This window comes from Gymnoscopelus microlampas (assembly GCF_963454915.1).
Source record: "Gymnoscopelus microlampas genome assembly, chromosome: 10".
NCBI lineage: Eukaryota > Metazoa > Chordata > Actinopteri > Myctophiformes > Myctophidae > Gymnoscopelus > Gymnoscopelus microlampas.
This window is the reverse complement of record NC_139947.1, coordinates 51,524,778-51,668,956: the sequence shown is the minus strand read 5'-3', so window position 1 is coordinate 51,668,956 and position 144,179 is coordinate 51,524,778. Positions and strand designations below refer to the sequence as shown.

At 41.0% G+C, this 144,179-nt stretch overlaps 4 protein-coding genes and 1 long non-coding RNA gene across 5 annotated transcripts; 2 read left to right on the top strand and 3 right to left on the bottom strand.

Annotated features, from left to right (window-relative positions):
* Nucleotides 1-44,610: 44,610 nt before the first annotated feature.
* On the bottom strand, nucleotides 44,611-51,245 carry LOC311054289 (uncharacterized protein; the record flags this gene model as incomplete). Its single annotated transcript, XM_084070165.1, has 3 exons — nucleotides 50,988-51,245; nucleotides 48,969-49,115; nucleotides 44,611-44,702 (listed from the first exon to the last, which is right to left on the bottom strand). Exons 1-3 carry the CDS (start codon nucleotides 51,229-51,231, stop codon nucleotides 44,611-44,613), a joined length of 483 nt encoding a protein of 160 aa, XP_083926291.1. The 5' UTR covers nucleotides 51,232-51,245.
* A 2,278-nt stretch (nucleotides 51,246-53,523) lies between these two features.
* LOC311053509 (beta-galactoside alpha-2,6-sialyltransferase 2-like) lies at nucleotides 53,524-54,986 on the top strand. Its single transcript, XM_084069099.1, has one exon. It carries the CDS (start codon nucleotides 53,638-53,640, stop codon nucleotides 54,667-54,669), a length of 1,032 nt encoding a protein of 343 aa, XP_083925225.1. The 5' UTR covers nucleotides 53,524-53,637; the 3' UTR covers nucleotides 54,670-54,986.
* Nucleotides 54,987-57,903: 2,917 nt separating this feature from the next.
* Nucleotides 57,904-136,278, bottom strand: LOC311054288 (uncharacterized protein; the record flags this gene model as incomplete). The annotated part of the gene is made up of 26 exons (XM_084070164.1): nucleotides 57,904-58,535; nucleotides 59,571-59,675; nucleotides 59,786-59,906; nucleotides 59,994-60,161; nucleotides 60,321-60,500; nucleotides 61,297-61,405; nucleotides 61,868-62,001; nucleotides 62,094-62,261; nucleotides 62,861-63,040; nucleotides 63,150-63,258; nucleotides 63,679-63,812; nucleotides 63,906-64,073; nucleotides 64,249-64,428; nucleotides 66,627-66,735; nucleotides 68,956-69,132; nucleotides 69,393-69,526; nucleotides 130,532-130,573; nucleotides 130,913-130,985; nucleotides 131,073-131,175; nucleotides 131,278-131,446; nucleotides 132,241-132,346; nucleotides 132,461-132,561; nucleotides 133,155-133,289; nucleotides 134,776-134,907; nucleotides 135,226-135,472; nucleotides 135,785-136,278. 26 exons carry the CDS (start codon nucleotides 136,276-136,278, stop codon nucleotides 58,441-58,443), a joined length of 3,873 nt encoding a protein of 1,290 aa, XP_083926290.1. The 3' UTR covers nucleotides 57,904-58,440.
* LOC311054009 lies at nucleotides 122,192-123,248 on the top strand. Its single transcript, XR_014601707.1, has 4 exons — nucleotides 122,192-122,279; nucleotides 122,623-122,669; nucleotides 122,767-122,816; nucleotides 123,125-123,248. It is a non-coding gene; the product is annotated as an uncharacterized lncRNA (long non-coding RNA).
* LOC311053276 (uncharacterized protein) lies at nucleotides 126,735-127,633 on the bottom strand (the record flags this gene model as incomplete). The annotated part of the gene is made up of 4 exons (XM_084068736.1): nucleotides 127,521-127,633; nucleotides 127,209-127,388; nucleotides 126,939-127,106; nucleotides 126,735-126,851 (listed from the first exon to the last, which is right to left on the bottom strand). The coding sequence occupies exons 1-4, from the start codon at nucleotides 127,611-127,613 to the stop codon at nucleotides 126,735-126,737; spliced, it is 558 nt and encodes a 185-aa protein (XP_083924862.1). The 5' UTR covers nucleotides 127,614-127,633.
* Nucleotides 136,279-144,179: the final 7,901 nt, after the last annotated feature.

Sequence of the window (144,179 nt, the reverse complement as noted above, 5' to 3'; positions counted from 1 at the left end):
TAAGGATGGATGTCCATATCAAAGTCAACGTCCAGCAGTTTGTTTTGTGTCTCCAGCAGAGTTTCTAGTGTCTCTATCTCTCTCTGGAAGAGGTTGCACATGAACTCTGCAGCCGCACTGAGGCGCTCCAACACAAACACTCTGACATTAAGCTTCACACTACAAACATCAACACGACGCTGTTTTTCCAAAACACACAATATCTCCTCTCCCGCCGACGTCATGTGTTCATTTATCTTCAGCCGTACAGACTCCATTTGACTCATTTTACCTCCTTTATCTTTATGAGACATTTTCACCAAGCTCTCTATAAGTCTATTCCTACGTTGAGGATCCCAAACAAATGAAACGATAACGATAGACGGGCTCCTGAAAATAAACAACACGCGTTTACTTCCGGGTCAACGTTTTACAAGCATGAGCAACAAAGGATCCAGGCACTGTTGCCTTTCGCCACCTGGTGGAGGAGGTGTGTAACTAAAGGACGGATGGATGGATGGATAGATCCACTTTCTTTTGAATAACATGAATGTGATACAAAAATGAAATTAGTTTCACATATCTCGTAAAAAATATATAGACGCAAAGTGTGCTTATTATATTCTTAATTAAAATATTGATATTATTAAAATAAAGTACCAAACATATGTACGTGTCTACATATTTAGACAGCTTTAGTTGCTAGTTATTATTGTGGAAATGTAACATTTCCTCTGTAAGAGAATGAATGAGTTTATCCTAATTGTTTTGTTTCAATACAAAAGATGACAATAATATGACAATAATGATGTAATATAATAATGGGAAATATTATAATGAGAAAATGAGAGTAAGGAATAGAAAGTGAAAAGAAAAAGTGATGGAAGAAAATGGAAGAAGAAAAGGTGGACAGGGTGTTGCCTTTGAAGAAAACGGGAGTCTGACATCGATCTGGATGTTGGGGTTGGGGCAGCTTAAATACAGATTCTACAAGGATACATACACATTGTTATGATATTTATGACGATCTGGATGTTGGGGCAGCTTAAATACAGATTTTACACATTGTTATATTTCTGAGGACTGACATTCCTCTGTGTGACTAAAAGATGTGTCCTCAGCACTTCTCTTCTGCCTGAATATTGACATAAATAGTTGTGTAATGTTACACCCTGTACAGGTGTCACCAATGATACTAATTAAATAAACATGCACAATAGCAGCACCCGCTCTGTTTACTTTGAATTGAATGAAACACAGCCTTAATTTGTTTAATTGAAAAGGTCTATTCCATTCTAAGATTAAACTATTATTATTACATTATTATGTCCAGTAATTTATTTTAAGGACATCCAGACAAACAGCGCCCCCAGCTGGAGCTAGGTGGGGTGGTAGAAGTGAAACGTTATCTTATTGCTGCAGCCAATTGGTACTTTGAGCCAGGACTCACCTGTGGCAGCAAATCAATTAAGGAACCATTAAAACCAGTTGGCAGTTCTCTTTGTTCAGAAGGACAACAGAGGCAACAACCTGTATGTGTTGTAGAGGCAAGGAACCATGGAACCATCTGGAAGATGATCTTTCTACAACATCACTTCCTTCAACGTAATGAAGCTGTTCTGTTTTCTCCATCCTTGGTCTCTCTGCTCACTAAAAGGCCCTGTTCAGACTGGCAGCCCAAATCACATTGTTGTCCTATCCAGATTGGAACTATATATTTGATTAGGTCTGAACAGCATAAAACCACATGGAAACTGATTCTTGTTTGAAATGTGATTCAAATGTGATTTCTAAAGATGTGTCTCAGTCTGGACATTCTGACACTGAAGCAGGATTTATACTTTGTTGTACAACGGTGTCCCTTGCCGAAAATAGCCGATATACAAGTTCACAATGTGACGCGTTGGGAACTTGTAGATTGGCTATTTTTGAAAACAAAAATCTGATCTGATTCACTTGCAAATAACAGTGTGAACAGTCAGTCCTAAAGATCAGATTTGATAAACAAATCAACAAAGGCCTTGCTTTATTGTCAGGCCTGCCTCCATTCCCCGAGCTGCCACAACAAAAAGCATCTTTAACCCTTAACACACAGCCTGTTAAACACTTACTGATTTAACCACTTGAACCCCAGCGTCCATATTCAAGGGGGAAACATTAGCCAAAATGGCAGATCTACAAGTTAACAATGCCTCACGTTTGCGACACATTGTGAACTTGTATATCTGCTATTTGTGGCGAAGAGATTTGGAGTAGACGCTAACTCAATCCAGTTCTCTAGCACTACAGGCGTTTAAGTGGTTAAAAACAACAAATCTTGTATTGACCTTTAGTGTAATTGATCCATAGTATGTTGTATAGCCTACATGTAGGTAGTGATCATAGTATGTTGTATAGCCTACATGTAGGTAGTGATCATAGTATGTTGTATAGCCTACATGTAGGTAGTGATCATAGTATGTTGTATAGCCTACATGTAGGTAGTGATCATAGTATGTTGTATAGCCTACATGTAGGTAGTGATCATAGTATGTTGTATAGCCTACATGTAGTGATCATAGTATGTTGTATAGCCTGCATGTAGGTAGTGATCATAGTATGTTGTATAGCCTGCATGTAGGTAGTGATCATAGACCAATTATTTGTTTACAAACATTGAGACTGGACGCACAGGTGACTGCTTCATGTAATCAATTCCCAACAGATCCCCAAACCTGCTGTTTTGGGGTGAGCTTGTTTCAGTTCATTCAACCTCCTCTGTGTGCAGGCTAGTGGGGTGCGCCCTGGCGACACATATATATACTTCATCGCGCAACGGTATAGCGCACCGAGAACAGCTGACATACAAGCTCACAACCGCGTCACGGATGCGACCGCTGTGAGCTTGGAGATCTGCTATTCTCGGCCGTTCTCTGCGCGCGACACCTTCGCGGGACGGAGCATAAATTAGTCTTGACGGGCTGCAGCTGCGCGAGCCAAGCAGGTTCTGATGCCATGATCATAGAGCGCTCCCTCCGTTCCTATGACAGCCACTGGAGGTGGAGTTTTGAGGACAACTGCTTTGAATTGTTATTATTGTTTACACACAACAGAAACCAAGGATTATATATTTCAAGAGCGAGAGATCACAGTAAAAATCCTAAGCATTCTTCCTCCACACTGGGAGAAAAACAGCATCTGAAAGTGTGATGGGATGCATTTTTACACGTGAGACTGTGACCACTTTTACATTGCATCTTATGAGCGGTGGGGTTCTTTTGCTGACGACCTGCGTGCGCATACTGTTTCGTATCAGTGTGACGTCGTCTGTTAAGGCGTCTATAGTATGTTGTATAGCCTGCATGTAGGTAGTGATCATAGTATGTTGTATAGCCTGCATGTAGGTAGTGATCATAGTATGTTGTATAGCCTGCATGTAGGTAGTGATCATAGTATGTTGTATAGCCTGCATGTAGGTAGTGACCAGTAAGACTCCCTAATCGGGAGATAAGCGACCGTAGGTCACATGTATACAGAAGAGGGCTGTAACGGCGATTGGTTCCTAGTTGTGTGGGCAATGGATAGTTTAGTTTGGTGGTCTAAATGTGGGGTTAGCTGTGACATGGTGGCGTTTATGTGGGCAGAAAACGTGTAATGTGTAGCTGTTGCAAATGGGTAACAGAGTGAATGCTGAGAAATACGACTGGCACAGATTTTGTTGTGGGGAGCACAGTGGGATTGTTTGTGGGGGGCAAGCCCCCGAGTTACGGCATTTTATGTGAGCTGCAGTGGCAGGGGGTCCTCCACTGGGGGCGCCACCACTTTTGCATCCGTTCTGGAGCACCAGGAGTGGGTGGTCCCCGGGAATGCCCCGTGAGCAGCTCCGTTGGGGTGGTCATTTGGTAATTTGTCCACATGTGCTCATTTTTTACACTTGGGGGTCCCCGAGGCAGCTGGGGGTCCCTGGAGCTCCGGGGGTCCTTGGAGGGTGTAGTTTGGCAGGTAAGGAGTGTGTGTGCAAAATGTGCCATGGATCGGGGCAATGGGTGCGGAGATATGAGCAGGGCAAAAGTGTGACGTGTGTGACGGAGTGACGGAGTGACGGACGGACACCTGGAGCAGCTTTCTGTAGTAAGTGCGACCTACGGTCGCAATCATAGTATGTTGTATAGCCTACATGTAGGTAGTGATCATAGTATGTTGTTTAGCCTGCACGTAGGTAGTGATCATAGTATGTTGTACAGCCTACAATGTAGGTAGCAACGTGGTGTTGTTTCTGAAAATATGAAGAGCTTGGAGAATTTGTTACGAATGCAGAATGCTATTTCATTATCAAAACTGAATGTGAATTACAACAGAGATGTTGGTGCTTCATAATAACGGTGCCAGACCAGTGAATGGCTGAGCTGACAGCGGCTGTGCTCAGCTGAAATTTTAGGCATGTTTGTCCCCACACTGTATAATTATAAGAACCCATGTAGAACTTTCCAGTACACTGTCAGGTATTATTATTATTATTATAATTGTTGATGCATAGTACCTGCTTATGTAGGGTTCTAGCGCCACCCAGTGGGTGTTAGTATTGAGAGCAGGACTGCGTGATTTACGGGGTAAAGTGACGTCACTTCCGGTTTTACGTTGAGGTTATTTTATTTACTTTCTTTATTCAGGCGGATTAGTGTGTGTCTGCAGGAGGAAAGTATTGTCTAAGTGACTGAGTGATTTATATGTTTACTGTTTAATTTTCAGAGGGATAAATGAGTAGTTTAACAGAAAATACAGCCGTTATAATGTGGACTGCGCATGCGTCAGTGTGACGACCTCCGGTTTTGTTCCTGTGTTATTGTAAGTGCGACATACGTTTGCAAGCAGCCGACCGACCAACGGTGTGTATAAATATGAGCGTGTTTACACAACGTTTTATTACTTATTCCTGCTATGTTACAGTTTATGTATATTATATTTCATGTCAGTAACTGTTGTTGTGTTGTTTTCTGTGTTTGTTTGCAGGTTTACAACCTAACAAATAAGAGCGTAGAGTTTAGATGTGTGAGTGAGTGTTGTGTGTTTTAGACCTCAATAAATCTGAAAAAGCACTTGTTTGAGTCGTGTCCGCTAAAGTTGGTTGCTTGACAACCCTGTGCGAGGGAGATCTACATACATAGAAGGTGTAATTGGTAGATAAACGTACAACCCATAAATACTAATGCTTAATAACAATAATCATAACACAATATAAAGCCATTTATAATTTATAAGGTCAAGTATCACAGAGCTTCATAATTACAGGTCACTCACAGACTTTATTTTGGCCAGGATATTGTTTCATAATAATTATCATAGTTGTAATACATTACAATTACAATAATTATACAATGCATTATCACTGTTCATTAAACGTCCTGGATCATAGCTCATACGTTTGTCTGATATCATTTATCAACTCAGATTGATCCCTTGAAAAAAACATTTGTTTCTGTTTAGCTAACAGCTTCTCTGCGTATGAATCTATGTGCATTTGGACCAAAGTGTTTGTCACAAACTGCAGCTAAAGGTTTTTCCCCCCTGTATGAGTCCTCATGTGTCTTTGTAGATCACCGTTGGCACGAAAGCCTTTGTTACAAACTGTGCAAGTGAATGGCTTTTCCCCTGTATGAGTCCTCATGTGTCTTTTTAGATCACCGTTGTCACAAAAGCCTTTGTTACAAACTGTACAAGTGAATGGCTTTTCCCCTGTATGAGTCCTCATGTGTATTTTTAGAGCACTGTTGTGACTAAAGCCTTTGTTACAAACATTACAAGTAAAGGGCTTTTCCCCTGTATGAGTCCTCATGTGTGTTTTTAGATTACTCAATTTTATAAATCCTTTGCTACAAACATTACAAGTGAATGGCTTTTCTCCTGTATGAGTTCTCATGTGTATGTTTAGATCACTGTTGAGACGAAAGCCTTTGTTACAAACATTACAAGTAAAGGGCTTTTCCCCTGTATGAGTCCTTATATGTCTATTTAGATTACTGTTGTCACAAAATACTTTGCTACAAACTTCACAAGTAAAGGGCTTTTCCCCTGTATGAGTCCTCATGTGCTTCTTCAGATTTCCCTTATTAATCATTTTGCTACACACTGTACAACTAAATATTTTCTTACATGTGTGACTCTGCATGGAGTGAGTTTCTTTCGATGATTTCAGGTCCTGGGACATCTTGTTGCTCAAAGACAATCTCTGTCCTTCCACATGGTGTGTCTTGTGTGACTTCAGTGTGTTTAAAGGTGACTGATCTACACTGGGCTCCCACTCATCACTGTCTTCAGTGATGTCAGATTCAGAACAGTGTGAAGAGAGGAGCTGGTCATCACTAGTTGGATGTGATGTTCCACAGTCCTCTACATCAGCTTGTGTTTTCATGTGTTCAGTTGAGGTGCTGGCTACAGGCTCTGTGTCTCTGTTTTCACCATCATCACCTTCACTTTTCACTGCTAGTAATGCCAGCATCGGCCTATCAACCTCTTCTGGTCTTTGAAGTAGCTCCTCTTTAATGCGTGGAGGCTCTGGTTTCTCCTGGACCAGACTGGGGCTCCTCTCCTCTTTACACACAGGGAGGTGCAGGACGTCTAGGAAATAGATACAATGAGAGACCGGTAAAGGTTTGAACATTATTTTCATGCAGTGTTTCCTCTGTTTAATGAAAAGCTAGTGCACACACATCCACTTCAGTGCCCAGGTTGCAGTTCTCAACAAAGGAAAATAAAGTTTACACATCGGTCAAAAAAGCTCCGCTGCTTTTATTGTGCTCTCAATTTCCTGATGAAGATCTTACACGGATTGATGTAATCACATTGTTAACAGGGAACAGAAGTATGATCTCCCCGATTCTTACCTCCTTATACTGGCTCCCTGTTCATTACAGGATTCAGTTGAAGACTTTAATGTTTGTTTTTAAGTCTTTAAATTGGTTGGCACCATTGTACATATCGGAGCTTCTACCTCCCAATAACTCTACAAGGGCCTTGAGGTCTACTGACCAGTCACTTCTTAAGGTCCCACCAACAAAACTGACCACGCTGTAGCGTCCAAACTGTGGAACGAACTTCCACCCCATGTTAGAGCTTCTCAAACTCTGCCTGTGTTTAAATCACATTTGAAAACTCACTTGTACTCCTTGGCGTTCGAAAATTCTGACAGAGTTGCTGTTTCCACTAGGCATTGTCTATTGTTTTGCTCTTGTATACTTTAGTATTCTTTTGTTACAGAGTGTACAGCACTTTGGTTCAACACTGTTGTAAAGGGCTTGAAACTTACTGAGATCTATGTTTTCTTCAGGTTCCTGTTTAAGGTGGTCTTCAGGTTCCTGTTTGATAGAAACAGTCCTGGCTGGAGAACTCATCTTCACCTGCAGACTGGACTCCACACACTGGTCTGGAATGAAGGAATAGAAGAAAGGACTTTAACAATAAGGACTTTGATGTGACATGAATAAGGACTTTATATGATGTGACATGACTAATAACTTAAATAATAAGGACTTTGATGTGAAATGAATAAGGACTTTAAAAGGTAGGGTAAGTGATTTTCTTTGGTTAAAATAAGTGTTAAATAGCTCTATGAGTAGGAATGTCAGCTGGACTTAACTGAGAGAAGCAGTTGCTGTATACTTCTCCATTCAACAGTGTTTTAACAATCGGATTGTGCTGTTTGTGTATTTCTTCTAAAGATTCGGTAATATTTATTCGTCCAGAATAAATATGCATTTTGTTGCCTTATTCGGCCAAATATATTCGGTGTATCCCTAGTTTAAACCACAGTAAATAAAACAATACATACCTATCCTGTACAACTTTACTACAGGTTTAAACCACAGTAAATAAAACAATACATACCTATCCTGTACAACTTTACAACAGGTTTAAACCACAGTAAATAAAACACCACATACCTATCCTGTACAACTTTAATACAGGTTGCATCCTTGCATCAAACAGTTCATGTCCCTCGTCCATCTCTCGCTGCTCCTCTGACAACGTTGAATATGTTTTGGAGGCCATTTCTCTAGATACTGTAGACCTCTCCCTGTGGCCTGTGGAAATCACCAGTAGAAACAACTTAGCAACCTTACATACAACAAACATCATTCCTGTTTTATTTGATTTTTACGTACAGTATATCTTCTGTTGTCTGCTAGCCCCATTTAGTACCTCTCCCTCCGCTAGCTATGTAGCTCCGAGATGAGGTCCTACGTGGAGCGGTGCCGTATGGTTGAAAAATGTCCGCACATTTTCCACTTTACATGTTTCTTACCCCTTTCTGCACATCGTATCCAAAAAGTAAAGGCATTCTGAAATGATCACAGATGTTTGAAATTTTAACTCACCATAAAATCTATCCAACGAGTTGAAAAAAGTGTTTAAATCGCTTCTCTCCTCAGCCGGTTCAATAATATTATGCATTAGAAGATGCAATTCAACATTTGACCAGTAGGGTAATCAGTAATGTTATCTCTATGGGCGCAACTCTTGCTCAATGTCTTAAAAACATGTAACCGGCGGAGGAGAGAGGCGAATAAAGTGCTTTTTTCAACTCGTTGGATAGATTTTATGGTGAGTTAAAATTTCAAACATCTGTGAGCATTTCAGAAAACCTTTACTTTTTGGATACGATGTGCAGAAAGAGGTAGGAAACATGTAAAGTGGAAAATGTGCGGACATTTTTCAACCATACGGCAGAGATAAACATGGAACCTCATCTCGGAGCTATACAGCGGAGGGTGAGGTTCCGATTGGAGCTAGTTGTCTGCTTGATATTCTGCCTCGTGTGTGTGTGTGTGTGTGTGTGTGTGTGTGTGTGTGTGTGTGTGTGTGTGTGTGTGTGTGTGTGTGTGTGTGTGTGTGTGTGTGTGTGTGTGTGTGTGTGTGTGTGTGTGTGTGTGTGTAGATGTGTTTTGAGCATACAATGTGCGTTCCACTCACAACTAATCAAACAGGTAAATTCAAGCTTTCTCACCAGGAGAGAGTCTTAAACGAGTGAGTGACTAGTGACTAACCCTAACTAGTGCATCCAGAACCAAATCATGGAAAAGAAGCAGAAGTTAAAATGTAATTTAGATAGCATGTTATTTAGATAGATGGCAGCTTCATATGTTGACCTGGAATCCTATAGTTTGTATAGTTTCAACAAAACAAAATTGCAAAGAGCTTGAAACCTACTGAGATCCATGTGGTCTTCAGGTTCCTGTTTATGGTGGTCTTCAGGTTCCTGTTTAATAGAAACAGTCCTGGCCGGAGAACTCATCATGGAGAAGTCCTGCACACTGGACTCCACACACTGGTCTAGAATGAAGGAATAGAATAAGAACTTTAACAATAAGGACTTTGATGTGACATGAATAATGACTTAAATAATAAAGACTTTGATGTGACATGAAAAGGGACTTTATATGATGTGACATGAATAATGACTTAAATAATAAGGACTTTGATGTGACATGAATAATGACTTTATATGATGTGACATGAATAATAACTTAAATAATAAGGACGTTGATGTGACATGAATAAGGACTTTAAAAAGGTAGGGTAAGTGATTTTCTTTGGTTAAAATAAGTGTTAAATAGCTCAATATTCTGATGGTGCTCATTTCTATAGAGTGTTTGTTCAGTAACAGGAGTCTCCATGTCTCTCCAGCTCTTTATTAAACAGCAGGTGCATATTCAGGTTGGGATACCAATTTTATCCAATCAGGATAGAGAAGCCAGTCACATGAAATTGCAAGTGATGACACACATAAATGAGCAGATAAAAAATCGGAACTGGAACAAACTATGAAAATGAAGCTGATAAATGGGTACTATCTCCTGATAGGATGGAAATGTGTTTTGTGTTTATTAAAGTCGCTTTGGATAAAAGCGTCTGTTAAATTACTGTAATGTAATGTAACTAAAGAGCTGGAGAGACATGGAGACTCCTGTTACTGAACAAACACTCTATAGCATAGCCCCATTAAGAACCTCTCACTCCGCTATACAGCTCCGAGATGAGGACCTATGCCAAGGTCTCCCACAATCGGTTGAACGGCCGCAAAGGGTCCGCTGTTTACCCTTTTGGCCACATTGTATCCAAAAACTAATGGTAGATTCCAAAGCGTACAGATATTTAAAGGGACATTTCGCCGATTTTGCAACCAGATCTTATTTTAATGAAGTTTAGGACTCAAGAAACAAGATCCTGTTTTTTTTTTGTGTATAATCTGTGTTTTTAGATATCTAGTCATCTTCGACTTTCTTGTGACGTAATTAACGTCACGACGGTATGGTCTCATTCCTTTCCGCACTACATGTTGTCTCGACGCGTCTCAGTCAGACCAACTCCAAAGACAGCCCCAAGGGGTGTCCCCAAGATTTGGTCCAACCTTGAACAGTCTTGGACTCCACCCCATAGAGTTGTAAATAATCCCCACCCCTTTAGCTGCGTTCCCCGTTCAGATTTGTATCATGGCGTCAGCACGCACATCTGAGTCAGAGCATTCCATGGAGGAAGATGACTATTTTCAAGTTATTGCTGATTCTGAAACACAGCAGGACTATTTATTTGAACCGGAGTATAGCGGATGGGTCACTCATCATTCGAATACCAAAACTCAGAAGACAGTTGACTGGTAGTAAATGACTGGCTGGTGGCTGCTATTTATGTTATCAAATCACTACAAAATGTTATATCATTGCCCTAAATGGCGAGATATTGACAAGGGAAGGATGATTAAAAAATCATTATGTCTGTATTAGCCTTGATGTCTGTATAAGAAATGACTTTGTACAGGTGGAAAACTTTAGTTAAATTTGCAGAGTGACTCATTACTTTACCTGAGTTACATCTTCTGATAGTTGTACTTGAATGTTGACATGAAATAATAATCCTGTTTAGTGTTTCATAAGCGCAAGCCTGAAAGAATCCAAATACAGCGTGGACGACGGTAAACAAACACTGTTGAAAGGCTAGGATCACAATACCAAGGATTCGACAGTTATGTCGCTACTATGCTACACGGAAGTAGAACGGCATAAAGATACCAAGGATTTGTCAGTGAAGTGACATCACTGACAAATAGAAGATAACTAGGCCAAGAGCACTTTAAACCTAGACATGGGATGTTATATATTTGAAAATTGCCGATCTGCAAGCTAACAACGCGTTGCGATGTTACCCATTGTGAGCTTGTAGATCTGCTATTTTCCCAAAAATCTTGAGGGGAAAAAGTGCAAAATTTGGAATATTTTGTAATCGTTTTAACAACACATATTTGGTAGGGGCTCCCAGGGACAAATTATAATTTCAGATGGGGGTCCGTGGAAAAATACATGAACATGTTTGAGAACCACTGGTTTAAACAACAATCAAAACATTTGGATACAAGCCCAAATATCAACTACATTTTAGAAAGAAGCCGCTTATAATAAGTAGACAGGGCAACACTGTTGAACACTGGTACACATGTTGTGTGTTGTTGTTGAAGATCACACCCACATGCAGCCTCCACTCCCCACAAGGAGGGGCAGTGCACCAAAGCATTATGGTCATTGTAGTATTGCAGCAGTCCAGTCAAACACACAGATTTCATTATGTTTCTGGCCATAGGGTGCAAATTCTAAATTGTTCTACTGTAATCTACTACAAATACTATTAACAATGAGTGATTGCAGTTTCTTCCAGGGGTGAAATGCTCCTTTAAAGGGGTGGTGCCATGGTTTTGCACTTTTTCTGTTTTTCATGTGTCTATGAGGTTGATAGAACTTCATTAAGCCCCCTGGTGGTGTTTTTATGGTGTTTTATGTCTTCTCTGACTATTTTGAGTTTCTACCTGGAGGCTGAAACCTTGAGGGTCAAACGTGCCAATAGAGAAACAGCGCTTTAGTGACATAGTAAAAACATACCGTCCCCCTCATTATCATAACACAACAGGTGTGGGCATGAGGAGGAGGAGGGACTAGGACAGGTGGTGCTAAGGTGGTGGAGGAGGTGCTACGGTGAGAACCAGCTATAATTAATGAACTGGAGGCGTGTCCACATAAAAACATAATTTTAACAATTTCTGTACACTTTTTTGAAAAAAATCATCCTCCTAGTATAACAATAATACCTGGCGGGAATCTACCATTAGTTTTTGGATACGATGTGGCGAAAAGGGTAAACAGCGGACCCTTTGCTTCGCGATTGTGGGAGACCTCGGCATAGGACCTCATCTCGGAGCTGTATAGCGGAGTGAGAGGTTCTTAATGGGGCTAAATATAGCAATGATAACTATCATCATATAGAGCTTTAACCTTTTAACAAAAAACGTTTAGTTTTAACCAAAACACATCACGTACCTTACCTTTATTAATAAGAACTTTGAGGTGACATGGGTTGTAGGTGAAGAGACACACACGCACGCACGCACACACACACCCACACACCCACACACACACACACACACACACACACACACACAGCTCGTGTTGAATAGAATGTATTTACCAACCTGCAGTGTAAGGATGGATGTCCATATCAAAGTCAACGTCCAGCAGTTTGTTTTGTGTCTCCAGCAGAGTTTCTAGTGTCTCTATCTCTCTCTGGAAGAGGTTGCACATGAACTCTGCAGCCGCACTGAGGCGCTCCAACACAAACACTCTGACATTAAGCTTCACACTACAAACATCAACACCACGCTGTTTTTCCAAAACACACAATATCTCCTCTCCCACCACTGACGTCATGTGTTCATTTATCTTCAGCCGTACAGACTCCATTTGACTCATTTTACCTCCTTTATCTTTATGAGACATTTTCACCAAGCTCTCTATAAGTCTATTCCTACGTTGAGGATCCCAAACAAATGAAACAATAACGATAGCCGGGCTCCTGAAAATAAACAACACGCATTTACTTCCGGGTCAACGTTTTACAGGCACGAGCAGCAAAGGATCCTGACACTGTTGCCTTCGCCACCTGGTGGAGGAGGTGTGTAACTGAGTAAAGGATGGATGGATGGATGGAGGGACTCCCTTCCACTTTCTTTTGAATAACATGAATGTTATACAAAAATGATACTAATATATCATTTACATGTAGACGCAAAGTGAGGTTATTATATTCTTAATTAAAATGTTGATATTATCAAAAACAAGTAACAAACATATGTACGTGTCTACATATTTTGACAGATTCAGTTACTAGTTATTATTGTGGAAATGTAACATTTCCTCTGTGAGAGAATGAATGAGTTTATACTAATATGCATTTTAGGAGATTGTTTAAATACAAAAGATGACAATAATATGACAATAATTATGTAATATAATAATGGGAAATACTATAATGAGACAATGAGAGTAAAGAATAGAAAGGGAAAAGGAAAAGTGATGGAAGAAAATGGAAGAAGAAAAGGTGGACAGGGTCCTTTTGTCTTGGAAGGCAACGGGAGTCTGACATCGATCTGGATGTTGGGGTTGGGGCAGCTTAAATACAGATTCTACAAGGATACATACCCATTGTAATGATATTTATGATAATCTGGATGTCGGGGCAGCTTAAATACAGATTCTACAAGGATACATACACATTGTAATGATATTTATGATAATCTGGATGTTGGGGCAGCTTAAATACAGATTCTACACATTGTTATATTTCTGAGGACTGACATTCCTCTGTCTGACTAAAAGATGTGTCCTCAGCACTTCTCTTCTGCCTGAATATTGACATAAATAGTTGTGTAATGTTACACCCTGTAGAGGTGTCACCAATGATAGCCTACTAATTAAATAAACACGCACAATAGCAGCACCCACTCTGTTTACTTTGACTTGAATGAAACACAGCCTTAATCTGTATCATTGAAAAGGTCTATTCCAGTCTAAAATTAAACTAGAATTATGACATTATTATGTCCAGTAATTTATCTTAAGGACATCCAGACAAACAGCGCCCCCAACTGGAGCTAAGTGGGGTGGTAGAAGTGAAACGTTATCTTATTGCTGCAGCCAATCGGTACTTTGAACCAGGACTCACCTGTGGCAGCAAATCAATGAAGGAACTATTAAAAGCCCCCAACTCCCCATTGGCAGTTCTCTTTGTTCAGAAGGACAACAGAGGCAACAACCTGTATGTGTTGTAGAGGCAAGGAACCATGGAACCATCTGGAAGATGATCTTTCTACAACATCACTTCCTTCAACGTAATGAAGCTGCTCTGTTTTCTCCATCCTTGGTCTCTCTGCTCACTAAAAGGCCCTGTTCAGACTGGCAGCCCAAATCACATTGTTGTCCTATCCAGATTGGAACTAGATGTATTTGATCAGGTCTGAACAGCATAAAACCACATGGAGACTGATTCTTGTTTTAAATGTGATTCAAATGTGATTTCTAAAGATGTGTCTCAGGCTGGATATTCTGACACTGAAGCAGGATTTATACTTTGTTGTACAACAGTGTCCCTTGATGAAAATAGACGACATAGAAGTTCACAATGCGATGCGATGTGAACTTGTAGATTGGCTATTTTTTAATACACACATTTGATCTGACTCACTTGCAAATAACAGTGTGAACAGTCAGTCCTAAAGATTCAGATCAGATTTGAGAAACAAATCAACAAAGGTCTCATTTTATTGTCAGGCCTGCCTCCATTCCCCCTGAGCTGCCACAACAAATTAACCCTTAACACACAGCCTGTTAAACACTTACTGATTTAACCACTTGAACCCCAGTGTCAATATTCTAGGGGGAAACATTAGCCAAAATAGCAGATCTACAAGTTAACAATGCCTCACGTTTGTGACACATTGTGAACTTGTAGATCTGCTATTTGTGGTGAAGAGATTGGGAGTAGACGCTTACTCTATCCAGTTCTCTAATACTACAGGTGTTTAAGTGGTTAAAATCAACAAACCTTGTATTGGCCCATCATCACCTTTGAGTGTAATTGATCATAGTATGTTGTATAGCCTTCATGTAGGTAGTGATCATAGTATGTTGTATAGCCTTCATGTAGGTAGTGATCATAGTATGTTGTATAGCCTACATGTAGGTAGTGATCATAGTATGTTGTATAGCCTACATGTAGGTAGTGATCATAGTATGTTGTATAGCCTACATGTAGGTAGTGATCATAGTATGTTGTATAGCCTACATGTAGGTAGTGATCATAGTATGTTGTATAGCCTACATGTAGGTAGTGATCATAGTATGTTGTATAGCCTACATGTAGGTAGTATGTTGTATAGACGGTAACACTTGCTATGGATTCTTTGTCTATTATGCTTTATAAATATACTTATAATACTGTATAATTATAAGAACCCATAAATACTAATGCTTAATAACAATAATCGTAACACATTATAAAGCCTTCAGACCACAAGGTTGTGGGTTCGATCCCGGGCACAGCCAACTCAGTGCATGAGTAGCACGGCTTGGGTGCGGTAAGTCGTGCGGTAAGTACTGGGAGCTGAGGATAGGTCAGCAATCCATCTCCCAGGGGTCTAGCTCATTGTAACGGGGACAGACTCCTGCGTGTTACTCGGCTGATACCGACTGTGAAGAGGACCGTCTTAGCGGCTGGAATCAGTACAGAGGCCTGGAGTAGGGTTTAATCCGAAGGTGTATTTATTGACAAAAATATGACAAGACATTTGGGAGAAACACCCTAGGTCTAGCTTCTCACCCTCAGCTCTCAATACTCTCGTCTGGTGAAATGGCAGCAGCATTTTATAGCCAGCTGGCACTAATGAGCATGGACTAAACCATTTGACTGCACCAGTCATAGGGGTGTTTCTAAAACATATAATAAATACCTAACTAAACATACAATAAATACATGAATATAAACAGCCTTAAAACACAAGTATTACAAGTCTCGTTAACTACACAGGTTATTCAATAATTCCTTCTTCATACTACAACATCATTTCCCACTCACACCAGCACATCATAACCCCCCCTGCTATCCTGATATGGTCCAGCCCAATCATGCTGACACACACAGGCAATTGTTAGGCATTCAATCAGACCTCAACAATAAAACTTACATTGCACCTCAACCATATTGCACCGAGTCTCCATTGCACCTATAACACACATTACACTTGCCCATCATGATTGTCAACACTTTCTCCCCAGGTGGAACTCGTTGGCTGAGTGGCCATCTCAGTCATCAGGGAACAAATCAATGTATTCAACAATAAAATAATGACTTTGCAAAATATGCTGTGCAAATTACTAAAGTGCCAATATGCTGTGCAATTAAGTCAATTCAGGGTTAAAATACATGTGCAATATTTGTAACAGAGGTCCTCTCTGTTACATTACCTCCCTCCTCTCCAAGCCCCTCAATCCTCCGGGTACTTGGAACAGGCTCAGGGACACTCCCAGTCACACCATTCCTCCCCTCAGGCCAATAGAGGAGGGCACTCATATAAATATGAATAATTACCCCCCTCCTCAAAGCTATGGGGGACTCTTCGCACATTGTTGTTCTCATCACTTTGTTGTAGTTCATTTGCTTGTAGTTCATTTACTTGTAGTTCAGGCCTTCATGTCCATTAAAATCTTCAGCACTCTGTGCTACCGGTGAGCAGGGGAACAAGGCAACTGCCCCCTCATCTGTGATGACGGCATTCCATACATGGCAACTGGCTCAAAGGCGCTCACCAACTCGTCAGTGTCCTCATGTGGAGAGTGGCAGCCTGGGTTCCCGGGGAAAAGGTGGCTCCCTCTGGAGTCTGGCACCACTCCCCACCATGGTCTCCTCATCTCCTTCTCGACGCTGCTCCTGCTCACGTTCCGAGCCGCCTCCCATGTCGCCGACCCGCAGGTGGAGCTGCTGGAGCTGCTGGAGGTGTTGTCGCATGCCCTCTCTTCTGCGTTGCTGCTTCCAACAAGATGCCTTCCCATCGTTCTGCGGGTCTCTGGCTGCTTCCTTCTCTTGTGGCTCCTGCCGACCTTCCTTCATTACCCCCACTTGATCTGGCCTCTGTACTGTGACGTGGATCCCACTTCTGACACCAATTGTGAAGAGGACCGTCTTAGCGGCTGGAATCAGTACAGAGGCCTGGAGTAGGGTTTAACCCGAAGGTGTATTTATTGACAAAAATATGACAAGACATTTGGGAGAAACACCCTAGGTCTAGCTTCTCACCCTCAGCTCTCAATACTCTCGTCTGGTGAAATGGCAGCAGCATTTTATAGCCAGCTGGCACTAATGAGCATGGACTAAACCATTTGACTGCACCAGTCATAGGGGTGTTTCTAAAACATATAATAAATACCTAACTAAACATACAATAAATACATGAATATAAACAGCCTTAAAACACAAGTATTACAAGTCTCGTTAACTACACAGGTTATTCAATAATTCCTTCTTCATACTACAACATCATTTCCCACTCACACCAGCACATCATAACCCCCCCTGCTATCCTGATATGGTCCAGCCCAATCATGCTGACACACACAGGCAATTGTTAGGCATTCAATCAGACCTCAACAATAAAACTTACATTGCACCTCAACCATATTGCACCGAGTCTCCATTGCACCTATAACACACATTACACTTGCCCATCATGATTGTCAACACTTTCTCCCCAGGTGGAACTCGTTGGCTGAGTGGCCATCTCAGTCATCAGGGAACAAATCAATGTATTCAACAATAAAATAATGACTGTGCAAAATATGCTGTGCAAATTACTAAAGTGCCAATATGCTGTGCAATTAAGTCAATTCAGGGTTAAAATACATGTGCAATATTTGTAACAGAGGTCCTCTCTGTTATACCGACAATAAGCCACCTCCCGACCTACTTATTTATAATTTATAAGGTCAAGTATCACACAGCTTCATAATTAAAGGTCACTCAGACTTTTTATTTAGGCCAGGATCTTGATTCATAATAATTCTCATAGTTGTAATACATTATAATAATTATACAATGCATTATCACTGCTCATTAATCATAAATAATCGAGGCAGAAGCTATACATAATGGTGATAGATCATATGTTTGTTTGATGTCATTTATCAACTCAGATTGATCCTTTGAAAAAAACAATTGTTTCCATTTAACTAACAGCTTCTCTGCGTATGAATCTATGTGCATTTGGACCAAAGTGTTTGTCACAAACTGCAGCTAAAGGTTTTCCCCCCTGTATGAGTCCTCATGTGTCTTTTTAGATGACTGTTGTGAAATAAAGATCTTCAGCAGGTCTCCGTGGCTACTGAAGTGACACAAAACAAACACTACCGTTTAAGGGTCACACGCTGCCATCTACTGAGCCTTTTTGTATGTTCAGGCAGGATTTTACTGCGCATGTGCAATACCCCGGTACTACGCTGGGACACGCCCCTGTAATCCATCCTTCTTTTTTATTCTAGGTTTCAACCATGCTCCTCAAAGAATCCATGCACCGTTGCCTTTCGCCGCCTGGTGGAGGAGATGTGTAACTGAATAAAGGATGGATAGATAGAAACAGACGGACTGCCTTCCACTTTCTTTTGAATCAGAACATTGAGAACATCACATGAATGTTAACAAAAATTAAATACATTGTACATGTCTCTGTTGGGTAGAAACCTTGTATCCCCCCCCAGCCGATCTACAAGCTATAAATACATAAAGTACAGTTTAATACAAATACAATGCTAAAATTATTGAACACAAGAAAGCACTATGGCTGTTTCCGTTGTGGTCCTTTGTATTCAATTCATAGAAACATTTAGTGATGGCTTTGACTTTTTACAGGGGGCAGTTCACCTGTAAGTGATTCACACTTTGTTATGACTGGTTAAAGGGTATTCCACTTTTTGGTGGCATAGCAGTAGAACAAATGTAACCCCTTGTTAACAAGAGCTTGTGCTAAATAATAACTATAATAACTATAATATAATATATAGCTACATTGGAACACAGGTTTCCATTTTCTGAAAAGTAACAGTTTGGGACATACAAGGTTTCCACCCAACAGTGATGAGATATTAAACAATACCTTTCATAAAGTATTTTTTTTACATGATTATTTCATTTAGTGTTTTTAAGCTTCAGTGCATTAGATAGACTTTGTGTTTCCAAACAGTTTCCTTCCTGGGCTGATTAGAATTGAATAATTCCTGGACTCTAGAGCTGACTCCTTGAAGATACCATGATCGTTTATAGAGTTATTAATGTTATTATAATATTATTGTATAAATATTGGACTGTTATGGATACCAGAGTGAGTGATGTAGTTTCACCTTGAGACCACAAGAGGGCAGCTGAAGTCTGACTCAACCATGACCCAACGCTGTATAATGGGGAAAAAAATATGTGAAGAAACAGATGTTGATGTTTCCTGTTCACTTTTAGACAGTTTGACAAAAATATATAATAAGTGATATAAGTGTTAAATTGTGATATTATCAAACATAACTGTAAAACATATCTACCCATCTACATATTTGTCACCTTACTTTGCAGATTTATATTATTATTATTATCATTACAAAACATATATAGTTAAGCCCTATTTCATAAGTCAGCTATAAAAAAAATAAAGGAAAAAAACAGTAAAAAAAATAAAACTATATTTTTGTATTGAAATGCTTTTTGCTATATTTCTTTTCAAATAAAGTATTTAAAAAGCAAGGAACCATAGAACCATCTAACGTGAGCTTTCTACAACATAAATTCCTTCAATGTAATGAAGCTGTTCTGTTTTCTCCATCCTTGGTCTCTCTGCTCACTAAAAGGCCCTGTTCAGACTGTCAGCCCAAATCACATTGTTGTCCTATTCAGATTGGAACTAGATTTATTTGATCAGGTCTGAACAGCATAAAACCACATGGAAACTGATTCTTGTTTGAAAAGTGATTCAAATCTGATTTCTAAAGATGTGTCTCAGTCTGGACATTCTGACACTGAAGCAGGATTTATACTTTGTTGTACAACGGTGTCCCTTGCTGATAATAGCCGATCTACAAGTTCACAATGCGAAACATTGTGAACTTGTAGATCGGCTATTTTTTAATACACAAATCTGATCTGATTCACTTGCAAACAACAGCGTGAACAGTCAGTCCTAAAGATCAGATTTGAGAAACAAATCAACGAAGGCCTTACTTTGTCAGGCCTGCCTCCATTCCCCCTGAGCTGCCACAACAAATAGCATATTTAACCCTTAACACACAGCCTGTTAAACACTTACTGATTTAACCACTTGAACCCCAGCATCCATATAAACATTAGCCAAAATAGCAGATCTACAAGTTAACAATGCCTCACGTTTGTGACACATTGGCCCTCATTTATCAACGCGGTGCAGCCCAAATAATGATCGTACGGCGAGATCACCGCACCTTTCGGCATTTATCAATATATCCTAACGTGGGCTTCATCCTACGGTACACTGAAATCTCACGTCTGGTCGAGACCAGTTGTTGACGTTGGCTACACCCGTTTATTCCATCCTAGACCTGCGGAGCAGCATTGTTTGACTGTCTGAGAGGCATCTGGACACATAATCCACTCATAAATCTGTATATCTACACTAATAAATAATCCCTCTGAAAATATAACATTTTATAAAGTAATTTAAACAAACTGCTTTAACAGTCATTCAGATAAGATTGTAGATCTGGCTGCATTGAAAATAGCAGATATACAAGCTCACAAGCCAGCGTCGCATCGCGACGCGTTGTGAGCTTGTAGATCTGCTATTTTCAAAATATACAGCGCTTCGCGAGGGCACTCTCGGGAGTTTAGCGGCGCTGCTGTTATATTTTCATGGCCACCGGGAGATCAGACATTTAACCCATGGTCCAACACACACCACCAGCCTTCATTCATTAATGTTCTCTCCAGGCTATCTCTCATTAATGCGGAGCGGGACAGGACTCGCCCGTCCGACGGTCCGAGTCTCACTGGGAAATGGGAATAGCCTACATGACGGCTTTATTTTAGTGTAACTCGAACGCGCACTGCTCGGTATGGGTTAAATACATTAATATACAAACGTATTCCATTCATGGGCTGTGAGGTGTGTGCGGCGAGGCGATCGGGAAATTATTTCTTATTGGCTTTTCATGTCTTTGGTCGTATTCTGGTTCGTCTTCATGTCGTAAAATCGGGGCGTTTTTGAGAATATTTAAGGGCGTGTTATTTAAATGACGCTCGGTTTCAGCCGTGACATTTATCAACGCTGGGACCAAGTGTACGCTCGGATCAGCTGTGTAGGATGCGTTGATAAATGTGACTTCGACGTTGGTGTACGGCCGAATATATGGAAAAATATACGCCGGTTTATACGCTGCGTTGATAAATGAGGGCCATTGTGAGCTTTTAGATCTGCTATTAGTGGCGAAGCGATTTGGAGTAGACGCTAACTCAATCGAGGTCTCTAATACTACAGGTGTTTAAGTGGTTAACAACAACAAACCTTTTATTGGCCCATCATCACCTTTGAGTGTAATTGATCATAGTATGTTGTAAACCTGTGATGTGACAATAAACCTGATTCTGATTCTGATTGTATAGCCTACATGTAGGTAGTGATCATAGTATGTTGTATAGCCTACATGTAGGTAGTGATCATAGTACAGTATGTTGTATAGCATACATGTAGGTAGTGATCATAGTATGTTGTATAGCCTACATGTAGGTAGCAATGTGGTGTTGTTTCTGAAAAGATGAAGTGCTTAGAAAATTTATTATGAATGCAGAATGTTATTTAATTATCAAAACTGAACATGTGAATTACAACATAGATGTTGGTGCTTCATAATAACGGTGCCAGACCAGTGAATGTCTGCGCTGACAGCGGCTGTGCTCAGCTGAAATGTTAGGCATGGTTGTCCCCACACTGTATAATTATAAGAACCCATAAATACTAATGCTTAATAACAATAATCATAACACATTATAAAGCCATTTATAATTTACAAGGTCAAGTATCACAGAGCTTCATAATTACAGGTCACTCACAGACTTTTTATTTTGTCCAGGATATTGTTTCATAATAATTATCATAGTTGTAATACATTACAATTACAATAATTATACAATGCATTATCACTGTTCATTAAACGTCCTAGATCATACGTTTGTCATTTATCAACTCAGATTGATCCCTTGAAAAAAAACATTTGTTTCTGTTTAACTAACAGCTTCTCTGTATATGAATCTATGTGTATTTGGACCAAAGCGTTTGTCACAAACTGCAGCTAAAGGTTTTTCCCCCCTGTATGAGTCCTCATGTGTCTTTTTAGATTACCGTTGACACAAAAGCCTTTGCTACAAACTGAACAAGTAAATGGCTTTTCTCCTGTATGAGTCCTCATGTGTATTTTTAGATTATCGTTGTTACGAAAGCCTTTGTTACAAACTGTACAAGTGAATGTCTTTTCCCCTGTATGAGTCCTCATGTGTCCTTTTAGATCACTGTTGGCACTAAAGCCTTTGTTACAAACTGAACAAGTAAATGGCTTTTCCCCTGTATGAGTCCTCATGTGTTTTTTTAGATGATCGTTGTGACGAAAGCCTTTGTTACAAACTGTACAAGTGAATGGCTTTTCCCCTGTATGAGTCCTCATGTGTACTTTTACATTATTGATGAGACCAAAGCCTTTGTTACAAACTGTACAAGTGAATGGCTTTTCCCCTGTATGAGTCCCCATGTGTGTTTTTAGAGTAATCAATTGATTAAATCCTTTGCTACAAACATTACAAGCAAATGGCTTTTCCCCTGTATGAGTCCTCATGTGGCTTTTTAGATTACCGTTGAGACTAAATTCTTTGTTACAAACTGTACAAGTGAATGGCTTTTCCCCTGTATGGATCATCATGTGTGTTTTTAGATGACTGCTGTCACGAAAGACTTTGCTACAAACTTCACAAGTAAAGGGCTTTTCCCCTGTGTGAGTCCTCATGTGCTTCTTCAGATTTCCCTTATTAATCATTTTGCTACACACTGTACAACTAAATATTTTCTTACATGTGTGACTCTGCATGGAGTGAGTTTCTTTCGATGATTTCAGGTCCTGGGACATATTGTTGCTCAAAGACAATCTCTGTCCTTCCACATGTTGTGTCTCGTGTGACTTCAGTGTGTTTAAAGGTGACTGATCTACACTGGGCTCCCACTCATCACTGTCTTCAGTAATGTCAGATTCAGAACAGTGTGAAGAGAGGAGCTGGTCATCACTAGTTGGATGTGATGTTCCACAGTCCTCTACATCAGCTTGTGTTTTCATGTGTTCAGTTGAGGTGCTGGCTACAGGCTCTGTGTCTCTGTTTTCACCATCATCACCTTCACTTTTCACTGCTAGTAACGTCAGCATTGGCCTATCAACCTCTTCTGTTTTTTGAAGCAGCTCCTCCTGCTCCTCTTTAATGTGTGGAGGGTCTGGTTCCTCCTGGACCAGACTGGAGCTCCTCTCCTCTTCAGGGTAAACTTCCTCTTTACACACAGGGAGGTGCAGGACGTCTAGGAAATAGATACAATGAGAGACCAGTAGAGGTTTGAACATTATTTTCATGCAGTGTTTCCTCTGTTTAATGAAAAGCTAGTGCACACACATCCACTTCAGTGCCCAGGTTGCAGTTCTCAACAAAGGAAAATAAAGTAAACACATCGGTCAAAAAAGCTCCGCTGTTTTTATTGCACTCTCAATTTCCTGATGAAGATCTGACACGGATTGATGTAATCACATTGTTAACAGGGGCACAGAAGTATGATCTCCCCGATTCTTACCTCCTTATACTGGCTCCCTGTTCATTACAAGATTCAGTTGAAGACTTTAATGTTTGTTTTTAAGACTTTAAATTGGTTGGCACCATTGTACATATCGGAGCTTCTACCTCCCAATAACTCTACAAGGGCCTTGAGGTCTACTGACCAGTCACTTCTTAAGGTCCCACCAACAAAAAAACCCGCCGTAGCGTCCAAACTGTGGAACGAGCTTCCACCCCATGTTAAAGCGTCTCAAACTCTGCCTGTGTTTAAATCACATTTTAAAACTCACTTGTACTCCTTGGCGTTCGAAAATTCTGACAGAGTTGCTGTTTCCACTAGGCATTGTCTATTGTTTTGCTCTTGTATATTTTATAGGGCTGTCAAACGATTAAAATTTTTAATCAGATTAATCACAGCTTAAAAATTTATTAATCTATGATTAATCACCATTCGAACTATGTCCAAAATATGCAAGTTTTTTCTGTATATTGTTGTGGGAATGGAAAGATAAATGAAATAAGGCTGATATATCCATTTAACATACAGTATGTATGCATGTTTATTATAACAAAATAAACAAATCCATCAATACAGCATGGAATTATGGACAAAATCGTATCCAACGATAACAAATTATTCTAGTCTTGGGTCTGAGTCAAAATCTCATCAAATGCCGAACAAATAATGCACCTTGATATGAAAAGGGTTGAAAACCACTGCTCTAAAGGAACATTCTTTCTTTAACACACTTACTGGCCAACTTGGCCAATAGCCATTTCTCTTATTTGAATGAAACCTCTTTTCTTTTCTTTATGTCAAACCAAAAGGAACATGGCCAACACAACATGGCCTACACAATTACATGTGGTTCTCTATTCATCCTTTAGCCAGTTGCTGAGGCACACCAACTTGTCCACATTTTCTGAGAGTAAAGCTGACCGCTTCTTTTGCACAATGTGACCTGCAACTGAGAAGAGTCTTTCACATGGAACTGTGGATGCAGGAGTGGCTAGATATTTGCGAGCCAGTGGGGCCAGCTGGTCATGGGCTCCTGCATGGGATGCCCACCACTGCAAGGGACAGTCCTCCATACTAGTGGTGGGCTCTGCTCTGTACCTGTGTATGGCTCTGTCAGGCTGTAACTCTTCCTCCGATTCTGAATCTGAGCCCATCTGTAGAAGAATGTTCATTTTCTTCTTGGGTGGTCCATCTTCAGAAGTGTGGGGAGTTCTTCTGGGTGGTGAATGCAGCATGCCTCCAAGTGTGGTCCACACCGCTTCTCTGTCTGTCTTGGGCAGGCTCTTTAAGTCTTTAAAACGTGGATCCAGGGCCGTCGCCATCTTGAGCCATGCATTGTTGGTGTGTTCTTGGCGGGAGGCTAGGTCTTCCTTGAATTTTCCCTTAAATCTCACCACATATGCAGGGTCCTCATCAGAAACTTCCAGTACACCGAAACACTTTCCTGAGAGGATGTCAGGAAAGTGTTTCGGTGTACTAACACAAGGAAAGCTAATGGGCCGGACGAGTGCAGTGCTTTTCTCCTCAAAAACTTTGCATCCGAGTTGGCTCCTGTGTGGCAACCAATATTTCAAACCTCTGTAGACACACATATAATTCCTCTGTGTTGGAAAACCTCACACATAAAACCATTACCCAAAATCCAATGTCCAAAAGAACATAAGGATTATAGACCCATAGCTCTTACTTCAGTAACCATGAAATCACTGGAAAGAATACTGTTGCAACATCTTGTGAGTATAACTAAAGACAAATTTGACCCCTGTCAGTTTGCTTATAAGAAAGGTTGCGGTACAGAGGATGCGGTTGTCACACTGGTCCACTTCATTACAAAACACCTAGACAAGTCTAATAAGAATCATGCAAGGGTGCTGTTCTTAGACTTCTCTTCAGCCTTCAATACAATACAGTCTGATATTCTGGTGTCAAAGATGGTACAGTTGGAACTGAATCCATACTTAATTCACTGGTATGCTTCCTTCCTTACTAACAGAGTACAGAGGGTGAAAGTGAACAAAACCCTCTCCTCAGCATTAACCACTAATGTTGGTGCTCCCCAGGGTTGTGTAAGCTCAGCTGTATTGTTCACCCTTTATACTGACAGCTGTAGTACTGAGAAATGTCTGTCTGAATGTCGCACTGACAAGCCAGACCAATACATTCTAAAGTACTCTGATGATACAGTTTTGATTTCTCTTTTGGATAGTTCCAGTGATCCTGGACTGCACCAACACAGAGTAAATAAGGTGGTGGAATGGAGTGATAACAACGCTCTTATCATTAACACAAAAAAGACAGAAGAGATTGTTTTTGGTGCCCCACTAGAGATACACAGATCCCCTATTACTATTCATAGTGAACAGATCAACCAGGTATGTTCGTATACATACCTAGGAGTAGTAATAGACCACCTTTTGTCATGGAAAGACCAGATTGAATCAGTGGGTAAGAAGACAAAACAAAGAGTCTATTTCCTTCGCCGTCTGAGATCTTTTGGTGCTAGTAGACAGATTCTTCTTTTGTTTTTCACTTCTGTTATTATGAGTGTCCTGCAGTACTGTAGTACCACCTGGTATGGATGTCTGTCTGTAGCTTTAAAGTCACAACTGCTGCAACAAGTGAACATTTGTTCAAAGATTGTTGGACAACCACTTCAGAGGCTCTATACATCTACGTATGATAACAGTATGATAAGGTTGGCAAGGAATATCACTTCAAACACTAGCCATGCTTTGTATGGAGAATATAGGTTGCTGCCTTCAGGAAGGAGATACAGTGTTCCTACATACAATAAGGTCAAACTGAAGAGGTCCTTTGTCCATCAGACGACATTGAGGCTTAATCAGGAGTTATAAGCCAGGGGTAGGCTGAGTGGTGGACATTGCTCTTGTCTTTGCATGTCTTTATGTATGTATTTGTATTTTGTTGTTTTCTTGTGTCATGTCAAATGTGTGTACTGTTATATGTTGCATACATGGCTGTTTCTGGGTCGCAAGACAAATTTCAGTGCAAACTGACAATAAAGTATTATCGTATCGTACACGACGCAAGTGGCAGAGGCCAGGTAGTACCACAGAACAGGAGACGTAGGCCTCCCCACCCAGAAGCTCAGTTAAATATCTGCAGTGGACACACACAGACAGACAGACAGACAGACAGACAGACAGACAGACAGACAGACAGACAGACAGACAGACAGACACACACACACACACACAGAGACAGACAGACAGACAGACAGACAGAGACAGACAGACAGAGACACACACACACACACACACACACACACACACACACACACACACACACACACACACACACACACACACACACACACACACACACACACACACACACACACACACACACACACACACACACACAGAGAGAGAGAGAGAGAGAAAAGGAAAGACACAAGTAAATTACTTGAACACAAGTTGTTACATTTAATAGTAGATTAACGTTCAATATTAATTTAATTTCAGCCTACATGAATGGTCACATTATATGATGGAAGGCTTACCTGCAGGGCTCTAGAAGGGTCTCCAGTCTCTGGATTTTGTCCCATTCTGGTGCCGTCAGCATAACAAGTTTATGCTGCTGTTGATCCAGGGTTGCTTGTATTGCATCTTTGTTGCGGATCAAGCGCTTGACCATTTCGTGGAATCCACCGTGTTGGAACGTCTTGGATCAGTGGCTCCTCCGTCTGTTTGAGTTCCTTTTGTTCTGCGTGCAGCTCCGCTGTGTTAGCCGGGCTGTGCTTGAAGTGGCCCACAATTTTGCGACACTTGGCCAACGCGCCGACGAATCCGCTGTCAGCGAGACTCACAGTGATGCTTCTCTGTAAGATGTGGGCAATACAGGGCATGTGCTCGTACGGCATTATACGAGCCGCAGCAATCATATTGCGCGCGCTGTCAGTCCCTACGGTTGTAACTTTCCCTTCAATGTCCCACTTGCGTGCAACAGTTTCGAACTGTTTTGCACACGCCTCCGCAAAGTGACGTTCTTCTGTCTTCATTACAGTTAGCGCAAATGATTTAAATTCCCATGTCTCAGTAATTTGATGTGCAGTTACTCCCAGGTAGTTATTGTTACTCACTGACGTCCAGTGGTCTCCTGTCAGGGCGACATAATCCGCTTGAACTAAAGCCTCTTTTCTTTTCTCCTTTTCAGTGTCATAGAGTGTGTGGATTCTGGTCATTATTGTGCCTCTTGATGGTGGCTTGTAGGATATGTCGAGGGACGCAACTTTCAAAACATCGGCGAAGCCCTTGTCCTCAACGATACTAATCGGTCTACAGTCCTTTGCAACCCATTTGGCAATTGTGTTGGTTAATTTATCCGAGGTGGACTTGCTTACTGACCTGCGTTCATTCAGCGTGGTCTGACGCAGGCCAGCTGTTGCACTGGAGGCCGAAGCCCCAACAAACGCATGCTTAGCGTTGAGATGGTACTTTAAGCTTGAAGAGCTGCGGTGGAACTGAAACTCCTTCTTGCAGTGCCTGCAAATAACTATTTGCTTATTTATTGTTCCATCTACGTTCTTTTTAAACTCAAATTCCCCATCCAGAGGGCCAACCTGTTCTTGCTCCATGTTTACATGTCATTCATCCGCCCTGCTGGAACACTAGAGCGACGTGTGTTGGTGGAATTATGGGATGTATGGGGCGGGCCATTCTGCGCATGCGTTAAATGCGTTAAATATTTTAATGCAATTAATCCAAAAATGTAATTACCGTGGTTAACGCGATAATTTTGACAGCATTAATATTTTAGTATTCTTTTGTTACAGAGTGTACAGCACTTTGGTTCAACACTGTTGTAAAGGGCTTGAAACTTACTGAGATCTATGTGGTCTTCAGGTTCCTGTTTAAGGTGGTCTTCAGGTTCCTGTTTAATAGAAACAGTCCTGGCTGGAGAACTCATCTTCACCTGCAGACTGGACTCCACACACTGGTCTGGAATGAAGGAATAGAAGAAAGGACTTTAACAATAAGGACTTTGATGTGACATGAATAAGGACTTTATATGATGTAACATGACTGATGACTTAAATAATAAGGACTTTGATGTGACTTGAATAAGGACTTTAACAATAAGGACTTTGATGTGACATGAATAAGGACTTTAACAATAAGAAATTTGATGTGACATGAACAAGGACTTTAAAAGGTAGGGTAAGTGATTTTCTTTGGTTAAAATAATTGTTAAATAGCTCTATGACTAGGAATGTCAGCTGGACTTAAATGAGAGAAGCAGCTGCTGTATACTTCTCCATTCAACAGTGTTTTAACAATCGGATTGTGGTGTTTATGTACTTCTTCTAAAGATTCTGTAATATTTATTCGGCCTGAAAATCATTTAGTCCGAAAACCGAATATGTATTTTGTTGCCTTATTCGGCCGAATATATTCGGTGTATCCCTAGTTTAAACCACAGTAAATAAAACAATATATACCTATCCTGTACAACTTTACTACAGGTTTAAACCACAGTAAATAAAACACTACATACCTATCCTGTACAACTTTAATACAGGTTGCATCCTTGCAGTGTGTGTGTGTGTGTGTGTGTGTGTGTGTGTGTGTGTGTGTGTGTGTGTGTGTGTGTGTGTGTGTGTGTGTGTGTGTGTGTGTGTGTTTGCGTTCGGAGCATACAATGTGCGTTCCACTCACAACTAATCAAACAGGTAAATTCAAGCTTTCTCACCAGGAGAGTCTTAAACGAGTGAGTGACTAGTGACTAACCCTAACTAGTGCATCCAGAAACCAAATCATAGAAAAGAAGCAGAGGTTAAAATGTAGTTTAGATAGCATGTTATTTAGATAGATTCATATGTTGACCTGGAATCCTATAGTGTATATAGTATCAATGTACAGATGATTTATTGAGTTCTTGGTTTACATATGACCCTAGATTACTGAGGCACTACACTGTCTCTATACATTTGATGAATGTGTTTACCGTGATTACTTTAAGTTGCTCTGGATGAAGAGCGTCTGCTAAATGCCTAAATAGTCAATTGCAAAGAAACTTACTGAGATCCATGTGGTCTTCAGGTTCCTGTTTAAGGTGGTCTTCAGGTTCCTGTTTAATAGTCCTGGCTGGAGAAATCATCTTCACCTGCAGACTGGACTCCACACACTGGTCTGGAATTAATAATAACTTAAATAATAAGGACTTTGATGTGACATGAATAAGGACGTTATATGATGTGACATGAATAATGACTTAAATAATAAGGACTTTGATATGAGATGAATAAGGACTTTATATTATGTGACATGAATAATGACTTAAATAATAAGGACTTTGATGTGAGATGAATAAGGACTTTATATTATGTGACATGAATAATGACTTAAATAATAAGCACTTTGATGTGACATGAATAAGGACTTTATATGATGTAACATGACTGATGACTTAAATAATAAGGACTTTGATGTGACTTGAATAAGGACTTTAACAATAAGGACTTTGATGTGACATGAATAAGGACTTTAACAATAAGGAATTTGATGTGACATGAACAAGGACTTTAAAAGGTAGGGTAAGTGATTTTCTTTGGTTAAAATAAGAGTTAAATAGCTCTATGACTAGGAATGTCAGCTGGACTTAAATGAGAGAAGCAGCTGCTGTATACTTCTCCATTCAACAGTGTTTTAACAATCGGATTGTGGTGTTTATGTACTTCTTCTAAAGATTCTGTAATATTTATTCGGCCTGAAAATCATTTAGTCCGAAAACCGAATATGTATTTTGTTGCCTTATTCGGCCGAATATATTCGGTGTATCCCTAGTTTAAACCACAGTAAATAAAACAATATATACCTATCCTGTACAACTTTACTACAGGTTTAAACCACAGTAAATAAAACACTACATACCTATCCTGTACAACTTTAATACAGGTTGCATCCTTGCAGTGTGTGTGTGTGTGTGTGTGTGTGTGTGTGTGTGTGTGTGTGTGTGTGTGTGTGTGTGTGTGTGTGTGTGTGTGTGTGTGTGTGTGTGTGTGTGTGTGTGTGTGTTTGCGTTCGGAGCATACAATGTGCGTTCCACTCACAACTAATCAAACAGGTAAATTCAAGCTTTCTCACCAGGAGAGAGTCTTAAACGAGTGAGTGACTAGTGACTAACCCTAACTAGTGCATCCAGAAACCAAATCATAGAAAAGAAGCAGAGGTTAAAATGTAGTTTAGATAGCATGTTATTTAGATAGATTCATATGTTGACCTGGAATCCTATAGTGTATATAGTATCAATGTACAGATGATTTATTGAGTTCTTGGTTTACATATGACCCTAGATTACTGAGGCACTACACTGTCTCTATACATTTGATGAATGTGTTTACCGTGATTACTTTAAGTTGCTCTGGATGAAGAGCGTCTGCTAAATGCCTAAATAGTCAATTGCAAAGAAACTTACTGAGATCCATGTGGTCTTCAGGTTCCTGTTTAAGGTGGTCTTCAGGTTCCTGTTTAATAGTCCTGGCTGGATAAATCATCTTCACCTGCAGACTGGACTCCACACACTGGTCTGGAATGAATAATAACTTAAATAATAAGGACTTTGATGTGACATGAATAAGGACGTTATATGATGTGACATGAATAATGACTTAAATATTAAGGACTTTGATATGAGATGAATAAGGACTTTATATTATGTGACATGAATAATGACTTAAATAATAAGGACTTTGATGTGAGATGAATAAGGACTTTATATTATGTGACATGAATAATGACTTAAATAATAAGCACTTTGATGTGACATGAATAAGGACTTTATATGATGTGACATGAATAATGACTTAAATAATAAGGACTTTGATATGAGATGAATAAGGACTTTATATTATGTGACATGAATAATGACTTAAATAATAAGGACTTTGATGTGAGATGAATAAGGACTTTATATTATGTGACATGAATAATGACTTAAATAATAAGCACTTTGATGTGACATGAATAAGGACTTTATATGATGTGACATGAATAATGACTTAAATAATAAGGACTTTGATATGAGATGAATAAGGACTTTATATTATGTGACATGAATAATGACTTAAATAATAAGGACTTTGATGTGAGATGAATAAGGACTTTATATTATGTGACATGAATAATGACTTAAATAATAAGCACTTTGATGTGACATGAATAAGGACTTTATATGATGTAACATGACTGATGACTTAAATAATAAGGACTTTGATGTGACTTGAATAAGGACTTTAACAATAAGGACTTTGATGTGACATGAATAAGGACTTTAACAATAAGGAATTTGATGTGACATGAACAAGGACTTTAAAAGGTAGGGTAAGTGATTTTCTTTGGTTAAAATAAGAGTTAAATAGCTCTATGACTAGGAATGTCAGCTGGACTTAAATGAGAGAAGCAGCTGCTGTATACTTCTCCATTCAACAGTGTTTTAACAATCGGATTGTGGTGTTTATGTACTTCTTCTAAAGATTCTGTAATATTTATTCGGCCTGAAAATCATTTAGTCCGAAAACCGAATATGTATTTTGTTGCCTTATTCGGCCGAATATATTCGGTGTATCCCTAGTTTAAACCACAGTAAATAAAACAATATATACCTATCCTGTACAACTTTACTACAGGTTTAAACCACAGTAAATAAAACACCACATACCTATCCTGTACAACTTTAATACAGGTTGCATCCTTGCATCAAACAGTCCTCGTCCCTCGTCCGTCTCTCGCTGTTCCTCTGACAACGTTGAATATCTTTTGGAGGCCATCTCTCTAGATACTGTAGACCTCTCCCTGTGGCCTGTGGAAATCACCAGTAGAAACAACTTAGCAACCTTACATACAGAAAACATCATTACTGTTTTATTTGATTTTTACATACAGTAAATATCTTCTGTTGTCTGCTTGATATTCTGCCTCAAGTGTGTGTGTGTGTGTGTGTGTGTGTGTGTGTGTGTGTGTGTGTGTGTGTGTGTGTGTGTGTGTGTGTGTGTGTGTGTGTGTTTGCGTTCGGAGCATACAATGTGCGTTCCACTCACAACTAATCAAACAGGTAAATTCAAGCTTTCTCACCAGGAGAGAGTCTTAAACGAGTGAGTGACTAGTGACTAGTGACTAGTGACTGACCCTAACTAGTGCATCCAGAAACCAAATCATAGAAAAGAAGCAGAGGTTAAAATGTAGTTTAGATAGCATGTTATTTAGATAGATTCATATGTTGACCTGGAATCCTATAGTGTATATAGTATCAATGTACAGATGATTTATTGAGTTCTTGGTTTACATATGACCCTAGATTACTGATAGTAGGAGAGCTTAACCCCATTTTTTTACATTATTGAAACGAAGCGGATAAAAGCGCCACATTTTTTATGAGGCTTCTTTAGGACCTACTGATGGATTCTAGCCTTGGGTACCAAACTTTATTTTGAAAAGTATCCATACAAGTATCCATATCAATATCCATTAAAAAAAACAGGCCGATTCGCTTTTTGGCCTATAACTCTTGAACCGTAGGTCATAGGATAAAAAGTATTTTTTCCCTGGACTCCTTGGATCATGACGCAACTTCCCATATAGGTCCCGCCCCTTTTCCGATTTCAAAATTTTACGCCATTTTGCGTTATTTTCAAAACACACATTTTTCTATTACTCCTACAAATGTTGTCCAACTCATACAAATCAGCACACACTGTGTCTTTGGTCATGTGGAGAAGGAGAAGTGACGAGCTAATTGATTGCAGGGGAGTTGGCTGCCAAGCGCATTTAAATGCAGGTGTACAAATTTTAGAAGCCAATCGTAGCCAATCTGAGGGGAATATGAGAAATCGGACTGATACATCTACATCACATGACCAAAGACACAGTGTGTGCCGATTTGTGTGAATTTTGGATTTAATAAAATTAAATCGGATTTAATTTAATTGAAATCGGAAAAGGGGCGGGACCTATATGGGAAGTTGCGTCGTGATCCAAGGAGTCTAGGAAAAATATATTTTTGATTCTATGACCTACGGTTCAAGAGTTATAGGCCAAAAAGTGAATCGGCCTGTTTTTTTTTATGAATATTGATATGGTTAATTGTATGGATACTTTTCAAAATAAAGTTTGGTACCCAAGGCTAGAATCCATCAGTAGGTCCCAAAGAAGCCTCATAAAAAATTTGGCGCTTTTATCCGCTTCGTTTCGATTATCTTGTTAAGCTCTCCTACTATGAGGCACTACACTGTCACTATACATTTGATGAATGTGTTTACCGTGATTACTTTAAGTTGCTCTGGATGAAGAGCGTCTGCTAAATGCCTAAATAGTCAATTGCAAAGAAACTTACTGAGATCCATGTGGAATAGGAATAGGAATAGGCTTTTATTTGTCATTGCACACAAATGCTTACACAATTGTCACAACGAAATTACTAGGGAGCTCCCATGTACCCGTAGCACACACACAACATACAACAATACAACACAGAGTATAAAGTGCATGGTGATAATATGGTCTTCAGGTTCCTGTTCAAGGTGGTCTTCAGGTTCCTGTTTAAGGTGGTCTTCAGGTTCCTGTTTAATAGTCCTGGCTGGAGAAATCATCTTCACCTGCAGACTGGACTCCACACACTGGTCTGGAATGAATAATAACTTAAATAATAAGGACTTTGATGTGACATGAATAAGGACGTTATATGATGTGACATGAATAATGACTTAAATAATAAGGACTTTGATATGAGATGAATAAGGACTTTATATTATGTGACATGAATAATGACTTAAATAATAAGGACTTTGATGTGAGATGAATAAGGACTTTATATTATGTGACATGAATAATGACTTAAATAATAAGCACTTTGATGTGACATGAATAAGGACTTTATATGATGTGACATGAATAACTAGAAAAAGTGCTCCTCGGAGCACAGGTCTCCGCCAGGTCAAGTACGTTATTCTGGCCTACTTGTATTAGGCCAATGTTAAAAGGGTGCCATTTATTCTTTTTTTTTTTTTTCTTAAATTTTTATCCCACGATTTTGCAACCCGATTTTTTTTACACCCAGTGTCAATTGTCTATGTAATCCTGGGCACTACCTTCCCTCTGCCAACCTAGGGAGGCCAGGGCCGAGCTCATGCCTCCTTCAATGCATGAGAGCCAACTGACCTTCTTGTCACCTGACAGGGGAGAGTTTCCCTGGTTGGACGTAGCGCATGGAAGGAACACGTTATTCCAACCAGTTCCTTTCCCCTCCATCAGGCGCCCCGGCTGGCCAGGGGGAGGCAGTATAGTGAACAGGATTACTGCATGTTTTTGTGAGGGTACCTACCCTAGGGAACACGGGGAGAACATGCAAACTCCACACAGTGAGGCCCTTTCGCCAACCCCACCTGCTGATGACGCGGAGGAGAGAACACGCCCCCAGTGCCCACAGCGTCCCCTGCGGGAATCGAACCCAGGACCTTCTAGCTGTGAGGCGACAGCGCTACCGACTGTGCCACCGTGCCTCCTGTGCCATTTATTCTTGGGTCTTTCACGGCAATCAGACACTGCATTCATGATTTGAGGCATTTTCCAAAAATGTGTTTTGCTAAATTAGACCTGCTGGTGGCGCTATAACAGGCCAATGTGAAAAGGGTGGCATTTCTTCCTCGGCCAAGTGGGAATGTGCGTGTGAAATTTCACGGAAATTGCAAGCTGCGTGCATAGTTTGAGGCTTTTTGTTTAAAACGGACCAATCCTGCAAACTTTGGAAGCCAACCATAGGCTATGAGGATGGAATATGGGGAATCGCACAGATCCGTGTTGATCACATGACTATAGAGATTCTGGCCCTCATTTATCAACGCGGTGCAGCCCGAATAATGAGCGTACGGCGAGATCACCGCACCTTTCGGCATTTATCAATATATCCTGACGTGGGCTTCATCCTACTTTACGCTGAGATCTCACGTCTGGTCGAGACCAGTTGTTGACGTTGGCTGCGCCCGTTTATTCCATTCTAGACCTGCGGAGCAGCATTGTCTGACGGTCTGACAGGCATCTGGACACATATATCCACTCCAAAATGTATATCTACACTAATAAATAATCCCTGTGAAAATATAACATTTTATAAAGTAATTTAAACAAACTGCTTTAACAGTCATTCGGTTGCATTGGCCATTTTAAAATAGCAGATCTGCAAGCTCACGTGACGCGTTGTGAGCTTGTAGATCTGCTATTTTCAAAATATACAGCGCTTCATGCGAGCGCATTTTCGGGACTCCCGACGATCATTTCATGGACTACAAACTTACAGTAGCTTGTCCTATGTTATGGCGTTATGTCATAGAGAGTTATGAAGACTACAACCTGGCTGGGTTAAGGATATAAACCCAACGCTCCAATCTCTTATCGGCACGGAATCACTGCAGCCTGGCCGAGTCTGACTGCTTTATTTTAGTGTAACTTCAACGCGCACTGCTCGGTATGGGGTAAATAAATCCTATAATACATTTCTAAACCCAAAACCCCCCAAAAAAACCTGCCACTGTGTGGGACTAAACACAAAAACAACATATCAATGTCACTAACAAGACACGCCACAACGTGCAGAATTACTACGTGCAGTCTGTAGGCCACTTCATACTGCTCAGCACACATCTGCCCCCTCGCAGCATAATTAATTGCAGCCAACACAAACTCACAACATTACAGTCGGCCATGTTGTTCCTTAGCGTCATCGCCGACCACCGCCCAACGAGACCCAAGTGAGGTCAGACAACACACTCCATATTTGGGCATAGCTCCATTGGGAACATCTCCTATTATGGCTTTATATATTATAGAGACCAACAAACACAAAGCACCGCGCAGCGGATAGGGGGGAGGGGCGCGCAGCGCCCCGACCCTCTAGTTAATATACAAACGTATTCCATTCATGGCGATGTGATTGTTATCATAATATGTCATTCATATCGGCTACAAGCCTAAGTGACAAAGATACCACTGCGGATTACATGAAAAACACAGGCGGGCGCGTGTGTGTGAGTGTGTGTGTGTGAGAGAGAGAGAGGGGCGTGTGCGTGTGTGGCGAGGCCATCGGGGGAAGCTATTTCTTATTGGCTTTTCATGTCTTTGGTCGTATTCTGGTTTGTCTTCATGTCGTAAAATCGGGGCGTTTTGAGAATATTTAAGGGCGTGCTATTTAAATGACGCTCGTTTTCAGACGTGAGATTTATCAAAGCGCCGACCTGATGTACGCTCGGATCAGCTGTTTAGGATCCTTTGATAAATGTGACTTCGACGTTGGTGCACGGCCGAATATTATGGAAAAATATACGCCGGTTTATGCGCTGCGTTGATAAATGAGGGCCACTGTGTACAGATTTGCATGACGTTTGGATAAAATCTGTGTAGTAATGTAAAAAAAACGGGTTTCGCACAAATCGGCCTCCTGGTGGCGCTATAACAGTTCCATGAAAAAATTGGGGCAGAGGTTCTGAATTGGCATCCAGGGAGTGTGTGTGCAGTTTCGGAGCGACCGGGCCAATGGTGCCGGAGATTAGCTGCTAACACACAGACAGGACGGACACACACACGGACGGACGGAAAAACGGACAGGGGGCAAAAGATACTCTCTCGCCAGGCCTTTCGGCCTGGCGGAGACCATGACTTAATTAATAAGGACTTTGTTGTGACATGAATAATGACTTTATATGATGTGACATGAATAATGACTTAAATAATAAGGACTTTGATGTGACATGAATAATGACGTTAATAATAAGGACTTTGATGGGACATGAATAAGGACTTTATATGATGGGACATGAATAATGACTTAAATAATAAGGACTTTGATGTGACATGAATAAGGACTTTAAAAAGGTAGGGTAAGTGATATTTCTTTGGTTAAAATAAGTGTTAAAGAGCTCAATATTCTGATGGTGCTCGTTTCTATAGAGTGTTTGTTCAGTAACAGGAGTCTCCATGTCTCTCCATCTCTTTAATAAACAGAAGGTGCATATTCTGGTCGGGATACCAACTTTATCCAATCAGGATAGAGAAGTCAGTCACATGATTGCAAGTGTTAATGCTGGACAATATGGACTGCATTTGATATCAATATCTTTATGGTAATATTTATTGTCTCTGTTGCAGCCAATTTGATGATTTTAATATTTGAATATGATGGTGCTGTGATTCTATACTGATTGACCTGGGCATAGGCGGGGACTCAGCCAATTTTAGGGTACAGCCTACTATTTGAGAATGTCACAGGTGCACAGCATTAGGGATTGGGAATCAGACCAGAGGGAAGCCACACAGTTTTTCAACCGTGCGTGTTTTTGTTTGTTTTCTGTTTGTTTTGAGTTATTTTCTGTTTATTTCTTTATCACAGTTAGTTGTTTAGTTACAGTTAAACACCCGGCTTTTGTTTTGCTAAATATCATCCTGCAATCTAAATAAACACCCTTAAATGCACTCAAGAGAAGACCTGATTTACTTTCAACACCACGCGTCTGGAAAAGCTTCACACCATCCCTCAGTGGCAATTATTTGTGGTTAGTTTGCCACTACATTTAAGTTGAAAAACTTTGCTTCCAAAGACGGATGGACACAGGAGGACAGCAGCATTCATTGACTTTTCCTGATTTAAATCCACGTTACGCACCCGCAAGAGGAACGGGGACGGACCAAACATTCTAAAGTCACGGTAGGAGTGGTTTTGAATGAATAAAAAGTTACGGAGGAGATTGGCCTTCACGCAACGGGATACAGGCAAATCCCATAAAGTAATTCTAAACAAAGCCTCCGTGGATTGTTGAATAATGGCAAAGAGTAACGAGGAAAATCAGGAAATGAACACAGAAATGAATGCTGCTGTCAATCAAACTGAAACGGAGGAGGGGCTTGCTAAAAGGACAGCTAAACTCACATATAAAGCAGCAGAAGCAAAAATATTATCTATGCAAAAGGACAGGAATTCTGGGATAAAGAAATTGTGTAAAATGTCAAAGGAATTGGAACAACTGATGATTTCAAATGGAAATGTTTCTGACCTGCAAATCAAACATGACATGTTGTGGAAACTGTCTGGGGAAACTACAAGGTTGCATGAGTCATTAAAACCTTTGTTGCCTGAGGATGAAATGTTTAAACAAACGGAATGGTTTCAAAAGCAAATGCACAATGTTAATGGAGTAATGCACAAAATGGAAAAATGGGTCCATGCAAACAGGGAAAAATGCATACAGGTTGTAATGCAAATGAGGTTGTGGATAACAATAATGTGTCAAATGCAAATGAGGTCATGGATAACAATAATGTGTCAAATGGAAATGAGGTCATGTATAACAATACTGTGTCACATGTAAATGAGGAGCTGGATGATATTGGACCTAATGACAGTATTTCCAACATGGGTAACAAAACAAATGTGTCAGGTGGAAGCTCTGGCCATTCAAGGTCCTCAAGGTCCACAACTTGCTCTGCACGCATCAAGGCAGAGGCTGAAAGGGCTGCACTCCTGGCTTTGGAGGCTGCCCTCAAGGAAAAGCATGAGCTGGAAGCTCAAGAGGCTCAAATTAGGAAAAGAAAGGAATTGCTTGAAGTGCAAAGTCAGATTGCTGCACAGACAGCAAAGGTCACAGTACTCCGAAACAGAGGGTCTGACGTAGGCACAAATGGAATGAATTCATATGTGTCAAAACACAAGTCTGCTCTCAAACCATCTGCTGTGCCATTTGTTCCACAAACATCAAGTTGTACCGTCAACCATCCACCAACAGGAGGCAGTAAAACTGCAAAACCCACTCAATCACATCAAAATGTATACAACCAGTACAATGCACCAACAGGAGCTGCTAAAACTGCAATAACATTACAACCTCAGCAGCTACAGGATCCATACGACCAGTTCAATACTGCAGCTACAATGCCAAATGGAACAGGGGCACGGCGCAAAGACACCATTTCACAAGGAACTAGATCAAAAATGTACGCTTCAATTCACAACCCAAGCATGCCTCAAAGATCTCATCAGTCATATCCCAGTGTATATACACAACATGAGGACCAAGGCAGCATGCCTCAAAGATCTCATCAGTCATATCAAACTGCACAGCCATCACAGCAATCAAACCAAAACAGTGAGGAACCGGACCAAGACAATATTTTCACCATCATGCAAAAGCAAAATGACATCACAGCATTACTAGTACAACAGCAGTCTTCATTATCATTACCCCCAAGGGACATACCAGTGTTTGATGGAAACCCTCTTGAATACAACTTATTTGTCAGAGCCTTTGAACATGGAGTGGAAGGAAAAGCTACTAGCAGTGTAGACTGCTTATACTACCTGGAGCAGTACACTCGAGGGCAACCTAGAGAACTGGTTAAGAGCTGTCAACACATGCCATCTGACAGGGGGTATCAAAGAGCAAGAATACTTTTAGAAGAACGCTTTGGAAATGAGCAAAAAATAGCTACTGCATATATGGAAAAGGCACTTGGATGGGCACCACTGAAGTCTGAGGACATCAAAGCCTTGCAAGCATTTTCACTATTCTTACGCATCTGCTGTAATGCAATGGAGGACATAAGCTACATGTCAGAGATGAATATGCCATCAAACATCCATGCTATAATAATGAAGTTACCATACAAACTGAGGGGAAAATGGAGAAACATTGCTTTTGAACATCAGGAGAGACGCCATCGTCAAGCAGGTTTCAGTGACTTGGTCATTTTTATTGAGAGACAAGTGTCTATTGCATCTGACCCACTGTATGGAGACATTCAAGACACCACTGTCTCATTCTCAAAATTCAAAGTTGGAAATAAAGTGTCACAGGGACGCACAAAGGAGACAGGAAGCAGTTTCGCTACATCTGTGGCAGCTGTTAATTTTGAAACTCAAAAGGAGAAATACTTACCTGATAAGTTAACAAAGGGACCTTGTCTGCTGTGTGAAGAGGGCCACAGAGTGGAAGTGTGCCCCAAGATGGAAAAGAAGCAGCATCGGGATAAAATTGATTTCCTAAAAAAGAAAGGTGCTTGTTTTGGATGTCTATCAATTGGTCACATGAGTAAAGATTGTCACAGTCGGCTGTCTTGTAAGGTGTGTAACCTGAAACATCCCAGCATTCTCCATATCAATGCAAAGGAATGGAAAGAAATCAAATCAAATGACACACAGCAAGAAACAACATGGACGAGTCAAGCCACCACTCCCAAGACATGTGGCCATATAGGAGCCGGAGCACAGGATTGCGTCTTGTCAATTGTGCCTGTGAAGATCAAGGCAAAGAAAGGCAGCACAATTCTAAAGACCTATGCATTTCTAGATCCCGGCAGCTCCTCTACTTTCTGCTCCGAGCAACTGATGAGGAAGCTAAAGGTGAGAGGAAGGAACACTAAATTCCTGATGAAAACAATGAATAAAGAAAGCTTTGTCAACAGTCACGTCATCTCAGGACTAGAGGTAGCTGCACTCAATGGTAACATCTATATTGAGTTGCCTGATGTGTACACCCAACGCAAGATGCCTGTGACTCGTGATAACATCCCACAACAGGAAGACTTGTATGCTTGGCCATACTTGAACTCTGTGGAAATTCCTGCTATTGATGCTGAGGTGGAGCTGTTAATTGGAACTAACTCTCCAGAAGTAATGGAGCCATGGGAAGTGATAAACAGCAGGGGTAAAGGACCTTACGCTGTTAGAACCCTATTGGGATGGGTTGTCAACGGACCATTGAGAGGAGGCAATGAGAGTGGGAGTAGCTGCCCCACAGTCACAGCCAACCGCATATCCATTGCTCACATAGAGGAACTGCTGGTGAAGCAGTACAACCATGACTTCAATGAGAAATCAGCAGAAGACAGTGGCAATTATTTGTGGTTAGTTTGCCACTACAGTCTCTGCTTAGCTTAACAAGCGCGCGCGCGCACACACACACACACACACACACACACACACACACACACACACACACACACACACACACACACACACACACACACCTCGTGTTGAATAGAATGTGTTTACCAACCTGCAGTGTAAGGATGGATGTCCATATCAAAGTCAACGTCCAGCAGTTTGTTTCGTGTCTCCAGCAGAGTTTCGTCTCTGTTCCTACTGTAATATACTTATATAATGTGTAAAGCTCTCTGTTCCTACTGTAATATACTTATATAATGTGTAAAGCTCTCTGTTCCTACTGTAATATACTTATATAATGTGTAAAGCTCTCTGTTCCTACTGTAATATACTTATATAATGTGTAAAGCTCTGTTCCTACTGTAATATACTTATATAATGTGTAAAGCTCCGAAATCCGCCATTACGCGGAAAACAAACAACACGCATTTACTTCCGGGTCAACGTGTTACAAGCATGAGCAGCAAAGGATCCAGGCACTGTTGCCTTTCGCCACCTGGTGGAGGAGGTGTGTAACTGAGTAAACGACGGATGGATGGATGGAGGGACTGCCTTCCACTTTCTTTTGAACAACATGAATGTTTTAACAAAAATGAAATCCGTTTCACATATCTCACAAAACAATATATAATTTATACATAGATGCAAAGTGTGGTTATTATATTCTTATTTAAAATGTGATATTATCAAAAACAAGTACCAAACATATGTACGTGTCTACATATTTTGACAGCTTCAGTTACTAGTTATTATTGTGGAAATGTGACATTTCCTCTGAGAGAATGAATGAGTTTATACTAATATGTATTTTAGGAGATTGTTTCAATACAAAAGATGACAATAATGTAATATAATAATGGGAAATATTATAATGAGAAAATGAGAGTAAAGAATAAAAATGGAAAAGGAAAAGTGATGGAAGAAAATGGAAGAAGAAAAGGTGGACAGGGTCCTGTTGTCTTTGGAAGGCAACGGGAGTCTGACATTGATCTGGATGTTGGGGTTGGGTCAGCTTAAATACAGATTCTACAAAGGATACACATTGTAATGATATTTATGATAATCTGGATGTCGGGGCAGCTTAAATACAGATTCTACACATTGTTATATTTCTGAGGACTGACATTCCTCTGTCTGACTAAAAGATGTGTCCTCAGCACTTCTCTTCTGCCTGAATATTGACATAAATAGTTGTGTAATGTTACACCCTGTACAGGTGTCACCAATGATACTAATGACATAATCATGCACAATACCAGCACCCACTCTGTTTACTTTGACTTGAATGAAACACAGCCTTAATTTGTTTAATTGAAAAGGTCTATTCCAGTCTAAGATTAAACTATTATTATTACATTATTATGTCCAGTAATTTATCTTAAGGACATCCAGACAAACAGCGCCCCCAACTGGAGCTAGGTGGGGTGGTAGAAGTGAAACGTTATCTTATTGCTGCAGCTAATTGGTACTTTGAACCAGGACTCACCTGTGGGAACAAATCAATTAAGGAACCCTTAAAACCCCCAACTCCCCATTGGCAGTTCTCTTTGTTCAGAAGGACAACAGAGTTAACAACCTGTATGTGTTAGAGGCAAGGAACCATGGAACCATCTGGAAGATGATCTTTCTACAACATCACTTCCTTCAATGTAATGAAGCTGTTCTGTTTTCTCCATCCTTGGTCTCTCTGCTCACTAAAGGCCCTGTTCAGACTGGCAGCCCAAATCACATTGTTGTCCTATCCAGATTGGAACTAGATGTATTTGATCAGGTCTGAACAGCATAAAACCACATGGAAACTGATTCTTGTTTGAAATGTGATTCAAATGTGATTTCTAAAGATGTGTCTCAGTCTGGACATTCTGACACTGAAGCAGGATTTATACTTTGTTGTACAACGAGCAAGTGTCCCTTGCCGAAAATAGACGATATCCAAGTTCACAATGTGACGCGTGGTGAACTTGTAGATCGGCTGTTTTTGAATACACAAATCTGATCTGATTCACTTGCAAATAACAGTGTGAACAGTCAGTCCTACAGATCAGATTTGATTAACGAATCAATAAAGGCCTTACTTTATTGTCAGGCCTGCCTCCATTCCCCCTGAGCTGCCACAACAAAACCAAAACTTTAACCCTTCTTTAACAATGCCGCACGTTTGTGACACATTGTGATCTTGCAGATCTGCTATTTATGGAGTAGACGCTAACTCTATCCAGTTCACTACAGGTATTTAAGTGGTTAAAAACAACAAAACTTGTATTGGCTAGTCCCCCCAGGATTCCGCAGAGAAAAAGCATTGATTCCACGGAGACCCCCCCCCCCCCCAACAAACACACACACACACACACACACACACACACACACACCCCATACTCCACTGGCACCCCACCTCCCACACCACATGACATACCCCCCTCTGCCATACAAACTATACAAAAGAAAAGTCGATCTACAATGTGATGCGTGATGAGCTTGTAGATCTGCTATTTTGGAAAAAGCTTGACAGTCTTTGGGAAGTGTGAGTAGAGGTGGCGGCAGTGGCTCAGGGGTAGAGTGGCCGGTAAAACATCCGGATGGCAACTGCGAAGTTCACAGTTCGATCCCGGGCTCCCCCAGAATTAGTGTCGAAGTGTCCTTGAGCAAGATGCTGAACCCATAATTGCTCCCGATGAGCAGGTGCCTTGCATGGTTTCCTCCGCCATCGGTGTGTAAATGGGTGTGATATTGATGGCAATACTTTTGTAAATTTCAAGCTCCAATTTAAGACTAATGGTGAGTATTGGTCTACATAACCCCACACAACTCCCTCCACCCCCACACCCCATACCCCCTCTCTCAAACACACACACACACACACACACTTTAAACCATAGTAAATAACTAATCTACAAGCTCACTGGAGCCAGGGGGAAGCACCCCGCACCCATCACTCCCGCCCCCTATACCCCTCCATCCCCTTAGTACCACCAGCTATTCAAGCAGGTGTTTAACTGATGACAATTAGGAGAATGATAACCGGTGCTCTCGATCTGATCAACCGGAGGCAAGTCTGCGCCCACACATGACACAAACACAGAGATACCAAGTGAAACTGATTTTGTACTTTTTATAACTACAGTTGTTTTGGCTTTAAAGCGAGCCCACATTGTTTCTTCAGGAACAATATTTCTAGTTCTCATAGTTGTAATACATTATAAAGACACCATTATATAATTATACAATGCATTATCACTGTTCATTAATCGTAAATAATTGAGGCAAAAACTAAATAATGGTGATATTGATTTGAAGTCATAAGGCCCAGCCCTAGATCATACGTTTGTCTGATGTCATTTATCAACTCAGATTGGTCCTTTAAAAAAAGCATTTGTTTCCGTTTAACTAACAGCTTCTCTAATTATGAATCTATGTGCATTTGGACCAAAGTGTTTGTCACAAACAGCAGCTAAAGGTTTTTCCCCCCTGTATGAGTCCTCATATGTCTTTTTAGATTACCGTTGAGACGAAAGCCTCTGTTACAAACTGTACAAGTGAATGGCTTTTCCCCTGTATGGATCATCATGTGTCTTTTTAGAGAAGTCAATTCACTAAATCCTTTGCTACAAACATTACAAGTAAGCGGCTTTTCTCCTGTATGAGTCCTCATGTGTATGTTTAGATTACCCTTATGAATAAAGCCGTGGCCACAAACTGTACAAGTAAATCGCTTTTCCCCTGTATGAGTCCTCATGTGTATTCTTAGATGACCACTTTGACTAAAGCCTTTGCTACAAACTTCACAAGAAAAGGGTATTTCCTCTGTATGAGTCCTCATGTGCGTATTAAGATGTCCCTTATGATTAAACATTTTGCTACACACTGCACAACTAAATCTTTTCTTCCCTGTGTGACTCTGCATGGAGTGAGTTTCTTTCGATGATTTCAGGTCCTGGGACATCTTGTTGCTCAAAGACAATCTCTGTCCTTCCACATGTTGTGTCTTGTGTGACTTCAGTGTGTTTAAAGGTGACTGATCTACACTGGGCTCCCACTCATCACTGTCTTCAGTGATGTCAGATTCAGAACAGTGTGAAGAGAGGAGCTGGTCATCACTAGTTGGATGTGATGTTCCACAGTCCTCTACATCAGCTTGTGTTTTCATGTGTTCAGTTGAGGTGCTGGCTACAGGCTCTGTGTCTCTGTTTTCACCATCATCACATTCACTTCTCACTGCTAGTAATGTCAGCATTGGCCTATCAACCTCTTCTGGTCTTTGAAGTAGCTCCTCCTGCTCCTCTTTAATGTGTGGAGGCTCTGGTTCCTCCTGGACCAGACTGGGGCTCCTCTCCTCTTCAGGGGAAACCTCCTCTTTACAAACAGGGAGGTGCAGCAGGACGTCTGGGGAAAAGATACAATGCAAGAGAACATTAAATATTTTTAACACATTTATGTCTCCGCCAGGCCGAAGGCAATGGTGAAGAGTATGTTTTACCCTCCGTCCGTGTGTGTGTGTGTGTGTGTGTGTGTGTGTGTGTGTGTGTGTGTGTGTGTGTGTGTGTGTGTGTGTGTGTGTGTGTGTGTGTGTGTGTGTCCATCACCTAACATTGGTCAAACTTCACGTGACATCACAATATGTAATATAAATAGGTAAGACAGAATTAATCAGGGACAGTACTTTCTTTTACCACCTCACCTGGGGGAGACCTGTGCTCCGAGGAGCACATTTTCTAGTTTATTTTCTTTTTTTATTAAGTGTTACCTCTGTTTCATAGGTGTGATAGTTGGAGTAACTTCCGCTCTATCCTCATTTATCTAAGATATTTCTACAATATATCGGCTACAACCATTCCGTTCCACCAATACACTTTGTGGTGGAAATTGAACAGTTTTTTTTACTGTAATAACATTTTGAATCTATGTGTACACTACAGCTGTCTATCATCATAGATGATCAGTAGAGCCGGGCCGATATTTCATAATCATGCGATTGACCTATTGACATATCTATCTTTGCAAAAATCACCATTAATTAATGTTTTCCTTGTTTTGTCTGTTTGTGTGTTAAGTGATTCCCACCAAGGTTCAGCTAAACATTCTCCCAAGCTCACGTTTTGGTTCACTCAACACCCTGCTATGTACAAGGTATGTACAAGGTTTAATAAATGCATGGCTTTCTAAATAACTTCACAACAAGGCCAGCAAAGTCCGAGCTTGTACTTTGGCTATTTTCTGTGAACGTTCCCTGACCGTGGCTGAATGGTTAGAGGTCTTAAGTTCGATTCCAGCCCTCAGCCATGTGTCGAAGTGTCCCTGAGCAAGACACTTAACCCCTAACTGCTCCCCCCTCTGCCCTCCTCTGTGGGCAGCACTCAGCTGGGTAAAGCTGAAACAGAATTACCCCATGGGATGAAAAAGGTCTCAAAAAAAGAAAAAGAATAGGGATGCTAGGGTTCAAGAGGTTAAACATGTGTGTTTACTCATATATCCAAAAGAGGACATGTCCGGGTAAAATAGGACGTATGGCCACCCTGCATGAATGATGTAATTCAGAGTCAGACATACTCTGTAAAATATGGTGGCTGTTATAAGCAGCAGTGCCGTGCGGGACTGCTGCGGGGGGTGGGGGGTCTGGGGACTGTAGGCCTACGAGCAAAAAGAGGGACGGGTCAGGATTTAATTCACAAATGTAAGTTTGCTCATCCTGGCGCTTCGTTCACTATTTAAGGAATAAATGGCTTTGCACTAAATGTTAACTATAAAGATAACAATGTGGCCATCCATTCACATTGATGAACACACACACACACACACACACACACACACACACACACACACACACACACACACACACACACACACACACACACACACACACACACACACACACACACACACACACACACACACACACACAGGTTCTAAAAGTGGGGTCCGGGGATCCCCAGCTAAATGATGGGTAGTTAGGAACCAAATGGACCCTTATGGGTCTGTAACTCAGAGTGTACAAATCGAACCAAATGGACCCTTATGTGGGTCTCTAACTCGGACTGTACAAACCAAATGGACCCTTATGGGTCTGTAACTCAGAGTGTCCAAGTGGAACCAATTGGTCACAATTTTCAATGATAGGCCTACTGGAGAAACCTTTCAATAGCAGACTAGATTCTTTTTTGGAAAGATTTAATGTAGCCTACTCTCAGAGAGTCAATATGGTTTTAGAACTAACAGATCAACATCTCAGGCATTGATGGAATCCATTGAAATAATCACAGATATAATTGGAATATTAATGTACGTCCAAAACGCTTTTGGCACTATCTATCACAACATATTAATAAACAAACTGGAGAAAATTGGTATTAGAGGCATTGCAGTAGACTGGATTAAAACAAAGTTATTTGGACAGACGTCAACAGTTTGTGAAGCTGGGCAAATACAGCTCAAATCATTTGGACATTACTTGTGGCGTCTCCCAGGGGTCAGTATTGGGGACCAAACCTTTTACTCTTTACATCAATGATATTTGCCAAGTTTCTAAGCTGCTGTCACTGGTATTTTCTATTTTTCTGAAACTGTATTGTTAATGACTGTCTTTTCTGTTAGGGACAGATTCATGTGTTCTATACTATATTTCCATGGCATGCATGCCTTTCCTTCTGTTAGGGACAGATTATTCCTTGGATAGTGAGTAGGGCTGGAAAACAAATTGAGATTGAGAACAAAAAAAAAGTAAAACATGTAAAAGGAAATGGGATTATCAAAATATTTTTGGAATAAACATTTTCAAATTCAGTGTTTACACGTGTGTTTCAGAATGGATAAAACAGTTTTTTTTATCGATCATATCGACATCGCTTATATCGGTTATCGGCCAAAACAGCAATATATTATATCGGATATCGATATCGGCCAAAATGTCTCATCGGCACACCCCTAATTTTTGATTAATTTATCCAGTCCTAGTAGGCAGAGATCTCTGATCATATGTGAGACCAGCCACCACCTGTCTGTCTGACCGAATGAACAGAGCGCCACCAGGTGGCTGAACTTGGCTCGGCAACATAAGAAAATATGAGCACAACTCAAGTGTCAACAAGCTGTTTCTTTAAATGCACGGATCAGAGGAGTTCATACAGACATTCATTAAAATCTCCTTAAAATAGATACCTGGTATTTAAGGAGGCACAGGCATACAATTGCGTCCAATAATAACCATCTTGAAACTTTACTTTGTTTCTGAACCTACACCCATCTGACCTAGCAGCCTCTATGGGCTGAATGTAGGGTTTTTAGCCTTATTAGATTAGCACTTATAAAGTCTGATTTTTGTATATACCTGAGAGAGTGTTGCACGTGGTCTTCCTATGTAGTAATGTCCATGTTGACACATCAGCCTCTTCCTGTTCCTGTTTAATCTGTGGAGGTTGTGGTTCCTCCTGGACCAGACTGGGGCTCCTCCTCTCCTCATGTTCAGATGAAACCTCTTTACACACAGACAGAAGGAAGACAGAAGAGGTAGAATCAGCACCACTCAGCACCAACTCAATGTGGGTTACCTGGGTTCCATTTTAGGCATTTTGAGGCTTCCAGTGATAAAATGGCAACGGAAGTAATCAAAAAAGTCAACCAAAGAACAAGACTTTTGTACAGTATCTCCTCTCTGGTCAGTAAGAATACATGGAAGACTCTAACAGGAACACTCATCCAAAGTCTCTTCGACTATGCATGCACCTCATGGTACCATAGCACCACAAAGGCCTTTAAAACAAGGCTCCAGACATCCCAAAACAAACTGGTAAGGCTACTTCTTGGCCTCACATCTACAACTCATTTAACCCCTGCTCATTTTGCTAGGGTGGTATGGCTCAGGGTAGAGGACAGAGTACAGCAACTTGCAATGAGCCTGGTCTACAAGATACACTACACCACAAAGACACCCATGTAACTAACTATCAAACTACTTCACAAACGTCAATGACGTCCACAATCACAACACCAGAGGGAGCTCCACTAATCACGTTCAACCCAGATTTGGCTCAAACAAGGGGTTACATTTTTCGGGGTGTAAATCCCTACTCTGTTTATATGATGTTTTGCATAGTATTGTATATTTGGGTCATTTAAATGTTTCGATGAATTGAGTACAAAGGACCCCAATGGAAACAAGCCATAGGCTTTCTTGTGTTTAAAATCCTCTTAGCAGACCTTGTATAGCACTGTACTTTCCTGTGCTTTTATTTGCAAACTGCTAATAAAGTATGCAATCAATACATCAAGTGTAGTTAAGCAGCTTAGCTCATTCATTTAACCTTTATTTAAGATTATCTGAGAGATCATTGAGGGAGACTCTCATTTACAATGATGCAGAGATTACACACATTAAAAAAAACATAAGAACAAAAGAAAAACGATAATGTTGACAAGAAACAGTTAAAACAGTTGCATGTTGACAGCAATCAGTTAAAACAGTTGCATACAGGTAATGCATGGTTATTATATAAATTCCTAAAATGGCCAATAGATAATAGGGTATTCAGTTTAAACTCTTATTGCAAAAGGTTCCAACAATCAGGTGCACCAAAGCTGAAAGCAGTCTTTCCCAGTTCCGAACAAAAGGAACCAGAAGGACTAGCCAATCGCTGGAGCGAGTTAGAATGTGACTAGGTTTCTGACGTAGCATGGATGAGATATAAGGTGGTAATGTTCCTACCAGGGCTCTATAAATAAAGACGTGCCAATGATTATTGCACCTCTCAGTCCAGCCCACCTTATCATACAGGGCACAGTGATGAGTGTTGTAGCTGTCACCAGTAATAAACCTCGGAGCTGAGTGGTAAACTAACCTCGCATCACCAGTCTTTCCACCTCGGAGGAAAGCCTGGTCTGCGTTCCAGAAGACAACATATGATCCGGTCTAGACCACGCCTACTGAAAAAAAAATGGAAAAAAAATCCTCTTTCCGGTTCTGCCTATCCGGTTTTGCGGTTTAAATGGAATAGAATTTCCCCGTGAGATAATACCGACGCTACATAGTCTCCGGATAGTGCACGCACATTTACATTTAAAAAATAAGCTAAACAATGCCGTATCAAGGATTTTATTAGCACGGACCTATTTTGGGGTGAGACGTCTTTCCGGTTCTGCCTATCCGGCCACTTTTTCTTTTTTTTACTTCCGCTCCCGACCGGATCATATACCCGAAAATGGAATGCTGCCCAGGCTAGTGGTAAACTGAGTCCAGAGGCTTGAGTGTGGAGGCGGTTTCATGATGATAGATTATACCGTCATCGCTACTTGTAGCTAAGCTTGTGTTGAACGTATGTAAACATGTGTTTGACATGAAGCATGAACCAACCTGCTCTGTGTAGTTTGATGTGTGGCTGTAGCATCACGTCCAGCAGTTTGTTTTGTGTCTCCAGCAGAGTTTCTAGTGTCTCTATCTCTCTCTGGAAGAGGTTGCACATGAACTCTGCAGCCGCACTGATGCGCTCGTTGACAACACCCAATATCTCCTCTCCCACCGACGTCATGTGTTCATTTATCTTCAGCCGTACAGACTCCATTTGACTCATTTTACCTCCTTTATCTTTATGAGACATGTTATCCACGCTCTTCTTCCTACTGCAATATATATAATGTGTAAAGCTCTCTGTTCCTACTGTAATATACTTATATAATGTGTAAAGCTCTCTGTTCCTACGACGAGGATTCTATTTTGATTTGTAGAAGTGATTCTACAAATACAAGGAAGTAAAAATAGGGGAAGTTCACCATTACGCTGAAAATAAACAACACGCATTTACTTCCGGGTTTCAACCATGCGCCTCAAATAATCCATGCACCGTTGCCTTTCGCCGCCTGGTGGAGGAGATGTGTAACTGAATAAAGGATGGATAGATAGAAACAGACTGCCTTCCACTTTCCTTTAACAACACATGAATGTTTACAACAATTAAATACATTTTACATGTCTCTGTTGGGTAGAAACCTTGTATCCCCCCCCCAGCCGATCTACAAGCTCACAACGGATGGCATCAGCGTTTTGAGATTGATATTATAAAACATTGATTGATTGATTGAATACTTATTGATTAACAGTTTGCAAAAAAGAAAATACATATTAAAGTACAGTTTAATACAAATACAATGCTAAAAGAATTGAACCCAAGAAAGCACTATGGCTGTTTCCATTGTGGTCCTTTGTATTCAATTCATAGAAACATTTAGTGATGGCTTAGGGCCAGTTCCTAATTGCAGCCACCAAGTGATTCACACTTTGTTATGACTGGTTAAAGGGTATTCCACATTTTGGTGGCATAGCAGTAGAAAAAATGTAACCCCTTATTAACAAGAGCTTTTGCTAAATAATAACTATAATAACTATATATAGCTACATTGGAACACAGGTTTCCTGAAAAGTAACAGTTTGGGACATACTTTACACCCAACAGTGATGAGATATTAAACAATACCTTTCATAAAGTATTTTTTTTTACATGATTCTGTCATTTAGTTTTTTTAAGCTTCAGTGCATTTGTTAGACTTTGTGTGGGATGTGTTTCCAAACAGTTTCCTTCCTGGGCTGATTAGAATTGAAGAATTCCTGGACTCTGAGCTGACTCCTTGATGATACCATGATTGTTTATAGAGTTATTATTGTTATTATTAATATTATTGTATAAATATTGGACTGTTATGGATACCAGAGTGAGTGATGTAGTTTCACCTTGAGACCACAAGAGGGCAGCTGAAGTCTGACTCAACCATGACCCAACACTGTAGAATGGGAAAAAATGATGTGAAGAAACAGATGTTGATGTTTCCTGTTCACTTTTAGACAGTTTGACAAAAAATATGGACGCCAAGTTGGTTAACACATATTTTAGATTGAAGTGTTAAATTGTGATATTATCAAACATAACTATAAAACATATCTACCCTTCTACATATTTGGCACCTTTAGTTGCTAGTTACTTTGCAGATTTATATTATTATTATTATTATCATTACAAAACATATATAGTTAAGCCCTATTTCATAAGTCAGCTATAAAAAAAACACAGTAAAAAAATAAAACTATATTTTTGTATTGAAATGCTTTTTGCTATATTTCTTTTCAAATAAAGTATTTAAAAAGCAAGGAACCATAGAACCATCTAACGTGAGCTTTCTACAACATCACTTCCTTCAACGTAATGAAGCTGTTCTGTTTTCTCCATCCTTGGTCTCTCTGCTCACTAAAAGGCCCTGGCAAATCACATTGTTGTCCTATTCAGTAATAGCCTGAATCCACCCCCCGGAGTGAAACGAAATGAAAATTCAGGCTGAGTGCCTCGTCTAAGGTCACTCTCACTGCCTATATTGATTCTCCGTATCAAACTCTTCTCGAATTTTAAAGGGTGCCCCTCGTTCTTTCCGCCCAGGGTGCAGGTGATGTCGCGGCGCTTCTCGAAGTAGTGGCACAGGTTCGTCTGCCTCTGGGAGGGAATGTACTCGTACACGTGCACTTCATCGCACAGCGCCATCATCACAAGGATGCCCATAAAGCCAGAGGTAGGTGGCCTGGGTGAGATGTTCACCTGCGTGTTTCCCTGAATCACATCCCAGAGCTGCCAGATGAAGCTGGGGTGAAGTGCGAAGAAGGGCTGCATGAAATCTTCAAACTGAGGGAAAACCATCTCACTGGCAACCAACCATGCATACAAACACAGACAACAATGGAGGCATGATGACACTCACACAACCATTACATGATACACACATACACAACTCATTCATTGAGGTGTAAAGGAAGGAACCAGGAAGGTAGATCTACTGTACGTGTCTGTTTGTTTTGAGAGTTTACTTTACAGCTTTACAGCTTCGTCTCCCTTGAAATCAAACGACCTGCCCTTCATCCAAAGCAGTCAGCTTCATGAACCGGTTTGCAGACGTCACTTGCTGGATCACACAAAACTCTCTGCAGCTGAACGAAAGCAGAAGTTTGAAGTTGTTAGCAGTCCAGTATGAAATGGTGTCGGCTAATCCTGCCATTCCTGGCAGTTACTCTGGCAGGAATCCTGGCACTGGTGGCTCTCTCTCTTCCATCGGCACCGGAAATGAAGGAGGCACCGACATCGGCGCCACCGAAACGGCACCTCTTGGACAACGTCTGGAATGTAGAATACAAGGGCGTTCGCAGACCTGACCAGAGCATGAAGCAGGTGCTGTGTCAACTGAAGACCCAGGCCAGGCTGAGGACAGTGGACGGATCGGAGGAGCCCTTCTCCTCGCTGGGCTGGGCCCGCCTGGTTCCCCCCCTTCCTCTGGAGCAGCGACACAGACGGCAGGAGAACCGGGGCACCGTCAAGACCTGCGCCGTGGTGGCCTCCACTGGGGCCATCGTGCACTCAGGACTAGGTAAGGAGATTGATTCCCATGACGAAGTTATGCGGTTCAATCACGCACCGACAGAGGGTTACGAGAAAGACGTGGGAAGCAGGACAACTATTCGCTTCATTAACACAAACGTTCTGACCAAACCTATATTCAAATTCAGCACCAGCTCTCTCTACAAGAATGTCACCCTGGTGGCCTGGGAATCTCCCCCTAATGACCTCGACCTAAACAAGTGGTACGCCGTTGGAAGATTGTTCGGCCCGTACGCAGAGCGCCGCATTCTGGACCCCGGTCAGCCCTTCTACGCGCTTCACCCCAGCTTCATCTGGCAGCTCTGGGATGTGATTCAGGGAAACACGCAGGTGAACATCTCACCCAGGCCACCTACCTCTGGCTTTATGGGCATCCTTGTGATGATGGCGCTGTGCGATGAAGTGCATGTGTACGAGTACATTCCCTCCCAGAGGCAGACGAAGCTGTGCCACTACTACGAGAAGATCTACGACATCACCTGCAGTCTGGGCGGAAAGAACGAGTGGCACCCCGTCCAATTCGAGAAGAGTTTGATCCGGAGAATCAATATATGCAGTGAGAGTGACCTTAGACGAGGCGTGGCCACGCTTCCTGTGTTCAGCACGGTTAACAACTGTGACATTTGAGATGTGAAACAATGATTCTTAAACGTTTTAATTGCAAGGGCCACCAGTTTGATACGCAATAGGCCACAGACCCCCCATTTGATACAAAATGTTTTTTTGTTGTCGTTTTTTAATCTCTAATTTAATTTCAAATAAATGCATGCTTTATTTTAAATTATTCAGGATTTACTATAAATTGTCATTTACATGACATGGTAAAAATATAGCAAAATGCATTTCAATACAAAAATAGAATAATCGTTTTTTTATAGCTGACGTATGAAATAGGGCTTAGCTATTATGTTTTGTAATGATAATAATAATAATAATAGTAATAAGGGTAATAATAATAATAATAATGATAACAGTATGTAACTAACATTACAATTGTACAATATATATTTCCTTTGTTGACCTTTATGCTATTTTTTAGGCCCATGAATGGGTGGGTAGGAAGGGATTCATTTATTATTTGTTGATTTATGAAGTTGGTTTTGATTGTATTCTGTTCTGAGGAGGGGTCAGCCGCTCGGCCGGCAGAGATAGGAGGACATGGCAAACACGTGGCTCTGTGTGAACAAAGCGTGAACTTTATAGACTATTTTATTGATTTATTGGACTATTATTAATTTAGCAAAGTCAAAGAGAGGGCGGGTGAACTTCATTGTTCAATAGGATAATAAATTAATGCAGAATGGCAGGATTATTGTTTTAGTTTTACAAATGTTCCGGAGAATCAATGAGGCCATCATAAAACAATATACAATACAGTTGTTCTTCATCATAAAATCTCATAAAAAATGTTTTTGTGCACTGAATATCAGTCTTTAAGGCAAATCATAATTTGGGGGTTGCTCACAGAATATTTTAACAGTATGATTGGCAGCAGAATAGTGCAGGAGAACTTCTCTTTACACACACACACACACCCACACACACACACACCAAAAATATAATCTCTGTTCCCACTCCCCAGCCTTCAGATAATATGCAACCATTAAAGTTATTGCGTCGGTACAGAGCCTGGTTAATATAGTCTCTGGTGAAAGCATGGGACACCACATAAAAGTAAACTGTTTAAAATTGTTGTAAAATGCTTTTAGTTTTAGAAAGGGAAGGCATTCACTTTGCTCAACTAGCGGGTATATTTTATACATTTTAACCTGTAAATCAAACATCCATCATACAGTGTAGGATTTGGAGAAATAATGTAACTAAAACAAAGGGTTTAGTTAGGTTTTAGTTCCAAGATTTAAATCCGAGTTTGTCATCGTCATTAGGAAATCAAAAAGCGGAGAAAAGTTTAATCTCTGAAGTTAGTGATGGGCAAATACTTAATGGCACCAAAAAGGATGACATGAAATGTAATAGATCTATGCAATGCTGCTTGTTGATCAGAGTCAAACTGGTATAATACTGTGAAATCATATTTCACTGCACTGTCATTAAGCCCATAGATATAGAGCAATTTAAGTCCACTAACATATCACAGTTTGTCCTCAGGAGGGCGCAAGATCCTTTTGAACGGCTTTGAACAACAGCAGCAGCAGCAGGGCATCTGTCCACACTTCCCTGTTGCTGCTTTTTAATAACACTAAAAAGAAGCCCCCTTTCAGGCATTTGGCCATTTTGGCCCCTTCCACCATGAACCAAAATATGCAGGAGTAGTAGCAAAAACTGTGTTTTGAAGGAAACATAAATGGTGGAAAACGTAGGCTACTCTGGGACAAATAGCTGGGGCCTATATGGAGAGTGAGGATCCAAGGAATGGATCGCAGGGGAATAAAATATTTGTATAGTACGACCTACGGACTACGGTTCATGAGTTATTGGCCAAAACGTGAAGTAGGCTGTTGTAGCGCCACCATGAGGCCGATGTGAAATAGTTGGGGTGCAGGTTCTTCCTCGGCCTAACTGACATACACTGCAACATCCTGTGTGATTATAATCTGACACTCCATGCGCTTGTTGACATTGTTTTATTTACACAACCTGTCAGCTATGTTCCATGTACATTTGTCTGTGACATTAATTACACATAAATATAAAGCTGCACCATGTAACTTTCCTGATAAAGCTTAAACCTGATAAATCATAAAGCTGATACACAGCTAAAAGACAGGTGGGTGGGTGCTGGATCAAAACGTTGAACAGTGGCCAAAAATAAAAATCTGCACAGCAGTATTACTGCTCCTGTATGCAGTTTAACTGCATACGGGAACATAAACGTTTCGAGCCACCAGGCTCTTCCTCAGACCTCCAGACTTACTGGTGTGAAGATTTTTCTTTTTTTTTGGTCAACTATCCAGGAAGTGAACCTCCCGCTCAAATGCTAAAATTTTTACCACTCACTTAGTAGTGAATGTCTCTTGAGAGAAATAAAATGTAGACCTTCAATAATGACCACCGTACATTATCCCTTACTTAACATACTCTACCATACAGATTGGACAAAATAACATTTTATTCACTAAAAGAAAATACATAGCTCTAAGCTAAAACAAACACAACAAGATGGTCATTAATTAATGGAGAGAGATAGCACATACTCTGTCCTGTCTGTCGGCAGAAATGACTAAAATGTCTGAGACAAACATGAAAGCACGTCAAACATGAATGAAAATAAAGAACATAATTAGAAGAGTTTCGTCAACGAGGGGTCAGAAAGGTTACATTTGTGGCTCAACGGAGTGAACTCCATTCTACAGTATCTCAATGGCTCTGTGCCATTTGGCCGCTGTGTTGGAAGGCAGGAGTGGGTGAGGTGTGGGGGCTGGGCGCCTTAGTGGACAAAATACGGGCCAAAAATCTAATATTAATGTAAACTGTAAAATCTTTGAGAAGGCTGAATTAAAAAAAAGTAGTTTGTCAAAGGACAGAGCTCACAACCAATATTTGTGCCAAGTTCGGAGCCAATTGTACAAACTGTTGGAAGAAAGCCATGATGATTCTACCCTTTTCTAATTGTAGTATAAGATATTTCTTGTCTACTGGCACTAAATGTGTGGCAGCGACAGGTTTAGCTGAGTTTAGACTCACATACATAATCTCCACCTCTTCGCCGCGTGGCGGAGATAATACATTAGAATAATAAAGGCAAAGGAAAATATCAATAAACAGTTAAAAGAATCTCCATGATATTGAAATTATCAATAAAATTAGCAATGAAGTAATCAAAAAAGGATAAATAATGGCAAAAGCAAAAAGAATAATTAAAATGCACATACTCAATAAACTGAGTCAACTAACTTATGACTGACGTTAATAATACACGTAATAATACATAATAATGTATGGCATGGAAATTAATACTGTGTGGCAAAGTGTGAGAAAAATAAAGTTGGTGTTACAAAAATCAACCTCAAACCCACAGTGTACCATAGCAACTAGAATTCTTTGAGCAAAGACTTGGTTCCCATCCTATTTGCATAGTCATGCACCAGACGTGTGTGTGTGTGTGTGTGTGTGTGTGTGTGTGTGTGTGTGTGTGTGTGTGTGTGTGTGTGTGTGTGTGTGTGTGTGTGTGTGTGTGTGTGTGTGTGTGTGTGTGTGTGTGTGTGTCTCTCTCTCTACTCTCCATGCACCAGACTATGCGTTTAAAGAGCTCAGCTATTTTATGTTCTCGGAAAAACAAAATTGGTAGTAGATTGTGTAAGATAAGACCGACTGATCATGTGAGATAAGTGGTCTCTTCCTGTTGACGAGCATTCAGCGAGACACAGACGTCGTATGGGGTTTCAGATGCGTTTGTGGGTTCGTGGCACACGAACTGTGATGGGTTTTTCCGATGGGTTAGGAGGTGGAGAGTGAAGAGATCGGGGCCACGTTTTCATACCGGTGAGGGGTGGAGAGTGAAGACAGGGGCATGGTTTCATACAGGTGCAGGTCTGGTCAGGAGAGGAGAGGAGAGGTTGCCATGCAATTTAGTGAGTTTCTTTAGGAATATTTGTCATAGTAAACAACCAGTTTGTCTGTACTCACAAATACATTATGTGAGAAATCATCATAGTCATGCTACCAGGCAGGCTACTAGGGGTCATATATTTAACCCATTCAATGAACGCATACTGAGTCGTTTTAGATTTCTTTTAGCTATAACCATTATTTTATACTTTGGGCTATTCAAAAAATAGCAGATATACAAGCTCATAGCTATGAGAAATGGGGGTCCGCAGCCAAATACATATAATTTTAGGGGGTCCTTAATAATAATAATGGATTTTATTTATAATGCACTTTACATTTGTTCCACAGTTCGGGGGCGGCCGAGCAGAAAGCCCGGTCGCCATGAGGTTAGTGTTTGAAGAGCGGAGGTTGCGGTTGAGGGTTGTAGGGAGTTGTACTAATCCCTTGAGGTAGGAAGGAGAGTTGCCGTGGTCGTGGATGTACTGATGTGCCTTGAAATTAAAAAGTTGGAGCACCACTGATATAGCAACATACTGTTAGGATTTAGAACATTTTTAGATATGTATTTGGCCGCAGACCCCCATCTCAAAATGTTTTGTTCCAGGGACCCGCCAGAAGCAAAGATTGGAGTAAAAATATATATACATATATATATATTCAAAGATTTGCACACATTTTCTTGATTTTTCTAAAAATAGCAGATCTACAAGCTATGAGCTTGTAGAATAATTATGTGCACAATAAAGTCTGTGGGCCCTATTTTCACCGGTGCCTCACACAATCCCTAAACTTCTTTGACATTTTTTTTTTTTTTAAACATTTTCAAATAGTTCAAATAGCCAATCTACAAGCTCACAACGTGTCGATGTAGCTCGGCTAAAAATGGCAAAGAGGTTTAGTGATAATGGGTAAGACACCGGCGAAAATAGGGCCCTGTGTGTGTTTGTGTGTGACTGTTAGTGGAGGCAGTCACACACTGTGTTTTAGCTAAATGAGTTTTAACTCATATTACTGACCTTGTGTAATATCATTCCTGATGTCGAGCTCCAGCTCTTCTTCAGTGGGTTGTTTCATCTGAGCTGTACGTCTCTTTTGTATTTTGTAGTACAGAAATACCACAGCTAAATGGAACAAACAAGGCAAGTGACTTAAACCATGCAGCCAAATGAATAACATTTTACACATACAGTACTGTAGATAGTGGGGGTTACTATAGAAATGGCTTACTGACCAACAAAATTACAAGTAATCAGCAGCAATAATACGATGAGTATCAGTCGAGAGGGAGAGTCATGAGCTGCTGCAGAAGGAGGATCCAGAGGGAGGCGTACCGTGATATTTCCATATCTGATCTGAAAGAATAGCACAGTGACTGTGTTCAAAAACTGAGTGTATCAAGGATAGGATAGCTCAATGTAGATTAGAAGCTAAATATTTACCTCCAGGGCCTGAATTGTGTCATCAGTTTTATTTAGAATGTCACAGATGACAAAGTATACACCATAAAAGGTGTCTATCGTTTCCATAACACACTCGTGCCGTTGGTCGCCCTGTACTCCCTGCACTGACAACTCAGCCAAGGTCATGTTCAGTTTGTCAGGCTTTTTCTGAAAGATCAACGAGACAAATGTTTACATTTGCACGTGTGCATGTATACAATACACACCCATAGACGGACAGACGGACAGACGGACAGACGGACAGACAGACAGACAGACAGACAGACAGACAGACAGACAGACAGACAGACACACACACACGCGTACCTGTATAAGGATTTGCAGGTCAGCTCCTATCCTTGTGGAGGTGAAGCTGATGAAGTGTGGATCCGGGTGGTAGGTGAGGTTCACTGGGCAGGGCAGGGTTTCATTGTCTACTCTCAGGGACACAGTGCTAGTGGACGTGTCATCAGCATTTGCAGCCTCGGGCGTATCATAAAATAGAGTCTATAGTGACAAATAAGACAAGAGAATAACATAATTTATCAAATTGTGTAGACCAAAAAATGGGTGTACGGTCAACTCAACTGTCGGCATTATCAATCTGTCATCAATTTGACGTGAGCACATACCCAAATGGGGACTGTGCGACGGAGAGGGCACCTCATTCATGACTTCTAAATAATATGTTGCAAGTACAAGTAGGTTATTCAATAGGGTACAGCAAATAGACAATGCACCTTTAGTAAAATATGTAAATATGTAATTCATGATTACGGTTTTCGTTTTGGATATATCTTTTAAAGCGTTGTTGAAGGATAGAAGTTAGTGATTTATCTCTGCCACTGTTGACCGCATTCTTCTGACACTTTATATTTAGTATGGTAAACTTAACTGTCTACATTATCAATCTGTCTTCAATTTGACATGAGCATAACTGATATGATTGGAGGGGTAACTTCCAGATCAGAGAACTTGCTCTTTCTTATTGACTTTCAATACTGTTTTGGCCGTATTCCACTTCTTTGTGTGGACGAGAGACGAGACCTTTAAAACGGGAGCGGGATATTTAAATGACGATCGTTTTCATCCGGCACGTTTATTAACAACAGATTTTTACGCTGCGATCGATCAGGATACGACTGCTTGATAAATCACACGTGAGCCCGTTGTGACATGAATCCTGCTCTCGGATAGGCTATGTGCTGTTTTCTACGTTCCATGTGAAATGAGGAACAATGTCTGTGTGTATATACATGCAGTATACTGTACTGTATGTGTGTTAGTGTTGTGAAGGACTCACCTCCATGCTTGCATTTCTGGGATAAGTGATTGTGTGAGGAACATGGCTATGGATGACTCCCTCCACAAACTCCAGTAGTGATCCCTGGACCATGATCCTCCTCTTCCCACTGAAGAAAACACAACAGTATATAAAGCAAAACATTAAGAGAGAAATTAAGCAAAGATTTAATTTTATACTTTAAGTAATTTAATTAATTAAATCACAGTAACAATAACATAGGCTACATGCCAGAACGTGTAAACATTGCAGGATATAATTCATATTAATAAAAAAGTACGTATTCAAAATAAACTAAAAACAAAAGTAAATAAAAACATTAAAACAATCAAACCAATAGTTCTACATTTAAATTATGAAACATTTTTTCAATATTTTCAGTATGTTATTATTTGCTTTCTCCAATCATCATTGTATAAATTCAGAATCTTTTAAAAACTTTAGAACATATATTAGTGACAAAATATATTTTGGATTGATTGGATCATTCACACCTTTATGTGGATCCAAGTACCAGTTGAAGTTACAGCTGAAACAAGTTCTAAACATACATTTCTGATTGTGCTCATACCTGGCCCAGGTAGTATCTGGTGTAATCATGAAGCAGACTGGAGATGAGTGGTTGCTGATGTTGGCATTGTCATGGTTAGATGCAAGAGATGGAGGGTCAAGAGGGAGGCTTACGGTGATATTTCCATATTTGATCTGAAACACAGGAATAGCTCAGTGTGCTTGTTTAAAGACTGAGTATATCAAGACTAGCTCAATGTACAGTAGTTTATCAGCTAAATATTTACCTCTAGGGCTTGAATTGTGTCATCAGTTTTATTTAGAATCTCACAGATGACGAGGTCTGTATCATTACCAGTTTCTATCGTTTCCATAACACACTCATGCTGTTCGTTGCCCTGTAATCCCTGTACTGACAACTCGGCCAAGGTCATGTTCAGTTTGTCAGACTTTTTCTGAAAGATCAATGAGACAAATGATTACTTTTGTGTGTGTGTGTGTGTGTGTGTGTGTGTGTGTGTGTTTATTAGGGGTGTAATGGTTCACATCGTATTGAACAGTTCGGTAGGCATTCGTTTCGGTATATGCACCTGTTTTTTATAAAATCTCAATGATGAGCTGCAACATCAGTGTGTGGGAGAGAGAGAAACGCATCCGTGTGAATTAATTTCCTATGGAAGTCACGCGGTTTTCTAGCGTGCAACGTTACGTGATGTGTTGGGGGGGAGGAGGGGCGGAATGAATGGGTATGTATGGGGAAAACGCTTGGTGCACGCGACTGTGTCCTCCGGCCCAGGGCTAAAGAGCATGGGGGCAGACCATGACACCGATCATGACAGAAAAAGTACCGAACCGTGACACCATAATATTGCATCGGTGTGACCCGGTACACCCCTAATACACAGTATATACTGTGTGTGTGTGTGTGTGTGTGTGTGTGTGTGTGTGTGTGTGTGTGTGTGTGTGTGTGTGTGTGTGTGTGTGTGTGTGTGTGTGTGTGTGTGTGTGTGTGTGTGTGTGTGTGTGTGTGCGCGTGCTTGTGAGCATCTTGTACCTGTATAATGATTCTCAGGTCATCTCCTGTCCTTGTGGAGGTGAAGTTGATGAACTGTGGATCCAGGTGGTAGGTGAGGTTCACTGGGCAGGGCAGGGTTTCATTGCCTACTCTCAGGGACACAGTGCTAGTGGACGTTTCATTAACATTTTCAGCTTCAGGCGTATCATACAATAGAATCTGTAGTGACAAATAAGACAAGAGAAAAACATGATGAAGCCTTGCACATGTCTGTGTGTGTATATACATGCAGTATACTGTATGTGTGTTAGTGTTGTGAAGGGCCCACCTCCATGCTTGTGTTTGTGGGATAAGTGATTGTTTGTGGAACATGGCTATGGATGACTTCCTCCACAAACTCCAGAAGTGATCCCTGGACCATGATCCTCCTCTTCCCACTGAGGAAAACACAACAGTAGCCAATCATTGAGGATGAAATTAAGCATGGATTTAATTCTGTACTTTAAGTAATTTAATTATCCACAGTAATAATAACATACATGAACATGTAAAAAATGTAGGATATCATTAATATTAATCCAAATTTACTTGATAACATGATAGTATTAATAAAAGCATTAAAACAATCAAACTAACAGTTCCACATTTAAATTAAGTAACGTTTTTCAACAAAAGTTATTATTTGCTTTCTCCAATCATCATTATATAAATTCAATATATTTCTTTAGAACAAGTATATTAGTGACAAGTCGTCTTTTGGATTGGTTGGATCATTCACACCTTTATGTGGATCCAAGTACCAGTTGAAGTTACAGCTGAAACGAGTTCTAAACATACATTTCTGATTGTGCTCATACCTGGCCCAGGTAGTATCTGGTGTAATCATGGAGCAGACTGGAGATGAGTGGTTGCTGATGTTGGCATTGTCATGGTTAGATGCAAGAGATGGAGGGTCAAGAGGGAGGCTTACGGTGATATTTCCATATTTAATCTGAAACACAGGAATAGCTCAGTGTGTTTGTTTAAAGACTGAGTGTATCAACTAGACTAGCTCAGGACTAGTACAGTAGTTTAAGCTAGATACCTTCAGGGTCTGAATTTTAACATCAGGTTTATATTGCATCACACAGAAGACAAAGTCTGTTGTACTGCTGTTTTTTATGGTTTCCACAACACATTGGTACTGTTTGTCATCCTGTACTCCCTGTACTGACAACTCAGCCACGGTCATGTTCAGTTTGTCAGGCTTTTTCTGAAAGATTGAGACAAATGTTTACCTTTATGTATCAGCCTGTGTATATGTATGTGTACAGTATATCAATAGAAACGCGTGTGTGTGTGTGTGTGTGTGTGTGTGTGTGTGCGTGCGTGCGTGCGTGCGTGCGTGCGTGCGTGCGCAAGCATGCGTGCTCGTGGGTATCTTGTACCTGTATAACGATTAGAAGTTTAGCTCCTGCCCATGTGGAGGTGAAGTTGATGAACTGTGGATCCGGGTGGTAGGTGAGGTTCACTGGGCAGGGCAGGGTTTCATTGGCTACTCTCAGGGACACAGTGCTAGTGGACGTGTCATCAGCATTTTCAGCCCGAGGTGTATCATACAATAGAGTCTATAGTGACAAATAAGACAAGATAAAAACTTGATGTGAAGCCTTGTGCATGTCTGTGTGTAGATTACAGTATGTGTGTTTTAGTGTTGTGAAGCAAAGGCGCCAGGGGGGGATTTCCCATTGTGTTGCGCAATCGTTGCGTATGGGCTGCTCGCCTCTCACTGCAATAATAATGTGCAGTTGCTCTATCACTAGTCTCGCATAGCCAGACAACTATTCCACAATCTCCGAATGCTATATAGAGTCTGGAACTACACCTCCCCAAATCAGAGAGGAAGCTGGCATTTCCGTTCACAAAAATATGTTTTAAAATGTCTATACATTTTATATTTGAATTTCTATTTCAAGAAGCAAGCTATATGCTTAGATGATTTTCATTTATATTAGGTTAAATTTGCGTGACGGTTTACTCATGATCAGAGCTTCCGTGCTCCAGTTTTACAATATATTATTCTGACTTCCTTCTGCTTTCCTTATGCCTAAGTGCTTTGTTTATTGTAATGCAATGTATAATGTAGTTCTTCTAACTTTTAAGTAAGCTAACTGAATTTCCCTTAAATAGAAAGACTGAAAATGACTTTAACATTTACAACCTGGTCTTTGTCCAGAGCTCACAATTGTCATCTAACAACACAATAGTGCTTATAGTTAGTTCATTAAATACTGAGGAGTCCAAAACAATGTGGTTACTAGGGTTTAACATTTTCCGGGAAATATCTAATTTTAATTCCCGGGAATTTTCAGACCTTTTCCCGGGCTTCCCGGGAATTCCCGTTAAAGGGTAAAAAAAAAAAAAGTGCACACTAAAATGCATTTATATGTAGATACTTAAATAGCCAATTTTATATCGAGGTGCCCAAATGTCCCTATTGTGTCCACCTATGAACTTGCACTAATAATGACTTAAGTTGATTTTTTAAATCATATAAATATAATATATAAATATAATATAGTGCCCTGGCGGAGATCTGCCCTGTTGCGCAGCAACGGGTGAAGACAATTAGCTTAACGAGGAGCTGCGCTGTGCAGCCAAAACGCACTCAAACAATGTCAAACTCTAGCTGCTGAAATAAACGTTCCATTTGTATCATTATTGACAAGAGAATTTGCAAAATGATTATTTATGTATTGTCCATCAGAGCGCAGGTGAGGTCACAGCTTATCTCTACTTTTGTAGGATATTGATTTGATAGCCTAAACTTGTAATTTGTTCGCAGTTATTAATTTATATTAGGCTACTTGCTGGATATTAAGACTCCATTTTGGGATGTTGGCTGTATGTTGTCAAATGTATTAATGTATATTTTGTTGTTGATCAAATGTCGGGTTTTGTAGTGTGATTTTGATGTGCACATGCATGCGCTGCCACTGACAATCAATGAGACAGATAGCTGTTGCAGTTCACTTGTTCTACTGGGTAGTTCTAGTAAAATGGTAGATTGAACGTTCTAAAATGCAAGTGTAGGTAGGGTAGGCTACATTAATGATGATAAAAAAATCGGACCACATCGGTCTAATATTCTCTCTCTCTCTCTCTCTCTCTCTCTCTCTCTCTCTCTCTCTCTCTCTCTCTCTCTCTCTCTCTCTCTCGTTCTCTCTCTCTCTCTCTAAAGCATTGCTTGGTTTGCGCGCAGTTTAAGCTGGAATATAGGCTCGAAATCAAACCTAGCCACTGTTTATGCAGCGTTTCACTTGATGTTGAATCTCAACTATAGTCAACTGGTGTCTACCGTATTGACATGACAGCAGAGGAAACGGTGAAATGAGCGTGCGCAGGGCAGGCAGGGTGCATCACGGCCACTTGTGTTTTATTTTGTTCATTACTGTTACATTCAGTGCGCGTCCCATACTGGTTCACAACGGGACGATGCAACCCTGCCCTGGTCGGCAACGCGGCAAGTAACTAGGCTAATTATAATAGTAATTCCTCCGCGATGTAGATAGGCCTTTCTACTAATTAGTATTCATTTCTAACAAGAAAAAAAAACAACGGGAAGCCCGGGAACCGAAGTGAATTCCCGGGATGGTAAATAACCCCGAATTCCCGGGATTCCCGCATCCCGGGAATCCCGGTGTTAAACACTAGTGGTTACATGTATACAGGGAAGGCTACTCTTCGGAGCTACGCCAAATCTGACAGTGCCCACAACTAATTCCCCACACCCCCCCCCATGCCGGCGCCTTTGTTGCGGACCCACCTCCCTGCTTGTGTTTGTGGGATAAGTGATTGTGTGAGGAACATGGCTATGGATGACTCCCTCCACAAACTCCAGATATGAACCCTGGACCATGATCCTCCTCTTCCCACTGAGGAAAAACACAACAGTTCCATGTCAAGATTACATCTTCAAGAGTACATCTTTGTCAGGTCAGGTCATATCAAACAGAGCAATATTACACGAGAGGGTGTGCTTTACCGTCATTATTGGCACGCCAGTGATGCGGTCAGGAACGAGGCGAAGCCGAGTTCCGCGAGCATCACTGAAGTGCCAATAATGTAGGTAACGCACACCCTCGAGTGTAATATTGCGATTATACAACAGTTACCAACAAAACACATTCAAATGTATTGATATTGTGGGGCAATTCATAATAAAAATGTTTCGCTATTATCCGTTTCCCTGTAAAGAGAAGAGTTTATTTGACTGAGACATTAGTCCCTGTAGCAGCGCTTTGAGGCACCGTCTCATCAACACAACTGATTCCAGTAGGCTATATGCTGTGTCGTACGACCGTGTCACGTGGCCAAAATAGCTGATCTACAAGCTGACAACGCGTCGCGATGGCGATGCGTTGTGAACTTGTAGATCGGCTATTTTCGCATGCATAGTCCATTTTGCATAGCTGTTTGTTCACCGGTGGCGGTGGTGGGTCAGGCTAATGTCTGTTTGTTTTCCTACCATGGGACAGCGTGACGTCACAGCACAGCTGTGCCATATATGGCCTAATCAGGTGCGGACTGCAGTGCGGAGTGATTTATTAATGTGATTAGGCCCGTGCTATGATGCTGGTTTGAAGCACGGCTAGATAGCTATTTCAAACAATCAGATTGCTTGGTCGGAACTACCTGTTGTATAATGACATTTAAACAGGTGAAAGGCAGAGGCTGGCCATTCAATTAGGCAATGTCTGTGAGCTGTCTATGATGGAGTGTGTAGCCTTTTGAGATGAGGGGCGCTTTGGGTATGGATATCATGATGTCCATAATTATTTAGGTATGGATATCATGATGTCCATAACTATTTAGGTATAGATATCAGGATGTCCATAACGCTTTAGGTATGGATATCATGATGTCCATAACGCTTTAGGTATGGATATCATGATGTCCATAACTATTTAGGTATGGATATCATGATGTCCATAACTATTTAGGTATAGATATCAGGATGTCCATAACTCTTTAGGTATGGATATCATGATGTCCATAACTATTTAGGTATAGATATCAGGATGTCCATAACTCTTTAGGTATGGATATCATGATGTCCATAACTATTTAGGTATAGATATCAGGATGTCCATAACTCTTTAGGTATGGATATCATGATGTCCATAATGCACGCAAGCAGCCTGTATTAGCACGCGGTGTGTTAGAACTTTGAACCGATCAACTGTTGCCGGCCATTGACCGATTAAAATCTTAATTGACCGTTAAATATAACCATTGCCAGCCCGACAGCCTGCTGCCTAGGTGTGCCGCAGTTATCTGATCCGAGATCAGCCTAATCAGGTGAGTTACACAGCTGTGTTTATCTCCTCCTGATCAGCACTGAGTACGGGTATGCTCGCATCGCTCGGGTTATTAGGCTACACATGATAAACAGAGCAGGGTTCTGAGGTAATAGAATCGGAAGACAGCTTTTTCTAAATAGTTCATAATAAACGACAAGTCGTTTTTCATTATTTTTCATCATCATTTTTCCCACTTACTGCTTCAAAACTGAGTTACATAGGAAGCTGAATTGTTTGTGTACCGTTACACCCCTAGTTACAGTATGCAAGGACTTAGTTTTGAGGGGTGGCACTGTCAATTTCAGCAGACGGTAATCTTATAAAGCATTTGAAGACACATCACACAAAAGAGCATAATGAGTTCACCAAGTAATGCCAGTCATATGTGTTGCATTGTGGCTGCAATTTAACAATTTATTAAAAGAATGATTTATTCCTAGATTTATTTTGTTTTTAAGTGGCTCTTGTACTACTATTTTATATTATTACTGCATTGTTTAAAAAATGTTTTACTAAATTATGGATGCACTTAAATTGTTATTTATTTCTAGATGTCAAAGACTGTCAAACTACGTAGATGTCGAACTAGATATTAAAAGTATTTGTTCAAACTTTACAAAAGGTTTAAAATTTGTCAGATCATACAACTATGATACCAATCATAATGACATAAGTCATATAATATAGGGTTAGTTTACAGCCATTTATAAATGAACACAGACGCCACAGACACGGACATCTGTACTTGACTTGGATCTGAGTTAAACTGAATATTTCTGAATGTGCCCATACCTGGCCCAGGTACTGTCTGGTATGATCCTGGAGCAGATTGGTGATGAGCGGTAGATAACGTTGGCATTGCCATGGCAACTGCCATCAGGGAGGACGGCACATATTCTGACAAAGCCTTTGTCAGCTCTGGGGATGTGGAATGTTAGACTGACCCCTGTGTTGTTCCATACTGGAGATCTACACACACAGAAAGATGAGGACAAACAGGACAAGTTCTACTATCTGCAACAAACTACAAACGAATCATGTATAAGTCCTTTAACCTTAAAACCACACACTCTAGGGAGCTGAGTGGTTAAGGCCCGTACCACATAGGCTCTAATGCCTGACAGCGAGTGCCTGGTTTGACTCCTGGGCCAGACCATTTGCTACATGTCACTCCCCTGGTCTATCTCTACTGTCCCTATCAATGCATGGGGAACATAATGTCCACTCACTCTTTTGGACTGCAGTTCATGTCTCCCTGGATCCGTACCCTGGTCACATCGCCGAGGTTACTCCCAGTCATCAGGGCATGGTTTCTGCCATGGATGGACACGACACTGGGAGTGATGGAGGAGATCTCTGGTTTCTAACACACACACACACACACGCACACGCACACGCACACAGTAAAATAAATGTGTCATTGGAGCATATGAGTGTGAGGGTACTTGTCTTTTTTTATGATTATTCTAACGGTTAGAAACTATTAGAATCTAACCCATCACCCTGACGAGTGGACGACAGAAAGGGGTAGGGGCTGAAATAAATTACATTCCACAGTTAAACAAAAAAAGTTATAAAGAAAACTGCAGAGAACTTACTGGGTAGTTCATGTCTGACTCAGCCGTTTGACAAACTCTGTCCTGTGGATGGAAGTGAAAGGTGAAATGGAGATGCTGGCCACGAACAAACTACACTCTAACATTGGAATTTAAAAAGCTGAATATAGAATATAATGAATATATTCCTTTTTTGATTAATTGAGTACAATGGACCACAATGTAAACAAGCCCTGTTGTGCTATACTCCTGTACTGTTAATAATCGTGTTAATAAAGTATTCAATCAATCAATCAATCAATCAATCAATCGATATGAGGAGTCCAATAGATTATTGTAATAATCTAAATTATGACAGATCTCCGAGACCTGGCACATATTAACATTTGTATATGAATCTAAGACAATGACAGCATGCATCATTACATTAGCACCCAGGTTTGTCCAGGAGCAGGTGTTGTTTCTCCAGCCACATCTAGCCATGATGCACTGATGACACCTGAATAGAACACATACAAAAGTCAATGTAATGTATAAAATATAAAAAATGACAGTCATATTACCATGACAAATAATGACTCACAGGACTAAAGTAGGCGGTCCAGTGATATCAGAACAATTGTACAGCTTCAGTTGCTTCCTCAGCTGTGTCTGCCCTAGTCTCACCACGACTGTGAGAGGCAGCCCTGTAAATACAACACAATTCAATGTAGGTCTGAGATGCTGCTTCTCTCACAGTTTCTTTGATATCAAGAGTTTTTCAGTGTTCAAAGATCACTGCCTACCTTCAGCAGGGAGCCTGCTACTAGATAAACTACAGGAGCACCGTGGAAACTGCGGGGCTTGACCGATGGGGCCACACACATTCTCTCCGGTGAGGAACCCACAGGCAAAATTAGTCAGTGCTACATTCCCACTAATGCTCAGATGGCTCTGGATGATTAGATGGATCTGGGAAAGGAAAATAAATATATCTGAAACAATAATGATAATAATAAATATTGAATATCAGCTGGACACATATATATATATATATATATATATATATATATATATATATATATATATATATATATATATATATATATATATATATATATATATATATATATATATATATATATATATATATATATATATATATATATATTACATATATAGTCCTGCTTGATTTTCAACAGTGTGGGGAGGGAGTTGGCTGAGAGCACAGCAGGTTCTATTACCCGCTGAATGTCACTATTCTGTGTTACTCTGTGTTTTTCTTCTTTTGTGACAGGATAAACTCTAGTGTCTCTTCAGCCAAGAATTCTACCACAACATCCACAGCGACCATGTTTGACACGGTGAGTTCCTTCAGCAGCAAGGTCGCTCAAACTTAAGCATGTGGTTGCAATTCAGATAGCACTCACTGATTGGTCAGCTGCCAATGCCATATCAGCCCTAGCTAATATCGTCCTCTATGTCCTTTTATCACCCCCCCCCCCAGGGAAAATAAAGGCTGAGAATGTAATAATAATAGCTACTAATAATAATATTGCTACAAGATTAACTTTATTTATATAGCACTTTCCTGTTTTTTCCTCTTCTTTTTTTCACAAGCCGTAAGTGAAAGAAGCAAATAAAAGGTCAACCCCAAATAATAAACTGCATATTGAATTGTGAAATGGACTCAGATTTCTGTGTATCTGTACCTGACCATTGTTCATCTCTACTCGATGAGACACAATTTTCCGTTCACTGGAGTCCTCCGGAATGGACAGCCAAAGTGAACCTGGGCATTCATCCTCAAATGTGCAGCTGTCAAGGGTCAAAAGGAATGATAAGTGAGCGGGGAACAAATATTAAGATAACATGAGAATAATCACAGACGACAAGTATGATGAGGAACCAGTAAAATGCTGTATGTCTAACCTCTCCTTAGAGTCACACCAGCCACAGTAGGGATCCTGTGCAGACCAACACGCTTCCAGATCTGTGTATGTTTCACACTCAGATACAGGCACACGCTTCATCTACCACACACACACACACACACACACACACACACACACACACACACACACACACACACACACACACACACACACACACACACACACACACACACACACACACACACACACACACACACACACACACACACACACACTTTTTTTCATCTCATATGGCATCATAGTTATAAAGTCATGTTACATACAGTATAATCCTATCTATATGCACACTTATATGACCAACCTGTTTTTTTGATGCCACATAAACATGTTTCCTGTCCACCGGGTCCAGATGCATTTTGTGAAACACTTTGCGGTCATCATCGGCCTGGTACAGCACCCTGGGACAGACAGTCTGATAGGCCGTGTCTACAGCAATCTGACATGAAGAGGAAATCAACAAATACAGTATTATCTATATTATTTGTGACTGTCAGAAGTTCTGCATAAAGGATGGCATAGTAACACGCAACGTATAGATGAAATAAAGAAAGCAAAAATATTGCACCGCATTCAACGACCTTTGTAAAAGTAGTGTTGCATTCCCTGTACAGACAGAGGTCATGATTACAGCGAATAACTGGGTTCTGGGTATCTCAGATATAGTAACTAATATGGGGTCTCTTAACAATCCTAGAGTTAAAGAAAATCAGCAGGCAACAGGGCTTTCACTTTTCTATTTTCTCTTGAATCTGGAGTCTCCCTACAGTAATCAGGGAAGCTACTACGGCTACTTTAAATCAAAGTTAAAACTTCTTGTATTCTTTATTTTATTTATACGTTCATTTGGGAGGGATAGTACATATTAATGAACACCACACATACAATGCAATGTAAATACAACGGATTTAGCAAGGATGCTAATTTCCATCCGTAGTCCACATACAGAAAACAAGCAACATTACAAAAAGAGCACATATACACATTACTAAGAGGGTACAAACTGAAGAGAAAAAAGCAACAGTAAAAAAGGCCTAGTTTTGACCTAAAATACCGTAGACAAAAAAAATAAAAAATAAAACATTTAAGCCTATTTAAAAATGTTCACAAGTTTGATTGTCCATGATCCATCCTTTTAGATGGATATTAAAAGATGTAAGGGATGGGCACTCTCTTATAGGCGGGCATAAACCATGTTTTATACACGGCACACGCCTGTTTAAAGAGCTTCCCGTTATCAAAGGTAAAAAAATATATATTATTTTGCAGTGATGGTATGTGTGTTTTTTTGGTTGTTTTATTCAAATACCTTTATGGCTCTTTTATATACAGTAGCTGTTCTGGGGCTTGAGTGTCGTCACACCTGTGCAAGACCAATTTATGAATTCTCCCTATCATTTGTCCAACAATAACCCTGTTTCCTATAGGAGTGGTTCAGAGTCTCCTTTTTAGGACAAGGATAACCACTTAACACATTGAGTGCCAAAAACGGTCCGGACCGTTTTTCATAATCCAAACAAGGTGTGCCAAAAACGGTTATGGCCGTTTTTGGGATTTTTTTTTCCTTCACAGCACCAGGAGATATCATTTTACGAAGATTTAGACTCCCATCCACTTCCTTGTTAAGTTATGACTTCAAAAGCCTGTATCTCGGCTCCTGCGTACTTTTGGTTTTTACGATGTATTTTCAACTATTTTCAACTGGCTGCAACTACGGAACGGATTACGGAATGTTTTTAATCTTTTTCCCCGGATTGTACAAGACCTCTATGTGTGTAATGAGGGGATCACCGTGAGGACGGTGATCACTGAAAATGTTTTGTGACTACTTGAAAAAGGTCCAAAAATGGTTAAAAATCCAGGCACTGGAGGTACCCTGTTTTGAAAAACCCCTGGCACTCAATGTGTTAAGGCATGTGACAATATTCTAAAAGTAGACAAAGTTATGCATTTTATTTGTGTTTCTAAAGGCTTATTCAAAAACATTTAAAAAACATTACTGTTTTCCAAATTGGCCAACAAAAAATACAAAAATACTTTTATGTTTTCCAAATGGGAGATGGAACCACGTGCATATTGGTCTGTGTGCACTGCATGAAAACATTTGATTTCCTTGTTGCGTGCAAGCAACTTGATATAGCCTACTGTAGGAGAGTGGTGTGTGTTATATTGTTATAATTAACAAAATAATATATAATAATCCACATGTTGTAAACTGAATGCATACGACAGTCACAGACCTTAATGAGTTGCCCATCTCCTGTTCCGATGAAGAACACCAGCCAGGACTTCTGTCTCACTGCCAGCACTGAGGTCATGGAGTTGTGTTTAAACAACACTGTCTCTGGTGTCAGCAACCTGGGCTTATTGCCCTGTAAAAAAAACACACACACACACACACACACACACACACACACACACACACACACAATTTCATGAAACCTTAAAAGAAAATAAGTAGCATATTTTAATGCACCAGTTGTGCAACATTCTTAAGATTAGAGCTCTGCAGATTTAAAAGCAACCCTTTTGTCTAGGATTGGATCTATAATTTAGGTCTACATGATCTTATTAATTGCTGTAGGCCTACCTTATCCCTGTATCTACAAATGCTGCAGAAGTCTGGATCTTCATCGGGTGCTCCATCAAAGTCTGGGCTGATGTCAAAGATGGCAAGAGCTGTATTCGCGCCGTCCTGCGAGTCACTGCCACTGGCCTCAAACACACCTGCCCACAGAACCTGTGGACCGCCGCCTGGAACCACTGAGTTAGAGCGGAGACTGGTGCGCTTTCTGTCAGAACAACACTCAAGTGTTGCACCTCGCAGGGACTTTAAAGTATGCGTCTTATTTGTATTGCTTTTGAGCCAAATAAGGCGAATTCTACCTTCATTTTTTCCATCTGGAGGTATTTTAGAGAATATGTAAATGGTTGAATTGATCTGAAAGCCATCTACAAACTCAAAGTTTATATCAGATCTTGTCCACATGTGAGGCTTGCCCATTCTATCATTGTCTGCAAATATACCCCCATCCCCTGGCTGATGGTCATTTGTATTAAACAGGTAAATTCCTCTGTCTGCCAAGTAGCCACAACCTTGATACGTTCGTTTAGCAGCTAAAATGTAGACCTCAGTCTTCCCTGCCCCCACCTCCACCAGGCCTCCAGTGAACGTGTCGTTGGGTCCAGACCCCAAACTAATCATCTCCATATGCAATGCTTTTGAGATATTCTGTAAGTCCAGTAACTCACAGTAGTCACATCCACGTAACGTCAGACCGCAGGTGATCAAAGTACCGTTCTTAACGAACGGCACCATTGTATTCACAACGAAAGTTGCGTTGCCATTGTCCCCCTCTGGAACCCTCTGAAAACTGTCGTCAGGTGTCAGGTGTCCTCTTTGAGATCGACTCTGTAGCGGGGACAACGAGTGGCTCAGATGGTACAGTCGCTCCTTGGTGACAACATAAACTGAATCTTTGCCAACAGCAAAGTTGCGGATGTCTCCATCAAAAGTGAAAACTGCATCCTCCTCACACCAACCACATCTCATACTCAGTACAAACAGCAGCTGGAGTAGAACGGCCCTCATCGCCATACCAAGTGTCAAGTCCCGAGGGACAGACACACGGTATTCTGCTATTCTCACCAGCCAGCCTGTACTATGCTTTACTCTCACCACCCAGCCTGTACTATGCTTTACTCTCACCACCCAGCCTGTACTATGCTTTACTCTCACCACCCAGCCTGTACTATGCTTTACTCTCACCACCCAGCCTGTACTATGCCTTACTCTCACCACCCAGCCTGTACTCTACTAGTCTCACCACCACCCAGCTTGCACCACAAGTGCTGAGTAGCCTAAACGTGTGATGTGATGTTCCGGTTGTGCAGAATGAGGAAGGGGAAATAAACCTGATTATAGGCACTACAGTATGTGTTACATATAAATTAGAGATATGCTACATCAGAAATAATCACTCTTTACAACAAAAAAACAGTGTAGAAAAATATTAGAATAACATCTGTGTGTGGTGAATTAAAATGTTTTTTAATAACCTATATTTTGTTTATTTGTTTTTATAACTTTAGGGAGTAGAGGAGAATGCTCTAATCTCCTACAGTGACTTATTTTATTCATTTTATTATATTATTTGGTGTGTTCAATTTCGAAAAAGAAAAAAAAAGTAAAGGAAAAAACATGCCCTCCATGCACGCATCAGATATACAGGTTTTGTAGACATATGTAGCAATGTTTAAGCATGTTCTAATCATGTATACCTTATTTTACTTGAGACCATTTTTCAAATATTAAATATTTTAACATTTTGGACAAAATAGACACTTTCACATCAAGGTGCCCAGATGTCCCTAGTGCCCTCCTATCCTGTTACCATCAGAAGGACAATTATCAGTCACCACCAGAACCAGGGTCTAAATGGGTTAAAATGGACTTTGAAGTTCAATGGGTTAATATAGGAGTGGGCTAGTATATCAAATATCTAATCATTGAAACAAGCAACTTAAAAACTGTCTATGGTGCACACAAGAGACAGAGTAGATGTAAAAATGACCCCAGAAGTGTTTTAAAGTGAAATTCCCCTTTGAGTTAAACTTTTACTTCACCAGTGACTGGAGGTGCTTTAGTTTCACGGCATCATTCACATACAGCAGTGGCATGAGTTGTGACTGGTCTCTACGTTTGAGGGGAAAGACAGACATACAATACGTACATATGTACAAACTGTACATACATACAGTCAAACACACGGATGGACGGACAGGAGCAAAAACAGTCTCCGGCCTTAATTAGGCCCTCTGGCCTGGTGGAGACAATTAACCCTTTAAGGCCTGAGGTTTCCGATTCTACAAAATGTCCTCTAAATCCTAACAGTTTTTTTAAAACTTGTGTTTCTAATATCAGTGGTTTCCAATTCTTTTCATGTCAAGGACCACAAAATGTATATGCAATTGGCCGCGGACCCCAATCTCAAAATATGTTGTTCCAGGGACCCCCAGAAGCAAAGATTTGAGTTAAGAATGTTTGCTTTAGAAATAATATATTCAAATTTGCACACATTTTCTCGATTTTTCAAAAATAGCGGATCTACAGTAGATCTGCTATTTTTGAATAGCCCAAAGTGTAAAATAATGCTTTTTAGCTCAAATCTAAAAATGACACAGATGCGTTCCAGGTCTTAATGCTCTCACACAAATTCTACTCACATCTCATGAATGCTGGTCCAGCGTAGGCCTTTCTATCTGTATGTACATGTAAGTGTCACATACACAGAAGAATACACACACACACAAGCTTATACAGCAGGAGGAGGAAAACACATTGATTTCATGAGGACTTTTTATTAGTGCCCCCCCTGGTGGCCTGCTGAGTTATGATGAAGTCCAGGATGAGCTTGGCCGTCCTCCGAGGCCGTTCCATCACCACTGAGTGTCCGCAGTTCTCCAGCAGGTCCACTCTGCACGAAGGCAAGGTTTCTGCCATCACCGTGGCTCCAGACACATCCACCACCTAGGAAAGGAGGAATATTAATAATTTATATATGAGAGTAAAGTCTGCGTTTCATCACAGATATTGGTGTAACATGGCTACCAGTCAATAGCCGAATTGAAGAGTGCCACCGCTACTTGAACCCTAGCATCCCTATTCTGGGTGGAACATTCGACAAAAATAGCAGATCTACAAGCTCACAACGCGTTGTGAGTTTTGTAGATCGGCTATTTCCGGCGAAGAGATTTGGCGTAGAGGTGGATAAAAAGAGCCAGTACAGAGTACAGAGCCCAACATACAGACTTCACTAAATATAGACAGCTAACTAAGGTAATAAATAATGCATTATTACCAAAGAAACTTCAAGCAAGTTGGAGTAACATGTCATCACCAATTCATACAGGCTTCTTTTCTTTTTAGGTACGTTTTACTTTACTGGAGTATTAAGTAACTTTTACTTGTTCTACTCCACTACATCTCAGAGGCAAATATTGTACTTTTACTCCACTACAATTATTTCACAACTTTAGTTACTAGTTACTTTGTAGATTGCGTTTATTATTACAAAATATACATTAACCACTTCAGCCCTATGCATACTTCTATAATCTCACCATGCGTCGCTTGTGAGCTTGTAGATCTGCTATTTTCTAAATATTATATATTATTACATGTATAAGAATGACTATTTTTACATTAACCACTAAGAACCCTAGCACCCCTATTCTGGGGGAACCTTTGTCGAAAATAGCAGATCTACAAGCTCACGACGCGTCATGCTGTGACACATTGTGAGCTTGTAGATCGGCTATTTTCGGTAAAGCCAAAGGCCAAGTTTAAGTATTGAGGATTTAAGTGCTTAGAATTCTGAAAATACACATTGACATGATTCCAACATATTAATAGAAAAGATAATGTGTAAAAAACAAAAACTTCGTCCTTGACATGAAAATGTTTGAGAACCACTGATTTAGATGATGGTGTCATGTCGGATGTATAGGCTACTGCTACTTGGTTGTACTGACCTTATTGATAAAAGTCATTGTGAGGAAGCCGAACGTCCACTAAGCCTTGAAGAATCTACAGTGTGATGTATAAACAAGAGTAGAAGGAAGAAAAACTAATGTTTATAAGAAGGCAGAAATGTATTTTTTTTCTAGGGTCAATTTGGCCAATTTAATTTGGGGGTCCTTGACATGAAAAGGTTTGAGAACCAGAGATGTTATGGATTAAAGCTAAATAAAATCTCACGACTGAACGTGTTTGTATGACCAAATGGTATGACCATGGCGTGTTATTTAAATGACGCTCGGTTTCAGCCGTGACATTTATCAAGGCTCCAACCCAATGTACGCTAGGATTGGCTGTGTAGGATTCGTTGATAAATGTGACTTCGACGTTGGTGTACGGCCGAATATATGGAAAAATGTAAGCCGGCTTATATGCTCCGTTGATAAATGAGGGCCATTATACTTTAATGACCCATTTCTCTCTTTCTGTCTAAGCTGTGAAGAGGGTCATGCTGTCAGTTTCATCAATGTGACCAGTTTCTGTTTAAGTCCTGTTTTAAAGGAGTAGTTCACCCAAAAGATTACTTTTTTTCTATCCATTGCACGCCCCATGAATAGCTAGGCAGATAACAGGCGAAAAACAGGCGAATCGTTCACTTCCGGATAAAAGCGCCAAAATTGGTACACATAATCCTTGGGTAGTACTGTTTTGATAAAACCCGTTAGCCACCTGAAAATTCAAGATGGCCGCCATTTTTCAAGATGGCCGCCATTGAATATACAGTAATATTACATTTCCCAACAAACTCACATAGATACAAGCGCCAAAATTGGCAAACATACTCCTTGGGTATTGCTCTTTTGATAAAAAACAAAGATTTTAAGATGGTGGCCATTTTTCAAGATGGCCACCATTTAATATACAGTAATTCGCAGTAATTTCACAATAAAATGTCATAGATATGCACCAAAATTGGCACACACACTCTTTGGGTATTGCTCTTTTGATGAAACCTGTTACCCATGTAAAAATTCAAGATGGCAGACACTTTTGCTGGAATAAAGTTGCACTTGGGGGAGAAAGGGGGGAAATAGTTGTGAATTTGATGACATTTAACTAATACTCTACTTAACGTTTAAAACAAATTAAGGCAAATACCTCTCCACTGTATATGATGCAGCCTAAGAAAAGAAAAGTGCAGATATTAGTATTTTGTTCATTTCTAAAACACCATGGAAAAGCAAAATAACCAATACAAATAAAATGTAAATGTAACGGCAATGTTTACGTCATGTAGATAGAAGATCTCACCTGGTGGAACGTGATGAGCTAAAGTTAGCTTCATGTATGCGATGGATGATGCTACACTCTGAGGAAGAGTAGGCATGGCCTGGTCCAGTCTGGTGAAACTGAGACCCAACAAGTCAGGGGTTAACATCAGCCAATAATAACGAATGAAATCACATCTACCTGTCTTCAAAAAACATAATACTATATATTGATGGATCCACTTACATTATTTGGTACGATGAGCAGGAAATGTTTCCCTGAAAAGTGGCAAAAATATGTTGTCATTTCAAACCTTAATGTGCATGGTTACATTTTCTATTATCTTTACTTTATGTGTTTTACCGTTCCAGAGAACATAACAAGGTGGGACACAAACTTAGCCAATCCAGTTGGAGATGCAGTCAGGGAGTCAAACACTGCGTTGATGACAACGTCTTTCTCAGCAGGAAGAGGCAACACCACAAGTTCTGCACTCTGCTTTGGAGACAGGAGCCTTACAGCCTCCAGCTGGACAGAAAGACAGTCAAGAAAAGATTATCACCACCACTGGATTTTATTTGATAATAATAAGGTAACTATTTGGTCTAATCATTCTTTAGAGTTTTTTTATGTGGCAGCGATGAAGTCTTACAGGGGAGAAGCCTGGGTTGAGATTCAGGAATTCTCTGACAGACACAAGGGCTGAGAATGGCCCAAAGTTGTTCTGCAGCCAGTAAGCACTGCTGTTGTATGGGACAGATCAGAACAAAGTATTAAGGCATTCAAACAGAAAAATGGCTGCAAATACCAGTCAAAACATTTTCCAGTAAAGATATCCCATTCTAATTGAGAATAGAATGGGAATATATTTATTCAGCAAATACATTTGAAAATGAGAGCCAAACTGTTATTGAGATATTGCAGTTAGTCAGTACCTGGCTGTGGTCGGGAGAGGAAAGGGAGGATTAGTTCCTTCAGGCCCAAATGCTGCTGCTGTGAGGTCATGTTGTCAAACTGATGGCTAAACTCCTTCAAACTGGTGAATCAAACACAGAATGAGAAATACTTAATTCTTAGCTTATTGGTGAAGCTAGAGAAAAGGCAACGGAGTCATCAAAATCAAAATCATCCCCCAGGAAGAATGAAGGTGCACAGAAATGTCTATGGAAATCCAGCAGTCAGAATTGCCACTCTCATCTCTCCAATCACATCCAGAACCACAGACGCTGATGGACCAGTCATGGTCATGGACTAGGGGAAGGATTACATGGATCAATATTTAGTATTATTACATTTGCATTAATATTACGTGATGATATTTAGTGTATGGAATAGTAGATAAAGATTCTGGCTCTATAATAGAGATATTCTTTCAAATCTTGATAGACTGTTTGCCTGACAGTGAATAGGGAATTTTTATTAGCATTTTTTTTCATTAGCAAATCTTTTTAAGATTATTAAAAACATGAGCTTTAAATTTAAATAATTTCAGAATTCAGATGTGTTACTTTTAATTAGTTTTTAGAGATTGTTCATTCTGTCTTCACCATAAAAGTTGTTTTCAGTGTCTGGTTAGAGCTACTTTTTGTACCGTGTTGGCAAGAAGATCCAGAGCTGCGACCCCAGAGGTCTTAGAGAGGAACAGCTTCCAGACTGGTCTGGAACCAGTGGAGCTGGGGGGCTGGTTACACTTCATCACTGCTGCCAGATCCTGTGCTGTCAACATGGACACCTGGGTGGAGATAATGGACAAAGCAGAACAGAAAAAACAGGAAACCTTTAATGAAGTCCAAATTGAAAAATAATAACTGTTGCGTTCAATGTGAGAGACTTAAGTGGCTTACTGAAGCACACGTGTATTCTTCAATGCTAAAGTCACAAAAACGTCCATTCATCTGTCCGTTGTTGAGGAGGAGCTGTAGTGCAGTGCTTTGGTAGCCGAAAAGGAAAACATTTGAGTTGCAAAACGAAAAGTTTGTTCATTAAATATATTTGAGATATTGTAGGCATTGCCTCAGAACACTCACCTGTTAATTCCAACACAAATGTCTGTTTCTGTGAAAACATGAATTAATTAATTCATTATGAAAATAAATCACAATAAAATTCATAACAATGAATCAAAACTACTATACACTTACCATTTGCTGAAGTAACATTGCACTTGGGAAAGAAAGAAAGAGTGAAATGTTTTTAATTTGGTGACATTTAGTCAATTAGACTTTAAAATGTGAATATCATTTCAGGTACCTACCTCTCCACTGTAGATGATGCAGCCTAAGTATAGACAGAAAAAGTTGTGTTGATTTTAGAAATGCAATGGGAAAAACATAACCACTGCCAATAACATGTGAACATAACAGCATAGTGATACATCACTTTTAACTCAGTCGAAGATCTCACCTGGTGGAATTTGATGAAGCAAAGTCAGCTTGTTGTATGTGATGGATGATGCTACACTCGGTGGAAGAGTAAACATGGCCAGGTCCAGTCTGGTGAAACTGAGACCCAACAAGTTGGGGTTAACATAGGCCAAAAATAATGATTTGAATTATTTCTACTTGGTCTTCAAAAAACGAAATATACTGATAGATAACTTACATTATTTTGTACGACAAGCAGGAAATTTCACCCTGAAAAATGACAAAAAGAGTTTGTGATTTCAAACCAAATGTGCATAGTTACAGTTTATATTACCATCATTACTTCACAGTTTTTACCTTTCCAGAGAACATAACAAGGTGGGACACAAACTCAGCCAATCCTCTCTCCTTTGGAGATTCGGTCAGATAGTCAAACACTGCGTGGATGACAACGTCTTTCTCAGGAAGAAGAGGCAACACCACAAGTTCTGCACTCTGCTTTGGAGACAGGAGCCTTACAGCCTCCAGCTAGATGGAAAGAAAGTCAAGAAAAACTTGATCACCACCACTGGACTTTATTTTATATTTAAAAAGTAATTATCTCTTGGAGTTAATAATTCATCATTGTTATGTAATGTAACAACTTTAAAGTCTTACAGGGGAGAAGCCTGGGTTTAGATTCAGGAATTCACTGACAGACACAAGACCTGAGAATGCACCAAAGTTGTTCTCCAACCATACCAGTAAACACTGCTGTTGGACACACGGCCTCGGTCTGAAGGGGACAGATCAGAATGAAACATTAAGGCATTGAAAGGTGTCTGGAAATACAGTCAATATACTCTGCTTTGGAGACAGGAGCCTTACAGCCTCCAGCTAGATGGAAAGAAAGTCAAGAAAAACTTGATCACCACCACTGGACTTTATTTTATATTTAAAAAGTAATTATCTCTTGGAGTTAATAATTCATCATTGTTATGTAATGTAACAACTTTAAAGTCTTACAGGGGAGAAGCCTGGGTTTAGATTCAGGAATTCACTGACAGACACAAGACCTGAGAATGCACCAGAGTTGTTCTCCAACCATACCAGTAAACACTGCTGTTGGACACACAGCCTCGGTCTGAAGGGGACAGATCAGAATGAAACATTAAGGCATTGAAAGGTGTCTGGAAATACAGTCAATATATTTTCCTGTAAAAAATATATAACATTTTAATATTTTGTAAAAATAGATAGATAGATTGCAGTTAGTCAGTACCTGACTGTGGTCGGGACAGGAAAGGGATTATTAGTTCCGTCAGGACCACTTGCTGCTGATGTGAGGTCATGTTGTCGAACTGATGGCTAAACTCCTGCAATCAGTGGATCAAATCAAAATACAATGAAAAATACTTGTTTTCACTTCTTCGTTTTTCGGCCAATTCCCATCAGGGTGCGCCACATCATCCGTTTCCATCTGCTTCTGTTTTCGGCATCTTCCTTGGTCACTCTAGCCACCTGCATGTCGTCTCCCTCCGCATTGATAAACTTCATCTTTGGTCTACCTCTTCTCCTCTTGCCTGGCAGCTCCATCTTCAGCATCCTTCTCCCAATATACCTCTCATCCCTCCTCCGTATATATCCAAACAAACATCCAAACCTCGCCTCTCTTGCATTATCCCAAAACCTTCTAACCTGGGCTAATCCTCCAATGTAATCATTGGCATCCTCAATTTTGCCACCTCTAGTTCCGCCTCCTGTCTTTTCATCAGTGCCACCATTTCCAAGCCGTACACATCTTCCCTCTCACTCTAGCTGGAACCCTTCTCTCACAAATCACCCCTGACTCCATCAGTTCCACCCTACCTATCGCTTCTTCAGCTCTCTTCCACACTACCCATTACTTTGGACTCAATTCAACTTCACTATTATATGACTTTTTACTCACGAGAAAAAAGAAAAGAAATTCAAAACATTGTGACTTAGCTATGCTTTTCACCCAAACACCCCATTATGGGAGATGAAATGTGAAATACATCCACATAAAGATGATATGGAAAATTCAGTCAAAGGGTATACAGATGGAAGAAGTCTCCAGCTCAATACTTACACTTGCTGGTATGCGTTACAGCTGAGGTTCCTGCTGCTGAGGCAGTATAGAAACTCTCCTGATGCAGACGACAGGAACCCTCTCAAACGTCCAGAGAACAACTTCCCAATGACATCACTGTCCCTCAACTGTTCATCCGTCAGAATCGACACTCTCAGCTCTCCAATCACATCCAGAACCGCAGACGCCGATGGACCAGTCATCGTCATGGACTAGGGGAAGGATTACATGGGTCAATATTTCATTTAAATGTGCATTACGTGTGAGCTCATTTGGTGTAAAGAATAGTGGACAGGGCTTTTCGCTCTACAATAGAGAACTTTCATTCCAAACCTGGGTGGACTTTATGTGGACAAATAACAGCTTCTGGCCAGAAATAATTGATTTTTTATTTTTATTTTGCATTGGTGCATTTTATAATTACTAATTATAAACATAGACTGTAATTATGTGTAGGTCTGAGATGTACTAACTCAGTCATCATTGTTCATTTTAATTAGTTTCAGTGATTGGTCATTCTATCTTTGCCATTACACTTAGCAGTTTAGTTTCAGTTTATTTCAGTGTCTGGTTAGATCTAGTTTTTGTACCGTGTTGGCAAGAAGATCCAGAGCTGCATCCAACACCCCAGAGGCCTTGGAGAGGAACAGCTTCCAGACTGGTCTGGAACCAGTGGAGCTGGGGCACCAGTAGTTCGGTAGGCTTGCGTGCCGCACGTCTGGGGGCCAACATCCTCCGAGACGAGGCAGTGGTACTATTTAACCCATAGTTGGGGGCTGGTTCGTGGGCACCAGTAGTTCGGTAAGCTTGCGTGCCGCACGTCTGGGGGCCAACCTCCTCCGAGACGAGGCAGTGGTACTATTTAACCCATAGTTGGGGGCTGGTTCGTGGGCACCAGTAGTTCGGTAGGCTTGCGTGCCGCACGTCTGGGGGCCAACCTCCTCCGAGACGAGGCAGTGGTACTATTTAACCCATAGTTGGGGGCTGGTTCGTGGGCACCAGTAGTTCGGTAAGCTTGCGTGCCGCACGTCTGGGGGCCAACCTCCTCCGAGACTAGGCAGTGGTACTATTTAACCCATAGTTGGGGGCTGGTTCGTGGGCACCAGTAGTTCGGTAGGCTTGCGTGCCGCACGTCTGGGGGCCAACCTCCTCCGAGACGAGGCAGTGGTACTATTTAACCCATAGTTGGGGGCTGGTTCGTGGGCACCAGTAGTTCGGTAAGCTTGCGTGCCGCACGTCTGGGGGCCAACCTCCTCCGAGACGAGGCAGTGGTACTATTTAACCCATAGTTGGGGGCTGGTTCGTGGGCACCAGTAGTTCGGTAGGCTTGCGTGCCGCACGTCTGGGGGCCAACCTCCTCCGAGACGAGGCAGTGGTACTATTTAACCCATAGTTGGGGGCTGGTTCGTGGGCACCAGTAGTTCGGTAGGCTTGCGTGCCGTACGTCTGGGGGCCAACCTCCTCCGAGACTAGGCAGTGGTACTATTTAACCCATAGTTGGGGGCTGGTTCGTGGGCACCAGTAGTTCGGTAGGCTTGCGTGCCGCACGTCTGGGGGCCAACCTCCTCCGAGCATTATAATTGCACAAATTTAATGACCAGAAGTCTAGCTTCACATTTGCGCTTTCTATAGAATTGTCACATCAGAAGACAGACCCTTGCAGCGTAGAGAATAGAGATAGTTATACCCTTCCAGACAAGAGCCATATCCCTGCAGACACGGCCGTCTTCAAGGCAAGAGTACAGTCAGAGTGCAACATATGCAACATTAAATAAATGCACTCATAAACCTTATAGACGCCGGTAGGGAGGGGCTTTATTATATTATTCGCTTATAGATTCCAACGAGTTGGAATCAACACTCGATTAATGTTAGGACGTATCAACAGATAAATCCTATTGACACACTTCCCTAAAGGCAAGGCTCCTTTCAGTCAGAGGAGGCATTTATCTGAGCTTCAGAGCTTGCTCTATCGGCCACGGCGATCGGATCCCTTCAAGACAGACTTCAAGACTGGAAGGGTATAACTATTCTTTACACTGCGAGGCTCGGTCTTCTGATATGACATTCTATAAAAAGGTATTGAATTCATTGTTATATGGGTATTGAATTCCCATTATATGGGAGCGCCAATGGAGGGGGAAGGCTGCTTCTGTACACGCTCCTCAGCGTCGCAACGTTTTTCCTTCTTTTTAGTATTTTTAAGCTTTTATTATTTTACATGTACTTAAAATTCAGTCAAAGGGTATACAGATGGAAGAAGTCTCCAGCTCAATACTTACACTTGCTGGTATGCGTTACAGCTGAGGTTCCTGCTGCTGAGGCAGTATAGAAACTCTCCTGATGCAGACGACAGGAACCCTCTCAAACGTCCAGAGAACAACTTCCCAATGACATCACTGTCCCTCAACTGTTCATCCGTCAGAATCGACACTCTCAGCTCTCCAATCACATCCAGAACCGCAGACGCCGATGGACCAGTCATCGTCATGGACTAGGGGAAGGATTACATGGGTCAATATTTCATTTAAATGTGCATTACGTGTGAGCTCATTTGGTGTAAAGAATAGTGGACAGGGCTTTTCGCTCTACAATAGAGAACTTTCATTCCAAACCTGGGTGGACTTTATGTGGACAAATAACAGCTTCTGGCCAGAAATAATAGATTTTTTATTTTTATTTTGCATTGGTGCATTTTATAATTACTAATTATGAACATAGACTGTAATTATGTGTAGGTCTGAGATGTACTAACTCAGTCATCATTGTTCATTTTAATTAGTTTCAGTGATTGGTCATTCTATCTTTGCCATTACACTTAGCAGTTTAGTTTCAGTTTATTTCAGTGTCTGGTTAGATCTAGTTTTTGTACCGTGTTGGCAAGAAGATCCAGAGCTGCATCCAACACCCCAGAGGCCTTGGAGAGGAACAGCTTCCAGACTGGTCTGGAACCAGTGGAGCTGGGGCACCAGTAGTTCGGTAGGCTTGCGTGCCGCACGTCTGGGGGCCAACATCCTCCGAGACGAGGCAGTGGTACTATTTAACCCATAGTTGGGGGCTGGTTCGTGGGCACCAGTAGTTCGGTAAGCTTGCGTGCCGCACGTCTGGGGGCCAACCTCCTCCGAGACGAGGCAGTGGTACTATTTAACCCATAGTTGGGGGCTGGTTCGTGGGCACCAGTAGTTCGGTAGGCTTGCGTGCCGCACGTCTGGGGGCCAACCTCCTCCGAGACGAGGCAGTGGTACTATTTAACCCATAGTTGGGGGCTGGTTCGTGGGCACCAGTAGTTTGGTAAGCTTGCGTGCCGCACGTCTGGGGGCCAACCTCCTCCGAGACGAGGCAGTGGTACTATTTAACCCATAGTTGGGGGCTGGTTCGTGGGCACCAGTAGTTCGGTAGGCTTGCGTGCCGCACGTCTGGGGGCCAACCTCCTCCGAGACGAGGCAGTGGTACTATTTAACCCATAGTTGGGGGCTGGTTCGTGGGCACCAGTAGTTCGGTAAGCTTGCGTGCCGCACGTCTGGGGGCCAACCTCCTCCGAGACGAGGCAGTGGTACTATTTAACCCATAGTTGGGGGCTGGTTCGTGGGCACCAGTAGTTCGGTAGGCTTGCGTGCCGCACGTCTGGGGGCCAACCTCCTCCGAGACTAGGCAGTGGTACTATTTAACCCATAGTTGGGGGCTGGTTCGTGGGCACCAGTAGTTCGGTAGGCTTGCGTGCCGCACGTCTGGGGGCCAACCTCCTCCGAGACTAGGCAGTGGTACTATTTAACCCATAGTTGGGGGCTGGTTCGTGGGCACCAGTAGTTCGGTAGGCTTGCGTGCCGCACGTCTGGGGGCCAACCTCCTCCGAGCATTATAATTGCACAAATTTAATGACCAGAAGTCTAGCTTCACATTTGCGCTTTCTATAGAATTGTCACATCAGAAGACAGACCCTTGCAGCGTAGAGAATAGAGATAGTTATACCCTTCCAGACAAGAGCCATATCCCTGCAGACACGGCCGTCTTCAAGGCAAGAGTACAGTCAGAGTGCAACATATGCAACATTAAATAAATGCACTCATAAACCTTATAGACGCCGGTAGGGAGGGGCTTTATTATATTATTCGCTTATAGATTCCAACGAGTTGGAATCAACACTCGATTAATGTTAGGACGTATCAACAGATAAATCCTATTGACACACTTCCCTAAAGGCAAGGCTCCTTTCAGTCAGAGGAGGCATTTATCTGAGCTTCAGAGCTTGCTCTATCGGCCACGGCGATCGGATCCCTTCAAGACAGACTTCAAGACTGGAAGGGTATAACTATTCTTTACACTGCGAGGCTCGGTCTTCTGATATGACATTCTATAAAAAGGTATTGAATTCATTGTTATATGGGTATTGAATTCCCATTATATGGGAGCGCCAATGGAGGGGGAAGGCTGCTTCTGTACACGCTCCTCAGCGTCGCAACGTTTTTCCTTCTTTTTAGTATTTTTAAGCTTTTATTATTTTACATGTACTTAAAATTCAGTCAAAGGGTATACAGATGGAAGAAGTCTCCAGCTCAATACTTACACTTGCTGGTATGCGTTACAGCTGAGGTTCCTGCTGCTGAGGCAGTATAGAAACTCTCCTGATGCAGACGACAGGAACCCTCTCAAACGTCCAGAGAACAACTTCCCAATGACATCACTGTCCCTCAACTGTTCATCCGTCAGAATCGACACTCTCAGCTCTCCAATCACATCCAGAACCGCAGACGCCGATGGACCAGTCATCGTCATGGACTAGGGGAAGGATTACATGGGTCAATATTTCATTTAAATGTGCATTACGTGTGAGCTCATTTGGTGTAAAGAATAGTGGACAGGGCTTTTCGCTCTACAATAGAGAACTTTCATTCCAAACCTGGGTGGACTTTATGTGGACAAATAACAGCTTCTGGCCAGAAATAATTGATTTTTTATTTTTATTTTGCATTGGTGCATTTTATAATTACTAATTATAAACATAGACTGTAATTATGTGTAGGTCTGAGATGTACTAACTCAGTCATCATTGTTCATTTTAATTAGTTTCAGTGATTGGTCATTCTATCTTTGCCATTACACTTAGCAGTTTAGTTTCAGTTTATTTCAGTGTCTGGTTAGATCTAGTTTTTGTACCGTGTTGGCAAGAAGATCCAGAGCTGCATCCAACACCCCAGAGGCCTTGGAGAGGAACAGCTTCCAGACTGGTCTGGAACCAGTGGAGCTGGGGCACCAGTAGTTCGGTAGGCTTGCGTGCCGCACGTCTGGGGGCCAACATCCTCCGAGACGAGGCAGTGGTACTATTTAACCCATAGTTGGGGGCTGGTTCGTGGGCACCAGTAGTTCGGTAAGCTTGCGTGCCGCACGTCTGGGGGCCAACCTCCTCCGAGACGAGGCAGTGGTACTATTTAACCCATAGTTGGGGGCTGGTTCGTGGGCACCAGTAGTTCGGTAGGCTTGCGTGCCGCACGTCTGGGGGCCAACCTCCTCCGAGACGAGGCAGTGGTACTATTTAACCCATAGTTGGGGGCTGGTTCGTGGGCACCAGTAGTTCGGTAAGCTTGCGTGCCGCACGTCTGGGGGCCAACCTCCTCCGAGACGAGGCAGTGGTACTATTTAACCCATAGTTGGGGGCTGGTTCGTGGGCACCAGTAGTTCGGTAGGCTTGCGTGCCGCACGTCTGGGGGCCAACCTCCTCCGAGACGAGGCAGTGGTACTATTTAACCCATAGTTGGGGGCTGGTTCGTGGGCACCAGTAGTTCGGTAAGCTTGCGTGCCGCACGTCTGGGGGCCAACCTCCTCCGAGACGAGGCAGTGGTACTATTTAACCCATAGTTGGGGGCTGGTTCGTGGGCACCAGTAGTTCGGTAGGCTTGCGTGCCGCACGTCTGGGGGCCAACCTCCTCCGAGACGAGGCAGTGGTACTATTTAACCCATAGTTGGGGGCTGGTTCGTGGGCACCAGTAGTTCGGTAGGCTTGCGTGCCGCACGTCTGGGGGCCAACCTCCTCCGAGACTAGGCAGTGGTACTATTTAACCCATAGTTGGGGGCTGGTTCGTGGGCACCAGTAGTTCGGTAGGCTTGCGTGCCGCACGTCTGGGGGCCAACCTCCTCCGAGCATTATAATTGCACAAATTTAATGACCAGAAGTCTAGCTTCACATTTGCGCTTTCTATAGAATTGTCACATCAGAAGACAGACCCTTGCAGCGTAGAGAATAGAGATAGTTATACCCTTCCAGACAAGAGCCATATCCCTGCAGACACGGCCGTCTTCAAGGCAAGAGTACAGTCAGAGTGCAACATATGCAACATTAAATAAATGCACTCATAAACCTTATAGACGCCGGTAGGGAGGGGCTTTATTATATTATTCGCTTATAGATTCCAACGAGTTGGAATCAACACTCGATTAATGTTAGGACGTATCAACAGATAAATCCTATTGACACACTTCCCTAAAGGCAAGGCTCCTTTCAGTCAGAGGAGGCATTTATCTGAGCTTCAGAGCTTGCTCTATCGGCCACGGCGATCGGATCCCTTCAAGACAGACTTCAAGACTGGAAGGGTAGAACTATTCTTTACACTGCGAGGCTCGGTCTTCTGATATGACATTCTATAAAAAGGTATTGAATTCATTGTTATATGGGTATTGAATTCATTGTTATATGGGTATTGAATTCCCATTATATGGGAGCGCCAATGGAGGGGGAAGGCTGCTTCTGTACACGCTCCTCAGCGTCGCAACGTTTTTCCTTCTTTTTAGTATTTTTAAGCTTTTATTATTTTACATGTACTTAAAAGACGTATGAAAAAATTGCCTTTCCCTGTTCTCAAGTAAAATATTGATATGCGATTAAAATGTGATTAATTGTGATTAATTCATTACAAAGCCTCTAATTCATTTGATAAATGTTTTTAATCGAGTCCCAACCCTAGTTCTTATATATATTTATAATGTTCTTACCCTTCATCACAGACACCTGTAGCAGAGTCTCCAAACTTTGTAATCCAGTGTACACAAACTGACCGTTGGAGATTTCCCCAGCAGAGCCACATGACTTCCCTGTGGAAGAGAAAGAAATGTCCTTCAATACACTGGTATGAAATATCCAGTGGTGTAAAGTAACTAAGTACATTTACTAAAGTACTGTACTTAAGTACAATTAGAAGGTACTTTTACTTTACTGGAGTATTTCCAATTGTCTATACTTTTACTTACATCTCAGAGGCAAATATTGTACTGTTACTCCACTACAATTATTTGAAAACTTTAATAATAATAATAATAATAAACTTTATTTGTATAGCACCTTTCATGACATGAAATGCAGCGCAAAGTGCTTTACAGAGCAAGAATACAGTTACAGTTACAACCAATTTAACAATAAAGCAAACAAAAAATAAAATAAAATAAAAGCAAAAGCATAAAACATTAAAATAGGCAATACAGTGAGGACTTAAAAATCAACCAAAGAGTCAGCTAAAAGCAAGAGTGAAGAAATAGGTCTTGAGCTGTGCTTAGTTACTAGTTATTGTAGATATAAATTATTATATTATAAAAACATACATTAACCACTTGCCTTTCACAACCACAAGGACGCACGTACGCACGCACACGCCACTAACCTGTACACACTCGGGTCCAGATTGACAAAGGTATCCAGGTCCATGTTGACATTGGAGCCAGCGGCACTTCTCACATAGGAAAGGGATGCACCACCTACAGGTCATAAAGAAAATACTGAAATTATCCATCTCTGAAGTGTGCGTGTGTGTGTGCGTGTGTGCGTGCGTGCGTGCGTGCGTGCGCAATAAAGGACAAGGATAGGATAGAACGCAATGGTATGAGCCAAAAGCGTCGTGTTTATTGAATTCCTAAAGGAAGCGGAAATATGGAAAAATGAACAAAACCAGTTGACTGTGCAGCCCCAGGACAGTATCTCCAATATTTCAAAACACTCAAAAGCGAAATCAACCAAATCAACCACTTCATCAGTTACCGCAGCCCGACTCAAGGCTGAGGCTGAGAAGGCTGTGCTCCTTATAAGGGCATCGACTTTAAAGGCAAAGCAGGCTCTGGAAATGGAGCAGGCTAAAATGCAAGCCAGCCAGACTGGAACAAATGGAACTGGACATATGCCTGGCTGAATCCGATGCTAGATTAAAAATCCTAGCGGATCTTGACTCCATTTCACAACCACCAGCACCATCACTGCTTAAATCACAACCACAAATGTTACAGCCAAAATCACAGGATGATGCCATGAATGAGTATCAACTCTTACGCAATGTCTTAAAACATGTAACCGGCGGAGGAGAGAGGCGAATAAAGTGCTTTTTTCAACTCGTTGGATAGATTTTATGGTGAGTTAAAATTTCAAACATCTGTGAGCATTTCAGAAAATATACAGCGGAGGGTGAGGTTCCGATTTGAGCTATGTAACAGACAGATATCCGCCGTTCCAGCCAGGACTGTCGATAGCAGCCACAGAGCATGGATCACAGACTATATATTATAACTATGATCACAGAAACACGACGGAGCCGGCAGCTAGCCGCTAAACATTAGCGTAAATCGGTGTTGCCAGATCTAGTGAAAGAAAGAAGCAGCAAGTCTATACAAATTTAGACTTGCTGCAACATTTAGTACAAATTTAGACGCCCAAAATAAGCAAATAGGGGGCAGTCAGTCAAACTTTATTGTCTAATGTTGAGAGCAGTGATTTTAAAACATTTTCATGCCATGGACCCCCAATATTTACAAGCTACTTGTACTTTACAGGGGAAAAATGAAGCCCAAAGTCGCTTATAATTACAGTGTAAGTGTCGGGGACACTTGCTGTTTTAACTTCAATTATTTGTGGTTTGAAGTTCTGTTTATTTACGTTATTTTGGGATACCTTTACTTTGACACTTCCTGTACTTTTGGTTACCTTTATTTTGAAACGTCCTGTCACCGCACCGGCACGCACTTAAACTAGCTCGCTTCACACGCCTCCACGCTTTCACACTCAGTCTGTGTCCAGAGAGGAAGACGGCGTGTGTGCTCCTAGCACAAAGCAACACGGTATGTTTGTTTAGAAATGCCTCGCATCTTATTTCAATAAACGTTGAATCCAGACATGTGTAGCTTCAGTGTACTGAGCAGTTTGTATTTTCCACAGTGCCGCTGTGATCAGTGTTGACTTGACAGGCAACTGTTATGATGGGTGACGATGATGAATGAAGGTTCCAGGTGGCGTTCAAACAACTTATTAGCCCCTCGATAGCCGGAGCAAGGTTAGGATTGTTTGTTTTGGGTTTCATTTGTTATTTACTTTGGGTTTAATTACTTTGTTTGTTTTGTTGGGTCTTTGATATTTGGTTTTGGTGCATTTTGCTTTATGTCTGCTTGGGTTTTATGCTAAATGACTTTACTTGTGTTGAATCACTGAATACAATCGACTATGAAGTATTTTATTGTTGAATTGTACTGAAGTAATTATTTCAAATGCACTGCTTTTATTGTTGAGAAACTATGAAATATTTTTGATACATTTGTAAAAGTATTTATTCTCCTCTTTCATAGTTTTCACGGTGTTCATCCATGGTGCTTCAAAGAAAAATAAAAACACCCGTTGAAACCAATCCGCTTCATCATTTACATCGAGGGCGCTTACAGTGAAAACTTGACCCTGAAGCAACTCAACGTCGACACCTCCTTCTCAACTACAGCCACCCTGTGCTTCAATCCACCGGCCCATCTTCACAAGTTTGTCACACTCACATCACAGCACCTATACTTATTAAGAGGTACCTTTGACCTACATTCACTCCCGGACTGAAGGTTCTAAAAAAGGACAATAAAGAAGAAAACAAAAACAAAAAAAAATTGGGGAAAATCCAATGTGTCTTTAAAGGTGAAGGTTTTTTTTTGAATGTGTTATTTCTGGTATAAGGTATTAATCAAACAGAGCTGGCCTACTGAATGCACCATTGAACATTAAATGGGTCATTTCACATAAATTGTGATTAATGTGTTTGATATCATTCTTTATTGGGGTTCAAAGTTTGTTTTGGAGTTTCCTTGTGTCATGGTCTATGGTGTATATACTCTGAATGTCAATACCCTCTAAGTGTTAAGTGTTCAAACCATCCTTTAAAATGTCAACCTCTGAGACGACTGTTAACATGCAGCAGCCTATAAATCCAGAAAAGCCAACAGGTGTCACACTGGACGTTGATGAACCTGAAGAGGGAGCGTCCAGTGCACCACTGAAAGCATTTACCAAAGCATATGACACCTGGGTGCAATCTGCCAAAAGCATTCGAACAGCGTTGAAAACATTTTGTTCAGAGGAGGATCTTTGTGACATGAAAGAGGCTATTCAAACCCTACACACTGCAATTAATGAATGCTACAAATCAATCCAACGCAACTGTACCCCCACTCCTGACATCGTACAGAAAATGGACGCCTGTGGTATTGTCACCTCGGAAATAAACGAAATTGTGGAAAAACACTTACAAACTATTAATCAACCCTTCAATGAGCAGCTCGCAAAAACACGCATCAGGATGGCCTTGAATAAAGGAGACTATGGCTCAATTTTCGGACACACAAACACAGAAACAGTTGTCTCTAACGCATCAGACGAAGCCGAAAACCGTACGCAGTCCCGTGGAACTCATCCTCTACACCCTCCCAAGCCCTCTTCCATAGTACACAGCGACGACTCGAAATCCAACTCCAGCCATCAATCCAGCACTTCCTCCCAAAGAGCCGACGCAGAAGCAGATCTCGCCGCCAAACAAGAAGCGGCCAAGGCATTGCAGGAGATCCACAACCAAGAAGCCAAACTACAAGAGGCAAAGATAAAGCTAGAGCAACTTAAAGCGCAAAGGGACATCCGAGTGGCAGCAGCACGGGTTCAAGTTTACCAACAGTTCGAAGGTACTGCTGATCACTGCAACAACCCACCCTCTGCTCCCCCCAACACATCATCACGTCCCCACCCTAATTCAAACCCAAAGCCAACAACATCCCAAACGCCCATTAATACAGCAGCTACTTTGGATACAGACAGTTTCACGCAATCACTCATAAGCTCACTAAGTATAAATCGTCTCCCCACCCCAGAGCCACCAATATTTTCCGGTGAGCCATTGGAGTTTCTGGACTGGAGAATGGCCTTTATGGCATTGATAGATCGACAGCCAATACCCTCTAGCGAGAAGATGTATTATTTAAAACACTACTTAGCTGGGGAAGCCCTCAGGGCTGTGGAAGGCTTCTTTTACAGAAGTTCTGAGGACGCGTACCAGGGAGCTTGGAGGGTTCTACAAGAAAGATATGGAAACTCATTTATCCTGCAAAAGGCCTTTCGGGATAAAGTAATGAAGTGGCCCAACATCAGCCCAAAGGACCCTTTTGCACTCAGAGAATTTTCGGACTTTTTACAAAGCTGTCTTGAAGCAATGCCACACATCAAAGGACTCTCCATATTGAATGACTGTGAGGAAAACCATAAAATACTTAAAAAATTACCTGACTGGTTTGTGCGTGGGTGGAGCAGAGTGGTGGTGAAGGAACTGGATCAATCTGGGGATTACCCAAACTTTGCATGTTTTGTTAAGTACATCCAGACAGAAGCAAACATAGTTTGCAACCCCATCGCCTCTCCCTTTTTGGTACATCAGCAGTCTACAGATGACCAAACGAGAAAAACCAGGGCTTTCCATACCAGTACCCAGAATAACTACTCAAACTTCAAACCCTCATTCACCTGTCCCATCTGTGCCCAGGAAGCGCACGGCATCGCTACCTGTCCCGTGTTTGCAAATAAACCAATGGAAGAGAAAAAGGCATACATCTTTGAGAACCATCTCTGTTTCGGATGCCTAAGGCGGGGACATGGCAGTAAAGAATGTACGAAGAGACATACTTGCAGAGTGTGTAGTCGACGACATCCGACCTGCCTACATGACGACAGAGTCAAGAAATATGTGGGAGAAGTGGCGACGGAGTCCACCTCCACAGATAATCATTCGGATCAGGAGGTCCATACTGCTACAACGCACACTGTGTTTCAAAGAGCCTCAGCCACTTCAAGTATTGTTCCCGTTCTCATGTCATCCACAGAGGAGCCACAGAGAGCCACTTCAAGACTGCAAAGTCGGCCTCCTGATTGGAAATTACTGCCCAATAGCGTTGGCACCTCTCAAGGTCATCACCTGAGACGATAACAGCAATCCCTTCGCCCAAAAGAACCGTGTTTGGGTGGAGCATAGTGGGCTTTTCAAATAAATAAAGCCTGTAAACGATGGGTTTTGTTATGAATCATGTTTCGCTCAGAATGAGTTACCCCGTAACATGATTGGGGGGAGTGTAAGTGTCGGGGACACTTGCTGTTTTAACTTCAATTATTTGTGGTTTGAAGTTCTGTTTATTTACGTTATTTTGGGATACCTTTACTTTGACACTTCCTGTACTTTTGGTTACCTTTATTTTGAAACGTCCTGTCACCGCACCGGCACGCACTTAAACTAGCTCGCTTCACACGCCTCCACGCTTTCACACTCAGTCTGTGTCCAGAGAGGAAGACGGCGTGTGTGCTCCTAGCACAAAGCAACACGGTATGTTTGTTTAGAAATGCCTCGCATCTTATTTCAATAAACGTTGAATCCAGACATGTGTAGCTTCAGTGTACTGAGCAGTTTGTATTTTCCACAGTGCCGCTGTGATCAGTGTTGACTTGACAGGCAACTGTTATGATGGGTGACGATGATGAATGAAGGTTCCAGGTGGCGTTCAAACAACTTATTAGCCCCTCGATAGCCGGAGCAAGGTTAGGATTGTTTGTTTTGGGTTTCATTTGTTATTTACTTTGGGTTTAATTACTTTGTTTGTTTTGTTGGGTCTTTGATATTTGGTTTTGGTGCATTTTGCTTTATGTCTGCTTGGGTTTTATGCTAAATGACTTTACTTGTGTTGAATCACTGAATACAATCGACTATGAAGTATTTTATTGTTGAATTGTACTGAAGTAATTATTTCAAATGCACTGCTTTTATTGTTGAGAAACTATGAAATATTTTTGATACATTTGTAAAAGTATTTATTCTCCTCTTTCATAGTTTTCACGGTGTTCATCCATGGTGCTTCAAAGAAAAATAAAAACACCCGTTGAAACCAATCCGCTTCATCATTTACATCGAGGGCGCTTACATACAGATTTGGCAACACTGGACCAGCCGCAAACACAATACACACACCACACACGTAACAGTAACAGTGACCTGAAACAAACGTAGCCTGGCGATCGTACTTAATTCATTTAAGGTCCGTACATGTACATAAACGTTCACATTTCAAATATAAAGTTCTTACCCCATGGCCACAGATGTGATAATTCTGTTCGAGCCCTCAGAAGTAACCGTATCTTCAGTATTGTTCAATAAAAAGCATTTTAATCCGATCGGTGGCCATTTTCTCAGCATGTCCGCCGTATGCTTTCAACTGCACGACCCATCGGTTGGTAGGTGTACTGCACTCTGATACAGTGTGCCAACTATGAGAAAATGGCCACCGATCGGATTAAGATGCGTTTTTATTGAACAATACGGAAGATACGGCTACTTCTGAGGGCCCGTACATAATTACAACATCCGTGGCCATGGGATAAAACTGGGTTTGAAATCTGAACGTTCATGTAGATGTAGGGTCCAAAAAAGGCGGGAAAAAAGGTAGATATAAAGTAATAAAGGCGGGAAAAAAGTAAATATAAAGTAATATTATTCACCTCAGACAAAAGACGACGAAATGAAAGTAGATCAGTGATATATGAACCGAAATCAAGTAGAACAGTTTCCAATAGTAATCTCTCATCGGACGGAGAGACCTAGCATCCGCAGGAAAATTTGAGTAATGAGGCGAGCTTGCCAGGAGCCGTGGATTTAAGGGGAGGGACAACATCAGCAAGGGCTGTGATTGGTCTGACAAGCAGACATGCGTACATGCGTGTCTGTCTCTCTCCCGGCCCGCTGCAGCCAGCGTTGCCAGACTGTGGGAGAGAATCGAGCGACCCGGTCTGGGAAAACAAAGCCCAAAAGAAGCGACTGTGTGGACTATATGGGCCACGCGAGCCCCAACGGATGGTCTCTTTGTGCTGGTTGGGACCCAATAACGTTTAGATTTGATGTTTTATGTGCTTTTGATGACACAAGCCGTGGATTTTTTACATCTCCGCCGCAGCCTTCCGTTACGACCAGCGTTGCCAGGTTTGGGAGTGAAACGAGCGGCTGGCCTTTTAAACCTACTGTTTACATCGTCAGTATGAAAATAGCAGATCCACAAGCCACACTGGTGAGAGCATAGTCAGACAGCAGCAGCAGACAGGTAAAGGTGCGTTTTATTTTCCACAGAACTCCACAAAACGGCACTTAACACATGTAACATTGTGTGTTTAAACTGCCAGATGTTTCTTTTTTTTTATATGACCAACAGAGGGATGCTGTGCTAACGTTGTAAACAGACGTTTAAATGGCTCCAATTGTGCTAATAGGTCATAATCATTGATCAGTATATACTCCCTAGTCCCTAAGGAAGACGATGTTATATTTAATATGATTTTAAATACATATTTAGCTTAGTTTAAGGCTCTTATTTGTTGAAAGGAGGAGATGCTAGCGAAATTAGCGCGTTAGCGTCATTTATTTAGGGGTTTAAAGGCTGTATGGGACAGTTTATAACACTGTAAAGCTAACGATTGTGCGCTCAGATAACCTGGTGAGCTGATGAATGTACAGTGGATTCATTGTTAGATCAATCTGGGATGTTATAAGTGTGGGCTGACTGTAACCTGAAGCTTAAAGCTAACAGTCCATGCTAGACACATCATTACTCATAGACCATCACTGATCACCATTAAAGCCTCGAGCGGCCCGCTGCGGACTGTGTGTGTATAGCACTTTAAGGGTTGTCAGCCAATGGGAGGGTCTTTCCGGGACTAGTCAGGAAGTGACGTGACCTTGTGTGTGTGTGTGTGTGTGTGTGTGTGTGTGTGTGTGTGTGTGTGTGTGTGTGTGTGTGTGTGTGTGTGTGTGTGTGTGTGTGTGTGTGTGTGTGTGTGTGTGTGTGTGTGTGTGTGTGTGTGTGTGTGTGTGTGTGTGTGTGTGTGTGTGTGTGTGTGTGTGTGTGTGTGTCGCGTCTCTGCCTGGGATTTAACGTGTGGCTATGTGAGCCTGGTTGTACTGAGTGAGTTATTATTATAATAAAGAAAGAACCTAAACGGTGGATTACGTCTCAGCCTCCACTTCCTGGGATCGTTACATTGGTGTCAGGAGTGGGGCGTGCCCTCGCGTGAGGGACGAGAGGGACCGGCCGTGTGCGGTGAACCGAGAAGCGCGAGGGCGCGCTTCGATACGAACCGAGGGGAGAGTGTAGCGTCCCCAACCCGCCACAACTTCCTCCACCGGGGGAACTATCTTCTTTGGCGCAGGGGGTTGTTGGCCGGACTGGTGAGCCGGGGGGCATGGGGTCGACGCCGGCTCGGGGCGCTGCGCTTCTCGGCCGTTACAATATTATTTATAATATTTGTAGAGGCAAACTAACAACAAATAATTGCCAATGAGGGATGGTAAAGTAAAGTAAATCAGGTCTTCTCTTGAGTGCATTTAAGGATGTTTATTTTGATTGCAGGATGAATGACAGCAAAACAAAAGCCGGGTGTTTAACTGTAACTAAACAACTAACTGTGATAAGGAAATAAACTGAAAATAACGCAAAACAAACAGAAAACAAACAAAAACACGCACGGTTGAAAAACTGTGTGGCTTCCCTCTGGTCTGATTCCCAATCCCTAATGCTGTGCACTTGTGACATTCTCAAATAGTAGGCTGTACCCTAAAATTGGCTGAGTCCCCGCCTATGCCCAGGTCAATCAGTATAGAATCACAGCACCATCACAATATCACAATACCTTCATATTCAAAATATTAAAATCATCAAATTGGCTGCAACAATATTTTTAGCTTGGTTATTATATAGCAGTTTGAGGGAAAGAGCTCTAGCTCCGTTTTTGTACTGTTATTTAACATGACGGTATGTTTTGTGGTCATGGGTCAATGTGTGTATTTGTATTTGTTGAAAGGAGGAGATGCTAACAAAATGTAGCGCGTTAGCATCGTCTATTCAGGGGTTTAAAGGATGTATGGGACCGTTTATAACACTGTAAAGCTAACGATTGTGTGCTCAGATAACCTGGTGAGCTGATGAATGTACAGTGGATTCATTGTTAGATCAATCTGGGATGTTATAAGTGTGTATTGGGCTGTCTGTAACTGCTGTTTTCATATAGCTGCTGCAGGCTTTATAGTGGGCTGAAAGCTGCTTAAAGCTAACAAACAGTCACATATCTATTCCCCGATTTTATATTTCATATTATTTATAATATTTTTAGCTTGGTTATTATATAGCAGTTTGAGGGAAAGAGCTCTAGCTCCGTTTTTGTACTGTTATTTAACATGACAGTTTGTTTTGTGGTCATGGGTCAATGTTGTTGGTCAACACATGTTTACCTCCATCTGGGGTGTGTGGGGGTTTTGTAAACCGCTCAGTGTAACATGCATGATATTATACTGCTAAATGAGGAGAAATCAAATTAGTGATGGACTGTTTCAGACAATGTAATGTATTGTAGATGTTGATTCTAATCACTGTATCTGATCTGTTTATGTATGTCTAGGCCCCTATGCTCTTGTTTATTGTACATTATAGGGCACTGAGGGTGTACAAATGGAATCAAATGGACCCTCAGGGGTCCATTTGGTTCCATTTGTACACTCTGAGAGATAGGATTGTATAATATAGATTGAGGTCCCAGAGATATAGAAAATGTTATCAAATGGGGGTCTTTGTGTTTCTTCTTCCTCCCCAGGGTGTGATGGTGGGCATAGGCCAGAAGGACAGCTACCTGGGCGACGAGGCCCAGAGCAAGAGAGGCACCCCATCGAGCACGGCATCGTCACCAACTGGAACGATATGGAGAAGATCTGGCATCACACCTTCTACAACGAGCTGTGTGTGGCCCCCGAGGAGCACCCCGTCCTGCTCACTGAGGCCCCCCTCAGTGAGCAGGGAGAAGATGACCCAGGTAAGAAAACAAAAACTGGGGACTTGCAGGAAGATGTGGGGACATTTAGAAAAAACAATAACCGACTTAGTCTGGCTCATGTAGTTTAATTAAATAGCTGCAGGGTTGAATTTTAACATGATTTTATTTGTAAATAATCAAATCAATTACTCTGACTATTTCACCCTGTATTATGCTTTGTTGTACACGGGTGGCGTACAAAAATGGCAGATCTACAAGCTCACAACACAATGCATTGTGAGCTCTTCATTCAGATCATGTTCGAGACCTTCAACACCCCCGCCATGTACGTGGCCATCCAGGCCGTGCTGTCCCTGTACGCCTCTGGTCGTACCACCGGTATCGTCATGGACTCCGGTGACGGCGTGACCCACACTGTGCCCATCTACGAGGGCTACTTTATTTGTTCTTTATCAAGCCACTGCAACACACGTTATTCAGGCTTTTTAAATATTTTCTGTATTCACATGCAAGTAGGGACATGGTGGTGTCACAAAGCAAACAAGCACTGGTAGTAAGTACTTCTAGCTTATGCTGGATCCAGGGTGCAACTCCCTGCAGCGCTGTGCCCTGCTGACTGTCTCACCTTTGTCCTGTATGTTTACATGAAATGTTATCACTCAATTCTTTGTTATGCTGTCCAGTTAACAAATTAACAAGGATGGTTGACAACTGTGTGCAAAGAGGCTGTGTTTTCAGATCAGCTACAGTTGTCTGAGAGTTGTCCAGTTAACAAATTAACAAGAACGGATGACAGCTGTGTGCAATGAGGCTGTGTTTTCAGATCACCTGCAGTTGTCTGAGAGTTGTTCATTGTTGGTTGGCGGAGCCCGGGATCGAACCCGCGACCCGTGGCATAACAGAAACACATGGCTACTAGACATGCAAATCACATGGCATAACAGAAACACATGGCTACTAGACATGCAAATCACATGCAAATATGCATGAGACATGCAAAGGAGGGACCCTCCCCGATTTGATCACGTGACAGGGCTCGTCCAATGGCTTCGCAGGACGGAAAGCACTACGGTACGACCGATCCCCTGAGAGACACGGGGAGAACATGCAAACTCCACACAGAGTAGGCCCTTTCACCAACCCCACCTAGGGTATGGGCGCTGATGACGCGGAGGAGAAGACACGCCACCAGCGCCCACAGCATCCCCAGCGGGAATCGAACCCAGGACCTTCTTGCTGTGAGGTGACAGCGCTACCGACTGCGCCACCGTGACCCCTTGTTTTCAAGTTTTAAACGTTAAGTAGAGTATTAGTTAGATGTCATCAAATTCACAACTATTTCCCCCCTTTCTCCCCCAAGTGCAACTTTATTCCAGCAAGTGGTAAGTGTTGTATACTTTTCTTGACCTAGTATTTTGTGAAACGTTGTCAAGTATGGCAAGCCAAATGTATTTGTAAACGCAGAATTCATACACAAAGGCAATATCAATATTCTTCTATATACATGCGTCAGAGACGCCATGCCTTCCTAAATCCCTTTGAACAGAAATGGTTTCCAAACCACTTACATTCCCAGAACATATTCTCTAGTTGTTTTTTTCAATCCTTAATTCGTTGCTCTGTTTTCACAGAAGCAGACATTTGTCTTGGAGTTAACAGGTGGATTTATTTCCGAAGCATTACATCTCAGATTTATGTAAAGGTAGGGTAAGTGATTTTCTTTGGTCAAAATAAGTGTTAAATAGCTCTATATTGTGATAGTACTCATTGCTATAGAGTGTTTGTTCAGTAAAAGGAGTCTCCTCCTTGTCTCTCCAGCTCTTTATAAAACAGAAAATGCATTTTCGTTTCAGTTTCAGTTTAATTTCCAATGTCATCCAATCAGGATAGAGAACTCAATCAGGATATAGATTAAACAAGTGAAATTGGAAGTGATGACACTAAGAAATGAGCAGACAAAATTGGAAGTGGAACACTATACAAATTAAGCTTAAAATGGGTACTTTCTCCTGATTGGCTGAGATTTTGACACCTATCGGAAAATGTATTTTCTGTTTATTAAAGAGCTGGAGAGACAGGCAGACTCCTGTTTCTGAAAACACACTCTATAGCAATGGTTACTATCAGAATATAGTATTTTAACCTTTTAACAAAATACTTTTTGTTTTAACCAAAAAATATCACTTACCCTACCTTTAATAAATAATGCGTCTCTTCATGCCCGACAACTTTCGTGGTCTGACTTTTGACCTCTGACCTTTAGATCGCCCACCATTTTGAATTATATGAAAAACAGCCATTGGCTCATAACTTCTACATTTTTTCACTTATGGAAAATCCGCCGCTTTTGTTTTGTCAGCAAAGGTCCTAAGTTCATGTGTAAAATGTTTTGTGCAGATTACTCAAAAATCCCAGGAGGAAATAGATTTTAACTATTGCAGTTTTATGAAAATTATTCATCTGCCCCTAACACATACATGCAAGACTCACATTTCTTTGAAACGTTGCAGTTATGTAGTCATTCCAAATATCACTGAAACCAATCTCACTCCAATTGGCCAAAGGGGGGCGCTATAGCAATTTTTTGAAAATGCAAACTTTAAACAGGCAAAAGTCATGCCTCGTTTGGCCGAAAGTCGTGAAACTTGCTTACACTTGTGCCTTGACTCATGAGGAACACATCTATCGCTTTGACCAGTAAGCTCCGCCCTTAGATTGTCCGCAATTTTGAAAAACACTTAAAGGGATTGTAGGGAGTTCAGACATAATCAAAGAAAAAAACTATTGTCAAACATCGCCCCTCCAGCAGTTCTTTTCCCCGACCACCAGGGGGTGACGCAGGGCGGACTTTTGTATAGAGTCATGCCCAGAATAGGTTGCCTAAAAACGGATACAATTCGCGGAAATGCCCGACCCTACGGTTCTCTCATTTTATATTTTTAAATAGGCTCTTTCATGATAAATTGACCACATAGATGAAGTTAAACAACTAAATTCTATCCAAACGATTTTTTAAAAGTAAATTCTGTGCCTCAAAAAAGAAGTTTGAGAGCGTTTTAAAACCGAAAGTAAAAAGTTGATACGGGCACGGACGCGCACGGACACGCACATGCGTGCGTTAATTTACGTCCCGGTGATAAACAACATGAATATAAACAGAAGGGAAAATACGGATTTCAGATAGAGGACTGTGTGTCAATGCAGAAAAACACCCCAGCATCATTATATAGTGGCTGATAGAGGGGAGAAAATGCAAAATATATATATATGAATATTTTTTAAATTTAGGCTTAATGTTCCCTACAATCCCTTTAAACCCAGGATTTTTCAGCTATTTGCGTGAAACTGTATCATCTGTGTGATCTCCTTTTTCACAGGTTCTTGTCTGTTGGTCCAATGGCGTCTCCCTTAAATGAGTGCTTTACAATCTCATGGTCGCCAGTTCAAGCCTCACTTGATGCAGACTTCATTTAAGTTGAATTGCAAACAACATGACTGTATCAATGAATACATGTGCAAATGGTAAAGATAACCTGAAATGCTTATTTGAGAGTACGTTTTTTCAATCTATGACATACTTCATTCTGAAAATAGCCGATCTACAATCTCAAAACTTTTCAGATAGCAACGTGTTTCTGAGCTTGTAGATCGGCTGCTTTCACTGTTTTCGGTTGAGAGGAGACATACAATTTCTCTATTGGCAAATGGTTTGTGAACGAGTGATCTTAGTGTTGGCTTGGTTCATGACAGAAGGCAAGAGTTTATGAACAGACAACATCAACAACAATCCTCTCATAATCCTCAATAATTTCTTTAGAATCTAGAAAGTGGAGATTATGGTATATACAATGAATGTTTTTAAAACAACAAAATCTTAGCCGTGGCCTCAATACAGTTGGCCCCCATAACTTGCATACCATGTTATCGTCTAGACAGTAGAATACGCCACCTGCTGCTACGAGCCTGACATTACAACTACGTGCACTCTCACCCACAGCTCTGCAGGCAAGACTAACATTATATCACTGTCAAAACATGTAATGCCATGTGCTATATGTGAACGTCTGTGTATAGTATGGTTGGACTAACTTATTGGATTAACTTAGTCAGTGGTGTAAAGTAACTAAGTAAGTACATATACTTACGTAGTTTCTGTACGCAAGTACTGAACTTAAGTGCAATTGAGGTATTGTTTTACTTTAAGATTTTGCAAATATCCATACTTCTACTCCACTACATCTCAGAGGAAAATATTGTACTCTTTACTCCACTACAATATGAAAACTTTAGTTTCTAGTTACCGTGTAGATTTTGATTATTACAAAACACATTAACCACTTCAGCCCTATTTGCCATTTGAAAATAGCAGATCTACAAGCTCACAATGCGTCGCGATTGTCAAATAAGTGTCAAGAATTGTCAACCGTTTAAAAAAAAGTTCACGTCACAAATAACGTGAGCTTGTAGATCGGATGTTTGTTTGTCGTATGACAAAGTATATAGAGAGCTCAAGTTGTTATCGCAGTGCAGGATTAGAGAAAAAAAACATAATTAACAATTAAGACATTAAATTGTATAGATGTATTTTTTATTTCCCAGCATTTTTTTTTCTTTTTTTTCTGAAAGACTCCAAGAACAAGTAACAGGGAAAAATGTATGTCTGAAGAAATAGTGCGTGAACACTACGAGGCATGACGCAATTAATCTAAATGTGGTTTCAACATTTTTTTTCTTATTATTTTCTTCTTTTTTGCTAATATCTGTACAGAATTCACTACTTTTTAAACTACACTGAACACTATAGGAGGGAGAGAGGGCCGAGCACTTGACCATCAGACATCGTTTCAACATGTTACTTGCCCCTTTGACCTGGGGAGGGGGGGAGGGGGGGGGGAGGAAAACAAAACAAGGATACCAAAAAATATCAATGGCTTGGCTACCCCTAAAGTCCCAAGGGTTAGTCAGTCACTCGCTTTTTTTTCTTTTTCACCAATTATCTGAAAGTTCAACACACAATACAGAATGTTCTAGTCCTGTGTTCATTGGCTTAAAGTCCCTACCCGTTTAAAAAGGCAAATATATTATTAAAAAAATGGTTTCCTGTTTTATATTTGCAGTTTTGCTTTTTTTTTTTTTTCAAAGGATGCATATATTTGTTTCGATGGGGATTTAAATAAATAGGTTCCTATGGAGACAAAAAGGCTACATTTCTTCACCTTTTTTTTTCTTTTCTTTTTTTGAAAAATTCTACATAAAATGAAAAGCAAAACAAATTATTAAAAATTAAAAAATAAACAACAAAGACATATTCCTGTTACACCAAACAAAGCAACAAAAATACTCGTCTGAAATGGAAAAAAAAAATGCACTAGTCTAATTACAAAAAAAAAAGTTCAATATCGATTCAATTTGTGAAACCAAATCATATCATCAGGCTCGATTTTCCCCGTCTTTGGAAAAAAACACAAGCACACAAAACCGAATATGCTAGCAAGACAGGCCTGGCCGAGTCTTGGGCAACACATACTTTTGCTGATTTGTTTTCTGTGAAATACAAAATGTAAACATTGCAAAATAAATAGTGAAACTTGAGTGATGCAGGACCCATGCTCATGCTCATGACCCCGACACTAAGCTGCTGCATTTTTGTGTGTGTGTGTGTGCGTGTGTGTGTGTGTGTGTGTGTGTGTGTGTGTGTGTGTGTGTGTGTGTGTGTGTGTGTGTGTGTGTGTGTGTGTCTGTGTGTGTACACAATTTTGTTTGCATTTTTTTTTTCAAGTGCAAAAGCAAGATGACAAAAATAATTTTGCTTGGATTCAAGTAACAGAAAAAAAAAAAGAAAAAAAAACATACTAATGATACAAATATACTATCTTACAAGGTAGTGATATTCCCAATTTACAAAATGTACATGTATAATATTGACAAATGGGTTAAAATATTCTTTGATATGCTCGATTCTTGTATAGGTCCTTGTATTGTGTCCCCTTTACAGTGGCAGGGGACTGTGGGGGGGCTTTGCATTCGTCCGTGGGAGGTCTCCGCTTGTCACATTCACCGGTCTGAGCAGAGGCAGATGGAGTGGGGGGGGGGGGGGGGGGGGCAGAGAGAGAGGATGAGAGAGACAGAGAGAGAGGATGAGAGAGAGAGAGAAGGAAGGAGACAGAGAGAGAGAGAGAGAGAGAGAGAGAGGGGGGGGGAGGAGGTGTTGCTATGTAACCTCCATTGCCAACGTCTCTGATATTCCATTCAAAAGTCTCTCTGGCTCATGGTTCTCCCTGCAAGATGAAAAGGATAGATTGATTGATTGATTGAATACTTTAATAGACAGAAATGTAAACAGCACGTGGTACAGTTAAGACATTAACCTTTTGACTGCCAATAGACGAGATTTCTCATCATATTTTGCAATGGCAAACACCGCCGCCACTGAGAGAACGACCAGATGTGTGTTTTCAGTGGGTTTTACGATAGAGGGCGCTCTTCCGCAGGCTGTGAATGATCCCAGGGTTCACCCAAGAAGAGTACATCAAGTGATCACAACAAAATGAAGCTGGTTTCGTTTCAGCGTTATAAATGCTTCTCTGCGTTCTGTTGTTTTTTGGCAAAAACAAGCCACATTCAACTGCCCATAACTATGGAGCGGATTATCCCGACCGCACGCTTTTCCCCCCCCCTCCGATTCTCCGAGACCCCCGTACGTGTAATGCGGCGATCGCCGGGTGGATCGCTGTGAAAAAGTATATTCCATGATTTTTCAAAGGTTAGTAAAAACGCTCAGAATCGCTGGCAGTGGCTTGACGCCAGTGTTCATTTTGACAGCAATTTTTTTTATAGTTTTAGTCATAGTCTTTTGAATCAAATTCCATTTAGTTTTAGTCATATTTTAGTCATCTGAAATGTTTTACCGTTAGTTTAGTTTCAGTCGACTAAATATCATATCACTAAAATGTATTTTGGCGGTGCCTTGATGGCGTCTTAAGGCTGATTTTACATAGTGCATGTTGAAAATAGTTTTCTCTCCTCGGTCATCACTGTTTAACATAAACCGTTCTAACTACAACATGGATGCCCCGTTTGACACGTGGTCTGCACTGGCAGACACAGGGACATGTGCACGATGTTTACAAACAGTGCATCGCGCATTCTTAAGGATTTTAACGGGGTCTATGGCGACGTGAAAAAAACAAAAAACAACAATAAAACCTTGGCACTGGTGAGTACATTATGAGATTAACCTCTGGCGGTGGATGTGTTAACACATTGACTGCCAATCTCGTAGTTCTACGCGAACCTAAATAATTGCGCAGCGTGCCAGTCGCGTAGATCTCTTTTTTTCTCACAGGTTCACATTTCATTGTAGGCCTCCCTCGCCATGACACATTTCATTGTAGCACACCCGGAAACGGAAATATCCGTATCCGGAGATTTTCGTTCCCACCCGCCTCCGTTCTAAAGCTCCCACTAATCCTCCATTTTCTCGGTTGTTGTTTTTCTCCTCGCCGAACGCTGTTTAACATAAACGGTGACTGGTGGAGACAATTAACCCTTTAAGGCCTGAGGTTTCCGATTCTACAAAATGTCCTCTAAATCCTAACAGTTTTTTTTTAAACTTGTGTTTCTATATCAGTAGTTTCCAATTTTTTTCATGTCAAGGACCACAAAATGAATATGCAATTGGCCGCGGACCCCCATCTCAAAATATGTTGTTCCAGGGACCCCCAGAAGCAAAGATTTGAGTTAAGAATGTTTGCTTTAGAAATAATATATTCAAAGATTTGCACACATTTTCTCGATTTTTCAAAAATAGCAGATCTACAAGCTCGTAGAGTGCCGCGCTACGAGCTTGTAGATCTGCTATTTTTGAATAGCCAAAGTGTAAAATAATGCTTTTTAGCTCAAATCTAAAAATGACACAGATGCGTTCCAGGTCTTAATGCTCTCACACAAATTCTACTCACATCTCATGAATGCTGGTCCAGCGTAGGCCTTTCTATCTGTATGTACATGTAAGTGTCACATACACAGAAGAATACACACAAGCTTATACTGTACAGCAGGAGGAGGAAAACACATTTATTTCATGAGGACTTTTTATTAGTGCCCCCCCTGGTGGCCTGCTGAGTTATGATGAAGTGCAGGATGAGCTTGGCCGTCCTCCGAGGACGTTCCATCACCACTGAGTGTCCGCAGTTCTCCAGCAGGTCCACTCTGCACGTAGGCAAGGTTTCTGCCATCACCGTGGCTCCAGACACATCCACCACCTAGGAAAGGAGGAATATTAATCATTTATATGAGAGTAAAGTCTGCATTTCATCACAGATATTGGTGTAACATGGCTACCAGTCAATATAGCCAAATTGAAGAGTGCCACCACTACTTGAACCATAGCATCCCTATTCTGGGTGGAACATTCGACAAAAATAGCAGATCTACAAGCTCACAATGCGTTGTGAGTTTTGTAGATCGTCTATTTCCGGCGAAGAGATTTGGCATAGAGGTGGAAAAAAAGAGCCAGTACAGAGTACAGAGCCCAAAATACAGACTTTACTAAATATAGACAGCTAACTAAGGTAATAAATAATGCATTATTACCAAAGAAACTTCAAGCAAGTTGGAGTAACATGTCATCACCACCAATTCATACAGGCTTCTTTTCTTTTTAGGTATTTTTACTTTACTGGAGTATTTAGTAACTTTTACTTCTACTCCACTACATCTCAGAGGCAAATATTGTACTATTACTCCACTACAATTATTTCACAACTTTAGTTACTTGTTACTTTGTAGATTGCGTTTATTATTACAAAATATACATTAACCACTTCAGCCCTATGCATACTTCTATAAGCTCACAATGCGTCGCTTGTGAGCTTGTAGATCTGCTATTTTCTAAATATTATATATTATTATATGTATAAGAATGACTATTTTTACATTAACCACTAGAACCCTAGCACCCCTATTCTGGGGGAACCGTTGTCGAAAATAGCAGATCTACAAGCTCACGACGCGTCATGCTGTGACACATTGTGAGCTTGTCGGCTATTTTCGGTAAAGCCAAAGGCCAAGTTTATGTATTGAGGATTTAAGTGCTTAGAATTCTGAAAATACACATTGACATGATTCCAACATATTAATAGAAAAGATAATGTGTAAAAAACAAAAACTTCGTCCTTGACATGAAAATGTTTGAGAACCACTGATTTAGATGATGGTGTCATGTAGGAGGTATAGGCTACTGCTACATCAGGTTGTACTGACCTTGTTGATAAAAGTCATTGTGAGGAAGCCGAACGTCCACTAAGCCTTGAAGAATCTACAGTGTGATGTATAAACAAGAGTAGAAGGAAGAAAAACTAATGTTTATAAGAAGGCAGAAATGTATTTTTTTTTCTAGGGCCAATTTGGCCAATTTAATTTGGGGGTCCTTGACAAAAGGTTTGAGAACCAGAGATGTTATGGATTAAAGCTAAATAAAATCTCACGACTGAACGTGTTTGTATGACCAAATGGTATGACCATGGCGTGTTATTTAAATGACGCTCGGTTTCAGCCGTGACATTTATCAAGGCTCCAACCCAATGTACGCTAGGATTGGCTGTGTAGGATTCGTTGATAAATGTGACTTCGACGTTGGTGTACGGCCGAATATATGGAAAAATGTAAGCCGGTTTATATGCTCCGTTGATAAATGAGGGCCATTATACTTTAATGACCCATTTCTCTCTTTCTGTCTAAGCTGTGAAGAGGGTCATGCTGTCAGTTTCATCAATGAGACCAGTTTCTGTTTAAGTCCTGTTTTAAAGGAGTAGTTCACCCAAAAGATTACTTATTTTCTATCCATTGCACGCCCCATGAAGCCTTGAATTTGTGTTTTTGTCGCATTCTCAAGACAATTTGTTTACCGATGGAAAGATGCTAATGTATCCGGTAGGAGACACAAAGTAGACTCTTTGGCCCTCATTTATCAACGCGGTGCAGCCCAAATAATGGGCGTATGGCGAGATCACCGCACCTTTCGGCATTTATCAATATATCCTGACGTGGGCTTCATCCTACCGTAGGCTGAAATCTCATGTCTGGTCGAGACCAGTTGTTGACTTTGGCTGCACCCGTTTATTCCATTCTAGACCTGTAGCAGCATTGTCTGACTGTCTGACAGGCAACTAGACACATAATCCACTCATAAATGTATATATTATTTACTAATAAATAATCGCTGTGAAAATATATCATTTTATAAACTCATTTAAACAAACTGCTTTAACAGTCATTCGGTTAAGCTTGCAGATCTGCATGGCTGCATTGGCTATTTGAAAATAGCATATCTACAAGCTCACAACAGGTCGCATTGCGACGCGTTGTGAGCTTGTAGATCTGCTATTTTCAGCGCAGCAGCGCGAATTTTCGGGAGCCCCGACCATCTTTTCACTGACAGTGAGGTCTACAAACTTACAGTAGCTTGTCCTATGTTATGGAGTTATGTCATAGAGAGTTATGTAGGCTACACAACCTGGCTGGGTTAAGGATATAAACCCGACGCTCCAATATTAACGTGGCGGCACGGAATCACTGCATTCCACCCGAGTCTCATGTACCGCTACGCTACGGTTTACATGAAAGACAAAGTTGGGCGGGCGCGTGTGTGCTTGTGTGTGTGTGTGTGTGTGTGTCTGTGTGTGTGTGTGTGTGTGTGTGTGTGTGTGTGTGTGTGTGTGTGTGTGTGTGTGTGTGTGTGTGTGTGTGTGTGTGTGTGTGTGTGTGTGTGGCGGGCGAGGCGAGCGGGGGAAACTGTTTCTTATTGGCTTTTCATGCTTTTTTTGGGTCGTATTCTGGTTCTTCATGTCGTGAAGTCGGGCGTTTTGTGAATAATTAAGGGTGTGTTATTTAAATGACGCTCGGTTTCAGCCGTGACATTTATCAATGCTGGGACCAAGTGTACGCTCGGATCAGCTGTGTAGGATGCGTTGATAAATGTGACTTTGACGTTGGTGTACGGTCGAATATATGGAAAAATATACGCCGGTTTATACGCTGCGTTGATAAATGAGGGCCTTTGTGTCTACTATCGGACATACACATCATCAAATTATTGTCTCAGGAATGAGACAAAAACAAAAAAAAATCTCTATGAATTCAAGGCTTCATGGGGTGTGTCATTGATAGAAAATAAGTAATTAAAAAAAAAAGGTTGAGTTCATAATATTTGTTATATATAGATATATTTAAGGCAATTCATCTCATATACAGTACCTTACTTTTCTGATAATATAATATAGCCTACAGTAATATAATGACCGACCGACCGTCAGGACAGATGAGAGTGATGCTGCAGACGTCAGAAGGATAGCAGGCTGCATAAACCCCGGCTACGTTTCCTCCCATGGAGGTTCCAACCAGGTGGAAGGCTCTCCTGGTCAACCGGGTGCTTTCTACAAACTACATGACACACACACACACACACACACACACACACACACACACACACACACACACACACACACACACACACACACACACACACACACACACACACACACACACACACACACACACACACACACACACACACACAGGGGTTCAGTGGAATGATGTCACATCAAACTACAGTCACCTTTGACATGCCAGCGTTCATGCTTTCACAGAAGGTACATTTCTAAGAATATGAGATGATCCCTTGCCTTGACTTTGATTTCTGGCTATAAATTAAACAGAGCCCTACTCTAACTCCATATTTCAGAAGGAAATTTCGGAAACATTCAGAGGAAAATGAATTTTGGAAGATGAAGTATCAGATTGAAATTAATTGAATTGAATCATGAATTTAACAATTCACAAACATTGACCATTGTCATTATCAGCCATGAAATTGCTATTTTTTTTAGATTTAGTAAATTTGTGTTAAAATGTGTCAATTTTCAAGAAATGTTTCAGCATTTACCTAAAACCTTTTGTCAATTAGCTAAAGTAATATATTAAAAGAAGAATGTGTAAAAAGAAATACGTATACATAAAAAGTCACTGAATCACCCTCTTCAAGCTACACTTGAAAATGTAAATGTAGCACTTTTCAATTCTTCTAGGTGTACTGTATATCAATCCTAACACTATATCAATGTGTGAAATTGATTGGCTTGTATTTGAGTAACACAGGCATCTGAGATAAAATAAACAAAATAGTGCATTTCAAAAGGGTGAATTATAAACCTAACTTTAAGTGAAAATAGTTTTCCCACGCCGATTCAACATGAATAGCAGTGAATGACTTAAAATGTAGGCTGACACTGACATCTACTAAACACTGCAAAAATGTATTTGCTCAAACATTTTGGAAGACAGGGCTGGATTGTCTGCTATAAGTGCTAATGGCTAGAAATCAAATAGACTGGTATGGTCCATTACCCCATTTAGACACATTTTTAGATTTCTTAGGCTATTCAAAAATAGCAGATATACAAGCTCATTGCCACACTACGAGCTTGTGGATCTGTTTGTGCAAATCTTTGAATAAATATATTTTTAAAGCAAACATTTGTAACTCAAATCTTTGCTTCTGGTGGATTCTACAAATGTCTTCTAAATCCTAACAGTATGTTGCTATCAGTGGTGCTCAAACTTTTTCATGTCAAGGACCCCCAAAATGATATGTATTTGGCCGCGGACCCCCAACTGAAAATATTTAATTCCAAGGACCCTCATGAAGCAAAGATTTGAGTTACAATGTTCCATTTAAAAAACATATATTTAATTATTTGCACAAATTTTCAAGATTTAAAAAAAAAAAAGCAGATCTACAATGCCGTGCTATGATAAGTCAACATCTCACCCTGGCCACCTACCTCTGGCTTTATGGGCATCCTTGTGATGATGGCGCTGTGCGATGAAGTGCACGTGTACGAGTACATTCCCTCCCAGAGGCAGACGAAGCTGTGCCACTACTACGAGAAGATCTACGACATCACCTGCACCCTGGGCGGAAAGAACAAGTGGCACCCCGTCCAATTCGAGAAGAGTTTGATCCGGAGAATTAATATAGGCAGTGAGAGCGACCTTAGACGAGGCGTGGCCACGCTTCCTGGATTCAGCACGGTTAACGACTGTGACTTTGAGATGTGAAACAATGATTCTTAAACTTTTTAATTGCAAGGGCCACCAGTTTGATACGCAATAGGCCACAGACCCCCCATTTGATACAAAATGTTTTTTGTTGTCGTTTTTTAATCTCTAGTTTAATTTCAAATAAATGCTTTATTTGAAATTATTCAGGATTTACTATAAATTGGCATTTACATGACATGGTAATAAGCAATTAAAAAAATAGCAAAAAGCATTTTCAAACAAAAATATAGCTCCAATCTGAACCTCTCCCTCCGCTATATAGCTCCGAGATGAGGTTCCACGTTTGTCCGTGCCGTTTGACTGGGACATTTTCGAATATCTTCCACTTTACATGATTCTCAGTCCTTTCCGCACATCGTATCCAAAAAGTAAAGATTTTCTGCACTGCTCTCAGATATTCTAACTTTAACTAGCGCCAAAGAAAAATCTAACTGACGGGTTGGAACAAGACGGGAGGTAGTTTTTTTGGACAGGATTCACATCCGTCCATTCTATTTTACAGGGTCCGCAGATCATTCCAAAGTTGCGTTAGAGCGCCCGATGTGGATAAAATAAATAAAAATAATTCTCCTCCCGTAGATCTACAGTTATGGCACTCAATGCATGTATTTGCAAAACCGTAGATCTCTGGTTTTGGCACTCAATGTGTTAAATTGTGTTCAAAATTGTACTGAAGTACAGTACAGTACAGTAAATGTACTTAATGTTGATGTTACGACCCGGCCTAGGGGTCACCAGGTGTAACATAAATGGACTCCCTCCTACCCAGTTCCCAATTCAGACAAGCCACACAGGTTTAAAATCCTAAGATAATTAATAAAACACATTTACAATACCTCAGGGTGGGGACCACAACTTCCAAAATAAACACAAACAAATCCTACTCTCAACTAACAAAACATAGAACAAACTGAAATGACAACGAGAGGTGACCCACCCCCAGGGCCGCATTAAGACCCCTCAGGGCCGTGGAACACCACAAAACCAAAGCCCCCCCCAGCGGCGTAATTTCACGCGCACGCCCAACCTGCGCGCGTGCGCTTTTTCCGGGTCTAATTCGGTTCTATTTGACCAATATAAATCTACATTTTTTCTTTAAATACACACAAATTAATACACAATTCTCACAGGGCCCTGCAGGCTGCGGGCCGTGGAACACAAGTTTCACTAGGTTCCACGGTTAATGCGGCCCTGCCCACCCCTACACACCCAATGCATTACAGTATCACAAGTCTAAAACTGAACAAAGTGCTGGTGTTTGAAAGTGCTGGTTTTTGGGAACTTGGCTAGAAGGAAGACATCTGAAGTTCCAAGGACAGCATCTTTATAGTCCCCAGCCTATCATCAGCAGGCTCCACCTAGTAATCAGCCAGTCACACTCAGCCACCACTCATTCACACCAGCTGGTACTCAGTTACTGAATCTCACACACACACACACACACACACACACACACACACACACACACACACGCAACACACAGGAAAATACATATATACATATACACATATATATATGACCCTATAGGGTCATAACAGTTGATATGACAGTGATATATTTTCTAGCCCTGTTGATTCAGTGATTCGATAAGACACGACTCATTTTCCTTAAGACCGTTGTAGAAAACACGCTTGGCTTTGTCCCCGCGGTTATCCAGGAGTACAAAGAGTTCCCTCATCTTTGCCTGACTGGTTTTCTCAGCCCTGACATTACTGTAGTCCTCTTTATTTATGACTCCCTCATCAAGCAGTAGATCCAGGATGGGTTCCACCAGGGTCACTCTCTGAATCAGGGCACGCTTGTGTCTAGTGACAAAGTCAACCTCGGTGGAGTATAGCTGAGTGGTTAGTGAGCCCGCCTGGGCAGCCAGAGGCCCTGGTTGTCCCAAGTTCGAATCCAACATGCCACGTGTCGATGTGTGTCCCTGAGCAAGACTCTTAACCCCTAATTGCTCCCCGAGCCCCGTAGAATGGCTGCTCACTGCTCCTAGAAGTAATAAGATGGGTAAATGCAGAGGACAAATTTCATGTATGCAAATATAGAGTGACAAAAAACACCTCAAAGAATGGGCACTATTCTATTCTATCTATCAAAACATAAACATGTTTTCTTTGCATCACTCAGTTACTGGAACATCGTGGTGCTTGTATAAGTGCTTGTATAAGCCCATCTCAGTGCATAATTCACTGATATTTAGCAACAGCAGAGCTTATAAATGTGTCAAAATACGAAGGAGGCTATGATGCAGACTTCTATGAAAACAATTTGAATGGGATTTGATAGTAAGTAACGCTACTAGGTCTAAATCTAAATGAATTGTCTCTATTTACTGTAGAGTCGACAGCACTCACCTGGGCCTAACGCAGCCACTCCTTTGGATGTTGCTGCCAGAAATAAAACAGAGTTCAAATAAATTTCAAACACAAACATGTGAGCTAATATGGACTATTACACAGGCATGCAAACAGCCCAGAGGTGAAAAAGGTGACATGTTTTTTTTCGGGTCAGGTGTCACACAATTGCCCTATTTGGATTCAAAACGGCTATTGTAGCTGAAAAGCTACAAGTTTGCATGTCTGATTACAGTTGGAAATTACCTGTTAAGTTGTTGAGTCAAACTACTAGATCAACAATACACAACCAAAGCAGTGTGTGCACTGGTCTTTGAAACCTCGAAATGCACTGTCGTCTGTTAATATGATATTGGCGTCACGGACGCATCGTGACTACTAATTGAAGCCGAGTTGGGCCAAATCGCATGGATGAGCCCTGACAGCACATGGTTGGTGCTACAGACTCCAAATTTCGCACACAGATAGCTCAGACCTTTGCCTACGATCTTAGCTAGGCCTCGACCCGACCCGATATGCGGTTTTCCGGAACCAACGCGAAAGGTTCGGAATCTCCATATGCGGAGTCCTGACTACTAATTGAAGCGTGACTACTAATTGAAGCCGAGGCCGAATTGGGCCAAATCGCATGGATGAGCCCTGACAGCACATGGTTGGTGCTACAGACTCCAAATTTCGCACACAGATAGCTCAGACCTTTGCCTACAATCTTAGCTAGGCCTCGACCCGACCCGATATGCGGTTTTCCGGAACCAACGCGAAAGGTTCGGAATCTCCATATGCGGAGTCCTGACTACTAATTGAAGCCAATGGACGCCGAATCCAAATTGGCCCGAATCGCATGGATGAGCCCTGAAAGCACATGGTTGGTGCTACAGACTCCAAATTTCGCACACAGATAGCTCAGACCTTTGCCTACGATCTTAGCTAGGCCTCGACCCGACCCGATACAGTTTTTCGGATCCGGCACGAAAGGTTTGGAATCTCCGTATGCGGAGATGACTGACATCGGGCTGTTCCGGAGCAAGCGCTGACTCATTGTGACATCACTTCATAAAAGGCATCACATACACTAGATGAGTCAACAAAAAATCTCTGAGTGTGGCATAAACTATAGTCTTTCTTCCTCTCACTCCGAGGTGACAGATGAAAGTATATAAGCCGGCTTCTAAGCTAAGTCCAGCACTCTTGACAGACCTCTGCATATAGTCTATAAGCAGCTCTCAAAAAAATGAGTACTCCAGAAAAGCTACCAAAGCTAAACCCTGGTGAAGGAGAAATAATTCGTAACAACTTGGTACTTCTAAATTATCAGTGCAAGTTCATGGAAAGCCGGAAGGAATTGCAGGAGCAGGCCTTCAAGACATCAACTCAAGTCCTTCTTTATATACAAAAACTGGAGCAGGAAAAAAGAAAAATGAACCAAAGAATTACAAAACTCGATTGGGATGCGAAATGGAAAGCTAATAAGGCTGTTGCTGGGGATCAGATGGGACATAACACAGCAAGAACAAATTGTAAAGTCACTTGCTCCTAAGCTCAATGGAGAACAAATGGCACTCTACGAAGCTGTCTATCAGGCAGTACATGCACCAAAAGAAGAAACCATCACACGGCAGTTCATTCTAAACTCCCCAGCAGGTTATGGCAAAACCTTCACCTTTAAGGCAATTGCAGCTAAGATTCGCGCAGAGAATGGCATTGTACTGTGTGTGGGCAGCACAGGCTTAGCGGCACAGAACCTGGACGGTGGTAGGACAGCTCATTCAAGATTTAAGATCCCAATCCCCATTTTTGAAGACTCTGTCTGTGCCATCAACACCGAGTCCTCCCTGGCTAGGCTCATCAAAGAGAGCAACTTGATAATCTGGGACGAGATATTCAGTGTTAACCGATTTAATGTTGAGTGTGTGGAAAGAACACTGAGGGACCTCAAGCACTCACAACAACCTTGGGGTGGCAAAACTGTCCTTCTGGGTGGAGACCCTAGGCAGACACTCCCTGTTATTAAAAGAGCAAGCAGAGCCCAGATAGTTACAGCATGCATCCAGATGTCACCACTGTATCCTCTCATGAAGCACCACAAGCTTAACATCAACATGAGGACAGAAACAGCTGAAAGGGACTTCTCCAACTATCTTCTTGCTTTAGGGGACGGAAAACTCCCTCACGAGGACACAGAAGTTCAAATCCGAATTCCACCACAACACTTGGTTAAGGATCTGAATACTCTGATTTCTTACACCTTTCCTGACCTGCAAAATGGATGTATCAACAAAGACAACCTTCTCAAAGGCACTGTATACACTCCTCTGAACAATGACATCCGAGAAATCAACAACATATGCTTGGCTGACTTACCTACAGAAGAGAGAGTCTACCTTTCAGCCGACTCAATTCAGGAGGACGACCACAAGGATTACGTGACTGTGGAATTACTCAATTCACTGACACCCTCTGGAATCCCTGATCATAACCTCAAATTGAAAGTAGGCGCACCAGTCATGCTGCTTAGAAACCTGCAATCAGGTCCTGACCGCACTCTCAAGAATGGCACCAGAATGGTGGTAATGCAAATGATGGACAGAGTCATTGAGTGTGAGATTGCAGTAGGCACAAACAGGGGTGAAACAATCTTCCTACCAAGAATACCTCACTATGACAGAGGTGAGCTTCCCTTCACCTTCATTAGGCGACAGTTCCCTATCCGCTTAGCATTCTCTGTTACAATCAATAAGGGTCAGGGCCAAGAGAATGAACGAGTTGGCATCTACTTGCCTAAACCTGTGTTCGCTCATGGCCAACTCTACACAGCCTTCTCTAGAGGAAAGAGAGCCAGCGCTGTAAAGTTTTCATTGTGGATAATGACAAGGGCATTACTGACAACATTGTTTATAGCGAACTCCTTTAGGATAATGGGCATAAATGGACACAGACAGACAGAGATCTCCATATACGGGCATAAAAGGGACACACCCAGACACATACAGAGATGTCCATATATCACAGACACAGATAGCTCCATATATGGGCATAAATGCACACACAGATGGGCATAAATGGACACAGGCAAACAGATGGCCAAAACGGGTCCTATGACAACAGGTATAATGGGGTTTTATTTAAAGGGTGGAGCATTCATTCCCTATTTACATCGTTCCTGTGTAGGCCGGTCCCCGACTAGACCCTCGGCCGCCCGAAGGGCTAGACCCTCGGCCGCCCGAAGGGCGGCCGAGCTTCTAGTCCTTTGTAATTTAGCAGTGACGTCACGTCACGGACTAATCCTTGGTGTATTTATCCTTACAAATACGTTCGCCACACATGTGTTTATTATTTTTCACGGCTCGCGCTACTCAAACACTAGCGGGATTATTATTTCTTGTCAACATTCAAGTATAACTATGAGAAGGTATAACCCAGCTAAAATAATGTGTCATTATAAAAATATATAAATGATATATGATTAGCAGTCCACTTCCTTCTCTTGGTACGGATGGATTCACACTGCCGCGTTCCGTTCCCGACTCCGCAGCAATCGGACCCGAGACTACCTCCCGAGGTGGTTTCGAGTACGGAACGGTGATGCGTTACGGGGAACGGTTCGCTACGTTCACACTACCACAACAGCAGCCAAGTGGTCCAGGGTGCGCACCCGGGACCATAGTGTGAAACCGTTCTTAAACAGCACTCACCTGCGACTGATGAAGCTGCTCCGTCGGATGCTGCCAGAAATAAAACATCATATGTGTTCATATGCATAAAAAACAAACAGAAAAAACATGTGAGTTGTTTCACCCTTTAGTGAGCACCCTGGACAGTTTTTAAGTTACTTGATTCAACCAGGGCTGGCAGATTGGACTCAACTTATGACTGAGACTGCATCTTACAAATATCTGATTGCCAGGAAAACAATGTAAAAGGGAAGTTCCATTTAGTATGGGACTATCTTTGTATATAAATGGTTTGTTGCATTAATCATATGTTGAAATACACCACAATTGATATAATCACACACTGGGTGAAAAAGGTGATATACCTGGATACGTGGGCAAGGCATACACCCACCAAACATGAATGATTGGTGGAAGTATTTCAATGAATGCGGGAGAGGACTGTTTACCTAAAAATGCCTTTAAGATACCTGGATATGCGTCTCTCTTTTCTCTGCTAGGGAATCTTCCTTACATATGTAAATTAGAGGTTTGTTCAAACAATGGGAGGTGTGGGGTTCAGAGTGGGGGGGGGGCTCAGAGAGAGAGAGAGAGAGAGAGAGAGAGAGAGAGAGAGAGAGAGAGAGAGAGAGAGAGAGAGAGAGAGAGAGAGAGAGAGAGAGAAACAGTGAACCAAAGTTGCATTGTGACATTCAAGGAAAAGCTAATACAAATATTTAAAAAAAAAAAATGTGTTCTTAGGTCTTGCATAGGTGAGCAGTGTTAGTTTACAGAAAGGACATACTAATAAAGCATGACACACACACACACACACACACACACACACACACACACACACACACACACACACACACACACACACACACACACACACACACACACACACACACACACACACAGAGAGAGATCAGAGTGCAGTCTTGGGGCAAATATTGTACTTTTACTCCACTACAATTATTTGAAAACTTTAGCTACTAGTTACTTTGCAGATATAAATGATTACATTATAAAACATACATTAACCACTTTAGCCTTATTTTATACCTAGGCTATTTGAAAATAGCCGATCTACAAGCTCACAACGCGTCGTGTTGTGAGCTTGTAGATCGGCTATTTTCAAACATTTTAGTACTTGAACACATTTTGATACCAATACTTTTGTACTTTTACCAAGTACGTTTAAGGGTCATTAAATGGTTAAAATTATATCACAAACAAGGCTTACTTTATGTGTGTTTTCGTGTGTATTTTGGGGGGTAGAGATTTACATGCAGGCACAACATTTGCATGAAAGGTGTTGATGGGTTCAGTGGCCCTATTGTCTCAGGTCTCTCAGACAATAGGAGCTCCACCTCTATCACCATATTAACCACTTTAGCCCTATTTTATACATAGGCTATTTGAAAATAGCCAATCTACAAGCTTGTAGATCTGCCATTTTCAAACATTTTAATACTTTCACTTTTGGTACTTTAAGTATATTTTGATGCCAATACTTTTTTTAAACTTTTACTCAAGTAACATTTTGAACACAGGCCTTTTACTTGTTTTATTATGTTTATATTTTGTTTGTATTTTTATATTGTGGTATTGCTACTTTTATTTAAGTAAAATAACTGAGTACTTCTGCCATCACTGCCAAAAATACAGGTTACCACCAGTCATGTGGTTAATAAACTATTTAGTTTGTTTTCTAGTCTAGGCCCAGTAGTGCTCAAAAGAACAAAATGTAATGGACTTTTCTTGTAACAAGTAAGAGCATTTCTACATTACACTATTGATACTTTTACTTAAGTATAAAATGTCAGTTCTTTTTTTGTGCTTGTTGTTTAGTGCAAAGCATTAGTACCTCTACATAGTAACGTTTAACTTGTTAAAACTAACTAAACTAAGTAAATAGTTTATTTCCAATCTTTCTCTCTCTCTCTCTCTCTCTCTCTCTCTCTCTGACTGCCAACATTTAACATGCACATTCAAATGGTGGGGAGGGGAACATTTGTGTCTATCCAATCAGATGTGTCCAAACAGAGTTTTCAAACATTTGAACTGTTTGGGCGGTTGGGTGAATTCATTCTTCTCAACCATGTACTGCTGGCCTGTTGGTGTTTTTGGACTAGCTTTGTAAATGGTAAGCTGCTATTTTATCTAATTGTAAATCATTAGTAGGTTATACTGTTTATTGTATTTACTTTGATCAGTTCTCTACAGTCTGTTTGATCAGTTGTAGGCTAGTGTTCCTTTACCTGTATGAGTTCAGATTGTTTTAAAACATGTGGCCTAGTCAAGTAGCTAGTCAATTCATATGCCATGATTTAATTTGTCAGCATAATGCAGTATAGTAAAATACACAGACTTTATACATTTTAGTAACTAAAGTTGGATTGCTTTGTAGTTTGTCTTTACTGTGGCTATATTGAATACAATGGCAAAGCATTGCTTCATCCCACTAACCCCTAAAATGATATTTGCAGGGAGAATTCCATTGATTTCCCCACTGTTGACGAGGAAGTTTTATAAGGTACTACACACCCACACTCTTCATTTAACTTTTTTTTGTGCACTCCTGTTTCAGTTGAAGTTTTCTGAGTTGTAATTGCTGTTATATTATTTTACAGTTGTTGGCACCCAGCGGTACATGTGTGAGGACCTTTCGGAGTTTTAACAGGTAATCTCCAGAATAAATTGCAATTTGCAGGACAATGGCTTGGTTTTCAGCAGAAGATTCAGCAGACAGTCAGCAGGCAATACACACACACACACACACACACACACACACACACACACACACACACACACACACACACACACACACACACACACACACACACACACACACACACACACACACACACACACACACACACACAGTAGTGTGGTAGAGTGTGGTAATTGTATTAACATTGTTGTGTTCCGGTTTCAGTGGTTTTGTGGTTTAATTGTAATTCTTTTTTTCTTCTTCTGTTTTTCTTCAAGGCTTCAAGGACTGCCATTTTGGATCTTCAGCCCTCCAGCAGTCCAAAGTTCAGGAGATCATCTCCAAAAAGGACACAGAGCAACTCCAAAGATGGACTTCCATTTTGGATCTTCAGCCCTCCAGCAGGAAGAACATTTTAACTCAAATCTTTGCTTCTGGGGTCCCTGGAACAAAATATATTTCTGTATTTCTTCCTGTGGATTATACCAGGGACACATGACTTGGATTTAGCTCTTCCTTGGACCCAGCCACCGTGGATTACATGAGTAGCCTACAAGTGACTTTGTTTTCCTTTTCCCGCTATTTTTCTTTGCTCTTCTTCATGTCACTACTTGCTGACTATATGTCAGTCTATGTGGATTATGCGGTCGACACACACTGACATTTTGCACCGTAATCCTGTGTATAACGCACTGACTTTTAACTTTTTTTTCCAAGCACCTTAACTAACGTCCATAAGTATATCATGCACAGTATACATTGCTGCTATGTTCATGCACATATCTTATCTCAGGTACTAGTGTGAGTATATAGACACAAATTTCACCCACTTTTTTTAATTAAACCTGTGATGTGACAATAAACCTGATTCTGATTCAGAATATTTGAATATATATTTTTTAGAGTGAACATTTTTAACTCAAATCTTTGCTTCTGGGTCCCTGGAACAAAATACTTTTCTTTGAAACAGTTTACCTTATCTGTGTGCTCCTGTTCCATTGTTTTGTATACATTTATTTTGCTTGATCAATAAACATAATTACATGAGTTCTGCCTATGTGTTTTTCTATATTGTTTGTGTGTGTGGATATATATATATATATATATAAATTAGTGCAGGTAGTGGGGGGGAACTATAAACCACCCCTCCCATTGGGGGTGGGGGGGGGGGGGGGACAAGCCACAGCCCCTGGGGGGGGGGGGGGGCTTTAAACCACCCTTCCCACTGAGGGGGGGGGGGGGGGGGTATAAACTAGGGGGTTTATACAAGAATTAGCATGCAGAATGTGGGGTGGGTGGGTGGGGTTATAAGCCACAGCTTCCAATCAAATGTAGTTTTCTGCACATGCTCAGAAGTGGTTGGGGTGGAAGGGTGAGAGGGGTGGGAGGGGTGGGTGTGTGAGGTCCTTGCTGGCAGACATGCAAATGAAGGTCTCAGAAATGGTACATACACCTGAATATGTGGGAGGTATGTGGGAGGTGGTACATTAATGAATGAGGGCAGCATACACACACATACTCCCTTAAGTATCAGGGGTATGCCTGAGGGATACCCTCCCAAAATCATTGCTTTTCACCCAGTGACAATTGATAGTAAAAGGGTGTAGGGGGGGTGTTGTCCGCTTAACTTAGTTATGACTGCCTGTTTTTGTTGTGTTTAAGTCTGTTTTTTTATTTATTTTAATGTTTCTGTTTCATTTCCGTTCTTTGTGTTTCATGTCATGTATTATTTGTTGGAAAATAAATAAATACTTTAATGCCAAAAAAAAGTTACTTAATTCAGTATTTAGATATTTGATATTCATTCTATCAGACATGCCCCCTTCCTATACAATCCCATTGTAACTTCAAACTCCATTTTAACCATGTTAGATTCATTGAAAACACACGTCCTGTTTTCTGATATTGTCCTTCTAATACGTGAGGGGGCCGTGTTTGCTCAATTACTTTTTCCATTTATTTTTTTATTTTTTAGGAAAAAAACAAAAAAAGCAATTGAAGTAGACGATAAAAAGAAGTAGATGATATAATGACCCAAACATGTTGAAAGTGAAATATAAAGTTGTAGACTCAAAACTACTTTAAACAGCACTCACCTGTGACAGATACAGCTGCAACTTTGGATTGTACTGCAAGAAATACAACAATGTTCAAATGAATTCAAAGCGCAAACATTTGAACTTAATGGCCTAGGCACTTAACACAATTACTGATACTGTCACAGTCATAGCTAAAAGCAATCATGAAGGACTTTTGTTTTGTTTTGCCAAAAGTGAAAGTTAGGGTTGTAGTCGAGACCACCTAAAGCGAGTCCACGTCAAGACCAAGTCCAAGGGGGGGGGGGGGGGGGGGGGGGGGGGGGGCGAGTCCAGAAGGCCAGGGAGGGGGTCGAGTCCGAGTCGAGACCGACAGGAAGCGAGACCGAGTCGAGATCAGATTTGTTTTAATTATTATTATTTGATAGATGTCCATAAGCACCAGACAGCTCTCTTATAATGTTAATGTGAATGGGCTCCTCATAATATGGGTTTAATAAAATGATTTCATTGCATTGTAGTGACTTGGATCAAACATCAGAAGAGTGATACTGACTGTGAAATTCAGTTATAAGAGATAACACTATGTACAAACACATTTTTTTGAAAAAGCAGGGGAAAAAAATAAAGCTATGTGTACATAAAGGGGGGGGGGTCCTCTGTCTAACGGGAAAATAGTACTGCCTCCTTTTTTGGCCTCCTGAAAGGTGAATTTTCAGGGCTGTTTTGGATGAGCCCAGCGAACTGCACTTTTTGAGGGATGGGGTTAGACTATTCCAAACCTGGGTGGCAGTGCTGTAGAAGGAGAATTTGCCCATGTTTGTTTTATGGGTGGGTGTTACCAGATCGTTGTTAACGCTCCCTCGGTGTCGCTAACTTTTTGGAGGTATTTACTCAGATATGCGGGAATAGGGGCCATATCGGGCAAGTTTGCATTCTATCTATCTATTATAGATTCTATCTATGATATTATGAACCGACAAATAAACTCTTTATTCAGTATAATACCTTAAAATTCTATGATATAGTAGCACAGAAGACAGTTTTATTAGCATTCAAAGCACAACAGAAACTGCTTCCAAGATGCATTCAGAATCTGTTTAAATTAAAGAAAATCAGTACGAGTTGAGGGGAATACTTATGTTTCGAATTATTACAGCTAGAACAAATATTAAAAAGAGATGTACATCGGTTATGGCAAGATAAATATGGAATAGTTGTGAAAATGACCTAAAGAAATGCAGTTCTATCTATAAATTCAAGAAAATGTTTAAAGATAATAGAGTAGATAAATATTTAAAAAATATTATAAACCATTACTTGTTATTTTTTGTAGATGAAAAGACACATTTTGTCTTTGTTTTGAGTATTGATTGATGTTTTGTTATTGTTTGTTTTATAATATTTTAAGGGTAGGCATTATAAGCTGGCTTCAGCCTACACCCTTTCGGTCCATGAATTTTATTATTTTTCTTCCTTGGAAATGTCAAATGACAAACTCTGTACATGGCTTAATGACCGAAATAAAATATTCATTCACTCATTCATTCATTCATTCATTCATTCATTCATTCATTCATATGTGTGTGGCTGTTTGTGGAGGCAGTCACACACTGTGTTTTAGATAAATGAGTTTTTACTGACCTTGCGTAATATCCTTCTTGTTGAGCTCCAACTCTTCTTCAGTGGGTTGTTTCATCTGAGCTGTACGTCTCTTTTGTATTCTGTAGTACAGAAATACCACAGCTATTCAAATGGAACAAACAAGGCAAGTGACTTAAACCATGCAGCCAAATGAACAACATTTTACACATACAGTACTGTAGATAGTGGGAGTTACTATAGAAATGGCTTACTGACCAGCAAGACTACATGTCAGAAATAATATGATGAGTATCAGTCGAGAGTCATGAGCTGCTGCAGAAGGAGGATCCAGAGGGAGGCGTACGGTGATATTTCCATATCTGATCTGAAAGAATAGCACAGTGACTTTGTTCAAAGACTGAGTGTCTCAAGGATAGGATAGCTCAATGTAGATTAGAAGATAAATATTTACCTTCAGGGCCTGAATTGTGTCATCAGTTTTATTTTGAATTTCACAGCTGAAAAAGTCTGTTGTACTGCTGTTTTTTATGGTTTCCACAACACATTCGTACTGTTTGTCATCCTGTACTCCCAGTACTGACAACTCAGCCACGGTCATGTTCAGTTTGTCAGGCTTTTTCTGAAAGATTGAGACAAATGTTTACCTTTTACGTGCGTGCGTGCGTGCGTGCGTGCGTGCGTGCGTGCGTGCGTGCGTGCATTGCTCTTGAGCATCTTGTACCTGTATAACAATTTGCAGTTTAGCTCCTATCCTTGTGGAGGTGAAGCTGATGAAGTGTGGATCCGGGTGGTAGGTGAGCTTCATTGGGCAGGGCAGGGTTTCATTGGCTACTCTCAGGGACACAGTGCTAGTAGACTTGTCATCAGCATTTGCAGCCCCAGGCGTATCATACAATAGAGTCTATATAGTGACAAATAAGACATGAGAAAAACTTGATGTGAATCCTTGTGCATGTCGGTGTGTAGATATACATACAGTATGTGTGTTTTGGTGTTGTGAAGCAAAGCAACGGCTTTGTTGCGAAAGGCCCACCTCCATGCTTGTGATTGTTGGATAAGTGATTGTGTGAGGAACATGGCTATGGATGACTCCCTCCACAAACTCCAGATATGAACCCTGGACCATGATCCTCCTCTTCCCACTGAGGAAAAACACAACACATCCATGTGAAGGTTACATCTTCAAGATTACATTCAAGATTAGATAGATTATCTTCGTCAGGTCAGGTCATATCAAACAGAGGCTACAATGACATTTAAAAACAGGTGAGAGGCAGAAGCTGGCCATTCAATTAGGCAATGTCTGTGAGCTGTCAATAATGGGCTGTGTAGCGTTTTGAGCTGAGGGGCTCTTTGGGTATGGATATCATGATGTCCATACTACTTGCCACCCCCCCCCCCCCCCCCCTGATTGGCCAGCCCAGTTCTGATCTAATGATTGAAAATATATATATATATATATATATATATCAAAATGAAAATATATTTTTTATGTATGTTGGAACACCATAGCTCCTTCCTGAAGGCAGCAACCTATATTCACCATAAAAAGCATGGCTAGTGTTTGAAGTGATATTCCTTGCCAACCTTACCATACTGTTATTATACGTAGATGTAAAGAGCCTCTGAAGTGGTTGTCCAACAATCTTTGAACAAATGTTCAGTTGCTACAGCAGTTGTGACTTTAAGGCTACAGACAGGTTTTGCAGCAATTTGTAGAAATATTAGACCTTAATTGTCGAATGTTTAAGCATGTTCTAATCATGCACACTTTACTTAAGAACATTTTCCAAATGTTTTAACTGCATAATGCTGTGTGTAAAGCTTGTATTGCTAAAATGACACATCTGTGGGACAGGATGTTATGCAATACACACCCACGACAGGACTGGTCACTCAAAAGCGGCAAACAGGATGAAGAAATAGATGAGAATATCCTCTGAATCTAATCTGTAATTTGGTTGTGTTATACTGTAGAACCAATTATTAATTATGCCTAAGTGTGATATTAATCATGGGAACTCATTTTAATTCTGTGCTAGGATTGTGTGCCAGGATGTGAATTATTGTTGATCTTATCATTTTTATTCTTGAAGTACTTTACAAGAAATACAAGAATGTGATTATATTATTTTGTTTTATTTTATTGTTTTATATTATGTGTATGTATAATCATGTGTTTGAGTTGTACTCAGCATATTGTAGGTCTTGAGAGATGTAAAGTAAGGGGCTGTTTGTGCAGCAGTGGAAATGCAGCGAGGAGCAACAGGAAACCACAAAAAAACGGACGGAAGTGTCTGACTTCATATGCTTGCTTCAGTGTGAGCGTGTGTGTGGTTGCAGACAAAAAGAGGCAATGTGTGGGTTTGATGAGATAGTGTGCGGGTACCTGGGTGTGTCTGTGTGAGTGAACTTGAACGCATGAGTTCCGTACATTGTAACTCTGGGGCCAGTTGCACCACCTCACACCAAGTTCAAACTTAGCCTAGTTATAGCTTAAATGGCTTTTAAAAAAGCCATTTAAGCCATTTAGCCGGGAAAGTATCTGTGTCATTTCTTTGGCTATTCAAAAATAGCAGATATACAAGCTGTGCTTTCCCGATTTTAATGGGTTATAGGGTAATACGCTTTTAATTTGTTTTCATGATTTTGATTGAACATGACTATTTTAAATTGAACCAGTAACATGCATTTAAAATGTCAGTAGGACATAGGTAAGTGCTCTGAATATTTTTTTTAAATCATTTATAAATTACATACCAATCATATGACATACATATGGGTTAGTAGAATGCAGCTGTTTATAAATAAACACAGACACGCACATCTCTACTTGACTTGGATCTGAGTAAAATACTGAATGTTCCTGAATGTGCCCATACCTGGCCCAGGTAGTGTCTGGTATGATCCTGAAGCAGATTGGTGATGAGCCGTAGGTAACGTTGGCATTGCCATGGCAACTGCCATCAGGGAGGACAGCACATATTCTGACAAAGCCTTTGTCAGCTCTAGGGATGTGGAATGTTAGACTGACCCCTGTGTTGTTCCATACTGGAGATCTACACACACAGAAAGATGAGGACAAACAGGACAAGTTCTACTATCTGCAACAAACTACAAACTAACTAACAGCCACACAAATCATGTATAAGTCCTTTAACCTTAAATCCACACACTCTAGGGAGCTGAGTGGTTAAGGCCCGTACCACATAGGCTCTAATGCCTGACAGCGAGTGCCTGGTTTGACTCCTGGGCCAGACCATTTGCTACATGTCACTCCCCTGGTCTATCTCTACTGTCCCTATCAATACATGTTCTATCAATGCATACTCAGAAAAGCCTGGGGAACATAATGTCCACTCACTCTTTTGGACTGCAGTTCATGTCTCCCTGGATCCGTACCCTGGTCACATCGCCGAGGTTACGCCCAGTCATCAGGGCATGGTTTCTGCCATGGATGGACACGACACTGGGAGTAATGGAGGAGATCTCTGGTTTCTAACACACACACACACACACACACACGCGCGTATGCACACACACACACACACACACACACACACACACACACACACACACACACACACACACACACACACACACACACACACACACACACACACACACACACACACACACACACAGTAAAATAAATGTGTCATTCGAGCATATGAGTGTGAGGGTACTTGTCTTTTTTATGATTATTCTAACGGTTAGAAACTATTAGAATCTAACCCATCACCCTGACGAGTGATATGAATATTCTTTCAGCTTTTTCTGTAACTCTTCCCGAGAATTTTAGTAACACATAACATTTGGTTAAAGAGTAAAGTCAATGGCCGATGCAAATGGTGAACTTTTATTTGATTTCATTTTTTATTTAACCTTTATGTAACCGGACAAGTCATTAAAGAACACATTTCTATTTACAATGTTGGCCTGGCAAAGTGTAAAGCATCTTGACAGAAAGGCGTAAGGGCTGAAATAAATTACATTTCACAGTTAAACAAAAAAAAGTTATAAAGAAAACTGCAGAGAACTTACTGGGTAGTTCATGTCTGACTCAGCCGTTTGACAAACACTGTCCTGTGGATGGAAGTGAAAGGTGAAATAGAGATGCTGATCAAGGAACAAACCACACTAACATTGGAATTCAAAAAGCTGAATATAGAATATAATAAATATATTAATTTTTTTTATCAATTGAGTACAATGGACCACAATGGAAACAAGCCCTGTGGTGCTATACTCCTGTACTTTTAATAATCGTGTTAATAAAGTATTCAATCAATCAATCAATCAATCGATATGAGGAGTCCAATAGATTATTGTAATAATCTAAATTATGACAGATCTCCGAGACTTGGCACATCTGGTATTAATATCTGTGTGTGAATCTAAGACAATGACAGCATGCATCATTACATCAGCACCCAGGTTTGTCCAGGAGCAGATGTTGTTTCTCCAGCCACACCCAGCCGTGATGCACTGATGACACCTGAATAGAACACATACAAAAGTCAATGTAAAGTATAAAATATCAAGTCATATCACTCAAATATTACCATGTCAAATAATGACTCACAGGACTAAAGTAGGCGGTCCAGTGATATCAGAACAATTGCTCAGCTTCAGTTGCTTCCTCAGCTGTGTCTGCCCTAGTCTCAACCTGACTGTGAGAATCAGCCCTGTAAATACAACACAATACAATGTAGGTCTGAGACGCTGCTTTTCTCACAGTTTCTGTTGATAGCCTATGAAGAGTTTTTCAGTGTTCAAAGATCACTGACCTTCAGCAGGGAGCCTGCTACTATGAAAAACACAGGAGCACAGTGGAAACTGTGGGGCTGGACCTCCCAAGTCACACACGTGTTCAAGTGTGGTGCTGAACTGACAGGCGAAATTAGTCAGTGCTACATCCCCACTGCTGCTCAGATGGCTCTGGATGGTTAGTATGATCTGGTAAAGGAAAACAATTATTCTGTAATAATAATGATATTAATAATAAATATAGATTATCAGCTGGACATTTAAAATAAATTAAAAAAAATAATAATAATAATAATAAATTAAAAAAAAAAAAAAAAAAAAAATAATAATAATAATAATAATAATAATAATAATAAAATTTAAAAAAATGATAGTCCTGCTGGGATTTTCTACAGTGTGGGGAGGGAGTTTCTTCGGCCTCTTTCTTCTGCACCGTGGTCAGCACCTCAGCAATAATGGTGTGCACCCCATTTTTGCTTTTTTGGCTCTCAGTATGCAGCCATAAGACCCATTCTATTACCCACTGTCACTATTCATAGAATAATTCATAAATCTACCACATCACCCATAGCAACCATGTTTGACACGGTGAGTTCCTTCAGCGGCAAGGTCGCTTACGGTGACAGCTAGCATGTGGTTGCAATTTAGATTGCACTGACTGGTCAGCTGCCAATGCCATATCAGCCGTAGCTAATATCATCCTCCATGTCCTTTTATCAGCCCCCCCCCCACCCAGGGAAAATAAAGGCTGAGAATGTAATAATAATACTAATTGCTGCTACTACTACTACTAATAATAATAATACTAGATTCACTTTATTTGCATAACACTTTCCAAAACAATGTTTACGATGTTTTTTTCCCGCAAGCCGTAACTGAAAGAGGCAAATAAAAAGTATCTCAATCCTAAATAATAATAAACTGCATTATTGAATTGTGAAATGGACTCAACCGATGTTCCACATATTTCTGTGTATCTGTACCTGACCATTGTTCATCTCTACTCGATGAGACACAATTTTCCGTTCATTGGAGTCCTCCGGAACTGACAGCCAAACTGAATCTGGGCATTCATCCTCAAATGTGCAGCTGTCAAGGGCCAAAAGGAATGATAAGTGAGCGGGGAACAAATATTAAGATAACATGAGAATAATTACAGACGACAAGTATGATGAGGAACCAGTAAAATACTGTATGTCTAACCTCTCCTTAGAGTCACACCAGCCACAGTAGGGATCCTGTGCAGACCAACACGCTTCCGGATCTGTGTATGTTTCACACTTAGATACAGGCACACGCTTCATCTACCACACACACACACACACACACACACACACACACACACACACACACACACACACACACACACACACACACACACACACACACACACACACACACACACACACACACACACACGGCATCATAGTTATAAAGTCATGTTACATACAGTATAATCTAGGGGTGTGCCGATACACTAATTTCACCAAACGATACGATACGATATTTGGCTCACAACTTCGATACGATTTCGATACGATACGATACGCACTTTTTTTATTATGAAAATAAATGGGGGAGAAAAAAAGGAAATGCAAACAAATAATTCTGTTTTTGCATTATTCAGACATGCAAACTTGTAGCTTTTCAGCCGTTTTCAATCCAAATAGGGCAATAGTGTGACACCTGACCCTAAAAAAAAAAAACATGTTGTCACCCTTTTCACCTCGGGGCTGTTTGCATGCCTGATTATTTTGATTGGTGTAAAAAAAAAACGATATTTTTTTTTCCCAAAACGATACATATCGTCGCGAAAACGTATCGCGATATATCGCGGGACGATATATCGGCACACCCCTAGTATAATCCTATCTATATGTACACTTATATCACCAACCTGTTTTTTTAATGCCACATATACATGTTTCCTGTCCACCGGGTCCAGATGCATTTTGTGAAACACTTTGCGGTCATCATCGGTCTGGTACAGCACCCTGGGACAGACAGTCTGATAGGCCTTGTCTACAGCAATCTGACATGAAGAGGAAATCAACAAATACAGTATTATCTATATTATTTGTGACTGTCAGAAGTTCTGCATAGAGGATGGCATAGTAACATGCAGCGTATAGATGAAATAAAGAAAGCAAAAATATTGCACCGCATTCAACGACCTTTGTAAAAATAGTGTTGCATTCCCTGTACAGACAGGGGTCATGATTACAGCGAATAACTGGGTTCTGGGTATCTCAGATATAGTAACTCTGGGGCCTCTTAACAATCCTAGAGTTAAAGAAAATCAGCAGGCAACAGGGCTTTCACTTTTCTATTTTCTCTTGAATCTGGAGTCTAGCTCAGTAATCAGGGAAGCTACTACGGCTACTTTAAATCAAAACTAAAACTTCTTGTATTCTTTATTTTATTCATATGTTTATTTGGGAGGGATAGTAGGCTACATATTAATGAACACCACACATACAATGCAATGTAAATACGCCGGATTTAGCAAGGATGCTAATTTCCATCCGTAGTCCCCATACAGAAAACAAGCAACATTACAAAAAGAGCACATATAAACATTACTAAGAGGGTACAAACTGAAGAGAAAGCTACAGTAAAAAAAAAGGCCTAGTTTTGACCTAAAATACCGCAGACTCAGGAAAACTAAAAAGAAAAAACTACATTTAAGCCTATTTAAAAATGTTCATTGTTTGATTGTCCATGGTCCATCCTTTTAGTAGGACCTTAAAGTATATAAAGGATGGACTCTCTCATATGTTAGTTAAGATTATTAAGAATGTGTGTCTTCTAGACTGCAGCTCACAATCCCCTCTGGTGAAGGCCCTTGTACTGATGCCCGTGTCGGGCTTCCATTTCATAAATTCCTCCATAGGAGGCGTGCATAAACCATGTGAAGTTTTATACACGGCACATGCCTGTTTAAAGAGCTTCCCGTTATCAAAGGAATAAATATTATATATATTTTTTTTATATCAAATACCTTTATGGCTCTTTTATATAGCTGTTCCAGGGGCTTGAGTGTCGTCACAGCTGTGCAAGACCAATTTGTGAATTCTCACTATCATTTGTCCAACAATAACCCTGTTTCCTATAGGAGTGGTTCAGAGTATCCTTTTTAAGGCTAGGATAACCACTTAGGCATGTGACAAAATTATGTCGACTCATGCTCCAATCGACTCTAAAGGTAGAAAAAAGTGTGTATTTTATTTTTATTTTTAAAGGCCTATTCAAAAACGTTTTAAAACATTACAGTTTTCCAAATTAGACAATTAAAACATTATAATACTGTTCCGTTTTCCAAATGGAACCATGGGAGATGGAACCATGTGCATATTTGTCTGTGTGCACTGCATAAATACATTAGATTTCATTGTTGTGTGCAAGCAACTTGATATAGCCTACTGTAGGAGAGTGGTGTGACGCAGATTGTTATAATTAACAAAATAATATATAATAATCCACATGTTGTAAACTGAAAGCATATGACAGTCACAGACCTTAATGAGTTGCCCATCTCCTGTTCCGATGAAGAACACCAGCCAGGACTTCTGTCTCACTGCCAGCACTGAGGTCATGGAGTTGTGTTTAAACAACACTGTCTCTGGTGTCAGCAACCTGGGCTTATTGCCCTGTAAAACAAAAAACACACACACACACACACACACACACACACACACACACACACACACACACACACACACACACACACACACACACACACACACACACACACACACACACACACACACACACACCTGAAATTTCATGAAACCTTAAAAAAATCCAAAACGATTTTTTGAATCAAATAACTAGCCTATTTGAATGCACCAGTTGTGCAACATTCTTAAGATTACTGCTCTGCAAATTTAAACGCAACCCTTTAGTCTAGGATTGGATCTATAATTTAGGCCTACAGTATATGATCTTATTAATTGCTGTAGGCCTACCTTATCCTTGTCTTTACAAATGCTGCAGAAGTCTGGATCGTCATCGGCGTTCCATCCGCCGATGACCATCCGCCATGACCATCCGCCATCCGATGTCCATCCGTCACCTGGGCTGATGTCAAAGATGGCAAGAGCTGTATTCGCGCCGTCCTGCGAGTCACTGCCTCTGGTCACAAACACACCTGCCCACAGAACCCGTGGACCGCCGCCTGGAACCACTGAGGAAGAGCGGAGACTGGTGCGCTTTCTGTCAGGACAACACTCAAGTGTTGCACCTCGCAGGGAGTTTAAAGTCTCCGTCTTATGCGTTTTGCTTTTGAGCCAAATAAGGCGAATTCTACCTTCATTTTTTCCATCTGGAGGTATTTTAGAGAATATGTAAATGGTTGAATTGATCTGAAAGCCATCCACAAACTCGAAGTTTATATCAGATCTTGTCCAGATTTGATGCTTGCCTATCTGATCAGTTTGTGAAAATATACCCCCATCCCCTGGCTGATAGTCATTTGTATTATGCAGGGAAATCCCTCTGTCTTCCAAGTTGCCACAACCTTGATACTTTCGTTTAGCAGATAAAATGTAGACCTCAGTCTTCCCTGCCCCCACCTCCACCTCAACCAGCCCTCCAGTAAACGTGTCGTTGGGTCCAGACCCCAAACTAATCTTCTCCATATGCAATGATTTTGAGATATTCTGTAAGTCCAGTACCTCACAGTAGTCACATCCACGTAACGTCAGACCGCAGGTGATCAAAGTACCGTTCTTAACGAACGGCACCAATGTATTCACAACGAAAGTTGCGTTGCCATGGTCCCCCTCTGGAACCCTCTGAAAACTGTCGTCAGGTGTCAGGTGTCCTCTTTGAGATCGACTCTGTAGCGGGGACAAAGTGTGGCTCAGATGGTACAGTCGCTCCTTGGTGACAACGTAAACTGAATCATTGCCAACAGCAAAGTCGCGGACGTCTCCATCAAAAGTGAAAACTGCATCCTCCTCACACCAACCACATCTCATACTCAGTACAAACAGCAGCTGGAGTAGAACGGCCCTCATCGCCATACCAAGTGTCAAGTCCGGGACAGACAGACAGACAACATGAATGACAGAGTGCACTCTACTAGTCTCACCACCCAGCCTGTACTATGCTTTACTCTCACCACCCAGCTTGTACTATGCTTTACTCTCACCACCCAGCTTGCACCACAAGTGCTGAGTAGCCTAAACGTGTGATGTGATGTTCCGGTTGTGCAGAATGAGGAAGGGGAAATAAACCTGATTATAGGCACTACAGTATGTGCTACAGAACATATAAATTATAGATATATGCTACATCAGAAATAATCACAAAAAAACGGTGTAGAAAAATATTAGAATAACATCTGTGCGTGGTGACTTAAAATGTTTGTTAATAACCTATATTTTGTTTATTTGTTTTTATAACTTTAGGGAGTAGAGGAGAATGCTCTAATCTCATACAGTGACTTATTTTATTCATTTTATTATATTATTTGATGTGTTCAATTTCGAAAAAGAAAAAAAAAAGTAGGCTAAAGGAAAAAACATGCCCTCCAAGCACGCATCAGATATACAGGTTTTGTAGACATATGTAGCCACGTTTAAGCATGTTCTAATCATGTATACCTTATTTTACTTAAGACCATTTTTCAAATATTAAATATTTTAACATTTTGGACAAAATAGACACTTTCACATCCAGGTGCCCAGATGTCCCTAGTGCCCTCCTATCCTGTAACCATCAGAAGGACATTTATCAGTCACCACCAGAACCAGGGTTTAAATGGGTTAAAATGGACTTTGAAGTTCAATGGGTTAATATAGGAGTGGGCTAGTACATCACATATCTAATCATTGAAACAAGCAACTTAAAAACTGTCTATGGTGCACACAAGAGACAGAGTAGATGTAAAAATGACCCCAGAAGTGTTTTAAAGTGAAATTCCCCTTTGAGTTAAACTTTTACTTCACCAGTGACTGGAGGTGCTTTAGTTTCACGGCATCATTCACATACAGCAGTGGCACGAGTTGTGACTGGTCTCTACGTTTGAGGGGAAAGACAGACATACAATACGTACATATGTACAAACTGTACATACATACAGTCAAACACACGGATGGACGGACAGGAGCAAAAACAGTCTCCGGCCTTAATTAGGCCCTCTGGCCTGGTGGAGACAATTAACCCTTTAAGGCCTGAGGTTTCCGATTCTACAAAATGTCCTCTAAATCCTAACAGTTTTTTTAAAAACTTGTGTTTCTAATATCAGTGGTTTCCTATTCTTTTCATGTCAAGGACCACAAAATGTATATGCAATTGGCCGCGGACCCCCATCTCAAAATATGTTGTTCCAGGGACCCCCAGAAGCAAAGATTTGAGTTAAGAATGTTTGCTTTAGAAATAATATATTCAAAGATTTGCACACATTTTCTCGATTTTTCAAAAATAGCAGATCTGCAAGCTCGTATTGTATATCTGCTATTTCTGAATAGCCAAAGTGTAAAATAATGCTTTTTAGCTCAAATCTAAAAATGACACAGATGCGTTCCAGGTCTTATTGCTCTCACACAAATTCTACTCACATCTCATGAATGCTGGTCCAGCGTAGGCCTTTCTATCTGTATGTACATGTAAGTGTCACATACACAGAAGAATACACACAAGCTTATACTGTACAGCAGGAGGAGGAAAACACATTTATTTCATGAGGACTTTTTATTAGTGCCCCCCCTGGTGGCCTGCTGAGTTATGATGAAGTCCAGGATGAGCTTGGCGGTCCTCCGAGGACGTTCCATCACCACTGAGTGTCCGCAGTTCTCCAGCAGGTCCACTCTGCACGTAGGCAAGGTTTCTGCCATCACCGTGGCTCCAGACACATCCACCACCTAGGAAAGGAGGAATATTAATCATTTATATGAGAGTAAAGTCTGCATTTCATCACAGATATTGGTGTAAGATGGCTACCAGTCAGTAGCCGAATTGAAGAGTGCCACCGCTACTTGAACCCTAGCATCCCTATTCTGGGTGGAACATTCGACGAAAATAGCAGATCTACAAGCTCACGACGCGTTGTGAGTTTTGTAGATCGGCTATTTCCGGCCAAGAGATTTGGCGTAGAGGTGGATAAAAAGAGCCAGTACAGAGTACAGAGCCCAACATACAGACTTCACTAAATATAGACAGCTAACTAAGGTAATAAATAATGCATTATTACCAAAGAAACTTCAAGCAAGTTGGAGTAACATGTCATCACCAATTCATACAGGCTTCTTTTCTTTTTAGGTACGTTTTACTTTACTGGAGTATTTAGTAACTTTTACTTGTTCTACTCCACTACATCTCAGAGGCAAATATTGTACTTTTACTCCACTACAATTATTTGACAACTTTAGTTACTTGTTACTTTGTAGATTGCGTTTATTATTACAAAATATACATTAACCACTTCAGCCCTATGCATACTTCTATAATCTCACAATGCGTCGCTTGTGAGCTTGTAGATCTGCTATTTTCTAAATATTATATATTATTACATGTATAAGAATGACTATTTTTACATTAACCACTAAGAACCCTAGCACCCCTATTCTGGGGGAACCTTTGTCGAAAATAGCAGATCTACAAGCTCACGACGCGTCATGCTACGACACATTGTGAGCTTGTAGATCGGCTATTTTCGGTAAAGCCAAAGGCCAAGTTTAAGTATTGAGGATTTAAGAATTCTGAAAATACACATTGACATGATTCCAACATATTAATAGAAAAGATAATGTGTAAAAAACAAAAACTTCGTCCTTGACATGAAAATGTTTGAGAACCACTGATTTAGATGATGGTGTCATGTCGGATGTATAGGCTACTGCTACTTGGTTGTACTGACCTTATTGATAAAAGTCATTGTGAGGAAGCCGAACGTCCACTAAGCCTTGAAGAATCTACAGTGTGATGTATAAACAAGAGTAGAAGAAAGAAAAACTAATGTTTATAAGAAGGCAGAAATGTATTTTTTTTCTAGGGTCAATTTGGCCAATTTAATTTGGGGGTCCTTGACATGAAAAGGTTTGAGAACCAGAGATGGGATTAAAGCTAAATAAAATCTCACGACTGAACGTGTTTGTATGACCAAATGGTATGACCATGGCGTGTTATTTAAATGACGCTCGGTTTCAGCCGTGACATTTATCAAGGCTCCAACCCAATGTACGCTAGGATTGGCTGTGTAGGATTCGTTGATAAATGTGACTTCGACGTTGGTGTACGGCCGAATATATGGAAAAATGTAAGCCGGCTTATATGCTCCGTTGATAAATGAGGGCCATTATACTTTAATGACCCATTTCTCTCTTTCTGTCTAAGCTGTGAAGAGGGTCATGCTGTCAGTTTCATCAATGTGACCAGTTTCTGTTTAAGTCCTGTTTTAAAGGAGTAGTTCACCCAAAAGATTACTTTTTTTCTATCCATTGCACGCCCCATGAATAGCTAGGCAGATAACAGGCGAAAAACAGGCGAATCGTTCACTTCCGGATAAAAGCGCCAAAATTGGTACACATAATCCTTGGGTAGTACTGTTTTGATAAAACCCGTTAGCCACCTGAAAATTCAAGATGGCGGCCATTTTTCAAGATGGCCGCCATTGAATATACAGTAATATTACATTTCCCAACAAACTCACATAGATACAAGCGCCAAAATTGGCAAACATACTCCTTGGGTATTGCTCTTTTGATAAAAAACAAAGATTTTAAGATGGTGGCCATTTTTCAAGATGGCCACCATTTAATATACAGTAATTCGCAGTAATTTCACAATAAAATGTCATAGATATGCACCAAAATTGGCACACACACTCTTTGGGTATTGCTCTTTTGATGAAACCTGTTACCCATGTAAAAATTCAAGATGGCAGCCACTTTTGCTGGAATAAAGTTGCACTTGGGGGAGAAAGGGGGGAAATAGTTGTGAATTTGATGACATTTAACTAATACTCTACTTAACGTTTAAAACAAATTAAGGCAAATACCTCTCCACTGTATATGATGCAGGCTAAGAAAAGAAAAGTGCAGATATTAGGATTTTGTTAATTTCTAAAACACCATGGAAAAGCAAAATAACCAATACAAATAAAATGTAAATTAAACGGCAATGTTTACGTCATGTAGATAGAAGATCTCACCTGGTGGAACGTGATGAGCTAAAGTTAGCTTCATGTATGCGATGGATGATGCTACACTCTGAGGAAGAGTAGGCATGGTCCAGTCTGGTGAAACTGAGACCCAACAAGTCAGGGGTTAACATCAGCCAATAATAACGAATGAAATCACATCTACCTGTCTTCAAAAAACATAATACTATATATTGATGGATCCACTTACATTATTTGGTACGATGAGCAGGAAATGTTTCCCTGAAAAGTGGCAAAAATATGTTGTCATTTCAAACCTTAATGTGCATGGTTACATTTTCTATTATCTTTACTTTATGTGTTTTACCGTTCCAGAGAACATAACAAGGTGGGACACAAACTTAGCCAATCCAGTTGGAGATGCAGTCAGGGAGTCAAACACTGCGTTGATGACAACGTCTTTCTCAGCAGGAAGAGGCAACACCACAAGTTCTGCACTCTGCTTTGGAGACAGGAGCCTTACAGCCTCCAGCTGGACAGAAAGACAGTCAAGAAAAGATTATCACCACCACTGGATTTTATTTGATAATAATAAGGTAACTATTTGGTCTAATCATTCTTTAGAGTTTTTTTTATGTGGCAGCGATGAAGTCTTACAGGGGAGAAGCCTGGGTTGAGATTCAGGAATTCTCTGACAGACACAAGGGCTGAGAATGGCCCAAAGTTGTTCTGCAGCCAGTAAGCACTGCTGTTGTATGGGACAGATCAGAACAAAGTATTAAGGCATTCAAACAGAAAAATGGCTGCAAATACCAGTCAAAACATTTTCCAGTAAAGATATCCCATTCTAATTGAGAATAGAATGGGAATATATTTATTCAGCAAATACATTTGAAAATGAGAGCCAAACTGTTATTGAGATATTGCAGTTAGTCAGTACCTGGCTGTGGTCGGGAGAGGAAAGGGAGGATTAGTTCCTTCAGGCCCAAATGCTGCTGCTGTGAGGTCATGTTGTCAAACTGATGGCTAAACTCCTTCAAACTGGTGAATCAAACACAGAATGAGAAATACTTATTTCTTAGCTTATTGGTGAAGCTAGAGAAAAGGCAACGGAGTCATCAAAATCAAAATCATCCCCCAGGAAGAATGAAGGTGCACAGAAATGTCTATGGAAATCCAGCAGTCAGAATTGCCACTCTCATCTCTCCAATCACATCCAGAACCACAGACGCTGATGGACCAGTCATGGTCATGGACTAGGGGAAGGATTACATGGATCAATATTTAATATTATTACATTTGCATTAATATTACGTGATGATATTTAGTGTATGGAATAGTAGATAAAGATTCTGGCTCTATAATAGAGATATTCTTTCAAATCTTGATAGACTGTTTGCCTGACAGTGAATAGGGAATTTTTATTAGCATTTTTTTTCATTAGCAAATCTTTTTAAGATTATTAAAAACATGAGCTTTAAATTTAAATAATTTCAGAATTCAGATGTGTTACTTTTAATGAGTTTTTAGAGATTGTTCATTCTGTCTTCACCATAAAAGTTGTTTTCAGTGTCTGGTTAGAGCTACTTTTTGTACCGTGTTGGCAAGAAGATCCAGAGCTGCGACCCCAGAGGTCTTAGAGAGGAACAGCTTCCAGACTGGTCTGGAACCAGTGGAGCTGGGGGGCTGGTTACACTTCATCACTGCTGCCAGATCCTGTGCTGTCAACATGGACACCTGGGTGGAGATAATGGACAAAGCAGAACAGAAAAAACAGGAAACCTTTAATAAAGTCAAAATTGAAAAATAATAACTGTTGCGTTCAATGTGAGAGACTTAAGTGGCTTACTGAAGCACACGTGTATTCTTCAATGCCAAAGTCACAAAAACGTCCATTCATCTGTCCGTTGTTGAGGAGGAGCTGTAGTGCAGTGCTTTGGTAGCCGAAAAGGAAAACATTTGAGTTGCAAAACGAAAAGTTTGTTCATTAAATATATTTGAGATATTGTAGGCATTGCCTCAGAACACTCACCTGTTAATTCCAACACAAATGTCTGTTTCTGTGAAAACATTAATTAATTAATTCATTATGAAAATAAATCACAATAAAATTCATAACAATGAATCAAAACTACTATACACTTACCATTTGCTGAAGTAACATTGCACTTGGGAAAGAAAGAAAGAGTGAAATGTTTTTAATTTGGTGACATTTAGTCAATTAGACTTTAAAATGTGAATATCATTTCAGGTACCTACCTCTCCACTGTAGATGATGCAGCCTAAGTATAGACAGAAAAAGTTTTGTTGATTTTAGAAATGCAATGGGAAAAACATAACCACTGCCAATAACATGTGAACATAACAGCATAGTGATACATCACTTTTAACTCAGTCGAAGATCTCACCTGGTGGAATTTGATGAAGCAAAGTCAGCTTGTTGTATGTGATGGATGATGCTACACTCGGTGGAAGAGTAAACATGGCCAGGTCCAGTCTGGTGAAACTGAGACCCAACAAGTTGGGGTTAACATAGGCCAAAAATAATGATTTGAATTATTTCTACTTGGTCTTCAAAAAACTAAATATACTGATAGATAACTTACATTATTTTGTACGACAAGCAGGAAATTTCACCCTGAAAAATGACAAAAAGAGTTTGTGATTTCAAACCAAATGTGCATAGTTACAGTTTATATTACCATCATTACTTCACAGTTTTTACCTTTCCAGAGAACATAACAAGGTGGGACACAAACTCAGCCAATCCTCTCTCCTTTGGAGATTCGGTCAGATAGTCAAACACTGCGTGGATGACAACGTCTTTCTCAGGAAGAAGAGGCAACACCACAAGTTCTGCACTCTGCTTTGGAGACAGGAGCCTTACAGCCTCCAGCTAGATGGAAAGAAAGTCAAGAAAAACTTGATCACCACCACTGGACTTTACGTTATTATTTAAAAAGTAATTATCTCTTGGAGTTAATAATTCATCATTGTTATGTAATGTAACAACTTTAAAGTCTTACAGGGGAGAAGCCTGGGTTTAGATTCAGGAATTCACTGACAGACAAGACCTGAGAATGCACCAAAGTTGTTCTCCAACCATACCAGTAAACACTGCTGTTGGACACACGGCCTCGGTCTGAAGGGGACAGATCAGAATGAAACATTAAGGCATTGAAAGGTGTCTGGAAATACAGTCAATATATTTTCCTGTAAAAAATATATAACATTTTAATATTTTGTAAAAATAGATAGACAGATTGCAGTTAGTCAGTACCTGACTGTGGTCGGGACAAGAAAGGGATTATTAGTTCCGTCAGGAGTAGTTCGGTAAGCTTGCGTGCCGCACGTCTGGGGGCCAACCTCCTCCGAGACGAGGCAGTGGTACTATTTAACCCATAGTTGGGGGCTGGTTCGTGGGCACCAGTAGTTCGGTAGGCTTGCGTGCCGCACGTCTGGGGGCCAACCTCCTCCGAGACGAGGCAGTGGTACTATTTAACCCATAGTTGGGGGCTGGTTCGTGGGCACCAGTAGTTCGGTAGGCTTGCGTGCCGCACGTCTGGGGGCCAACCTCCTCCGAGACGAGGCAGTGGTACTATTTAACCCATAGTTGGGGGCTGGTTCGTGGGCACCAGTAGTTCGGTAAGCTTGCGTGCCGCACGTCTGGGGGCCAACCTCCTCCGAGACGAGGCAGTGGTACTATTTAACCCATAGTTGGGGGCTGGTTCGTGGGCACCAGTAGTTCGGTAGGCTTGCGTGCCGCACGTCTGGGGGCCAACCTCCTCCGAGACGAGGCAGTGGTACTATTTAACC

Bases quoted from the DNA above. Each gene is read 5' to 3' on its own strand.
- LOC311053509 (XM_084069099.1), top strand. From the start codon at position 53,638: ATGAAATGGTGTCGGCTAATCCTGCCATTCCTGGCAGTTACTCTGGCA.